Source organism: Ailuropoda melanoleuca, chromosome 8 (genome assembly GCF_002007445.2).
Source record: "Ailuropoda melanoleuca isolate Jingjing chromosome 8, ASM200744v2, whole genome shotgun sequence".
In the NCBI taxonomy this organism is placed as follows: domain Eukaryota; kingdom Metazoa; phylum Chordata; class Mammalia; order Carnivora; family Ursidae; genus Ailuropoda; species Ailuropoda melanoleuca.
Genome location: NC_048225.1, coordinates 8710833 through 8855011, shown reverse-complemented (window position 1 = coordinate 8855011; position 144179 = coordinate 8710833). Strand labels below are relative to the sequence as shown.

At 45.3% G+C, this 144179-nt stretch overlaps 1 protein-coding gene, 1 long non-coding RNA gene, 1 other non-coding gene and 1 pseudogene across 3 annotated transcripts; 3 read left to right on the top strand and 1 right to left on the bottom strand.

Annotated features, from left to right (window-relative positions):
* Nucleotides 1–7053: 7053 nt before the first annotated feature.
* On the top strand, nt 7054–7454 carry LOC109489915 (annotated as a pseudogene).
* A 21738-nt stretch (nt 7455–29192) lies between these two features.
* Nucleotides 29193–102738, bottom strand: LOC105238458. The gene is made up of 13 exons (XR_004627008.1): nt 102603–102738; nt 96972–97102; nt 61178–61365; nt 57456–57594; nt 55154–55283; nt 51429–51471; nt 46646–50790; nt 40543–43852; nt 38154–38262; nt 31054–35276; nt 30439–30571; nt 30136–30276; nt 29193–29903 (listed from the first exon to the last, which is right to left on the bottom strand). It is a non-coding gene; the product is annotated as an uncharacterized LOC105238458 (long non-coding RNA).
* A 29859-nt stretch (nt 102739–132597) lies between these two features.
* PLET1 (placenta expressed transcript 1) lies at nt 132598–143933 on the top strand. The gene is made up of 4 exons (XM_034665621.1): nt 132598–133938; nt 138471–138672; nt 141056–141117; nt 143797–143933. Exons 1-4 carry the CDS (start codon nt 133659–133661, stop codon nt 143931–143933), a joined length of 681 nt encoding a protein of 226 aa, XP_034521512.1. The 5' UTR covers nt 132598–133658.
* LOC105238456 lies at nt 138593–143682 on the top strand. Its single transcript, XR_004627009.1, has 3 exons — nt 138593–138672; nt 141056–141117; nt 143593–143682. It is a non-coding gene; the product is annotated as an uncharacterized LOC105238456 (transcript).
* Nucleotides 143934–144179: the final 246 nt, after the last annotated feature.

The window sequence follows — 144179 nt, the reverse complement described above, 5'->3', positions numbered from 1 at the left end:
GGCGCCTGGGTGCTCAGTCATTAAGCGTCTGCCTTCAGCTCAGAGCGTGATCTAGGAGTTCTGGGATCGAGCCCCACATCAGGCTCCTCCGCTGGAACCCTGCTTCTTCCTCTCCCACTCCCCCTGCTTGTGTTCCCTCTTTCGCTGGCTGTCTCTGTCAAATAAATAAATAAAATCTTTTTTAAAAAAAATTTAAAAATGAACCTCAGATTCTTCACTTATATACTGAGGATTTGATACCCTTCTCTAAGTGCTGATGTGAAAATAGATAACATGATCTATGCCAAAGCTCTTGGCAAGAGTTTAACATGCATTAGGTGCTTAATAAACATCTTAAATTGGTTCTGCATCCTATGATTCATTTTGAAAGGTGGTTTCTTTGAAAATTTACAGTCCTCCTTCAAAGCATCCTGCCAACAGACACCCTTGATCTGCAGCCTTTTGTTCTAGAGACTTCCATATTTTTGCCCAAGTCAAAGATGCTACTTCCTTAACATGACAGACATTTCACATTCATAAGTTCTTTTATAAACGCACTAGCATCCAAAATAATTTTCTCAGTTGAGGCAGTAAAAATGAATTTCATAGAGAATGGAAGAAAAACATTTCATTACCTTCATAGCTTTTTTGTACTTTCATTTTCTATTCTAAATCAGTGTTCTGATATTTATAAATTGGTCACGTGCTTTTGCTACCACCTGGCTACTTTTTTTTTAATTAAGTTTATCTTTTCATCAAAGAATTACATGCACATAGTTAAAGGAGGAAATACTTCTCTAAGGCTTATTAAAAAACAGCATGTCCCTCCACCACAATCCCCACTTCATTTCCCACTCCCTAGAGGCAATCACTTTCAACTCTTACCTGACTTTCTTTTGAATTTATTGCTATGTCACTAAATAACCTGCTGCCTTACAAGCAGGAATAAGGAATGCTACCTTATTGACTTTCAGACTCCACTGGCTCATCTGCAGATGAAGATTTAACTCCTCAACCTCCTCCAGGTTCCACTGTATGGGTGCACACCTCCCCGCCTCCCCGTCCACCTCCTCCTGCAGCCAGAAGTACATTCAGTTGGGCCGACACTAGGTTCTACATTCCTGGTAGGATGCAAATGCTCGTCACAGACAAGCCCTTTGTATACCATTATTGCTCCTCCATTCCTGCACAACACTGTCTGCCCTGTACTCAACAATGGTCATGTTGGTTCTCAATGTACTTATCACTAGTTCACCCTGAAGTCTCCCCCAGTTGTGTAAATCCCCTGGATACATTCAGCTACATTATGTGTTCTGTCATTTTCTTTTGTCCAAAGAAAAAAAATCTCTCTGGAGCCTTCTGGCCTGATGCACAACTGTCATCCTGGGCTCTCCCTTTCACCAGTAGGCTGAGTATTTCTTTCCCCTCAGTCTTGGGTTGGAGTCCATTTCTTAGATGCTAAGTCTGTGTTTTTCTTGGATTACTTCCTTCTCTTGGTAAGCACACCCTTTAGTGGCTTCAGAGGAAAAGAAAGGATGTACACAAGAAACAAACTTTGAGGTCTTGAATATCTAAAAATATCTTTAATTTTAATTGATAGAGTATAGAATTCTGGTTGTAAACTATTTTAGTTACCCTCAAATTTTGAAAGTATTGCCCCATTATCTTTTAGCTTTCAGTGCAGTTGTCCTTGACATTCTGAAGTTTTACAATAACGGATCTTGGTATAGCTCTATTTTCATCCACTGTGCTGATTCTGGAAATACAGATAATTCATTTTGAGGAATTGTTACTGAATAATTTTTTGGTGATTATTTTTTCCCATCTGATTTATTCCTTCTAGAGTTCCCATTATTCAGATGTTAGACTCTCAGAAGTCTTTTGCTTTACTTTGCTTTCCTAGCTTCCTGCTCTACTAGAGAGATTTATCCAACTTTTCCATCACTCATTCCTTCTCTCAAATTTTTGCCGAGTGTGTACTATGTACAAAGTAATGTTCAAGGCACTGGAAATGCTGCCATAGGAAAAAAAATTCCTGTCACCATTGATCACAGTTTTTAGACCCTACTACTGAATCTTTGTTTCTACTATCACATTTTCAATTTCCAAGAGCTGACTGTGATCTAACTGTTCCTTCTTCATAGCATCCTATCTTACCTCTGAGCATTTGATAGACTTGACATTCTTTCTCTCTTCCACAGTGCCCATTTCCTCAAAGTTGCTTTTGTTGATTTTGGTTTATGCCTTTCATATTACACACTTTCCCCAAATATCTGTGTCTGCTCATATTTTCAGAGTGGCATGCTAACAGATCAAAAGCTCTGTGTATTGCTGGGGCCTGTCAACCTTGGTTTTCACAACTGGTAAACAAAAGAGGCCCATACTATCCTCGCAGAACCCCTGGTGTTAGTCTCTTTAGGTCTTTCCTTTTGGTCTGGTCAGATTTCCCAGAAATATCTTAGGATGACAACATTCAGTATATAACTTTTACTCATTCAGTATATCACTCCCTATGTACAGTAATCTCCCCCTCAGCTGCCCTGTGTTGTTATACTCTGTTTGACCTTAGCATGGTTAGAGATGGACATTCTTCCAGCTGCACAGATAATGTTATCTATTGCTACATAACAAATTACCTCAAAATTTAGTAACTAAAACATTATCTCAGTCTCTGTGAGTCAGGAATCTGGACATAACTCACCTCATGCCTCTGCCTCAAGGGCTCTTACAAGGCTGCAACAAGATGTCAGTTGGGGCTGCAGCCTTATCTGAAGGCTCAACTGGAGAAAGATACTAGTTGTGCCCTGGATTTCATCTTTGCTCAGAAAGTGTTTAATTTTATAACTTTTTGCCACCTAGAGGCAGAATTTTCAAATTTATCAAAGTCCTGGCTTTTCTCCGTTTATCAGTACTTCCCTCAATTTATCTGTCCTCTTGGTTGCATTTTACCGTAAACAAGAAGAAACCAGGCAGCACCTTCAACACTTTGCTTGACCACTCAGCTCATTAGGTTCATCTTCCACTTCCCTATCACTGCAGGCAAGAAGGTTAAGTTTCTGCTGTGACATCAAAGATCTCCCTCTAATTCCCACAATAATGATCCTCCACTTCCCTTTGAGACCTCACTCACCAGGAACATCGAAGTTCATTTTTCTACTGTCTGATCAACTTAACTTGGGTTTTTTCTACTATATCAAAAATCTTCCCAGGCTTCATCTGCTGGCCAGTTAGGTAGCCACTCCATACTTTTAGGTATTTATTAGAGCATCACCCCACTGATGGTACCAAAATCTATACTGGTATCTATGGCTGAATAACAAGTTATCCCAAACTTAGAAGCTTGAAACTTTTGTTATCTCATCTCTCCTATGGGTCTAGAATCCAGATGTGGCTTAGCTGGGTACCTCTGCCTCCAGGTCTCTCAATGGCTGCAATCAAGGAGACATGTGAAGCTGCAGCCTCAACTGAAAACATAACTGGGGAGAGAATCTATCTCCAAGCTCTCTCCCATGCTTTTGGCAGGATTCAACTCCTCATGGACTGTAGTTCTTTGCTTGCTGTTGGTTAGGGGCTTCCCTTCATTCTCTGCCATGTCTCTGCCTCTATATAGAGCAGCTCACAATATAGCAGTTGGCTGTCCCCAAAGCAAATGAGTAAGAGTGAGAGCGGGAAGCCCAAGACAGAAGCACAGTCTTTTTTGTAACCTAGTCTAAGAAGGGACATGCCATCACTTTTCCCATATTCTACTGGTCAGTTGTGAGACACTAAGTCCAGCCCATGCTCAAGTTGGGGGGGGGGGGAAGATTACACAAGAGCAGCATGAAGACCAAAATATAGAAAACATTGGGAGGAATCTTGGAGGCTGTCTATGACAGCACTATACCATATTAGAATAATCACAAAAGACAACATGAGCCAAAACAGTGAGAAGTTACAGAATAACAAAAACAGAAGAGTATAAAAGTTGCTCTTCAAGGTAGTTATTGCCAGTTTCACATTCTGGGCTTTGCAGAATGACACATTTGGCTGTTTTGTTTGTTGGTCATGCAAATTTTCCAAGATCTCCAAAATCTAATTACAGTTGTTGTGCAACCATTTTTCAGGATATTAAATTTGAGTATTATATAACTGGGGGAACTACTGTAGTCTGGAGGAGAAAAATATATGCCAAGAAATGTAATCATAACATCCATGAAATCCATGGCATAGAAAGAACCTCAATGTCCTAAGGTGGCACTGACAGCTCCTGCTGTGACTTGCCCAGCTTTCCTGCAGGTCTCTATTTCATCCTTACTTCTGTTCATAAGATTTATCACTGACTAGCATATAAGCCATTCATCCATTCACTGGTCAACTACAAAGCACTAATTGAGCACCTGCTGTGTGCTAGGCCCTACACCGAACACCCCAGAGAATTAGACATAATCCCTGCCCTTCATAGCACAGTCTGATGGGGGAGGTAAATAAGTGAACACATACAAAACCTCTGAGGGGAGTGGATGGGGCTAGGGACAGCATTCCAGGTAGTGGGCATGGCAAGGGTATAGCAAGGCCAAAAAATTTTTAAAACTTCCACCCAAATTAAATCAATGGAAAGAGGAAACCCCTGGCTGTTTGTCTTAATCTCATGAAGATTTTTGTCTACCTGGGAGCATCAGAAGGCCATACATGGAAAGGTTAATAGTCAGGAAGGACTTCCTGGTTCAGTGTTGTCAAAAATTAAAGTGGGTTGTCATGGAAACTGTTCTTCCATTCATTTCTCTTTCTGTTTCAGTCATGTTAATCTCTCACTTTTCCCACTAAGCGTTGCTCCACTTTCATTTCTGGATCCTTGAATATACCATTCCCTTTACCTATGACACTCCCTCTACCACATCTTCCTTCATGTTGCTAGCTCCCACTCCTTCAGCTCAGCTTAGATGTTACTTGCTCTGGGAACCCTTCCAGAACCAGTTACCACGCACAAACCAGAGAGGTCCTCATTAGCCTCAGAGCTGTCCCTGCTCTGAAACTCTTCATACTTTTTCCATGTTTGTCTTTGATTGCCAATTTTAATTCCTTGATGACAACGGTGTTGTTTGTTTTCTTCATCAAATTCCCAGAACCTAGCAGACTACATGGCATATGAGAGGACACAGGTGAATGGAAGAATGAATAAACGGCATTCTCTGTCCCTGGAAATGGCTACATGGCCATTTGATGGGAGTGCTCTAGAGAAAATTGTGGATGAGGCAACAGAGGTTGGTGCTTCAAGGTGGACTACATGAAGTTTTAGCTCTTTCCAACTCTGCAGTTGTAGAAGACAGCAAAGAATAAAGCAATAGTAACTCCATCCTTCTCATAGAAGGAAAATATTCTGCTTTCAATCACATTAGAAAGTTCAGTAATTTAGTATTTCAGTATTTTTTAAGACTTTTTTTTTAATTTATTTGACAGAGAGAGAGAGAGACAGGCAGTGAGAGAGGAACACAAGCAGTGAGAGTGGGAGAGGAAGAAGCAGGCTCCCAGCGGAGGAGCCCAATGCGGGGCCTGATCCCAGAGTTCTGGGATCACGCCCTGAGCCAAAGGCAGACGCTTAACCACTGAGCCACCCAGGTGCCCCATATTTCAGTATTAAATCAACCCACAAACAAGAATAAAAACAAAGGAAATTATTTTTTTTAAGATAGAATGAAAAGTCAAATGTAGCTATTGGTTTATTTCTTCACTGATGGCCTGAGAAGGTAAATAAAGCTCCTGATTGAGTGAGAGAACCACTAAGAACCCTTGTTCAGAGTTGAATAAATTCTGACTCAAGTCCCTGGGCTCCCCACCTGGGGCCTCACTAGTTGGGGTTAGAGGGGGGTTGTTCTTGACAGTATCTGGCTCATGATCAACCTTGAGAATACAATGAAAGTTGTGAAACTTACCCCCCAAAGATGCACATGCACACGTATTTAAAAACCTGCTTACCACTTCAGAGTCTCCCTTATCCCCCTGGAGCTCATGCACAGACTTCAAGCTGAGAAGCCCTGGCCTAGCATTAAGTAGTTACCAAGATTCACAGCTATGTGAGCTATGTGTTTTTGAGTACTTAGGTCACCAAAACCACGATTTCTCTTTCCTTCTCAGATCCTTAGGGTGACAGCAACAAAAGCAGACATGACAACAACCAGCTGCACCGAGCCACTAACAGATACTGAACAATATGGAAAGAGCATATTGCAAACTTCTAGAGGTCTGGGTCTGTTCTATTTATTGCGGCATCCCAAGTGAATACAGAACAAAAGGGAAAGATTGGTGGAGATTTAAAAGAATGGAGAAGAGACATTGATGGAGAGAAAGAGACGGTATTACAAAGAGAATCAGGAAAAGGTAACAATATGTAGAAAGACAAAGACACAGGACAGTCACAGGAAACTGGGACCCAGGGCATTAAGTTTCATCACCTCAGGCATGGCCTTCCCCACAATTAGCTGCAGAACTGCCATGAGAAGACACTAAGCTGGCAACTATAAAACTCTTTAACTTGTTAGGACTTAAATCAATAAGAACCAGTGTAACATTTGTGCTTCGTGTTCCTCTTATTTACACAAAAGACAAACTGAAGAAAAACTCTATTTCTCCAGCTTTAAACATTTCCTCCAGGGAGTTGAGATCCTTCAAAGTCAACAATGAAATGGTGAGGGAAAAAAATTAAGCATGTCGGCAAGGCTATATTTAGATACAGCTCAAAGACCCTCTTTGCTTTCTCCTTATCTCCAGCTGGTTCCAATCTCAGCAAAACTCAATTTAATTGCCACCGATTCACAGCTTCCTGTTGGGGCTTCTTGGCCTGTGTTCCTGCAGGAGCCAGGAAGAGTGGCTGGAAAGACAACAGCAGCTCTGGGGGCAAAGGTCTCCTCCAACCACCCCTCCAGAGCAGACATCCCTCAGACAAACCCATGCTAACACTGGGGTGTCCTACCCTGATTTCAAGGCTCACTTCAGGGGTCCCAAAGCCTTCTCTAAACCTTTGCAGACCATGGTGGTGGGAAACACAAACCCAAAGGCTGACTTTGGGTCCCTTTCTGGGTTCAAGATTTTGAAGCACGGATGGGTGGGTCCTCCAGTACAAAATTCCAGATTTCCCTGGGTCTTCTGGTAGGAGCCACGATTAACTGTGCTGACAACACAGGAGCCAAATATCTGTGTATCATCTCTGTGAAGGGGTTCAAGGGACAACTGAACAGATTTCCTGCTGCTGGTGTGGGTGACATGGTGAAGGCCACAGCAAAGAAAGGCAAACTAGAGCTCAGAAAGAAGGTACGTCCAGCAGTGGTAATTCGACATTGGAAATCATACTGGAAAAAGATGGGGTGTTTCTCTATTTGAAGATAATGGTGGTCATAGCAAACAATAAAGGTGAAATGAAAGACTTTATCATAGGACCAGTTGCAAAGGAGTATGCAGACTTGTAGCCCACGATTGTATCCAATGCTGACAGCATTGCCTGATTCTTTGGTGCATTTGTTCTAAAAAAAAAAAAAATTAGAAATTATTTGCTAAAAAAAGAAAAAGAGCACAGGACTGACTTTTGAATCCCAGCTCTGATTCTTAGTACCTGTGTGGCTTAGCCTGTTACTTAGCCTAAGTCCCAGCTTTGTTATCTGTAAAATGGGCAAAATAAAATCTGCCACAAGGGTTGTTGCAGCACATGTGACTGTTGGAGGAATGCACTGAGCATAACACCTATTGCATGGTAGAAATTCGGCAAAGGTGGGCTGATACAATTAAACCCCCCAAGCCCACAAAATGTTGAGCTATGCCTACCTCTGAGCATATAACCGCACTGGATTGAAATGATCAATTTCACCACTACCTAGGGGAGAAAGAAAAAAAAAATACAGCCTACTCTCCATCTCCAGCTCGTCATACTACGGGTGTTCCAGAAATGCTTGGCAAATGAAAGAAGTTAGAAGCTATGATGGAAAAACTGTTTTTTTCCTTGACTTCCACATGCTTGCAATCCTTCTGGCCACCAAATGCGTGGGATTCCCCCCAGGCGATTCTCCGACACCAGCTGGCTGTCCTATAATTTAACTCAGTTCTGATGCTACCTACCTGGAGGGCAAGTGGGATTCCACAGGTTAAGGGCTCGGTCCCACGAGACTGCCCCCATCCCACTTTAGATGCCAACCGTTGTGAGCTGTGTTTCTGACCAGGTCAGAGATTCCCAGCACCGCCCCCACCTCAGATTCGATCAATCTGCTGAAGTGGCTCACAGAACTCAGGCAGTCGACTTACTAGACGACCAGTGTATTCCCAGTTTACTGCAATTATTACAGGATACACAGTAGTACCCCCTTATCCGTGGGGACATGTTCCAGGACCCTCAGGGGATGCCTGCAGATAGAACCGAACCCATATAAGCTTTTTTCCCCACACGTATGTACCTATGATAAAGTTTAATTTATAAATTAGGCACAGGAGATTAACAATGACTAGTCATAAGATACAATTAAACAATATGCTATAATAAAGGTTATGTGCATAGGCTTTCTCTCAGAATACCTTGTGGTCCCGTACTCACCGTTCCTCTCCTGAGGTGACAGGATAAAACGCCTACATGACAGGATGACGTGAGGTGCATGACGCAGGCACACTGAGGTACAGCTAGGCCATTAGTGACCTTCTGATTATTCGTCAGTAGGATGACCAGCTTCGGGACCTCCGTAAACCCCAAATAAGTAAAGCTGCGGAAAGTGAAACGGCCGGTAAATGTGGCCTGAGGGAGCAACCACTGAAACTTAGGAACAGCCAAAGGGAAGAGACCTCAGGCCACATGGTAAGGACAGCTTCCTCACGCTCTCCTACCGCCTCCACATTTGCCAACCAGAAGCGTTCCTCAGCTTTTATAAAGGCGCCATTTTATGACAAGATTGATTATATCGTTGGCCAATGGCGACTGAGCCCACCTCTAGCCCCGCCCATTTCTCCGCCCCCTCTTCCGAGGTGGGGGAAGGGGAAGGCGGAAAGTTCCAACCTACTAATCACCTGGTTGGTTCCCCTGGTAACCCATTTCCACCCGTGGTTACCTAGAGGCGGTCCAAAAAATCACCTCATTAACATAAAGTCAGTGTGGTTGAAAGGGGCTTGTTGTGAATAACAAGATTCCTTTCACCGCCGTTCCTCTTATCACTTAGGAAATTCTAAGGGCTTTAGGGGCTCTGGGCCAGAAACAGGATGAAGACCAAATATATATTTATTATAAATCACAATATTACAGGAGCATACTACACATAGGGTTGGCTCACATTTTGCCTATCGATTTAGACTCAGGACAGAGCCGAAGAACCTACTCTGGCTTCTGGAAATTTCTCTGTAACATGATATTCTTTGTGGTTGATTCTCTCCCTTCGTTGCCTATTCAATCCCCTCACTGTTTGAAACTAGATCCGTCACTTAGGGGAAGTGATCCCCTGCCCCAGCTTAGGTCCGTGAACTTGGTAAAACCTTCAGCAGCCAGTGGAGGCAGAATAACATTCCCAAGGGCAACCACTCTTAGACAGCCAGCAGTCTGGGGTCCTCATCTGCATGGGCGATAACACGCCCTGTGTTGTCTTCAAGGCAGAAATGGCCCAAAGAACTACTCAACCGGCTCCCGGAAATGGCTAAATGACAGGTCAAATTGCCCATAACTTTGACGAGGGGGATGGTTGGATGATTCCAGCGCCTCTCTCGGGAGAAATGAAATTCGGAATTCAAGCATCAAGAAAAGGAATCATAAAAAAAATCCCCTATGCAGAATTAACATCCTGCCATAAAATGGGGAAGGACTGACGATGCAAAAGTATCCTCGTATTAGCAGAGTGCATTTGTCAGGAAACAACCTCCTCCAGCTGGACCAGACTGTTTGCCTTTCAGATGATTCCTGTCAGGGCCAAACAATCCAGACATTTGCAATTATAGCATATCAATTTGTTTTTAAATTATAAGGCTGCCGGGAAAGGTTGACTCCTTGCCGAAAATATGCTGTGCGGTGCGCTGGGGCAGCTGCTATGCAATGTGGTGAGACCGCCAATCTGTCCAGACACAGAGGATTTATGCACCTGTGTGTGCAGCCCACATGGAGCCACAGGGCTGGGCAAGCTCTGAGCTGGCCTCTCTCACTCCAATAGCATTGGGTCCACGTGAAGATGAGTAAAAGAAACCTCATTTAAAACGGAGTCAGGAAGTCCTGAACGGGGAGCACTCACACACACTACTCATTGCAGCCTGCAGAACTAGCAGGAACAAGGAGGATCACTCCCTACCCCAGCAACAATGCACAAACCACCACGCCCTCAAATTCCTGTTCTTGTCCAATGAACTTTTGTTCAACCCTCCTCAATTTTCTCCTAAAACCTAAGAAAGCTGGCCTTCCTTTTGTCTCTTCAGACTTGGCTATGGTTCCTCCATAGTTTGCTTGTCCCGAATTGCAATTCCATTGCTATTCCTAAACTTATTTTGCTAATAAAATAGATGGCTGTTTTGTTTTTTAGGTTGATATCTGCAGATGTCTAACATGGCCTCATTCCAGCACAGGTACAAGTCCCTGGAGGTGTCCTCCTCAAAGAACCCGACCCTTCCCTAAGTGTCCTTTCAAAGGCATGGGAGAAGTGCTTTTCTTCACCTGTTATGTGTGTGTGCATATTCTTTTTTTTTTTGTAAATTTTTTATTATGTTATGTTAGTCACCATACAGTACATCCTTAGTTCTTGATGTAGTGTTCCATGATTCATTGTTTGCGTATAACACCCAGGGCTCCATGCAATACATGCCCTCCTTAATACCCATCACCAGCCTATCCCAATCCCCCATCCCCCTCCCCTCTGAAGCCCTCAGTTTGTTTCCCAGAGTCCATAGTCTGTCATGGTTCATTCCCCCTTCTGTTTACCCCCCCCTTCATTCTTCGGTAGGAGAAGGAAGGGAAGAATGTGTGCATCTTCTGAAGAGATCCACGTGGGTAGGGTATCCAAGCTGTCAGCCTCCCAGGCTCTCCTGTGTGGAACCCACCTTCCTCTTCATTCACACAGTAAGGGCCCTGTTTTGTCATCTGATAGAGATGAGTGTCGCCTCTCACCTGGAAGACCCCTATGGCCATCTTCACAGAATCAAAGCATAGCCTCTGTTCCAACAGAGTCAAGCTCCCCTTTAATGAAGCACTCCAGAAAGTATCCTGATAGCGTCAGAGGAAAAGGTGAGGGTATTTTACCTGGCTAATTCGCCCCTACCACCTGGTATAAGGGTGATATAAGGTATAAATCAGGGGGAGGTTTACTTAACTGTACACTCACTCCCCCAGCCATCTCTTCTGGAAGCCCTCACCATCCAGTGTCTCTCCTCTCCTCTCTGAGGACATTCCACACCCCTCTCACATGTGAGGGCTGCCCTAGTCCTGAACCCTTTCTGTGGAAACCTCTGTTACCAGCTGGCTGTCTATGAAGTCATTCCCCAGCTGGGCTTCTGCTCAATGCTGGGGATTGAGGAGTGGCAAGAGCAGAAATTGTCTCCTGAGCCACAACTGTGTGGTATTCCCAAGGGTGGGTCTGTTCCCAGTATGGAGGGTGGAGCCAGCCCTGAGCCCTGGAAGAACAGCTGCTGGGTCAGCTTTCTGTTGCTGGAAATGCATAGCCAGAATTAACAAATCTGATGCAGCCAGATGCCCCAAAGGAATTTTTTTTCTTATTATTTTATTAAATTTTAAACAGCTCTCGAAGACTCCAGCCTAATACAGAAATCAAAGACAACAAAACAATGTGTTTGTTTCCTATTAATAATGGTAGAGCAGTCAGTCCTGCTGCAGCAAAGCTGTGAGTTACTGGGGGAAAAAAACGAACCATCTTCTCCGAGGAGACCCAGAGCTCTACTCACAGGTAGTACCAGCTGGGCCTGGTATTCCACAAAGATCCCTGCACCAGCTCCTGAGAGTCCCCGATGCCTGCACTTGCAGGCTGCTGCCAGGACAGGCCCAGGAGCCCTCAGATAGTTTCTGGCTGCCTGGGGAAGCTCAGGGGTTCAGGAGACTCCCCAAAACAGCCCACTGCCAACCAACATTCTCTGGTACCAGCTGAGTACCCTGCAGACTTGATAGTTGGGCGGGAGGGTGGATTTCCTGTAAAAATGGACAGGAAGCTCCTAGAAAGCCAGTGTGGTCTCCAGGGATGTCTTGAGGTCATTTGTACTCCTGCCTCCATCCTCCCTACCTGAGCTGAGCTCTGCTGATGGCCATGAGACATTCTGAAGGAACCTTTTAGATACAGGGACCTCTTGAAATAATATGAAAACAAGTTATGCAAATCAATGACAAGTAAAGTGGGCTTTAAACTAGGTATCATGTGACTCATCCAAATTAGGATACTTTTGAGAGCAAGAGTGTTATAAATCATTAAGCCAACAATGTATACAAATGTCAGATCATTACGTTGTACACCTGAAACTAATATAATGTTATATGTCAATTACACCTCAATAAAAAAAATCATTAAGCCTAGACAACATGAGTAAACTGTGACTAGTTATAGACCCTTCCATTCCACTCCTGAGCTTTCAACCCACCCCTGACTCTTCCAGCCTCCCTGTGCCCGGAGCCTCACCCCAAAGGCAAGGGGTCAGGATGGAGGGAGCATCCAGATGAAGGGCAGGCCAAGGAAGGGATGAGGGTCAAACAGAGGTGGTACATATTTGCTGGGAATTTTAAAGGGTATTTTCATTTGAAATCTGGCTTGACAAAATGATTAAGGCATCAGTTTCTATTCTGAATGTTCCCCTTTGTGAATTTCCATGCCCCCCCCATGACCAGCACAAAACAGAATTTTGTGGGAAGGAAGGTTCTGAAAGGGCTGGGGGGTACCCAAATCAAGCCCCCTCCCAGCCTAAGCTTGTCTGGATCTTGCTCCATGCTCTGTAGGGTTTGGGGCAGCAGCTCTTCCCTCCAAGCTTCTGTTTGCTGATCACCCTGAGCCAAAAGAGGTTTGGATCCTCATGGGAGTAGACTCCAGAGGCCACTTGTCCATCACCCATTGGCAGCTTTAGCAGCTCAGAGTCACCCTAGGGGAGAGTGCGTGCTGAGCCCTGGACACTGAAGCACTGAGCTTGTGTGTGTGCTGGTGTGTACATGCGCTTGTACATGTGTGCTTCCTTGTATTTGTGCTGAAATGCTTTCGGACAGCTTAGTTGGAGCAGAATTTTCTCTTTCAGTGCTTACAGAGACAGGGAGAAGCAAAAACACCAAGAGGACAACCTCCTTTTCTCTTTAGCTAGCCTCAGAGGGGATCTTCCAGAAACCCTCCCTTCTGCTACTCTCTGAACAAATCATGGTGCAAAGGGTCCAGAGGCTGAGAAGATGACCCAGACAGCTCCACAAGCAACATCTGGGTACAACTGGCTGATCAGGGAATTGTCCCAATGGTGCTGGACAGAATCAGAGTAGACATCTGCAAGGGGGGGTTGATAGATGACAGAATCCCAGATGTCCGCACAATGCCTCTGCCTCCTGTAGATGTCTGTCTGGGTGGGGGTATCTTCCATACTTCCCAGGCAAAGCTGCTAAGGCTGACCACTTTAATAACCCACCCAGATGCCTGAGATCCAGGACTGGCAGCTCTATTGGCCACTAATCTCATAGGAAGTTTCAGGTAATGCCGGCAGAGGCACTGGTCAACTGTCCCTTCAAGGGAACTGAACTGATAGTTCATTGATGTGCCGTGGACACGAAAGACCAATGTGCTGGCCAGGTCAGGGTGATCACAGAACTGAACCCTAAACAGCAGATGTCAGCCCCCAAGACCCCTGCCAGCTCATTGCCCCCAAGATCAACCCCCAAAGGCAACCTGTCTGTGTCAGGAAGTGGAACATTCCTTGCAGAAGAGCCAAGAATAACAAAAAGAAGCCCTCCAGTGGCAGAAGCCACCTCAAGCCACAAACCCAGGTGCACAGGTGCCCTGGTGACACTAGTTGAGAAAATTGCTGCCAAATTCCACCTTGTTGCTGAGGACCCAAAGAATTCTTTGCCACCAAGCCATAGCAGTGGCAAAGGCTGGGGGGACGCCCAGCAATGTACATACGTTCAGGCCGAATGTGGGTGGGCAAGTGAGAGGCTTTCCAGAGGGCTGGAGGGTAGCTGATGACCTGCACACTGCAGGGCGTGGAGATGCTCTATGAGGTGTAACACCCATGCTTCCACAGTTCATAAACCAGCCAGGCCTGAAGGCTGTTCCCACCGAGAAGCTCTCAGTACCATTCTGAACAAGGCTGCCCTTCTGGAATCAGTGCGCAGCCTCAGGCTGAGAGAAGGGATTGGGCACGTGCCCACTGGGATGTATGTGTTGAAATAATTTTTCAAAATACAGATTTACACCCTTGTCTCCTTATGTAGCTCTGTTTACCTGTCAAATTTTCCTACTTCCCCTTGGGAACCTCTGTGGTACCTATTCTTTGAGCCCATGGAGTAAGGGGAGGAATGAAGGGTACCCCAGATCCATGCCTCCCACTCACCTCACATAGCTTTTCCCATTAATCTCTCACCTCTCTTCCTGCCTGGGCAGCCAAACCTGAGAGACTTGGACCTCCTGCCATTTCCTGAGTCAGACCACATCCTGACACCAGGGCTTGCCAGCTCTCACGAAATGGCTGGTGACCTTCTCAGTTGCTTCAAAGGCAAAGCCCCAAGGCCCCTGCATGCAGGAAATTAGTTAATCTCACAAAGTGCCTGATTGAATTTTACCCTGCTCTCCCAAGCACACCTGAACATGGAACCCAGCATCTACACAGGTCAGCAAAACACAGTGTTTGAAGGAATAACCACTATCCTTTTTACAATATAGGATAACTGTCCAAAACACCTGTGCCTTTCCATCTGTGGTTTTCCCCAGATTGGCTCAATACTGTTACTATTGTAGGGAGCATCATGCTGAGTACAAAGAAAGTAGGGACCACAAGACTCACCAGCTTGGCCTTGAGTTGCTTCTAGGAGCTGACCAGGGATGAATCCAAATGATAATAGAGAAGGGGCCAAAGTGCAGAAAAGAGAGAGCCATAGGGATTATAGGAGGGGTATGTGGGCTGGTTGGTTTATCAGGAAAGCTTTAGGAAGAGGCCCCAAAGGGCAAAGTGAGTGTGCCCACCCTTTGGAGCGAGATGCTGTGATTGGAGGGAATAGAATCTTCCATTGGACATCTGCAAAACCTGAGATCAAACCCTGTACATACCACTCACTAGCTGAGCAATTTTGGCCAAGTTACTTAACCTCTGTGCCTTTTCCTCATCTCTAAAGTGAGAATAATAACTCTAGCCTCACAAGGGGGCTACAAGAATGAAATCAGCGAACATTTGTAAAGAACCCTGTCTGGCACACAGAAGCGCTCCGTGAATATTAATTTATTAATTCTGAGCATTGCACTAAAGTCATCTCAGCACTAACCCACACAGTCTTCCTTCTGAGCTGCTTCCAGGCTGAGAAGATGGGGCAGGGAGAGGGGAGCAGAGTTCACAGCTAATATTCTAGGCCGGGCATTGTTCCCCAGTGGAAAGTGATAAACAGCTTTCACTTGATGTTACCCCAGAATCCTTCCCCCAGGAGCAGATATTACAGAGTTTAGAAGCAAACTGAAGTGAACATCCAGCACAGAATATGCATGTACACACACACACACAATGTGCATGTGCGCACGCATGCACACATGCATCCAAGCATGCACGCACACACTCCCTCTCTGTAAGAAAGGTTGCCATGGAGATTAAACAGAGAAACAGCAAAGACACAGAGGAGCCACTGAAATGGCTATAATTAATTTAAAGCATTAGAAACAATTAAAATTGTATTAAGGCAAGTTCATTTGAACAAGGCGTAAATCGGGTGAGCTGATCACATCAAGCATGAACAAAATAAAGCATTGCTTTAGGGTGTTGGAACAGCCATCTTCAAAGGAGGGAAATAAATTATTGCACAGTATTCAGGAACAATAAAATATGTAACCTAATTTATCCAACGTTTCTGAAAACAAGACTGTTCTCCAATAATTCCATTTCCTCTAATACCTTTATGCTAGGTTCAAAAATGAGGACAGAAAGCTACCCCTTACCAAGAGCATGGATCCATCTCTCTTTGTTAGTCACTGTGGCCACAGATCACTCACCAGTAGAGAAGGGGAGCCAGGGGACCAGCCTTGTAGAACACCTACTGGACGCCAGCCACTCTCCAGGCACTTAACACCATCTGCCTCCTTTACTACTCCCTCAAACACCACAAGGAATGCCTGATTGGCCTGTCCTACCAACAGGGGACTCAGAAAGATTGGTGACATATTCAAGGGTCACAGCAGTTTGGCAGCCAAATAAGCACTTGAACTCACATCTGTCCGGATTCCAAAGTACATGTGCTTTCCACCATGTCACACCAATTCTCATGGAAGAAACGGAAATGGGACATGGGACAATGGGCAACCAGTACCATTTTGAACACCTACTCTATATCAGGCCCTGTGCTACACATTTTACAAACATCATCCAATTTGACTCCCACATGGACCCTTAGTTTCTCAGAGAAGGAAACTGTAGCACTCAAAGTTCAGCTTGCCCAAGATGACCCAAAGATGAACAAACCAAGATTCCCCCCCAAGGTCTGCATAACTTTTTTTTTTAAGATTTTATTTATTTATTTATTTATTTATTTATTTATTTGACAGAGACAGCCAGCGAGAGAGGGAACACAAGCAGGGGGAGTGGGACAGGAGGAAGCAGGCTAGTGGAGGAGCCTGATGTGGGACTCGATCCCAGAGCACCAGGATCACGCCCTGAGCCGAAGGCAGATGCTTAACAACTGCGCCACCCAGGTGCCCCTCGGCGTAACTCTTTAACATCTTGGCCCTCTGCATTTACTCCATGCTCCTCAGCTCCTACAGCATGTATCCCTGATGCCACGTGTCACAACCTGCTTCAGACTGAGTAGCATTTGGGGGTGGCCAGATATTTCATTTTTTCCACTTAGACAACTGGGAATAGCAGAGAAAACTTTTCACAGGAGGCAAATTTCGAAGAGGATCTTGACTTAGACAAGTGAGATTTGAATGCGCAGAGACCCTTCTTGTTCCTGAGACCAGATAAGCCTGACATTTAGAGCTGAGATTAGAGAACCCCAAGACAAGGACAAACACAAGGGATATTTGCACAAGGCAGCCTGAAGCCCCAAGGGCTGGCAGCAGACCCACTTGTCCAGGGAAGACAGGTGTGTGGCCAGGAGAGTGGTGTCAAGTGTCAAATCCAATGATGAAGGGAGAACAGAAGTAGGAGAGGAAGTGAGATTGGTTGGAGGCACAACAGATGTAGAACAGAACCGGGAACAAGGAAGAGAAGTGGAGAGCTAATGCAGTGGGAGAGTGTATTCTGTGGCCTCTCTCTTCTTTGGTGCCTGACTGTGTGTTCCAGGGACAGGTGGATGGCTCCAAGGAGCACATCAGAAGGTGCCAGCCAGGACTCCGCAGTACAGTCATACGTGTTGTTACAGTATTGAAATATGTCATACTGGCTATACCCAGCCAGTTCCCTGAAACTCGTAAGGGTTACCATCACTCTGTCCACCCCAACCCTCCTCCAAGATTCTTCAGGTCTCCCCACCTACCAGCAGCTACAAAGCTGACACTTGTTCTAACACCCCAGCATTGTTGTGATTTACCAGCTTGGGCCACTTTAGTGGGTCAATATTTGTGCATATCACCCCTTGCACTATATGATAAGGACTTACAAAAGTGACACTTTGAATCCCGACCACAACCTCGAGATGGATAGTATGATCTCGATTTTACTGACACTTGCTTTGGGAGGTTAAACAAATGCCCAAGAGAAGTGGCCATGGGAGACTAGGCTAAGAAGCTGGCATGAGCTGAGTGGAGAGCCAGGAAAATGAATGGCTGGCATCTGCTCTCTCACACCTCAAGGAACTGAGCTTGGAATTATTTCCTATGGGGAGAAATCCACGGGTCACAGAGAGAATGCTAGGCCATAAGCTGCCTACAAAGAGGCCATCTAACTAAGGTGTTTAACTAGCCCACTCCCTGGATACATTAAATACAGATGGCCATGTAAGAGAGAGATTTATTGATCAAATGAAAAATCAGATGAATGATAGAAGTTGCAGGAGCACCTACGGCAACCTCCTGCCTGTGATTCCAGAAGGGAAGTGAGGGGGTAATAGATGGCCTCCACCCCACCTGACAAGGAAGATAAAAGGCCCGTCTGGGCAACTCAGGTGTCCAGAAATATTTATTCCTCCATGTAATTCATTAGTGCACACCAATGTGGTACAAAAGCAACATGTATTTCAGGATATGATTTTCCAGAGAATAATTTCCTTTACCTTCATAAACCACAGCGAAATATCCAGACCACCCACCGCAGAACAGTCTGAGCTGGGAGAAGTTGAAAGAGAAAAGAAGCAAGCTAGAGCTCACGATGTGGAAAGCAGGGTCAAGTAGGAAGAAGAGGGTGTGGGTTCATTTATTGATTCATTCTTTCAGCAAGTATTTAATGAGCACCTACTATGTGCCAGATGCTGTTCTAGGCCCCAGGGGTATGGAAGTGAATAAGAGAGAGAGAGAGAAAGTCCCTACCCTCACGGAGCGTCTAATCTAGTGTAGGAGGCAGACAATTTTAAAAATATATAATGTGATGTCAGATCATAAATAGGTAGAACCAGGGGAAAGATTCTGAGCCAGACGGGTGACGGAGCCAGGTTCTGAACCCATGTCCCCTGCCTCCAACCTGCTGCACTGTGCTGCCTCTCTCCAACAGCCCAAGTGAGAGACCATGGCGGCTTGGACAGTGATGGGGGCCAACAGAGGTGCTGAGAAACGGTTGGATACCGGTTATATTTTTAAATTAGTGCTGACAAGATTAGCATCTTAATTAAAGTGGATGGGAGATGAGAAGAAAATACAGTCTGAGACTGTTGTTTTGAAAGTACTGATTTCAAAGTTCTAGGAAGAGCCAACCACAACCTCTCACTCAGTGGTTCGTAGGCCTAGAGACTCAACAGAGGTTTTCACAAACACAGATTTTAGGACCTCACTCTGCAGGCCTTGGAGTCATTCCAGACATAGGCCCAGGAACCTTCATCTTCAAGCCACTTGTCAGGTGATGTTGAGGCTGCTGGTCCATGGGCTAACACTGAGGATCCCTGCTCTTGGCCTTATGTCCTGACTCCTAGAATGTGAGTCCTGGGGACCCCTGAGAGGTGACAGTGCCACCTCAGCTGCAGATGAGGACTTCAAGGCCTGAGAAGGAAGTGGTCAGACCCAGTCCATGAGGGGTGGCACAGGGACAGAATCTCCATCTTCTGACTCCTGGGCAGAGCTGTGTACCCTCCTTCGGACAGCACCACATTGCTTACCTGCATCACTCCTTGAAAGGACTGGCAAAGGACCCTGAATGACCTCTGTGGGATCAGGAAATGTGGGTTCAGGCCTTGATTCTTCAACCCACCAACTGAGAGATCGAGGGAAAGTCACTTTACCTTTCTGCACTTCAATTTTCTGGTTTGTAGAATCGGGACTTCAGGTCCTCACGCTATTGTTCTTTGAGTAAATGAAACAATACACGTGAAATGCTTAGCAGATTTTAATGTTAGTTACTCTTTGTGGTCTTATTACAATTCACTCAAATTTCCTGGCTCCTGATATGATGTCTTTCTCCTACAGCATGTTCATTAGGCTTTTGATGCCTTTGTGTCTCCAAGATCAAATGCAGGCTCTCCGGAGGAAGGAGCAGCTCTAGATGTTGCAAGCCAATGCCTTAAGGGGTCTGAGGGCAGATCAGCAGGAGGAGAGCCCATGGAGCAGGTGGGAAGTGGAGAGGGAGTGATGAAGGGCACACACTCCAGCCCTGCTGCCAGTCTCCTGAGGATAGGTAACAACGGTGGAGGGCGCTACACAGCCTGTGTCCTCAGGTGGCTGAACCACAATAACCAGTAATGTCTGTGTAACAATTTGCACGTGACAAATGCTTTCAATGGATTGCTTCATTTGAGCCTCAAAACAACTCTATCCAGTAGCTGTTCTTACTGCACCTCCAATTTTAGGAAGTAAAAATTGAGGCTTCATCACATCATTTGCCCAGATAACACACTAATAAGCAATAGATCTGATTTTCAACTCATACCTAACTCCCACCTAGACCAGCGCTATTCAACAGAAAAAGAATGTGAGCCACTTCTGTGGTTTTGAGCTTTCTAACAGCCACATTTTTAAGAAGAAGGAACATATGTCATTCATTTTAATCATCTTTTATTTAGCCCAATACATCCAAAATACTATCATTTTAACATATAATCAATATAAAACATTTAAATGGTATGTTTTTCATTATTTTTTATATGGTCTTTAAAATCCAATGTCTATTTTACACTTACAGCACATCTCAATTTACTAGCCACATGTCAAGTGGCTAATCGCGACCAGCTATCACCAGGCATCAGACCAGGGATCAACAAAAATCCTTCTGCAGAGTATCAGGTAAATGTCTTGGGTCTCACAGGCCACATTCACACTCTGCTGCATATTCTTTTTCTTTTCTCTTCTTTCCTTTCTACAATCCCTTAAAAATGTAAAATCCATTCTTAGCTGATAGGCTGTAGAAAAATAGGCCACAGATGAGACTTGGCCTGTGGCTCAGGATCTGCCACACCTGCTCCAGAGTGTAGGCTCACTGAGGGCAGGAATGCGTGCACTACCGTAGCCTCTCGCAGTGCCTGGAATAGAACAGGCCTTCAATAAATAATTTGGAGTTGAGTTTAACTGAGGCAGGCAGACAAGATTTATAATTGCCACTTGATAGATGACAAAAGTGAAATCAGAGAGTCAAGCAACTTATCCGAAGTCACATAGTTACCTCCAAACCCAAAGCTGCCTGACTTCCGGCCCGCTGCTCTTTCCTCCAGTCGCGCTTCCCAAACATGATGACAACTGTTTCATAGCTGTATTGACAGTCGCTCTGATTCTCAGGTCTTCCATCTTTTCGCCTCTGGATTTGATCTCAAGCTCCCAGACTGCATGCCTCCCAGCGGCCTGGCAGAGAGGAGGAGTTGAGGGGTCCTGCACATCTTAGGAGATGCTGGCGGAGCTCCCAGCAGGTAACACTGTGCATGATGAAAAGCCTATGTCGTGCTCCTACCCCTGTGTTGCAAGATCTCTCCAGAAATGAGTGCTCTTATAAGGTCAGAGGAAATGCATTTCTATTCTCCTTTCTGCCTAAAAGCATCTGCCTTGTTCACAAAGAAGGTAGTGAACAAGTTATAATTACACACCATGCACTGGAGAGCATGAAAGTGACATTTAGCAACAAGCCTCGGGTATGTGGTGGCTGCAGTAAACATTACATAATTGCTGCAGCATCGATCCCAACAATTAACACCAAAAAGCAGAGACAGAATGGAAGTTCTCCGAGAAGCTGCCACAACCTGAGAGGAAAACAGAACCCAAAATCCTCTTGGAGACAGCTCCCCCTCTTTCACATGTTAAGACATTTTTGTGGGGAGGGGGTAATGTTTTCTGTCCAAACAATTTTCCACACATTTTTCCAGAGCCCAGGGAACAGGGAGCAGACAGGCAGGTGGAGATGGAGACATCAGAAAGTCCTCTGAGGGAGCGGTCCGCTTCCAGTTCCCTCAGGTCTACCCCACAACGTTGGTGAATTGGAACTGCAAGGTCAGTGTGGCTGGATCACAGAAGGCAAGGAAGGAGCAGGCCTCGGGAGTGGCACAGGGAGGTTAAGGATCAGTATTGCCTGGGGGCAATTCAGAGTCACTAGAGGGCTTCAGGAGGAGAGGGAGCAGAGCGATTTTGCTTTCTATCAAGAAGCAGAGAGACGGAGAGAGGAAGGCAATGGCTTGACTGTGGCAGTGGGGATGGGGAGAAGTGGACAGGTCCAAGAGGTATTTAAGATGTAAAACTGAGAGGACCTGATGCTGATAGGATGTCCATGAGTCAAGGATGACCCCAGGCTTCTGGTTTTGCTGACTGGGAGGTTGGGGGTACTGAACCCTGGAAGGAGGGAAGACAGGTTTGGAAGAGAGAGACAACGTGTCAGAGTGTTGGATGCATTAATCATAAGGAGGATTCGAATAAAAGGGAATAGTGGGAATGTGCTCAGAAGAAAGGCTGGGGTGAAGATACAGAAATGTAAATCACCTGCACCCAGAAAGTGCTGGACTACAGAGGTGGAAGAGCTGCCTGGGGAGGAGAAATAGAGCAGCAGAAAAGACCAGGGACACACAAGATAAGGGGTAGAGCCTCCAACAATGGAGATAGAGGAACAAACAGAGAAGGCAAAGGAGAAACAAAGGGGGGGGTGTCTTAGAAACCAAGGAAGAGGAGTTTTGGAATAAAAGAGGTACATGGCCATGTCTGATGCTAAAGCAAGAAGAAATGAAATTCTCTTATTCATTCAACAAAGATCTATTGAACACTTGCAACATGTCTGGCACTATTCTAGGTACAGAAAATAGAGCAGTGACATGGTTATAATAAACAAAACTCCCCAACCTTGTGGGAATTTCATGTTACTTGGAGAGAGATAGAATTCAACTAGAAATAAGTGAATTTATTTGGTATAGATAGTGGGTTGAGCAGTAGTTCCAAAAAATATGTCCAAGTCCTAACCCGTGGTAGCGTGAATGTGATCTTACTTGGAAATAGGGTATTCATGGATGTAATTAAGTTAAGGATCTCAAGATAAAACCATCCTGGATTTTAGTTGGGCCATAAATCTGATGATTGATGTCCTTATAATAAAAAAGGAAAAGGATCCTGAAGACAGACACCCAGGGAAGAAGACCATATGCAGATGGAGGCAGAGATTGGACGGATGCATTTACAAGCCAGGAAGCCAGAAGACAGTCTTGGAACAGACTCTCTTGTACCTTCAAATCTGTCTCTCCTTATAAGAACACCACTCACTGGATTTAGAGTCCATTCTAATCCAGTATGACCTCATCTTAACCTGATTGCACCTGAAGGGACCCAATTTCCCAGTAAGGTCACATTCTCAGGAACTGAGGTTTAGGACTTCAACATATATTTTGTGTGTGGAGGTAGGGATAAAATTCAACCCACAACAAATACCATATAATTAATGAATGCAGAAAAAGCACTTGAAAAATTCAACACCCACTCATGATAAAAACTCTCAGCCAACTGGAAATGAAAGCAACTTTTCTCAGCCTGACAGAGAACAACTGCAGAAAACCTCTAGCTAATATCATACTTAATGGGGAAAGAGTGAATACTTTTTCCCTGAGGTAGGGTTTGTTGGATGGCCACTCTTGCTATTTCTATTCATCATCACACTGGAAGTCCTAGCCAGTGAAATGCCTGAATGAGTGAAGGAGTGAACGAAGATCGGAAAGGAAGAATAAACTGTTTCTATCTGTAGACAACATGATTATCCATGTAGAAAATCCCAAAGAATCTACAAAAACTTACTAAAATCAATATAAGTGAGTTTAGCAACATCACAGGACACAAAGTCAATATCTAAAAAAAAAAGCAGTTGCATTTGCATTTACTATCAATGAATAATTAGAAATTAAAATTTACAAAAATACCATTTATAATAGTACCCCAAAACCGTGAAATACTTAAGCATAACAAAACACGTACAGGATCAGTATACTGAAAACTGGAAAACACGAATGAAAGAAATTTTATTTCATTTTATTTTTTTGGAAAGAAATTTTTAAAGATGTAAATAAATAGAGAGGTAGATTATTCATGGGCTTGAAGACTTGGTGTCGTTAAAATACCAGTTTTCCCCAGAGTGAGCTATAGATTTGCCAGTTTCACTCAAAATTTCTGCAGGAATTTTTGCAGAAACCAATACACTGATTCTAAAAGTTTTTATGGAAAGACAAAGGAACTAAAATAGACAAAACAATTCTGAAGGAGTACAATGTTTGAGGAATCACACTACCTGATTTTAAGACGAAATATAACGCTTCAGTGATTCAGGTAGTGTGCTATTGGAAAACAGGGTAGACAAAGCCCTGTGCTGAAGCTGGCTCACACCAGCTCATGAGAACCAAATGTTACATTTTTAGGAGTTTTACAGGTTGACTGGTGTCAAATTGGTTACTTGAAATTGTCTACCGTGACCGTATTTAAAAAAAAGAAACGAGCATACACTATAAATCAGGACTCCCCCCGCACTTCCCCCCAAGAGCCAGTTCTCTAACATTACCAGCCCACCTCTATGTCTAGATCAAGGGAACAGAACAGAGAATTCAAATGCTGACCCATATATAGCTGGGCAATTTATTTTCAACTAAGGTACAAGGGCAATGTAACAGAGAAAAGATCATCTTTTCCCACCAATAGTGCTGGAACATTTGGGACCTCCATATGCAAAAATAAACAAATCTTGGAACGCTTGGGTGGCTCAGTCAGGTAAGCAGCTGCTTTCAGCCCAGGTCATGATCCCAGGGTCTTAGGATCAGTCCCATATTGGGCTCCTTGCTCAGCAGGGAACCTGCTTCTCCCTCTGCCTGCCGCTCCCCCTGCGTACTCTCTCTCTCTCTAACAAATAAATCTTTAAAAAAAATAATAAAAATTAAAAAATAAACCTCTATCTATTTCTTGCATCTTATATAAAAATTAACTCAAAATGGATCATAGACCTCAATGTAAAATCAAAAACTATGAAACTATTAGAGGAAAACATAGGAGCAAACCTCTGTGAATTGGGGCTAGGCAAGCATTTCTTAGATAGAATACCAGAGTGATAGATAAGACCACCAAAATAAAGAGCTTCTGCTCTTCATAAGACACTGTTATGAGAAAGAACAAGCTGAAGACTAGGAGAAAATATTTACAAATCACATATCTGATAAAGGACAATACAGAATATATGAAGGATCCTCAAAATGCAATAATAAGAAAGCAAACCCAGTTTTTAAAGGGGTGAAAGAATTGAACAGACACTTTGCATAGCAGTAAGTACACCGTAAGATGTTCGACATCATTAGCCACTAGGGAAATACAAATTAAAACCACAATGAGATACCACAACACATCTAGTAAAATGGCTGAAATACTTTTTTTTTAATTTGATAACCCCAAGCCCTGGGGAGGATGCGGGGCATCTGGAACTCTCATTCATTGCTGGGAGGCATGCGAAAATAGCACAGCCATTTCAGAAAGCAGTTCAGCAGTCTCTTCCACACAACCTACCAATCCCACGCCCAGGTAATTTACCCAAGTGAAGTGGAAATTTACAATTACAAAGAAAAAAACTGTATGTAAAATTTTTGAGCAATGATATTCATATATCCTCCAAACAGGGAAGTACCTGACATCTCTCAACTGGAGAACGGATGAACAACAATGGAGTATCCCTACAATAGGACCCTACTCAGCCTTATAAAGGAATGAACTACCAACGCACAACAGCACAGATGAACCTCAGGTGCATTGCGCTAAGTGAAAGAAGCCAGACTCCGGGGCTACATAGTACGGGATTCTATTTCTATAACATTCTGAAAGGTAAAAGTTGAGAGACAGAAAACAAGTCATAGGTCACCAGGGGCTGGGAAAGGGAGGGAAAGGGTGGCTGCAGGGGAGTTATTTGGAGTGGAAGAATGTTCTCTATCTTGATTGCACTGATGGTTAAACCACTGGATGTGTCAAAACATCCAGAATTGTATACAAATACAGGTGAATTTGACTGTATATACATTATTCCTTAGTAAAAAGAAAAATAAAAAAGATCACCATGGCTGTTGGGTTGAGAGCAGACTTGTGGGTCAAGGCTGGAAGCAGGAAGACCATTAGGAGCCCAGGTGAGAGATACAGTGACTTGGATTGAACGTGGCTCCTAGAATATGGCAGGACATAGGTCATCAGTGACTGGCGGACACAGCTGCAAAGAAGAAGAAAGAGTGAGGGGTGAGGTGAGCATGTGCAGACAGCCCTGGATCCTGGGCCACTGATGACTCTTTCAAGAAACCCACATGGATCGGTCCCACTAGATGAGCCCCAGCTCAGGGACTTCCCTGGGACTTTCCCTATTTGAACCCTGCAAGTCCTGCATCCAGGGAAACCCTGAAGTCCCAAGCATACCAGGATAGGTGGTCATCTAAGCCTGGTCCCTGACCTGCCCAAATCAAAGGGCTGCTCCATTCAAGGCCCAGCCAGCTGCTTTGGTCACCCTGCAGTTCTGCCTGCCCTATGGGCTGGTGTCACTGCCCTCCATCCCTGACAAGCCTCCAAGCTCCCTTCTGATACTGCTCACATGTGAGGGGCTACAGGAATGCTTAATTACAGAGCGGCCCTCTGCTGCTTTCCACATCACCTTCCCTTCAGCCGCTTGTATGAAGGCTGTCAGATGACTCTTGAAATTAGGAAGAAATGAAAGAGTGGATTCATCACTCCACTGCCAGAAAGTCAGGAGCACTGAGTTGGGGATGCACCTTCCCCTCTCATCTCGCTTCTGCAAAGCCTCTCTTGAAACAGACTCTGTGACTTTTGCTTTGGTCTTACCCATCTTGACATCTCCACGGTTGTGCATGTTGAAAACACCCCCTCCTTCTCAGCATCTCTCTGCTTGCTACCATGCCCCCCTCTCCTAGAACTCCTCCTACCTTTCCAATATGTTTCTCAGCTTCCCGATTGCCTAATGAAGTGCGTGCTGGCAGAGCAGTCTGGAGTGACATCTGAGGGTTGGGACTTTGACATTAAACAGGAACTGGGTTCGAATCCGAAATTTGACAATTTCTAGCAGCATGACTTTTGACACATTATTCCTCTGAACTTCAGGTTCACCCTCTGTAGAATGGGTATAGTGAATGCCACCTCATCAGATTATTGTGAGAATGAAATGAAACGAGAGTATGTATAAAGGTGAAAAAAGCTCAGCACAAACTTGTAACAGAACGAGCAGCACATAAACGCAGCTCTTGGTGTTACAACATCTTTCCAACAGTAATGTTCAACAACAGGGAAGTGGTTAATAAGTTAAGCTACACCATGATTTATTTATAGAATACTATATGACGAAGCCATTAAAAATAATGTTCTGAAGAATATTTAATGACACAGAAAAATGTTCACAATATAATTTTAAGAGAAAAAAATCAGGCCATAAAACTCAGGTCCCTATTCTTTTCTTTAAAAGTAGTATGAGTGTGTGTGCATGTCGTGCATATGTATTTAGAAAAAAAGAAATCTAGAAAATGTTGGCTGTTTTCGTCTTTTCCACTTCTTCACTTCTCTATATTCTTCTGAATTTTCAAGGTTTTGCTAATTAACATGTTACGATCATAACAATAGATATTTTTGAAATTCAGTCACCAATTTTTTCATTCAACAGATTTTTTTCTAGCACACATTATGTGCCAAGCAATATTTGAGACTCTGGGAATGCTACAGTAAAAAAGCTAACAGGCAGGTTTTTCTCAAGATACCACCTAGCCTTGCACCGAATTCTCCTTGTTTTATGCACTTGTTTTGTCTCCACAAATAAATTAATTCCTCGAGGGAAGGAAGCACATGGTTGTCTTCTCTGGAGCCTTAGCACGTCCTACTCCATGTTCTCAGGAAGAACTCAGTAATGCGTTGCTCTTCAAGACCTGAGCATTGGTTGAAAAGGAGCCAGTCTCCTACAATCGGTTATTATAGGAAGTAAAGAAGAGGTGCCTTCTTATATGGGGCTACTTTCTCCCTTCCTCCCTTGTCCTGGGCATGAGAGGGCTGACAGTCAAAGCTGTCACCTTCAATGGGTTTTCCTGGAAGCACGGAGCCTCGTGGCTGGTCTAGCCCTCTGTGAAGCAGTTCACTTCTCCAGCCTGCGCCAGAATACGTACCAGATCCGCCTTTTCCCACATTTGAGGAACTTGAGAGCAGGTTTGGTGGTTATATCATCTTAGAGCACGGCTTCTTTATTTTTTTTATACCAAGAATCCCTCGGGTGGTCTGGTGAAACCTATGGACCTTTCTTAGAATAATGTTTTTCAACCTGTAAATACACAGGACTAGAAAAAAAGAAAAAAGGAAAAAAAAACACCTAAATATGCTGCAATAAAATTAAAGTATTTTAAAGTATTTAAAAATCCTCTTTGCTATAATAATAGATTTGCTACTTTGTGCTGCATTTAAAAAAATTACATTTGAAATATAGTCCAGTTAAAATCAAATTTTAATTTTTAAAGATAACCCTACATAAAGACTGCTTTGGCTTACCTTAAATAAGAACATAAAATGGTGGAATGGTTTTTTTCAAGATAATAAGCATGTCCTGTTAGAAATCCAGTTGATTTTGATTTTTTTTTTTTTTTTTTTGGGGGNTTTTTTTTTGGTGACGATGCTGAAAATCCAAGCCTCAAAGATACAGTGTTGAAAATGCGATTAAAGCCTCCACAGCACTTTCACAAAGATAAGTGTCTCCTGACAACCACCAAAACTCCCTGAGGCTTTTTAGTGAACCTCTAGTTATAGTGGGTTTGTGGTCCTAAGATCAATGAATTCATCTTTGGCTAGGTCAACACCTCTGATTCAATTTATATCAGAAAGAAAAAGAACACTAGGGTTCAATTTTGTTACCATAAAGATAGAAATAACCTTTGAAAGAGTTCTAAAGTGCTTCCAGGTGTTTGTAGATTACTCTTTTCAAGGAAATTGACAGAATTTTGTAACTCAGCTCCATTGAGGTAAAGCACTTGAAAGTTTGCAAAGATGTCAGCCTCATGTCAGCCGTGTAGCCAAGAAAGCTCAGAATGTTTTCGGAGGCATCCATAATGGTGACATCAGAGAATTAAGAGTCATCTCATTCCTATGGTCAAAAATACCTGCCAAGGAAGCGAACCAACCCACAGACAAAATTCTTTCTTTCCAAGTGCTCCAAGAATGGATTTTCTGTTTCTATTAGAAAAAGTAAAACTTGCCTCTTCAAAGTCAGTGAGCTTCTCTAAGTTAGAGAAGCCCCTCATTTTCTATTGTTTCTTGACACACCCTGTAAAAATACATGATTCGGAGACACGCTTTTGATGAAGTTGATGACTTTTATGATCGCCAACAAAACTTCTCCCAGGATTTTTTGAAAAGCCTGAATATGTCTGGGTTAAACGCAGCAAGTGAAAACACAAGAATTCTTTTTTTTTTTTTTTAAGATTTTATTTGACAGAGATAGAGACAGCCAGCGAGAGAGGGAACACAAGCAGGGGGAGTGGGAGAGGAAGAAGCAGGCTCATAGCGGAGGAGCCTGATGTGGGGCTCGATCCCACAACACCGGGATCACGCCCTGAGCCGAAGGCAGACGCCCAACCGCTGTGCCACCCAGGCGCCCCAAAACACAAGAATTCTTTGTTGACATGAGCAGGGTCATCATGAACAAAACAAGGAGGCAGCTATGTTGAAAGAGGTCTATAGTTTCATTGAGTGGCTTGCTGAGGGGAGTGGCAGGGCTGCCAATCCCTCCATAATCCACTTCAAAATATGTCAACCATTCTTCATGGAAGCAGCTCCTCTGACTAGAGAGTCATTTCCCTGCTTCTCATCATGCCCAGTACGTGTGGCTTTTGGTAAACTTCCTCCAGTAAAGTGAGCCTTCTTGTTTGGCACTTGCTAAGAAACTTCAGGAGTGCTTCCAGAAGTTTTCATGAAACGGCAAATCCACATTTTCGAAGTATCTTGGCTTTTTCAAACTGAGCTTTCTTCATCCGCATACGCACAAAGCTCTTCATTTCCTTGGATGCATTTTCTAGATTGACAGACATGGGAGACTCTCTCAGTCTTCCTGACTTCAAAACTCCCTTCTCAAGAATCTTTCCACAATAGTAGGGAAGTTATTGTGGCTTTTATGTCCCATCCCTTCATTAATGTAAAGAAACCAGGTGCACAGTTTTGATCATACCCTCCTTTTCTTTGTCAGCTCAAGATAAATTGGGTCTGTAAAAAATAAATAATACATAAAGCTTAAAATATTTTCGTTCTTCAACATTCTTTGAAATGTAATATTTTGTTTATGGTTCCTAAGTAATTTATTTGATAAAGCTATGTAGAAGGGAATAATTTGTATGTTAATTAAGTATAAAACATTCATTAAATTTTATGAAAGGTAAGTAAAATAAGGCAGTTTTTATGATTAGCCAGAGTGTTTGCCCTGGTAACGACTTCTCACCTTTGCATAGACCAGGGGATTAGACAGTTGCTCAACAGTCCTGTTCTTGAAATTCAGCTATTGCTTCATGTGACTCTCTGTGACTTTCTAGAAATAATGGTCCTCATTTCTCAGACTGTCACTGTTTCCCACAAAGGTATTCTTTTAAATGTGTGGCATTTTCACAGAACAAAACACAAGAACAACATGTGAAGAATGTACTGTGCATGCAAGACTTTACTTCAAAACACAAACATTGTGCAGACAGAGAGTAAAAATAGAAAAATAAATCAGAGAAAGGACTTCCCTGCTCACAGAGCTTACCACACTGTGCAGAACCCGTGTCACGGTGCAATCTGTTAGCGATCACAAGGAGTTACTCTAAATCTCACACTTCGACAGTCCGCTCAGCCATCAGACATGTTTGAACTCGTCTGTGTCACCAAAGGCTGCGCTGCTGACGGAGAGTGAAAAACTTGCATTAGAGCAATTCAGATGGACAAAACTTGGGCAAACTATGAAAATGATTCAACTCCTTCTGCATATTGATCCATAAATATTTACAGTTAAGGAATGTTAGAATGTGTGGGTCGCCCCCATGAGAACACTCTAACTCACTGCCCAGTGGCCGCCCTACCCATGCACAGAGTTACCAGACAGCGGCCCGCTAGAGTGGGGGAGAGTTCTTCCGGAAGACTGATCCCACATTTCCAGAGGCTATCTAATAGCTTCATGTAATTTCAAAATAGTGGTGGGTGTAAATGACATTTCAGATACCTACAGCAACTGTAATGTGATATGAAAATATTTGTGATTTCCATTGATGACAAAAATCATAGGTCATGCTCATACTAGCAGCTTGTTGTCACACTCGTAATTGAAGGAAATGCTACATCTAAGATACAGGATAATAAAAATGAAGCTGTAATTTTTCCCTACCTACGTTCATGGCCGCTCCAACTTCTATTCCACAAATTCAGCTAAGAACCTCTGTTTTATGTTGTTCATAGTGGTCCAAGAGAATGGTTTCTAAATTTCAGATAAGAGAAATGAGAAAAAACAGCAAGTTTTTATAACGCTAAATTTTTTAAGCTTAAAAGGTTTTCTTTCTTCTTTGCTTTTAAAATATCCTTTTGATGAAATGATAGAGACAGTAGATAGTAATTGTTTTAAGTCTTCAGGTAAAAATGAAAAGTTGGCAATCCTGTCACCAGTTGTCTCACCCACTCCTTTTATCATGTTTATTGGTCTAAGAAATCCAAAATCTGGGACTTGGTCCATGACACCAATATCTAGTCTCACCTAACAGAACCTCGGGTCCACTTATCCGCTCCTCAGGGAAGGTGACCCATTCCTAGTCCAGAGCAAAATCCTGAGCTGTCATGGTAACCCTACTGCCTGGGCAGAGATTGATTTACAAGATGGAGATGTGCCTCACTCTGGCCAGTTGAACCTGAACATAATGGGACTGTGACTGGGTGTCTGATGTCTGGAAATGCTGATCCCACCACCCAGAAGCCCTGCCACCAAGGCATTCCTTGTTATGTGACATGGTTCCTAACTGTTTATGACCACTGAGTTGGGGGATTTCTCTAACATACAAGTGAAGTTATCCTAACTGACCCAGCTAGAAATTTTGGGAAGCTTTTGAAAGGGGCATTACCTCTTAAAAAATCGCATCAGGATATTGAATGAGCTTGCCTTCCCTATTTATGTCAATTATTCCCTCCTTCAGCCCTAACTCAAGCCACTCCCTGCCATGTTGCTGATTTTACCTTCTACATATCCCCCAATCCTTCCTTCCACTTCCACTGCCAACTCTAGCCCAGCTATTGCCAGCTGTTCAGTCTACACAAGTGATAAGCACAGCCCTCCAACCAGCTTTCTTGCTCCCATGAGGGCCTCTTCCAAACCACAGCCAAGTGATTTTGTTTCAGGGCAGACCAGCTCACATCACTTTCCTGGTTAGAACCTTGCAATGGTTTTCTACTGTACTTGGAATAAAGTACCAACTTAAGTTACCTGCAAAGCTCTACAGCACTTGGCCCTCCGCACCCCTCACCCCTGCCCTCTAGGTTACAGTCACACAGTTCCCTAGAGCCTTCAGACCCTTGAGATCTCTGCTCTGCAACCACTTCCTCAGGGAGATCTTCAATGACCACATCTTCGCCCAGGACAAGATCTGGCCACCAGTATGTACACTCCACAGTACTCTGCATAGTCTTTCCTCGTATTTAACACAATTTTCAATGACCCATTTATTTGTGGGATTAGTTGATGTCTTTTTACCCTACTGAAATGTAAGCTCCCTGTCTTGTTCACCACTGCATTCCCAGCCCCTTAAAAGAGTGTAGGTGTTTAAAAGATACTTGTGGAATGAATGGTTGGATGTTCACAAATTGTCACAGATACTCCCAGGCAGTAGCTTGTCTCTAACAAGTATCTGTTTTCATAAACATTACATAGGATCTCTGTTCACCAGCTTCCAGAGTTCTGCTAGCAGGCCCCCTGATTACTCCCTCTCTGCCCAGTGCTGGAGGTGGAGAGCAGAGTGCCCTCCTACTGGTTCTAAGGGTGACTCAAGTCTCACCCACACTCTCTCCACATCATGGAAGGAGGCAAGATTGCATAATGTCTGTTACGGAATGAACGTTTGTGTCCCTCCAAAATTCATATATCAAAGCCCTAACACCACAATGTGGTGGTATTGGGAGGTAGGGCCTTTGGGACAGGACTAGATTTAATGAGTTCATGAGGGTACGGTCCTCATGATGGAATTAATGTCCTTATAAGAAGAGAAAGATACTAGAACTCTTTCTCTCTCCCTCTCTTTCTCTCTCTCTGTCAGCTGTGGGAGGACACAGCAAGAAGGCGGCCATCTGTAAACCGGGAAGAGAGATCTCGGCAGACACGGACTCTGTGGGCATCTTGATCTTGGACTTCCCAGCCTCCAAACTGTGAGAAATAAATGTTTGTTGTTTAAACCATCACGTCAATGGGTTTTGTTACAACAACCTGACTAAGAAAACAAATCAACATGTAGGCTACAAAATCACAGACATGGGCTCACTCCAGTTCTGCCACTTACCAGTTACATTCCCTGGGGCCGAGGTAGCTAGTATGTCAGAGCCTCAGGGCCTCAAACCACACAGAGTTGCCATGGGGATTAAAGGAGGAAGGCTCTCAGCAGAATGCCTGGCACGCAGTGTAAACACTGAGCCACATTGTCTATGCTTGTCTGAATTACTGTCATAGGGCTGAGGCACAACCTTAGAGATTAACTAGTAAACAGGCTGATTTCACAGATGAGGAAACATGATCCAAAGAGGCTCCAGTGGCAGAACCAGCAGGAGGAGCCAGGGCAGTGGGTGCCTTTCCATAACAGTGGGCGCTCTGACAGCTCACAGCCCTCCCAGGGCTGAGAAAGGGCATGAAGGGGGAGAAGCCAGGGGACTCTTTCCTCCAGGCCTAGGATGGGTTGAACAAATAAGTGAATGCAGAAAGGACCAGAGGGGCGCTTCTCTGCTCCCAGAGAATATCCATCCCCCTAGGAGCATAAAGAGACATAGTCTAGGGGAACGTCCTAATTAACCCAGTACCGTCCATCTCTTTTACCCAGCCTCGACGTTCCAGACTGTTTACTTGGCTTTCTTTCAACACTGTGGTAGCTTTCTCCCTGTCCTGGGCCCAACATAAATGAATTTCCTTCTAATAGCATCCTCACATCAACACCCAAAGGTTATTCTGTGAGGATGCAATTCAGAGACAGCCTCATGTGCACATACACATCGAACAAAAAATATATTCCTTGATGCATGCCTGATGTTGCAGCTGAGTAGCTGCTTGACAACCATGGGGAAGAAGAGAAAGAGAGAAAGACAGAGCGAGAGGGAGACAGAGAAAGACAAGAACCTGTAAGAAGTGCATGTGCCCACAGGAGCAACATAATCAATCACTTCTAAAGGGCATACCTCCTCTGGAGCAAAGGTTTAAGGGAATAAGCAAGCAGATGTAATGAAGAATTTTGAATCTATTGATTGAAATCTGTTGTATTTCCTAACTATTTGAGAACACATCATTTTTGCATTAGGCAATCAATTTATGACTTATGTAAATAGAAAACAGAAACTTTCCAAGAGATGGGCAAGTTTAGCAGAGACGCCTCATTCTGTTACACTGCGAAGCCCACCTGTCCCTCCCTGTTGTCTCTGTGATGAGATGCAGCCAGGCGTCTCCAGACTGAAGGCCCCCTCTATTCCTCCACTATTATTAACAATCTCCATGATGACAAGCAGCTGTTCCCAGAATGCACCACACTCTCCTTTGTCTCCTGCCTCTGCCAGCGTTGCTCCCCTGCCTGAGAACCCCTCCTCTGGCTTCTTTACCCACCCCTGTCCACCATTATTCACCCAGAAGGTGGCCCTGCAACACCATCTTCCACTGAAGCCCTACCTGGTGTCCCCAGGCAGCGTTCAGATCTCCTTCCAGTGGGTTCCAGTGGAGCCTTGTACCCCCGCTCTTATGACAATGATCACACTGCTGTAACTACTACTTTTAAGACAGAGATTTTTTTCCCCCACATTTTTATGTTCTGATAAGTCACTCTACCTACTCCTATTGTGATACTGACTACTCTGCCCAAAGTGCTCAATTTTGAAACATACCCTTTTTTCACATCCGTATGTTTCTAAAATAAGGATGTTTTGCAAACAACGTGTACATTTAGTGTGATACTGTTTCTGATTTTTTTTCCTCTCAGAAACTCTTATGTTGAGAGTGCATCTTAAAATCAAAGAAATAATGACCCTTTTTGTGTGTCTCATCTCCCCTCTCCACTATGAATTGTGGGAGCAGGACCTGTGTTCTGACCATCTTCATGTGTCCATCCCTTTGCAGAATGCCAGCCACTGCTCAATAGATGGAGAAAGGAGGGAGGGACGAAGAAGGAAGAAAACGAGGAAGGAAGGGAATCTCTTACACTCTACAACCTACAAAGCACCTTCACATCCTGCTTTCACTTAGCTTGATATCCCATCAGAGGGTATGGGGGCTTCTCTCCCAGAGATATTCCTTGGAGTTTTCCTGGTTACTGCTGTCCGGGCACTCACATCTGCTATAGGTCCTCAGCACAACGCGGGGCAGTCAGCCAGCTTGGGCACGCGCTACAGAGGGAGAAGCAATCAGTAGGAAAATCAGATTCTGGTATCCTGCAATTCAGCATCACTGGCCAGATGACTCTTCTGTGAACCCTGCCCCCCGCCCCCCCATGGGCAAGAGCTCAACCCAGTGAGCTCTGTCACGTCTCAGCTCTTTGTCAGGCCCACTGAGCTGCCAAACTCACCCTTACCTTTCCACCTATTTCCCAAGACTCCAGTCAGCGGCTTTCCTCACTTCCCCCAACTCTCCAGTGACATGTTCCCTGGACCTCAGCTCCCCTTGGACCTCACCGTCCTCTGAAGAGCACCTGCCATCTGGTCTAGACTTACTAGCACCATTCATACTATTCTTTTATGGTGTTTCCCACAGCAGAGAGCTAAGCACATATCTGATCAGAGTTCAAACATGACGAAACAAATTAATATGACAATCAGCTTTTCTGGGCTCCTCTGCCCTTCTTTATTTCCTTGGTCCACCATTCCTTCTGCTTCTAGCCCAGACAAATCCTTCTCTTGGAAGCTCTCTGGTTGGTTGAGAATTATGCCCCTTGCTTGTGGTTTTTCCAGGTATTTTGTTGGAGATATGCCTGGACCATGCTCCAAGTAGTCCCCTGAAACTCAGGCCCTATCGGACAGCTCTCTGAACTAGGCTCTGTCCTTATAGGTTCTTCTCTGTTCCAGTCAGATAACCACTTTCATGGGTTCCACTGCAATGCTTTGAACATCAAGGTGGGATTAGAAGTGGGAGAAGGGTCATTATGTGACACTGTTGGCCTGTCCAGGCGGCTCTATTAGGCTCTGTCGACACAAGCTGCTGTCAAGCCAGGTTTTCATTCTTCACATCGTTAAAAAAACAAAATTCAACTGAGTAAATTTGGAGATCTAATTGGCTTTATTCAGTGATTCATGAATCAGGCAGCATCCCATCTAGCATGCAGAAAGGAGCTCCAAAGAACCATACAAAATAAAAGGCTTCTATAGGCGGAAAGGGGGCAAGATGAAGAGTGGACTGTTTCAGGCAAGGTCACCTTCCTTTGGGTAAAGGCAGGGGTCTCTCAGGCACATGACCTCGTTGGCGCTGATGAGTGATTCCAGCTTGACTGGTCACAGGTCACATTCCTGGGAGAGGCTGAAATTGCACTTAGGTTGGGTGCTAAGTCTTGGTTTGCTGATGTGGAACTTAGCACAAGTGACTCCATTTTGGGCCTGTTGTTTCTTTGTACAAATGATTTGGAGGGGGGGTTGGTTGGTTGGGTTTTTTTTTAAAAGATTGATTAATTGATTGATTTTAGGGAAACTGCATGAGAGGCAAAGGCAGAGAGAGAGGCAGTGGGAGAGAGAACCTGAAGCAGATTCGACACTGAGTGCAGAGCCCGACACGGGGCTGGATCTCATGAGCCTGAGATCAGGACTTGAGCTGAAACCAGGAGTTGGATGCTTAATCGACAGCGCCACCCAGGAGCCCCATGAACAACTGATTTTGTAAACCTAAGGGAGGTTATTTACGTTTGCCCCTATTAAATTCCATCATGTTTAGCCTTATCACTCCGGCTGGTGGTGACCGTTTTGAGGCTTCATTCCGTCCTTTCAATTCCTCAGCATGGTGGAAGCAGGGTACTCAGGCTTTGTGGGGGGGCATCAATGAAAGAATCAACACTATGTCTATAGCAGGGCTTTAATTCGCTTCTTAGTGAACTTAATTCTTAGCCCTGAGATCCTGTGAGGACTGGGCAGCTGAACAGTCTGGGAGGGTGAGTTTTTATAAGAGTGGCACATGCCCAGTAATTACCGTCTTATCCCACCTTCTCCCTTGGGTTCCTCCCACAATGCTCCCTGTCTCACTGAATGGAAGGCATTCCTAATTCTTCCTTCACCTTCAGCCTGCACATGAAATCAGTTCCTTAGTCCCATCAACTGATGCTATCACCCCAATAAATACCGCCATTCAGCCACCACTCCCTCCTACATTTCAGCCACGCCCTTGTACACTCTTCCCTTATCTCTTTCTCTAACTTCCACGATTCTGGCCTCAGTTTGAAACTTCACTTCCTCCAGGAAGGCTTCTCATCCTGCTGCTAGCCTCCCCAGTGTGGTACCTTCTCTATCATATCACCCAACCACTGCATGGCATTGCTTATTTAACCCTTCCCAGCTATAGCTAAGTTCTAACAGGATAGAGAAAGAGTCTGCTTTGCTCATTATCACATTCCCAGGATATGGGAGATGTCAATAAATATTTCTTGAATTAGGAGCGCCTGGGTGGCTCAGTTGGTTGAGTGTCTGACTCTTGGTTTTGGCTCAGGTCATGATCTTGTGGGTCGTGGGACTGGCCTTGTGTCAGGCTCCACATTCAGCAGGGAGACTGCTTGAAGATTCTCTCCCTCTACCCCCACCCCCATCCCCGTTCATGCTCGTTCACTCTCTCAAATAAATAAATAAATCTTTAAAAAATGTTTTTCTTGAATTATTGCATGAAATAATGATGCCATAACCTTGGATGGGCAAGTTTTGGCTCAACACCCATGAGGCTTCCTGGTGTAAGGGAAAGAACCCCAGCTTTGGCCTCTAATTAGCAATGGCACCTGAGCCTTGTCAGTTAAACTCCATGAGCCTCAGTTTCCTCATCTGAAAATTGGGAATAAAAATTTATCATAAGGGTTTGTCATGATGCTTAAAGGAAATTATGCATATGAATATATTCCCATACTGAAAAAATATGGTTCCCAAACAGGTGTAACCATAGACCCCGATCCCTCAGAGCAGCCCTGTCCTGTCTGCAGAGGTTGTACCAGAGACCTGAACGAGCTCAACCTTGAGCACTGACACTCATCAGTAAGGGTCGAGTACTAAGTCCAGCAGAGTTTTTTTTTATTTTTTCTCAACCTTTTCTGCTGTCTTTATTCTCCTGCACTCCTGGGCCACTTCCAGAAGCTTTCATAGCTGCCACTTCTGCTGCACACTCTTGGTGGAGGGTTTAACGATCCTGAAGGCCCTAGAAATACATCGAATTAAAACATAAAATGGATGGCATTTTAGTGAAACAGCAATTAGGAGCGGCAGTCACCATGTACTCAGGAGGGCAAGAGATCTGGGGAGAAAAGGAATAAAGTGACCTCATAAAGACACTTAATTTCATTACCACCAGACACAGTTTCCCATTACTGCTCTTGGTGTTTAATGGTTTTATGATTCCATCTATTGATGCTTAGCTAGTTCATTAACTGTGCTGCTAAAAATACAATTATCTCCAACAAAACCTTTATCACTAATAAAAGGAAAGGGGGGAAAAAAAACCTCTGTTATTACCAGAAAGCAGTGGGGTGGACACACCTTCTGTCCCAAAGTTGGCCCCAAAGTTTTCGTGGAGACTGAGACTATAACCCACAAAATGCATGCAACTGGTTAAAAAAATTCAATCGAGCAACTCCAACTCCAAGCTGACTCCAACTCACTACTGGATGATTCTGTGCACCCAAATGACATTGGCTTTGATTGAGTCAGCTGAATCAAGCTGTCACAATGCTGGTGATGAATGTGACATATGAGGATCTTCTTAAGCATTCATTCATTCCACAGGTATTTACTAAGCCCCTACTAGGTGCCAAGCACTGGTTAGACACACAGAGACACTCAAAATAGGTAGGGTCATGTTTATAGGAAACCCACAGTCTAGAAGACAATGTGTGACAGTTGGAATCAGAGGATAGAGAATCCCAGTTACTGAGCTGGGGCTTAAGTGGACCTCCACTCCTGATTTGGAATGGGGAGGAGGAGAAAGTGGGTACTGAGCAGGGCAGAAGGTGGCAATGGCTTTCCATGTCAGTTAGCATAAAAGCCATTGCAACAGCCTTCAGGTCTGTAGGATCTGACCTCAAGCCCCTCCCGTTTTATCTCTCTTCAGAGCCTACAAAAGGTGGGAGGGGAAGCCAGTACAAATAACCCCAGGCTGCAGCCGGGACAGGACTAGGGCCTAATAAAAATCTGTGTAAAGATTTTTAGGTGGCCTGTTTGTTCTGAAGGGTCTCTTGTTTTCTTCCTTCTGCTCTCAGCAGCCACATCTCCCTGGCTTCATTTCCTTTTACTTTTCCTCTGCTTTTTATTGTTCCTTAAATGTGGCGGGCCCCAGGGCCTTTGCATCTGCTGTGGCTCTGCCTATACAGCTCTTCCCTACTGTCAGGTACTGTCAGGGTTCCCTCACTTCTTCCAGTGAAACTTTTCCTGCCCACCACACACTCTCATCAACCCCTACCTTCTCCCTCTTTCATTTTTCTCTAGAACTTTAACCACCATCTAAGATACTGTATATTTTACTTTTTTGTCTTTCTTCACTGTTTCTCTCAACTGACATGTGGGCTCTGAGAGGGCATGGACTTTTCTCTTTTGTTCACTGTTGACTCCTCAGCACCACAACAGTGCCTGCCATTTAGAAGGCACCTAAAAAATATTTGTTAACTGCCCAAAGATGCTTATTATTTACCTGTGTTCCTCAGTTCCAAGCCTACTCTCTCTCTACTCCTCTATAATGCTTAGGCTCCTTTGCTGGTTGATTTCTCAGAAGTTTCTCAATAAAAGATGCTGGAGGCAAGAGGAAAGGAGAAGCCATTGTTCTTCCACTCTCTGTGTCTTACTCCCTCTGTCTCTCTCTCTCTCTCTCTTTTTTTTTTTTTGTGATGTCTTTATCTGGTTTGGTATCAGGGTAATTCTGGCCTCATAAATGAATTTGGAAGTTCTCCTTCCTTTTTTATTTTTTGGAATAGTTTGAAAAGAATAGGTACTAAGTCNGCCAAGGGCTGAGTCCCTGACACTCTCCATCCCAGGCCTGGGAGAGCCTGTGGTGCAATCTTTTGGGTCTATCAGCATCATGTTTGAATCAGGCTGATCATTGAGGCTGTCATCTAATTGCATTGGTGGTTTTTGCTTCTTATCTCATGTACTTCTCCCTCAGCCATTCATCCCTGTGACTAGAGTTGAGACAATTCACAGCTTGTTTGTGCACTTTTTAACACATCCAAGGTTGAGACATATGAATTTAGATGGTGATTGGCACTCAAGTTTTTCCTGGAAAGCTGTTACCTGTAGAGCGTCTCAATGGTGTTTTAAAAGTAAAGGACTGCGGTATTAAGAAGAAAAACTGAGGGCCTTAATGGGTGCTAGGACCTACACTAGATGATTCCATGGCCCTATCATTGCATCCTAGAAGCAGACCTATGAGGGACATTTTATCGTTCCCATCTTTATGAACAGGACCCAGAGGTCAGAGGTTTGTACTCACTAGTGTTGGAGTTGGCACCATGAAGCTCTGTTCCATTGTGCTACCCATCCTCACACTTTTGACCAGGAGGAAAAGCTGAAGAGCAGCTTCTGAAATAATCTATTGGCATCAGGAACCCTCTAGCAGGCCAGTAGTAAGTCTGAAGTGAGACCTAGAAGCAGGGCAGAGAAGACTCCTATGGAGATTCAGACTCTCCCCAGGGCCTTCCGGATGGGACCGTGGCCCATCGGGCCAAACCACCTAGTAGGCATCTCCTCTGCAAGACATAAAGAAGTGTTAGAGCTGGCCCTGCCCTTGAGGTGGTTCCAGCACAGTTAGGGAGATAGATAGATGCATTGGAAAAGATAAATGATGATAGGCGGTACTGCCAAATGCCACAAAAATGGGCCAGTGTGTGTGCGTAGGGCTCCAGGGGATGGAGAGCTTTCCAGGAAGCTGCGGGCCATCCTCATAGTCCAATTTGCCTTTGCGGAGAGAGTCTCTGAGAGCTGGGAACCGCACTGGCTCTTCTGCACCGTTTGGGTCCTCACAGCAACCTCACAATGCAGGTCGTATCACCCCTGTTATACAGAAACCCTAGATCACACAGTTGGTGAACAGTCAGTCTGGATTTGAACCTCAGTCTGCTTAACCTTCAGACACACCATGTCATCAGTGTATATGTGTGAGTGTGCATGCACACACATGCACACACACACATGCCTAATGTGCTCACATACACACACCTTATCCACTGTCTACAGAGGCAATTATTTTTTGAAATCTTCCATAATCCTTCCTGGGTATTTTATTGTTTGTGAAAGAGAATGGATTTTTTTGGGTGTTCTGTTTTGTTTTGTTCTTTTTAATGAGAAGTCTGGTTAGAAAATAAACAAGTTGTAAAACTTGAGATTTATTCTTTACCTGGCAAGCAGCTTCGTGCAGAAACGGGCCTGCACTGAAAGAATAAATTGGTCCTCAGTGATGGCCTCACCCCCAGGGAATCTGCTCTATTTGGCACTGGGCTGAGGCATGTGGAGAACAGCAGGCTTAATAAATGCCATCCACCAGAGATTCCACCTGGCCACCAAATGCCCCAGGCTTATCTCTTCATTCAGGTAACAGACATATATCTAACACCTATAGGATCCCAGGCATTACAGATCATAAAACAGCTGATGAAAGAGGATGAGTAAAAGTGAATCATTACAGTACTACATAAGATGGGATATAACACAGTCTGGAGAAGCAGCTAATTCTACAGCAGTGGACAGGGCAAAAGAAGGTGTTAAGAAAACTATAAGAAAATTGGAGATATATAACCAAGACTTCTCAAGATTAAAGAAGACCTTCTTTCACAGACAGATTAGGCAGGAGGATTCCTAACAGGGGACACAATAAGAGCAAAATCAGGGAAAACCGCCCATGAGGGTCCAATGAGTATGACGATGAAATTGGAGCAAAGCTGGGGTGGAGGGGAGGTGAGTTGTGGGTCGTACCTGGGGAATGAGTCCTAGACTGATGAGTTGTCATTGTTTTTATTTTTGTTTTTTTTTTAATTCATGCTCTAGCACAGCCTGATTTATTTCAGAATCTGGCTTAATTGATATTTTAATTATACGCTTACACCCTGCAACAATTTCAAATGAGAGCAGGTACATGAAATGAGATAATGTATGCAGAAGCACTTAAGAGAACTGTGAAGTGTTGTACAAAGTACTGTTAGCGCTGTTGGCATTGTTCTAAGATTCCTGAGGCAAAGGATCATTCATTCCTGTATATAGTCATGGACTCCCTGTTATGTGCCCAGCCTAAGCCAGGGTCTCGAAGGGCTGAGGAGAGGAAGGACATGTCGTACTTCCCCAGACACCAATCCACATGGCATGATTGCTCACCACCATCAGCGTGTGAATGTCAGCACTTCCTAGGTACTTAGACCACAGACCCTTCCAGGGTAGGACCCCATAAACCACACAGTGTTGTGTGGCTGAAAGGCAATGGGCTTAGCTCCTCACCCGTACTGTCATCTGGGTGTCCTTGGGGTGCCACAGTCCTTCTCTGGAGCTCAGCATCCTCATCTGGAATATTCAGAGACAATGGTGATGGCCCCACAGCCTTCTCAGCACAAAGAGCCCTAGAGCTGGTGAGTGGTTGAGGCCAAAGTCAAACCCAGCTCCAGTTACTATCAAAGTTAATATTCTTCTGTCATGTGTCTACATGCATTACCAACCACTTTTCCAAAGCAATTCTTTTCCAAAGCACGCTTGTACTCCCACCAGTGAAAAAATGAAATCATCCTAGCTTGGGCCTGACTGGAATTCTGGAAAAAGATTGAGTTGATGGAGTTGGCCTTCGGCAAGCTCATTTTTCTGGGATGAAGACAAATGCCTGACAAGAGAATTCCATCAGGAAGTTAGAGGAAGGCGATACAGCAGGTAATTTAGGCCTGGATTCTGCTGTGTCTCTGCTAAACATGACACCTAGTGACTTAGTGAAAACAAGATACCAGCAACGGGCCCCCTCAGCAGGTAGGTGTGAGCCAAATGGCCCTGTTTGCGAAAACTTCAGTTTGAGTGGAGACTGTCCCTGCTTCCATCAGTGCAGTACTGACCCCACGGCACCTCAGCCTACCTTTGAGTGTTGGCAGCACCGTGGGAATGTGGCTTTTGCTCTGTTGCCTCACATTCCCTAGAGGGCGGTTCTCTTGCAAAGTGGCATCAGGAGTTGCTCTCCCAGGATGCTTTCCTTGCCCCACCCATGTGCTGGGTGCCTCTCCTAGGTGCTTTCATCATGCCCGGTTCTTACAACCTCTGTTAGCTCAGCAGGTGTTCATTCAACACGACGATGTGCTTAGCCCTGTTCTAGGACCTTGTTCTGAAATCTAGACTCTCTCACAACATTTGTATCTCGGTTTTGTAACTGTCTACTGCAAAGATACCAGGTAAATCACTGACTTTAAAAAGGAAATATTCATATGTTTAGCTTAGCTAGAATTCTGCATGTCTTATTTTATTAAAATATCATTGTTTAAAGAAATTTTTGTATCCTAGAGCACTGCACATTGCCAGCAAATATTAGGTATTCAATACATGTTTGCTGAATCACTGAATATTTGGTATTGACGCCTCCGAGGCCATGAGCAGAGTCCAGATTGGAACTGAGTCCTGGAGTGCCCGGACCTCTCTCCTCGTCAGTCCTGTGCCATCTCACCCTGGTGAGGCCAGCACGACCACAGGAGGTGGAGGAAGAGAGGCTGCTTCTGAATTTGGTGGAGGGTCCTCAGTGCTTCAGGCAGGGACATCTTCAAGGAGCCCACTGTGTTAGCCATGGCCTTCCAAGAGAACAGGAGAACAGAGTTCAGTAAACAGATGAACATATGAAGGTGTGGGCAGCAGGGAGGGAGATCTTGGGGAACAGTGCAGTGCTCTGGAGCTAATAAATGGTCTGCACCCTAACCATCCTGACAAGGCAAGGAGCGAGAGAGGTTGCCAGAGCCCAGATACAGAGTGAAGTATGTGGAGAGAATTTCCCGACAGGAGCTTTGACCTTCAAAAGAGCCAGGCAGTTGGACAGTGACAACACCACAGGGAGGCAACCAGGGAAATCAATACCGCAACCTCCCTCTCCTCCCTCTCCCTAATCCCCTCCCCATGCTCCCCAATGGCCGAACTCAACCAGAAGCTAAAAGGTGAGAGAGCCCTTTGAGACAGTCTACACAGGTCAGCCTACTGTGGCTAGAGCAGGTGGAAGGGGGTAAGAGATTACGTCTGGAGGGACAATCAGAAAATACTGAGCACACTGCACGGAAGCAATCCACATGAGAAAGAGTTAACTTTAAATCTGTACCAAACAACCGGGCACAAAAGCAGCAAGATCATGATGGTCCCGGTCAAATAGGATCTTTCCTGCCTCTGACCTCCCTTCTGTGCTCCTGCCAATCCCAGAGAGGACAGAAACTACAGGGGGTCACCATAGCTGAGGGCCAGGAAAGGAGGCACAAAACAGGAAAAGAGAAAGCTGACTGTGCCCCCTTTCCCACTATGGGCTCTTAGCCTGAAGCGAACCTGAGCTGGAGAACGTATTAGAGTAAGCTAGATTGCCGTAACAATATTGGTCATGACCGAAACAGTTAGTGACTCCACACAACAGAAGTTTATTTCTTGCTCATATAATACTATAGGAGAGCTCCAGGTTGGGGTAGTGAAAACGGCAGGAGGCTATGCTCCCCATATTTATTCAGGGACCCTGGCTGATGATCCTGGGGTCACTTCTATCATAGTTAGCTAGAAAGAGAAAGCAGTATGGAACAGCACACAAGGGAAGTCTTTAAGGGACAGGCCTGGAAATGACACACAACCCTTCTACTCACATTCCATTGGCTAGAACTCAGTCATATAACCACTCCCAACTTCAAAGGAGACTGGGAAATGTAGTGCAGCTGGCCTGAACATGTCCATGTGACCAGAACACTTATTATAATGGAAAAAAATGGGGAAAAGGGATTTGAGTGGACAACTGCCAGCCTCTGTTACAGAGAAACTTTAAATCCTGAATTTGGCTATTGCACAGAATCGACATTTAGATTACTGAAAAGGTCTGTTTTCTGATTAAAAGTTACAAAAGAATTTTTATTATTTGATAGTGGTAGAAAGAATCATGAAGTCTGCCCTAGATTTTATCAAAGGAACCAACAAGTCTGAGCCAGACAGCAAGCTTAAACAGGCCTGAACAAGAGTTTTGAAGTTGTTTGCATGTACCCTTTGCTCAGTTGTACCAGTTAATCTGTTACCCTTATGTAATCAGAATGAGTATTATTTTTTCTTTTTACTTCTATGAGAATTTTTTTTAGTTTCTTATAATAAATGTTACTTTTTTAAGATTTTATTTATTTATGTATTTGAGAGAGTGTGTGTATGTGAGTGGGGGGGAGGGGCAGAGGAGGAAGAAGAGGGAAACGGAAAGAATCTACAGCAGGCTCCATGTTCAATGCAGAGCCCGATGTGGGGCTCCATCCCATGACCCTGAGATCACAACCTGAGCCAAAACCAACAGTCAGATGCTTAACCGACTGTGCCACCCAGACACCCCAATAAATGTTACTTTTAAGTGGGGAAAAATATAAAATATACCTCTTTTTTAAAGTCTAGTGAAGTTACCCAATTCTGTTTCCATTCAGTTCTTTGCCAACACCAGTGCCCAGCTGGTGACTTGGTTCAGACTGCTAGAACAAAGTACCATAGATGGGGTGGCTTAAACAACAAGCTTTATTTTTCACAGTTCTGGAGGCTAGAAGTCTAAGATCAGGGTGCGAGGCAGCATGGCCAGCATCTGGTGAGGACCCTTTTCTGGGTTGCAGACTTCTAGCTTCTGATCGTGTCCTCATATGGAGGGAAGAGGACGAAAGAACGCTCTGGGGGCTCCTTTATAAAGGGCACAACTCTCACTCCTGTGGGCTCCACACTTGAGATCTTACCACCTCTCAAAGGCCTCGCCTCTTAATACCATCACACTGAGGGTTAGGATTGCCACATGTGAACTGGAGAGATGGAACAAACACTGAGTCTGTAACAATGCCCAGGAACTTGTTATGCAGAAGGAAGGGATCTGAAGGCAGAAGAACAGAGAATGTGGGCTAAATCAAGAGCTGCCAAGGTGAAGCCATCACAGGCAGGACCCAGCCAGCAACAAAAACGCTTCCATGGCAAATTATAAGATAGCGCTGGCTCAAGATCCAGGTAAAACAGGTCAAGGTGTTTCAAGTAATTGTAGGCTTGTAGATGTCCTTCTGAGAACAAGTCCAGGGGATGGCACGTTAGACTATGTATGACTTAATCCTGCTTACGTCCTAAGTAAATCTCCATACCACTTACATCCTGTCTTCCCACCCCCACCTCCACTATTATTATCATCTGCATGAGACGTCCAAGCTTGAATGGTGGAGCCAGGATTTGAACCCAGGCAGCCACCCTAAGGCTGTAACCACTCCATGGTGAAAATACTGCCATCACCTATGGATGAGATAACACATGTAACGGGCTTACCCTAGCTATATTCATTTGCTAGGACTGCTATTCCAACAAGATACCACAGCTGGGGGGCTTAAACAACAAATTTATTTTCTCACAGTTCTGGAGGCTGGAAGCCTGAAATCAAGGTGTCAGCAGGGTTGGTTCCTTCAGAGGGCTGTGGGGGAAAATCTGTTCCAGATCTTTCTTCTCGGCTTGTAGATGGCCATCTTCCCCGGTGTCTTCACGTCATCTTCCCTCTGCATTTATCTCTGTCCAAATCTCCTCTGCTTTTAAGGACCCTGGTCATGCTGGATTAGAGTCTACCCCAACAACCTCATTTTACCTTAATCACCTCTGTGACACCCCAGTCTCCAAATACAGTCACATTCAGAGGTACTAGGAGGGACTTCAGCAAATGAATTTCAGGGGACACAATTCAGCCCATAACACCAACTAAATGATCATTGCTATTACAATGATCCTGAAACTCAAGGACCCCACAATTTCAACTTGCCTTTCCACCCATCTTTATGTCCCTTACCCCCAACCAGTCACTCTCTCAGGTCACTGTTAACCAAAGCACCTTGAACTTCCCCTCCCCCAGGCTTTTCAGTACTATAATCTACCTGTGATGATACAGACACCAAATCCTCCTCTTACTGCAAGTCTCAGCTCAGGCCCCATTAGCCCTGACTTTTCTCCACCCCAGTCATCTGAAAGGAAGAAAGAAAATTAACAGTTGCACTTACAGTGTGTTTTCACCAGCACAGTATCATTCTATTCTCCCATATTCCTTTGCTCCCTGACAGGTTAGGAAATGGGAGCTCACAGTGGTTAAGTACTGTGGCTGGGGTCACTGTGTGATCAATTCCAAGTCCACCAGTCTCCTTGCCCTGAACTATAGTGATTCTGGCCTGAAGCAGTCATCTGGCAGGTAAGGCTGCAATGCCCTGATGCTAGCTCTTCCTGATCACCTGGAGCTTTTACTTTGAGCTTTTACTAAGACTTTATTATCAATTTTCTATTCACATGTCTTTTTTCTCCAACTATATTTTCAGCATCTTAAGAATAAGAATGAGTTTTTCACTTGGACTGATCCCTTCGTAGTGACAGGTTAGGCTCAGTAGAGACAGTTGATGTTTTAAGGCCAATAACATAAAGACATACTCACTCCTCCAGGGAAGAACACACGCTCCCCAGAGAGATGGGCTCCAGCCGGCAGAACAGAAGTGCCTCTTTGTCCTCCTCCAAACACAGTGGCTTTATGGATTAATTAATTGCAGAGATGTATGTCCAGTGATCCCCTCTCAGCTCCAGGCCCCTCACAGCCCTCATGCGTGGGCAAGGCACCACTAGAGCTCAACTTCTAGTAATGGGGCTGGATATCCACCCTGACACATCTGCCACTGTCCTTTCTGTATTCCCCCTTCCTTTCCTGTCCCCAGTCTCCTCTCTCTCCTTTCTAGGACCTCAAGGTTGCCTGAATCTCTATTACTTAGTGGTTACTGTAACCGGCCACTGCTCTAAGCACTTTATAGTGTAACCACGACATTGAACGAGCAGGACTCAGGAAATGGTGTCATAAAGGTATTTTTACTTTGAATCCCATAGTTCATTTCCACTTCCTCAGTGGGGGTGGCCCTTCGTGCATGAAAACTGAAATAGTCTGCACAGTCCTTTTGGTCACTCAAAGGTAATAAAAAGTCCTGCAGTCACTTTAAAATGCAAACAGTCCCAGTTCAGCACTTACAATGGTCAGATCTCATGCAATAACCAAAATTTGAATCCTGACTTGAAATTAGAATGTTCTCCCCTGTCCATCTGGGCTCTGCCACATGTGGGCTCTTTGCAGTGTGTGTGAGTATTAGGGAGCGAGCATGGGTGGGGCCTATGGTGGCTGTGGAGGGGACCGCTCAAACCTCCTTCGGGAGAACCTGCTGTGAAGAGCAGATGACTGACAGCCCCACTGCCACCCTGGGGACCCTCCACCACATCTGTACCAATGTTGCACTTCCCAGGGTGGCTCCCAACTCAAGGCCAAGTGCAGCAGGGTGCTAGGGCTGGGCCACTCCTGCCAGGGGACTCTTGCAATGGGCAACCTTTCTAGGATACTAGCTGGGGACCAGTGGGGGCCTAGCTAGCCTCACCCAGACTTACTCAGCATTGTGCTACAGGCTGAGAGTCTTCCTACCCACTTCTTCCTTTTTCTGTCTACATCTCCCAAAGCCTCTCTGCCTAATCTTGCTTCTGTCCCCCTTATTCTTCATAGAGTCCTTCACGCACTCACAGACAGTACAGTCTAGTGGTTAAGCACATCCTGTCCACAGTAGGTCGCAATTTGATTGATACTTGATTTGGCTTTTTTCTCTGTTTTGTTGTCTTATCTCTCCTCTCCCCTGGGAACCTCAGTCTCCTCATTTATAGTATGGGGATAATATCAGATCCACTGCACAGGGCCCCTGTGAGAATTACTTATCATCTGCATATCATCTATATGGCTTTGGCTTTGCTGACCTGCACCCTGGTTAACACCCCAGCATGAAAGTCCACCCCTGATTACAACAGCTCAGATTCCTACTCAGCTTCCGGAATCAGAGAGTCATGCTCCTGAAGCAGGAAGCAGCTCAGTGAGGAAATGGTTGTGTTTGCAGCTATCTGAAATACATGCTCTTGAAAAAAAAAAAAAAGTCTCTTATGAACCATAAATGCTACTGGTGATGACACAGAATTAGCATAGGTCCGCCAAATGAGCTAACCAAGCTTATGATGGATTTCTTGCATACCACCAGAGGCTGGCTGAGAAGTCAGTGCACCTCCCCAGGACTTAACCATGTTCCACACTTTGAGAAGGCTCAGCCACTGATTCAGCCCCCAAGGGGTTGGGCTTCCCTAGCCAGAGGAGCTGGTTACCAGCACTTACACCATGTTCCTCTCTCATCAAAGATGATGCTGAATTCCAAGCAGGATCTCCAAGGAAGAAGCAAAGCCTCATGGGGTTTGTGTTCCTGGACCCTCTGGCCTACTGTGGAGACTGTTACATCTATGTGTGAAACCCACAGACCTGCTGGGGGCCTCAGTCTCACTTTACTGCACCCTCCTTGACCCAACCTCTCAGGCCCAGACCTTCCAGGTCCCTGCAACATGTCTAGCATTTGGTCTTCATCTGCACCCTCAATGCCCCAGCCTTGTTCAGGTCTGCCTTGTGGCCCACCTGGACAATGGCAAGAAGCTCCCAATCACAAGCCCCGCCTCTACCTTCATCTGACCTGATGCCTCCTTGACATCAAGGTCCTAGCGATCTTCAGCTCTAACCAAGCTGCCCCCTTCCTTGGAAATCTTCCCCAGACCCCCACTTCCTAGCAACGGGGCAGACTGGTGGCCTCAGGCCAGTCACAGTATACAGACAGGTTTTGTGCAACTGACACTGTTTTCAAAATTTTGAACCAATATTTTAAAATCAGGAGTTGCACATAAAAATTAAGATTTCTGGCTTGTCTCAAACACCAGGAAATCTGGCAAGCCCAAGTGTGATGGTTAATTTTATGTGTTAACTTGACTGGGCTAAGAGATGCCCAGATAGCTGGTTAGACATTATTTCTGGATGCGTCTGTGAGGGTGTTTCCAAAAGAGATTAGCATTTCAGTTGGTAGACTGAGTAAAGACGATCTCCCTCACCAATCTGGGTGGGCACCATCCAATCTGTTGAGAGCCTGACAGAACAAGAAGGTGGAGGATGGGCAAAATCATTCTCCCTGCTTGAGAGACATCCATCTTCTCCCACGCTCAGACATCAATGCTCCTGGTCCTCTGAGTTTCAGACTTAAACTGGGATATACACCATTGCCCCACCCCAGCCCTATTCTTAGGCTTCAGACTCAGACTGAATTATACCACCAGCTTTCGACAGGCTTCTCCGTCTCCATAACACATGAGCCAATTCCTATAATCTCCTCTTGTCTGTATCTATATACATCTCACTGGTTCTCTCCCTTTGGAGAAGCTAAACTAAGAACCCAAGTGCACACGTTTACACAGCAGCTCCTGACCAGAGCTGGGGGTCGCAGCGTCTGCCACTCTGGGGCTTCGTTTGCTTGCTCACACCAAGGCCCTGCAGACAGTGGAGGAGGAGACCTGAGCCAAGAGACTCAAATCCAAATTCTTTGGCCTCCTTCCCTTAATCCTGCTGCAAGCTTTCCTTGAAGCCTCATCTCTCGCTATAGACAGAGTGAGCGTATGACGTATGGTCCAAACTGGGCCACTTCTGAAAGTGAAAAGGGACACCAAAAATAACAAGTGTTCGTTAATCCACAACAGGCATAAACTGGGACTTTTCCTGCAAACCTGGGTGTCTGGTTGCCCAAACCGTGGACCCCAACTTGGGCATCACACAGCCCCATCTCCAGCCAACCCGCATCGTTCATGTATCCTCAATGTGACTGCCTCTGTGCAAGCCGGTGCTTTTGCTCCTTGCTGTCCCCGCTTCTGGGAATATCCTCCCTGATCATCTCAACCTGTCAGGATCCAACAGCCCCTTCAAAGCCCAGGCCAAATGTGACCGCTTCCTTGAAGCATTTCTCACACTTCCTGCCCCGAACTCCTCTCTCATTTTTGAATTTCCAGAGGACTTTGTAAATCTGCTATTATCCTTCCCTGTGTCCCACATTAGAATCACATCATTCACACAGTCAACAAACTTTTAGGAAGCACCGGGGATACAGCGGCGAACATAGCCCAAATTCCTCCCCTCATAGAGTTTATGTTTTACTGCATATGTTGGACTTGCTCATTAGCTTATAAACTTCTCAAGGACAGGAATTGCAGATGGAAGATTTGGTGCCCTGGTCAAGAACATTTGCCACATTTAATTGTAAAAACCTCTCTGCGCCTTATTCTACTCACCTTCTAAAGGGGATTAATACCGTCCTTCTCTTATAGCGGCACCCTGAAGATTAATGAGAAACGAAGTGATAGTATTTGCAAAGTTAAAAACATTTTAGCCATGTAGAATTCTAAAAATAGTAGCTACTCAGCAAAGCAAACTGTGATCAGCATATCCTGCATCACGTCCTTTTAAAATTTCTAACACTTGGGGGGGCGCCTGCCTGGCTCAGTTGGTTAAATGTCTACCGTCCGTTCAGGTCATGATCCCAGGGTCCTGGGATCGAGCCCTGCGTTGGGCTCCCTGCTCAGAGGGGAGCGTGCTTCTCCTTCTCCCTGTGCCTCTGTCCTGGCTGGTGGGTGCTCTCTCTCTCTCTCTCTCCCAGTCTCTCAAATAAATAAAATCGTAAAAAAAAAAAAAGTAAAATTTCTAACACTTGGAAATGGGTATCGTTACTCCCCTTAACAGAGAAGAAATCCAAGGCTTAGAGAAGTTAAGTGATTGGCTGATGAGGCCAACAGGTTAATGGAAGGAGAGCCAGGCTCAAGCCAGGTGTCTGACTCTGGACCCTGAATGCTTTCCATCACACCACACTGAAAATTTACCAGATTCCAGCGTGGTGCAGTTTCTCCTCTTAGGCACAAGACTAAGAGGGCATTGAGAGAAATCTAACCTTAGCATCCCTCTGGGGAGTTCCTTAGCAGAGACTATCTCCACCCTAAATGACAGTGGAAGTGGTAAGCCAGCAGCTGGCATGCAGAGGCCAAGATGTGGCATCACCTGGTCAGCCCTGGGCCTGAAACTGTCTCCTCCCTTTCCCCACATTCCAGCGTCCTCGTGGACATTGGTCCCTTAGCCCTTCCAGGCACCAGGGACCTTCAAAGGTGGTAGAAGGCCTGACTTATGGCTATGACCAGGGACTGATTTCTCTGGGCAGGAGGGCAACACCTGCTGAGACCCCTCTACTCTCCCGTACACACACACACACACAGGCCTCAAGACCTCATTCAGCACAGGGGACGAGCAACACACTGCTCTTAATTCACCTGGTGAAGCTGTGAGAGTCTCTCACCTGGGGGTGCATCCCAGGCCTGAGGTCAGTGCCTGGCTCTCTGCAGGGCCTCTGCTCATTATCAGGAAGGAGCACAAATTGGGTTAAAAAGCCATAGTGCCATGATTCCAGAACCCCCGGTCTGTGAGGCTGTGCTTCCCATGTCAATGAACAGCCAAGCCCCTCTAAATGTCTGCTGGCTTCTATAATTACTTGGGGAAAATGTCATGTTTGCCATGGTGCTATTAGAGAAGCGCACAGGCTAAGATGCAAACAGCTCCACACCAATATAAATATTTTCCATGGCGTCCTTCCAGCTATCTGGTGCACGCACTTCCAGATGATTACGCAGGAGAAAATCAAAGACAGGGATCTTCTGTGATGAAATGCAGTCAGGAGACTGCATCTGAAGACAGTTCCAGTCTGGTGTGAAATCTGGTCTGATCCTTATATTTGAAGCTCTATTTATTCTCTCTTGTTTTAGAATTTGTCACTATCTGATTTGATTACAAAATGAAAACCTGGATGTTTAAGCAGTTTTCACAGAAACACTTAGCAAAGGTTTCACTGGGCCTGGAAAAGGAAAGAAGCAAATCAACATAGGGTAAGTCACTGGGCCTCACTGGGCCTCAGTTGCCCCATCTGTAAAATGGGGGTAAGGTATCAACTGCCCAGAGTGAACCTGACTTTCTTGTACGTCCTTCAAGCTCCGAAATCCAAAATAAATTAGAGGCCTACCATTTCATGCCAAAATAGTCTGCAAATAAATGCCAGCATAGCTCTTGCTGACTCCCGGGTATGTGGTCAGGCCCTGCCCTGACATTTGCAGGACCCAGGGGAAGATTACAAATGGAGGCCCACATGGCATATGTCATACTATTTAAAAGTTATAAATCAAGCTAAAAAATGCTGAATAGAATATGTTTTGTTCTCCTACCTTGACAAATACGCCTTCAAAATGACCTGGAAGGCCAGGATGGACTTAGAATTCTCGACGTCCTCAGTTTCACATCATAACATGACAGTAGGAAGAGCTAACCCCAGCCTCCCTCAGTTCTTCTCACTCCTGCCTCCACCTCATACTGCAAAGGGCCTCACAGTCATGCTCGTGAACAGCCCAGCCCACATGTCCATGCTCTGTGCACACATGTACACACATGCACACATCAGCAGCATAGCCCCGGTCTCTAAAGGAAAGACCTGGAAAAGGGGCCTGGTAATGAGCTTGGGGTTGTTTGAGCAGGAAATCCCAGAGTCCCAGGTACCCATCGAATATTCTAGAAGAGGGAGCCCTTCCCTTAGTGCTACAGACTCCTCACCCTGTGGGGAAGTATCATTCATAGGAGGCCAGAGTGGGGCCAGGGAAAGGACCCCTCTTGTTGATTTACCATTGACAGTGGGCTAATTCCATTAATATATAAAGAACTCCCTCAAATCAATAAGAAAAAAAAATCAGCTGCTCAATTTAAAAAAAAAATGAGTAAATAGGTCATTTAAAAGAATATGAATAGCTCCTAAAGATGAAAAGATATTCAGTGTCCAAGGTTGAAAGTCTGGTAGCACACTGTTGGCTGCGCGTGAGAAGCAGTACTCTCTCATCCACTGCTGGTGGGCAGTGAAGGTGGGGCAATCTCTATGAAGCACAATCTGGCAACAGCTATAGGAATTACAACTGTATGCTCTTTGTCCCAGATATTCTACATCGAGTTATTTAACCTGGAGAAATATTTTAACAAGAAACGATATTCATTGTGACTTTTTTTTTTTTTTGTAATAGCAAAATACTGGAAGCAACCTAAAAGTCAACTGGTACAGAGCTGGTTAGCTTAGCAATGTCCTCCCACAGAAGACGATGGTACAGGGCAGGTCTAGATGAATCAGTACACGGACTAGTCTCCAACATGCGCTGCTAAATGAAAAAAAGAAAGCTGTCCAGAACAGTGGTGGTGTGCTGCTATTTGTATGAAGAAAAAGAGCCCATATACACATATGTTCACTGCGCCAAGACTTTCTGGAAGGATACGTAAGAGACTATTAACAGTGGCTGTATCCAGGGAGGGAATCTGTGTGTCTTGGAGACAACTGTGGGAGGGAGAATTATCCTTTGCTGTATTTCTTTTTGTGCCTTTTAAATTTGTACCATGTGTATGATTTACTTCTTATGAAATATTCAAATGATAAAAAAGAAAAGTTTAGCTTAGCACTCCATCTATACCTTTCTCAATGGTACATATATTTTTCTATCTTATGTCATCATTATTTATATACAAGTTTTGCAAATCTTCCATATTTTAGTTTGAGAGGGTAGAATTCATGCCAAATAATAACTAACATTTTTGAGCATTTATTATCTGCCAAGCCCCATTCTCCATGATTTATATGAATTATATCACTTATTTCTCTATAATGACCTCTGATAATAAGTACCATTATTCTCATTTTACAACTCAGGAAAACTAAGGGTCCAGAAGGAGGTTTAAAACTTTCCTGAGGCCACCTAGCTCTGTGCTAGGAAAGTGGATTCCAAGACTGTTCCATTCCAGCTCTGACTGACTTCAAGGGTCCCTTAGCCACTATGCCTGGCATCTCTCTCGCTCGCTTGCTCACACACACACACACACACACACACACACACCCTGGAATTTAGGAAGATATGGACAAATGAGTGAGTGAATGAGGGAACGCATGATGTACCTGCCACATTCACGGTTGTCCCGCACAGTGTACTTCTAGGTCATGTGCATCCTGTTTCCAGATCTGGGGAGGGCTGGAGAAGGACCGCCCTCCTTATAAACAGCCATAGGTTCCCCTTGCCCACTGCTGCCTGGAGGGAAATACAGAGAAGGAACTGACCAACTGAGGAAGACAAAGAGGTGGGTAGTTTCACACAAGAGAGGATATTTTTTAAGTAAAGGTGCTAGGGCTCGGACAAGAGCCTGAAGGCCCATTCTGTCACTTCTGCATGAAGCATGCCTCAATTCTCGGAGCTCAGAAATGTCAGAGTACTGGGTACATAGTCCCTGGCCATACAGAGCCCTCAGGCCCCTTCTGACAGCATGTCAAGCCTCCATATGTGTCATCCTACAGTCTGTGGGTGGAGCAACAGGGAATCCCATGGGGGGCCGCCTGTCTGAGCAAAGAGATGAAGGCTGCTGGTACACATCCCCACACACACAAAAGAGCTGATGTGTTAGTGTACTTTTTGTTTTCCACACTCCAAACAAAGCCCACTTTGGGTTCCCATAAGGCAATCTGAACCAAGCCCGTGATCTTTATGCACAACTCTGTCTTCTCATCTTGCATGATTTATATGCGGTTTAAATAATAAATTGCATGGATGCTGTAGAATTTATAGTGCTCCAAGTAGGTCATTAAATAAATCACTGTATAATTTATATAAATGAACCTAAATCATGCAGTAGGAGGATTTCATTAGAAAATCAATCCCATGAGTGGATAAACATGACTGACTGGCGGGAACGTGGCCATTTTTGAAAAGTCCCTGTGTCTCTGATTGAATGTGAAGGTGCTCGTGCTGGAGGGCACTTGGCTCTCACTTCCCACTCTGCTGTGCAGGCTCAGGCCCACATGCCCCAGGACCTGCCTCCCCCCGCAAGTGCCCTGGCTCTTCCAGTAGGGAGTCAGCACACCGCAGGGACTCAGGTCACCTCAAAGCCAGCTGGCCTCTTGCCGTCTCCAGAGCACAGCCAGGCCAAAAGAGAGGGAACCACAGAGAACTCCTGCTAACCACAAGCCAGTCTCCGTCTTGAACACAGGCCAACAACAAGCCCGGGTGTCTGGCTGGCAGGAGCAGTCACCTTGCCGTGCAGATGTCTCCCTGATGCTGCTGCCTGCAAGCTTCCCCAGGACTCCTGTGCAGAATCCACTCCAGCCTCCATTAGGAGCCCATTTCTGATGGGACCTAAAGGGCAGATGGATCCAAGGGGCAAGTCTGATCTGGGTAACTTAGACCCCTCAAGTTGCTCCCCCGACCCCCTCAAGAATAGGAGAGTGAAGGTGGCAGAACCATGGGACCCCTTTCCCAGCGGAAGAGACCCGTCATTCACAGCTGCCAGTTAAGGGTGGGAGACCCGGAGCCTGGCTCTGTTCAAGACAGAGATGTTGTAGAAGGGAACTGTAAGCCAGGGGGCGTCCTGTAGTTTTAAAACCACTGCTTGAGAAAGATCAGGGAGAAGGGGTGCAACAAGAGGCAAGATGAGAAAAACGTTCCAACACATTCTCTGAGAGACAGGACTGGCTCTGGGAGGTTCCCTGCAACGCTTTGGGGAGTTTGGCAACACGGAAAGCTAAAAGAGTCACGAGGTGACAGGCCACAGGAGTAACCAGCACTGCTTAGTCACTCTAGGGGTGTGAGTTTAAAGACTCTGATCCCTGAACACCTGCGCGCTGGCTTCATGGCTTGCGTACCCTGAAGTGCCGCACGTTGAGAAGTCAAGGGTGGCCCTTTGCTCCTGAGCAGGATGGCACCCAGGGACAGGGCTCCAGAAGGGCCCATGAAGATCACAAGCTTGCCTGGCACAGAGCTTGGGTACGTGGTGCAGGTCCTTCTCGCCCTCTGCTCCCATGAGCCACCGTTCCCCCAAACACTCACAGACATTGCCTGAGCCTTCGTTGAGACACTTGGCAGCCAGTGCCCAAGAAACAGGAGAATATGTCACCAAGAGCAGGGACATCCTTTCAGTCTCCCAGAGGTTGTTCAGCCTCCCAGCCCTTAATGATCTGAAGCCGACAGCTGTAGGAAGACATCCTTCACCGGAACGGCCCACCACATACAAAACATCCCCAGTGCAATGTCAGGATCGCAAGGGTGCGCGGCAGAGGGGCTTAGCTGTGCTTCCAAGATCTCCTCAGGGTTACAACTGGGATCCTCCCATTCTAAAGGGTGAAAGGGCGGGAGGGTGCCTTGTTTGTTCACTCCACTCTAACAAAAATAGCACAGACCAAGTGGCTCAAACAACAGAAATGTATTTCTCACAGTTCTGGAGGCCGGAGGTCCAAGGTCAAGATGCCAACAGATTCAGCGTCTGGTAAGAGCCCTCTTCCTGGTCACCCATGCCTGTCTTTTCTCTGGTCCTCACATGGCAGAGGGGCAAGGGAGCTCTCTGGGGTCTCCTCTGTAAGAGCATGAAGACCACTTGTGAAGCTATACCTGCATGATCTAATCAGCTCCCCGATACCACCCACCTCCTCCCCTAACACCATCACACTGGGGGTTAGGATTTCAGCACATGAATGTTAGAAGGACACAAATGTTCAGTCTAGAGCAGAGAGAGAGAGAGAAAGGGAGGGAAGGAAGGAGGGAGGGAAGGCGGGAAGGAGATAGCGTCCTCTTGAATCTACTGATCCAGCCATCCCTCCAGCTACTACCCTGTTTTTTCTTTCTTGCCTTCATTGTCCAGTTCATTTTTTCAAAACTGGATGAGCTTTTCCACCAGCTGCTTCTCATTTCTAAACCCCTCACCTTGGATGCCCATGTCCACTGCGCTTAGATGTGGCCAGGGCCCTCGTCTTGTCCACTCCTGTTTCTCACATGCAGCATCAACTCTGAGTCTGGCACAGCTCATCCCAGACCCAGAGCCTCTCCTCCCAACTGCACCAGCTCCTGCGGCTCTTCTTCCCTTGTCTTCCTCCCTGCTCCTTCCCCCCAGTGCCAGAGCCTCCTCTGGTTACAGATACCACACCCATGAAAATGGCTCTCAAACCTACGTTTCTAACTCTGACCCCATGGCTTGGGGTGAGCACCCATCCCTGGTTATCATCAGATCTCTCAGATTGGACACCCCCCACCTAAAGCTGGACTCTTCATCTTTCTCTCTGCAGATGGGCCTCCTTTCCTGGTGTTCTTACAGGAGGAACACCACCATCCTCCAGCTTCTGGATCCTTCTGAACCCTCCTGTTGCTTCACTCTCCATAGTCAGTCCTGCATCAACTCCTGCCAGTTGTTCCTGTGATGTTTTTCCCATAGCCCTCATTCCCACTGTCCTCACCCCACACCAGGCCTTCATCATCTCATACACGGTCAGGAGGGACGCACATCAGAGCTGGAAGGAATTAGTCAACCCATCCTTCATGGGGCAGACAAGGAAACAAAGGATCAGGCGGGAGGGACATGTGCCTGAGGTCACAACTGTTACTCAGGACTTGAACCCAGGTCTCCTTAGCGGTCTGCCCCTCACCTCCCCACGGAACCGTGGGCAAAGGCCAGGACAGCAGCCCAACCCAGGGAGGGACTGGTAGCTTTCCCTCTACCATTATTCCCTTCACTGTTCCTAATCCACCCCCAAAGAAATATGTAATCTGAGTAAAAACCAGGCTGACTGTGCAGACAGCTTCAGTGGTCTCTTAGCCCTACAAGATTTTGTTCTGAGGTACCTCACTTTGGTTTCTGTCACTTGCAGAGTCCTAAGTAATTCACCAACCACACACACACACACACACACGCGTGCCACACATCACGAACTTACAGTGAGCAGAGGATACTTGATCTCAAGCCCCCATGAAGGTTTGCCTCCCCCAGACGTACACGAACATTCCATGGTCTCACAGCTGCCTACCCCTGCCCACAGTCATCCTAAGATGATTTCACAGACATCACCCGTATATTGCCTGCCACATCAATGGGCTTAGCATCTGTCCTACTGGTTCTACTTCCAAACCTTTGCAAATGCCACTGTCCGACCTATGCGGCCCTGGGCTCCTCCTCTCCAGCATTCTGTGTTCCTGGGTGGTTCCAAACCCGGCTCAATCTAATTTTCCCTGGAAAGGCTTCCCTGATAAACCTCATCTGACTCCAAACGGCACCAGCAGCCTCAGCCTTGGCTCAGCTTCCCCTTCCCTGTAGAGACGGAGCTCATAAAAGCAGACTCAGGAACGTAAATTCAGTTATGCTTTTTTGGGGTGTGCCCTAACTTCCTGATGGTCTGTAAGCTCTTCTACAGAGGAGACTGGGCACGTTTTCGATTCCCCAGCCCCTCCCTACAGCATCTGGCGCACTCTTTCCACACTACAGACACTTAATAAATGTAACTGGCTGCCTGACTGAAACAGGAAAGTAATAAGCCAGCGTCCAAACTTGCTCCCTGCAGGCCTCTAACTGCCTCCCTGAAAGTGGCAGGCGTCAGGAGCCCAAGGCCCTCCACTCACTTCCAAGCTGGAATTAAAATGTGCTGTTGCATGAATGACTCTGAGCCCTTTGGAAAGGTCTGAGCGGGGATCAGGTGGAAGGCAGAGCGGAAGGCTGAAGGGCAGGGTTCTTGGAAAGTGAGCCCTGTCAGAGTGTAAATGCACACAACCAAATCCCCACATCAAGACGGCAGCTGCCTCAGGATCAGCCCCAGGAGCACACGGTGGGACTGGAGACCCCCCAGCCCGACCCCAAAACCCATCCCCACAGCCCTCTTCTTCCATGGCCCACTGTGAGCCTTAGTAACAGCTTGCTTCGGGGCTTTCCCCCATTTCTACCTTATATCCTATACACCACTCTCAACTATTCTTTGCACACAGGGGAACAAGAAAACTTAAATGACTTTTTAGTATAATCTTTTCAAAAATATCTTCACTGACTGGGCTCTTACCATATGCCAGGCACTGTATACCTCTTATCTTGTTTGATTAATCCTCACCATAACTCTGTTGGGTAAATTGCCACTGTTGTTCATGTTTCCCTGAAAGGAAAACGGAGGCCTGGAGAGGTTAAGCATCCTGCCGAATCTGTGCCTAGAGCCATATAGACAGGAAGTAGCAGAGGGGGTTCGAATCCACCTAGGTTTTGTGCTGAAGTTGTGCATATTCCCCTGTGCCTTACTGTCCCCTAAGATAAGGCAGCAAGACCCCATGCAAAGGAGAGTTTAGCCAAACTATAAGTTGAGTGTTTCCTGGCCAAGAGCAGGTCCAGGAGGTCAGCAGGGACACTGCAGGCCAAACTGAGCACTGAGGGAGACTAAGAGCTGAGTGACCATTATGAGACCCCATGTCCACCCAAGGACAAGGCATTAATGGAGAGCAGTGGGTTAGACAACAAAGCTCCAGAAATGAGCTTTGAAAGTGACCATCTGCTTCCTGCAAGAAAGGGGAGAAGGGTCTGGAGGATCTCTTCTCCCTTCCCATGATCACACATTAATATATTTGGTTTATCATCATCATCACCATTAACCAACATTCACTGAGCGCTTCTTTGAGGCTACCTAGTCAGTTACATTATCTCTTTTAACCCTTACAACAACCCAATGAGATGGATGTTATCACCTCCTCTTAACAGACGAGGACACTGAGGCACAGAGGGTTGTAACACTTTGTCCAAGCTGCTCTGCAAGATTCCATTAAGAGCCAGAACAAAACCCATGACAGTCTGCCTCTAGAACCTGAGCTACAGCCATGACCACAGCAGGCCATCACCCTGAGAGGCTCTGGATTTGGACTCCAAGGTCCCAATACGGGCCCAAGATGTTGGGGTTGCGGAACCCCTAAGGAGGCTGGAAAAGAGCAGGCCTGTGCAAACAGGAGGAGTGGTCAGCTATCAGCCCTGGGCAGCCAAGGGGGCGCAGAGTAGGATGAAGAAAGCAGCAGGCAGGCACTAGCTCCTAGCTCTGAGGCTGAAGGACCAGCACCACCTGCAAGGGATGGAACTCTGGGGCCCTTTCAACACACATCTGTAGCATCCTAGGTTCAAGAAGCTTAAAGCTGTCCATCCCACCTACCTGCAGGAAGACTCCCCTTGAATATTGCTGTGCTGTGTGACCAGAGCCTTCTGAGGGCTATGACCTTCTCAGAACCAAAACAAAACAAAGCCTGTGCTGGATTCCATCCTGATGTGTAAGATACTTCTATTCCACTTGTTGTTGTTGTTGTTGTTGTTGTTGTTGTTGTTGTTGTTTTGGGGGGTTATCTGGTAGGGAATGTGAAAACCAACAAAGAAAAAGATGTCAGATTTTCATCTCTTTTTTCCTCTTGAAGAAGAAGTGTTATTTTGGTAAAGAAGGATTGCAGCCGCATAGATAGCAATGCTGGAGGCGGACAGGGTTTGATGGCTGTGCTAATGCAGTCCTTTTGCATTCAAAGACAAGCCTGTAAGCCAGGGGAAGTGCTGATGACTGCCTGGAAATTACAGAGGAACATTTCAGGCTAGAAAATTGAGATTGTAATTGATCCTCATCTTCATATTCTGTTAGATATCAATGTAACATAATTATCATGAAAAGGTCCACAAATACATATGGATCATTTATGTGTCAAACAATTGTGCTCGTGTCTTAAACACAAACCAGGATTGTGTGGGGAAGTCATTGAGCCCACATAGAGACGCAGCATCGTGCAAAGGAGCAGGTACCCACTGTGACATAAGAAACCAGAGTTCAAGCCTCAGCTCCAGCTCCATTTCTTGGTAAAATGCCTTGAAAGCGTCTGTCTCTGCTCTGCACTGCACCTCGCTGTAACATGGTGATGATATTAATAACCTACCTTGTGGGCTGTAACTGAGATAACGTAGGTAAGAACACCTGGCAGTAGCAGAGGCCTATAAACACATTCCCCCTCTTATTAGCCAGGACTGTGGTGACAGCCTTGACTTGTACCTGAGCCCTGTGCTCCTGGAAACAGCAGTTAAAAAGTCCCTCCACCCTTTTGTGTTCCAGGAAATGGCTTACTACAAAGAATCCTCTCTTTCCCTTACCACGCAGAGAAGACTCACTGAAACCAGCCTGGTTTATCTAGGACAAAGCCAGGCACAGACCTTCCAAGTTCCCATTCCTTGCCTCATAAATGATTAGCTGATCTGTTTTGTCGCCAGTAGTTCACTGGAGACAACCGAAATAAAATTGCTTGTTAAGCAAGTAGTTACGTTTCTCTTGTTCCTCCAGGTGCCTCCAAAGCTGTGGCCCACCCACAGCCTGGGCCAGGCTGGCCTCAGGATAAACCACTGTCTGATCTACTGCCCTGATCACTTCCTTCCACTTCCTCATTCCTGCTTCTTTCTGGCATTGTTTAGTCCTCTCTATGAAAGAAAGATCTCTTCCCCTAACTCTTCAGACACCTGCAGATATTATGGTCAGAGTTTTTCCTTGTTGGCAATAGGCTCTCCTCTCCCACACCTTGGAATAATCCTTTCAAGTGAAGTCTCCTCTTAACTTACTAAGTCTGGGTTTGTTTTTTAGTTGAGAAGTCCAAGCAACAGTGACTGCCACTGGCCATGGGAGGACTCTAAGGAACTCTCAGATTCAACAGTGGTCTTCTAAAATTGATCTCCAGTCTTCTCAAATGTCCAAGAACCAAGCAATTAAGAGGAGATGATACATATATATTTTACTAAAATCTTTGTCAGGACCCCACTGCTCTTCCAAGACGCCACTGATGTTGGGTACTATTATGGCCATGGATGGATGGATGGATTCTGATCTTCCCTTCCTGAACCTTTTCACTGTCATCTTTAAGGCCTTGGCACCAGACTCGAAGTCCTGCTTGGGAGTGTCTGATTGGCTCTAGTTGCACACTTGTGTTCTGTGAAGAGGAGTAGAATATGGCCCTTTGGCATGTGGATTATTTTGAGCTGAAGGCAATCAAGACCCAGCAGCCTCAAGAAAAACTTTTACCTCTCCCTTAACTACCTAAAAAAATTTGGATAGGGGGCCTAGCTCTCAGGACAACCAGAGATAACTCATCTGAAAGGCCTATCTGGTTGTCCCGGCAAACATCTAATTACCAAGCACCTGCTATTCTATTGTCCTGTGAATTGCCCTCCTTCCCTTTGAAGCTTCAGGCCCCTTATCCCATTCCCTAGTTCAGGCTGGCACATAAGCCTCCACCACCATTGGGTCTCATATTTTTATGGGGTTTCTGTACATACAAAATTAAATTTGTTTTTCTCCTATTAATCTGTCTTATGCCAGTTTAATTATTAGACCAGCCAAAGAACCTAGAAGCATAGAAAACATTTTATCTTCCCCTACAGTAGTTAGGGCTGAAGAGAAGAAAAATCTGCCTCTGTTGTTTTCTGAGGAGAAAGGCAGGGCTCTGCATCCTACCAATATTACACACAGTGGGGAAGAGAGCCTGATGTTAGGCAAGTCGGGAAAAATGATAAATGTCCATTATATCTTTCTATCTGGATTCCAGATTTTTGTCTTTGTTTTGGGGGGCTGGGTTTCTTTTTGATTTTCTGGACCCAATTCCAACGCAGTAGGGGTGGTTCCCACACACACACCACCAACCAACCAGCAAGGTGTCCAAGATTTCAATCCAATTCTGACACTAACTACTCAGGGATAGCGTCAGATGCCACAGGTTAAGGGCTCAGTGCAACAAGACTGCCCCATCCCCACTCCCTACTTAAGCCATCAGTTGCAAGCCCCAGGCTGTTACCTTTGCTTCTGACCCACCAGTACAGACGTATCCTCCTTAAGTTCTTTTAAGTGCCAGAGTGGCTCACAGAACTCAGGGAAACACTTATGTTTACCAGTATATTAAAAAGGTATGATAAAGAATATAAATCAACAGCCAGATGAAGAGACACATTGGGCAAGGTCCTGAACAAAGGATCCTCTGTCCTCATAGAGCTTGGGGACTATTTCAGTGGTACCTGGGAGCACTCTGGTTCCCTAAGAATGGAAGTTTAACAAAAAAGACTGAAAAGCTGTCCTCTTCATCCTTTTACAGAGGCTTCATTACAAAGTCAGGGGTGACTAAGTCATTGGCCATTGGCTGATTCAACCTCTAGCCCCTTTCCCCCCTCCCCAGAGGTCAGGGGCGGGACTGAAAGTTCCAACCCTTTAATCACATGGTTGGTCTTCCTTGCCCTTGGGTGGGACCCCAAAAGTCACGTTTATGTATAATACGACACCTCTTTCACTTTTACGTCCCTGAAGCGTTTCCAGGAACTGTGGATGAAAAGGAAACTTATTTGAATGACCAAATGCCTATTTCTTAGGCAACATTATATCACAGGGTTTGTTGTCATTGCGAAAAGAGATTCTAAAACTCACGCTATCAGCCAATAAAGTTGGTATAAAACCCCAAAATGATCATATGTGCCCCCGGGCGGCACCAAGCAGCGAACAGATTCAAGGAGGCTTCATCTTCTAGCCTCCTTCCCTCACACTGCCCCCTGCCCACACATTTGGCTTTGATTAATCAGCCCAGATGCTGAGACAAGGGGGGTGCTTGCCAGCCTGACACTCTTCTCTTAAGCCTGAGCCACTTATCACTGAAGAGGAGCCTATGCCCCATGTGACATGAGGAAGAGAAGGTGTCAGCACTAGCCTGCTACCTGCTTCTGCTGGGGCTGCTGCCAAATGCCGGTGGGGAGCTGCAATCAATTGTCGTACAACATGCCAACATAACAGCTGGTGACCAGTCATTAGGGTAATCCACCAAGCATGGGAATTTCAAGAACCCCCTCAGCACACACAGAAAATGAGAGTTATTGCAAAACCAGGTGTTCCGGTCTAATTGCACGAACCAGTTTGAAATGTTAATCTGCTCCCTCAAACTACATTCTGTACGTGAGGAATGTGGAGGAGAGACTCCCAGCCAAGCTTACTGGGGGACAGCATGTACTTTGTTCCCTCATTTATTTATTCCTTCAAGGTTGTTTTCAAGTCTTTGAGCAATAGAAGCACAGAGAAACGTGGCTGAGACTGACCTTGAGGGCACTGGCTCGGTGTCCCGCAATAGCAGAGCAGCCGTCAGACTGTGCCAGCCCGGCCCTTAGCAAAGCCAGCCTGCTCTCCAACAAGCCTCCTCAGTTCTGCCTCTGGATGACACAGCAGCCAGGCCCGCCTCCAAAGCACCCAGGGACTCCCATTGTCCCAGCCTGAGCCATCTGCTCCTGTTCTGGGAGGAGGTAAAACCTGGCCATTGAGAGAACCTCAGGGGCAGACATGCCTTGCTTCAAGCCCCTGCCCTGCCCTGGCCAGCTGTGTGATCTGGGCCAAGTTTCTAAACCTCTCTGAGTTTCTCGGATCCTCTGTTCCGTCCTCTCTAAAAAACGGGATAATGATGTCTACCGCACAAACTTGAAGATTAGCCCAGCTGATGTATGTAAAGCTCTCAGCAAAATCTACGGCTCATGCTGAGGACTCCATAAAATAACTACTATTATTAATTCATTAAATTAGATGATTTTATTTCTGAGAATCAGAAATCAAAGTATCTCCATCACAGCTCATTATTTAAAGACAAAACCACTCCCACATTAACCGGGTCTTTCATTCTTTTCTCCCCAGTCTCACTTTCTGATGTTTAGGGCTTGCCATAACATGGCCTCTGCTGTTTCCTCAAGTTGACCTGCCCCTGTTTTCAACACTCATTCCTCTCCCCCCACCTCCATGATATGCTCTATCCTGTCTCTCGTGACCCAGACAGTACTTTCTGCTGTCCTCACCCTCCCACACCTAATGCTTCCTGCCTTCCCCACAAAATTCTTCTGGCTGTTCTAGCTCACTCTTTCAACAACAAATACCAGCTGAGCATCAGTGCTAGGCTGGATCCTGGGCCTCCCCGAGGCTGGGATGGAGTTCGGACAAAACAGACTCATCCCTGCCCTCCCATCACTCCCTTCCTGAATCACAACTGCACTTTACAGTGTGCACTGCCACCAGTGTGCACGGCGGGGCCACGTGTCATTCTTGCCCTTTGATGCAAACTTTTTAAAGAAACGATACAGGCAATGTTGTGGAAGAAAGAACAGGCTGTGAAGTCAGAGAGTCCCGAGTTCAAATCCCAGCCCTGCCTCTTGCTGGCTGTGGGATCCTGGGCATGTACTTAATCTCACTCTAAGACCAGATGTGGTATGCAGGCAGAACCAATGCTCTGTCACAGTGAGAGGACCACTGGCTTCTGCTGGAACAAGCTGCTGATGTGATGTGACATCTTAGGATTACTGTGCCCTAGCTTTCAGGGCAGATATCTGGGGACTGTCCTGGGCCGGTGCCAGGTAGCCACTCTCTAGGCACTAGGCAATGACTTCTACTCTCTCCTCAAAATTTGTGCACAACATAAGAGCCAGCTTTTTCACAGAGTTCTTTTTTCCCATTCTCTGCAAAATTGTTTATGAGTGCATTTTTGAATTGTCCTGGGAAGCATATATATCTTGTTACTCCAAAGCTAGGCTACCATAACTCTGACTTCTACCATAATTCTGATTCTTCCGGGAAGAATCTAAGGAGAGAGTGAAATAGATTCTGGATGCCCTTTCAAACGAATTCTGCCAGTTCTGCACAATATTATTTGACCATTCTTATAGCAGTGAGGATGTGACAGAGCCCAGGAAATCTCCCCGGGGCCACAGGTGTGCTCCCACAGGGGCTGCTGTTTATCCCTGCTAAACGGTAAAGAGCAAAAGGACTCCCACCCCTGTTTGTCAATGCCTCTTTACCTTGGGTCCTCCATCTCTCTGTGGCTTGGAGGGTGCTTTGGGGTGATGGCAGTAACCTGTAAAATTGAATTGATTCTTTGGCCACAGAATCTTTGTTGCAACTACCTCAGTCCTAAGCCTAACAAAAAGGCACTTGAGTCCATTAAAAGGTGGTCAAAAAAGCAAACCGCTCCAAGATCCAACCAAAATGACAATTTATAAAAGTACAAAAGGCAATCAATTCATAAAAGTACTCAGACCAGAAGACAGGGTAGGAAAGGACCAAAGAAGTCACAAGGTGAATTAAATCCCACTGGTTGCAAACAACAGTGACAGAGGGCTACAGGGAGACAAGAGCCATTCTTCAAGGCAGGGACCCCTCCTCACCATCCCCCACCCAATAATCAGCAGTGGGAGAGGAAATGCCAAGGAGTCCCTGGCTAAAGTAAGGTCCTCAGGGATCGGTCGTCCCAGTACTTCGCCCCCAGTCTGAAACTGAACAGTCAAAAGAAATTGGGAGTTCTTTCTAGAAATGGGTAGGATATCACAGTGGAACTGGCATTCCAAAATAGGGCCATCCCAATTTTGCTGACTGATCCCCACTCAGACACCCTAAAATGCAGCATGCCAGTACAGATGGCCCACCCACCACCTGTAGCCCTCTCCTTCAGCAGAAGGGTAATGGCCAGGAAATCCACATACAGCTACCATAAACAGCCTGGTTCTGTCCTCATAAATGTGCAGGGACAGTCAAGGACCAGAAGACCCTTAAGGAGAACACAAAGGAACAAACAAACTTGAAGGAGCAAACAGGCCACTGGAGAAACAGAACAGAGGAAATACCACGAACTCAAAAAATTCAATTCAGTAACTCCAAAGAGACTTTGAGAAGAAACTGCACCCATAAAGATTGGGTGCTACAAAAATAAAATTGTCAAAGCAGAAATGCAAGCAAATACGCCAACATGGAAAGCAAAAAGACAAAGAGAGAGATACAACAGGAGAGAAAAATTGAGAGATGTACAAGATTAATAATAGCAGCCAATATCCATCTCCTGGAAGTCCAGAGAGAGAACAAAAAGGAAAAAAAAAAAAACAAGGAAGGGAGGAAAGAAGGAATAAATATTTCTAAGGTCTCTATGGCTGAAAAGCCCACCAAGTACTAACCAAGGTGATTATAAAAAGACCAATTCCTAGATTTATCCTCATCCGTTTTCAGAACATGGATTAAGAGAAATTTCTGAAACCGTTTGGGAAAGAGTTTAGCTCAAAGGATTAATAATCCTCCCAACAAGAAGTCTGGATAATAGAAGACAGTGGGGTAACGCCTCCAAAATTTCGAGTAAAGTTATTTTGAACTCAGAAGCCAGCCAAGTGAAAGGACAAAATAAAGATATTTTCAGACCTGCAAAGAGCCAGACATTTTACTTGAAAAAAATTACCTCGGGATATACTCCAGAAAAGCAAACAAACAAAAAAGGGAATCTGTGGAAATAAAGACCAACCAAATGGGAACAGGCAAAGGTTATTTATGCAGAGCTCACAAGGGAGTCAGCCACCATCGCTTGCATTCTGGTGGAGAGTCAAAGGCAGGCAGAGGAGTGGGAAAGCTCTATCGTGGACAAAGGGAAGGCTTCAGGTGTACCCTGCTTGCAGGCTGCTGGCGTGGAGAAGATGTGAGCAGGCTAACTAGACGTGGGGCATCCCGTGTGACTGGTTAGGGGAGCACATTTGGCTTTTCCTGGTAGATTTTACATTAGAAAAAGGGCAAACATTAGGAAAAGTGTCAGCCATCCATCACATCCTGCCCATTTGGGGCCCATTATTACAGAGGTTATCATTCGGCTTTCTGGGCTGGTTGCTGGAGATAGTGGTCTGACTTCCTACAAGTCTGACTTAGATACAGCAGCCTGGCTCCCTGGGCTGGTTACTGTAGAGAATGGGTTGGCGTCTTACACTGATTGCTACAGATCATGGATCAGAGTTCTATTTTTTTGGAATCACCTGTCCATTGTCTATTTGTATATTCAGTCTCACAAACCCAAGACTGCATGAGATCCAACAAAGAGTAGAACTAAGTCAGGAGTGCTCAGGAAGACACAGAAAAAAGTCTGTTCTAAAACTGGCCATTCTACAAATAGAATGATTAAGAATTTGGACGTTCTTGGGGCGCCTGGGTGGCACAGCGGTTAAGCGTCTGCCTTCGGCTCAGGGCGTGATCCCGGCGTTATGGGATCGAGCCCCACATCAGGCTCTTCTGCTATGAGCCTGCTTCTTCCTCTCCCACTCCCCTGCTTGTGTTCTCTCTCTCGCTGGCTGTCTCTATCTCTGTCGNAAAAAAAAAAAAAAAACTTTAAAAAAAAAAAAAAAAAAAAAAGAATTTGGACGTTCTTAATAGTATGGTGAAGATGCTATGTTGTTACCTCAGCCAACAAGAAGAGAAACACATGCAATTAGAAATTCCAGGATGAGAGCCATGTTCCAGATATGAAATAAATTTAAAAATGGGTTATTATTTTGGAGAACTGATGGAGTACAGAAGGAATCCATTTGACCTTGTTGCTTGCAACAACCTCTCTCTGAGCAGCCAAAATTTAGTGAAACAGGATTACATCTCCTCTCTAGATCCAAACACTCCACTGGTTCTACAATGAATAATATTTGCAAAATCACAGTATTATTAAAGTTTTATATAATGATTTTCATTGGTCAACATCCCCTGATATGTAAACAAAGCATCAAAGGATTAATTATGGTTACTCTGTCAATTATAAATGCTCTAAATTTTGACAAAGTACAGTACAGTTAGTACTGACCACTACTGGGAGGAGGAGGAAGAAGGAGGAAATGGGGAACTAATTTCCTCATGTTACATGGTAGAGACACAAGAGATACTGAGTTAATGAATCAAGGAATGAAGGCTTAATAAGGACCTTATTTCAAATCATAGTGGAAATAAATAGAAGAATAAAAATATAACCAAAATCGGCAGGAAGAAGTTAGGGGAAGACGCGTGCCTCATTTATCATAGTGGGGAGTCAATAGTCATCAAATTGACGACTGCAGAAATAGAAATGTAAGCACATTATTTGAGTTATGTACAAAACTATCACCACCATCACCACCCCCCAAAAAAGTACAGTGAAGAATGGGATCAGCAAAGGAGGTGCAGGGAGACACTTACTTCTCATGTCATACCCTTCTGGACTATTTTATTTGTTATTTCCCTGGGCATATGTGGTTAATATTCCTTTCTTTCTTTTCAACTTAGAAGAAATCAGGATTCAGAGACAATATTTGAGCACCCCCACAAAGCTAACTTCTTTTTCTGTGTCCCCCAAAACAACCTTGGTCTTTCTTCTTTTGTTTTTTTTTTAATGTTTTTTTAATTATATTATGTTAGTCACCATACGCACATCCCTGGTTTTTGATGTAAAGTTCGATGATTCATTAGTTGCGTATAACACCCAGTGCACCATGCAACACGTGCCCTCCTTACTACCCATCACCAGTCTATCCCATTCCCCCACCCCCCTCCCCTCTGAAGCCCTCAGTTTGTTTCTCGTAGTCCATAGTCTCTCATGCTTCATTCCCCCTTCTGATTAACCCCCCTTTCTTTATCTCTTTCTTCCCCTACCGATCTTCCTAGTTCTTATGTTCCATAGATGAGAGAAATCATATGATAATTGTCTTTCTCTGCTTGACTTATTTCACTTAGCATCATCTCCATTTGACCTGGCCTTACCAAGGTTGTACTTCAGCTACGCGTTCTCAGAATTACCTTCCAGGAGACCCAGTAGAGACATTTAATGCCTGTTTACTGCATAGATAAGAAGTAAGAAGATAGTGATTCATTCCTCCAATAAATATTTACATAACACCTACTGTGTGAGAGGCCCTGGGATTCAAGAGTGAACAAAAGAAGTCCCCACCCTCGGGGAAACTATTTAAATTCTTGTGGGTGAGACAGACACCAAACAAGGAAAACCTGCCCCTCCTTCACCTGAAAGAAAAGAACACTGCCTTCAGAGCTAGAGAAACCTAAGTCAAGGTCCGAGACCTTGAGCCAATGACTAAACCTTTCTGAGCCTCAATGACGTTGTCTATAAAATGGGGAAGAGTTGCTGGAAGAGTATGAATGTATCCAGACTCCCAAGGGAGGTAACACAGATGCAAAGTCAGGTGTTTTTTTTTTTTAATAGAAATATAAAGTCAATTAAAGTCTCCGAAACCCTTTGGGAGGAGCTTATAACAATATAAATGTCAAATTACTTCTGCTTTCATATGAGCCAAATAAGTGGAGAAAAAAATCCAGATTAAAATATCCACAGCATATTATTGCCCTGTCTCAGAAAATCACAAGGCATGATAGTGTAACAAATGCCCTGAGAAGTCCTGCAGCAAACAGACCCAGTCCACGCACCATTTCCCAACTTACATCATCATGGAAATCTTCCACCCACTCTTGGCCCTAGCCCATCTGAGCATCCCCCATCCACCATAATTCTACTGAGCTAGTGCTTAGCAGCACACGCTTTAGAAAATGCTGAAGCAGGGGGCTTGTTGATTCTGCTTAGCTCAAGTCAATAGTCTTCAGGATATCCCTCACACTAAAAATAGCTCACTAGACTTGAACAAGGCCATGAGGCCAACTGCAGACCTCACTGTGAACCACCAGATTCTCTCCTAAAAGCCCTTACCGTTCGGTGGGTGGCATGCAAGTGGCAGCTGCATCTGAGCCCAGCACCCATTTCTGCAGCCTGTGCACCCCTACTGAGGGAGCAGCATGGACAGGATTGGGCCTCTCTGGGCTCCTGCTATCAGGTGGGGCTCAACAGTGAATCTCAACCACCAGGTTCTCTGGTCTAACCAGAGCTAGGAAATTCACCCCAACAACACCTGCTCCCCAAGTAGCTGACCAACTATCGCTGCAAACACTTCTAGAGCCTCCCCCCATAGGGAGGTGTATGGCAGCAGTTTCTAAAGGTGCCTGTTGGTTCGCTCAGCCCTACACACCCTCAGCCACCCTGCCCTGCTCCCTATCCACCCACATCACACACACCACTCACACACAGAGCTACTCTGGGCTTCTCACACATGCCAAAAAAGCTGTCCTTGGGACGTACTGGCTTGCCAGTAAAACTCCAAGAGTTTTGGAGACAAAATTGCTGCTGCAGGAGAAAACTAGCAAATCAAAGGGCATGACTGGCATCTCCTCCTGTCTCCATGACACCTTCATTCTGAGCAGAAAGTGGAACCAGGATAACACTGACAGCTGTTGGTCCTCCTGCAGGAGGCCTGAAGCCCATAGTCCCTCCAAATGGCAAGTTCTATTGCTCCCTCCTCCCACTCAGCAGCATGCAGGCTGTCACCTGAAGCCCTGCCTGGCTTTGTTCCCTAGCAGCGCAGACACTCGCTGGCAGCCAGGCTGGTGTTCTGCCTGACATTCACCCCCCACTCTGTTCAAACCACATCCAACATTTGGAAAAGCAATACAGCGCAGAAGGTAGAGAAATTGGCAACTGCCCACTGGGGGTGACTGGCGCGTGAGAAGTTCTCTTCCCTCCAGAACGTTCTCTCCCACCAGTTGTAAATGCCTAAAATATTAGAGTGAGAGTTTCATTCCCTTGGCTGAAGGCAGGGACAGCAAGAGGGAGGTACGTGGTATGTCTTCCTGCTCCCTCCTCTGCGTTGCTGCAGGCATCCTGGGCAGCCTGGAACTCCTCCCTGCCCGATCCTGCCTGTGCACCTACTCCTTCACAACCCAGGCAGCCACGGCCCGACTGAACCTCCCGTGGGGTTTTCATCCCATTCAATATACCTTCCCTTCCCATACTTGTGGGTTACATGAAAATATTTGAAATAATTCAGAAGTCATGCAGAACAAAAAAGTATGCTAAGGGAAAACAGACAATAGCTGGAAACAAAAGTAACAGACTGCTGAAAACTACTGAAGCTGGTGGATATGTGTGGGTTCCTTATACTTCTCTCTCTACTTTTGTGTGGTTGAAAATATAATACAAATTTTAAGGAAAATACATGTGTGTGTGTATTCCTCCCAGTGTTCCTCCCTACCTGGTATCACTTCAGAACAGTTATCAGCAATTTAAATTATAATATGAATGATTTTTGGTTCTTGTATTTTTTTCTTTTTTGAGAACATATTTTGATAGTAAAAGAATAGAAAGGCCGCTGAACTCTCAGTAGGCGGGAGAAGGCTGAGAGCTGTGGGGGTAAATGGGGAAGAGGGGCAAACATACTTGCGAGGCTGGGGTCCCTAAACACAGGGAAGGGTGCCTAACTTTGCAGAATGCAGGAGCTCCTCCTGTTTAAGAACAATCAATCACATTGGGTTTGGCAGTTCGGTGGAGGTCCTGACCAGCCACTTGCTCTCTGCATCGGGGACTTCTGAAGCGGTCTCGTCTTCGCAATCACCCACCTCTGCTTTTTGCACCAACCTACTTGAGTGTTAGAGGCCAAGGTCTGGCTTTGAGGTATGAACTTAGAAGTTTGTGGGCTGGCCCACCTGCTGTTTCAATGGACCCAGTTTTTAAGTCAATGACTCTGTTTTTTTCTCTGATTCCAAGGATCCGCTCTCAGCCTCCTGCAGTTTTAGGAGACTTCAATTCTTGTCCATAATTTATTGAAGCATCAAGCCAAATGAGGCCATCCTTCAAAATATTGTGAAAAGGGAGAAGTTGGTCTTCCTAATCCACCAGCCCAACAGTTCCTTTTCCTATCAAGCCCCTGCTAAACTCAGGCTGTTCCCCTGATCAAAAAACAATCAATAAAAAAGCAATTCTGCAGTAAAAACATCAATTCCTAAGGCACTCAATGATAGGAATATGGTTAAATAAATTGGCATTATCCAGATAATGGAATATTCATGCAACTATTAAAAAGGATGAACTAGATCCATAGGGGCTAATATGAAGATCTCAAAGATATACTATTTAGAGTGTGGTGAAAGTCCAGTCCTATGGGCCTGAATTCATTCCCTGCATAGACAGGAAGAATCTTACCTGTTAGTCACCAGAAGTGATCACTGACAAACCCTCCCTCTCAGCAGAAAGCCAAACCTAAATGGTTGAGCACAGGGGGATGGCGGAGTTTGAAAATGGTCTTGTGCCTTGTTCCAGGAAAAACAAAGCTATTCTCCTCTACGTGCAGACCTGACAGCAACTGAAACGAACAAAGTCAGGCAAGATTCTCTGCATATTTATGCCTTTTGGGGATGGAAAGCAGTTACCTTAAGATCCAAACCTCTAAGTTCTAAATTTCTAAGCATCCAGCATTCTTTATCTTCTTTCACACCTGAGCATTTCAAAGATCTTTGAAATTGCTGAGAGACCCCCTTCAGGCCAGGGACAAAGAAAGAAAGGAGGTCTGGTGCATCCCAGGTCTAAATTCCAAAGAGGAAGTTCTGTGCCCTCAGGTGGGGTGAGTGAGTAAGTATGACAGCTCTGAATGTGAGGTGAATCTCAAGGGGTCAAGTTCCTTCCCTTCACACTCCCATCTGGATATCTTCTTTTTATAACTCTTCTCTCCTAGAAGTTTTGAGGTTGCCTTAGCAGGATATGGCAGAGACTGCCACATCTCCATATTCTCTGATCTTCGACTGGGCAAATGGCTGTGTAAGATAAAGACCACACTTCCCAAGCTCTCTTGCCAACTGTGGCCAATCGCCTAAGTCCTGGCCAAAGAAAAGTAAGAGGATATGGTCAGTACAATGATAAGTGGGATTTCTGGGCAGAGTTCTTAAAGAGAAAGATTCTGACTCCTCCTCCTTCCTTTTTTCTGCTGGCTGGAATGGCTGGAGTGAGAACAACAATTTTGTACTTTCCACTAGGTGCAAGCTTCATGCTGAAGATGGGACAACAGACGAAGATCCTGAGTTCCTAATGATCATAGACCCACTACACTGGTTTAGGACAGCCTATATGTATTGGAGAAATAAACTTCAATTAAGTTTAAGCCACCGTTGTGTTGGATTTTCTATGAGCCATAGCCAAGCTTAAATGTGGCCAATAGAGATAGAAAATCTTCTGAGATTTTCTGCCTTAAAAGAATCCAAGACCTTTAGCAGATATGTGTGTGTATAAATCTTTTCAGAGTTCTGAAACAGCTCAGCAGCTGTTTTATGCTGCATGGAACTGAGAATAAGATTACCAAAGAGGGTTCTACAAATGGGTCATGTGCCTCTTCCTCTATTTCCCTAGAAAAATCTCATTCCTGCAGCTGTCCTAGAGACTCCATTCCCTTTTTCTCCAGCACACCCTGGGATCACTGGCCAGACCACAGAATCTGTGGGCAGTAGGTAAGAAGAAGGCTTTCTCAGAATCTCTGCTTTACTTCAGAGCAACTTCCATTAATTCCTTAAACAATGCAAGTGGCTAGGTCAGGATGTCCAGTTATAGTGACCAATGACCAGTGCTCCCCTCAGTCTTCAGATAAGAGCTCCAATTGTGATACTGGACTCCTTATTCTTTTTTCCTTCCATAACCCAGATTTAACCCAGCTTAAGCCAAAGTTAAGCAAAACTTAATCAGAACTGATTCTTCTTTTCCAATTCACTGTCTCAGGTAGAACCACTGCCAAGATGAGATTTTCATGAAAAGCCGTAACAGGAAAGACCATCATTCTCAAGGTTGAACCCATGGGTACAATAAAAAATGTGAAAGCCAAGATTCCTCCCAATCAGCAGGGACTCATTTTGCTGGGAGAACAATTGGAAGATGGATGCACCAATGTCTGATTACAACATTCAAAAAGAGAACACTTTTGCTGTTGAGACTTAATGGTGCTATTAAGAAAAAGAAGTCATCCCACATATTCCCAAGAAGAATAAGCATTAAGAGAAAGACAGTAGAGTTGGTTGCTCTGAAATCCTGCAAGGTTGATCAGACTGGCAAAGTTGGTCTCCCTCTTCAGGGGTGTCTTTCTGGTGGCTTCTTCATGGCGAGCCACCTTGACACACATGACTATGCAAGAGTTGTCTACACCTTGCTTCAGCCAACCAGAAGACAAGAAAACACATGTGTGCGAATACAAGACCAGAAGGACTTTGAATACGGAACTGAATTTCAATGTTTTAAATACAAGGATCTTATTCTCAAAAAGACAAAACTATAGCAATGCAGAACAGATCAGTGGTTGTCAGGGGTTACGAGTGGGGAGAGCATGTGATTGCTAAGGGGCAGCAGGAGGGAGCTTTCTAGGGTGATGACAGTTCTGTACCCTGATTTGTGCTGGTGGTGGTTCCACAAATTTGTATGTGTGTTAAAACTCATAGAATTACACATCAAACAACAACAACAACTCAAACTCACTGAATGATAGCTTTTTAATTAAATTAAATTCTTAAAGTTCTTTTCTGAGCAGTTAAAAAAATAAACACACCCATAGGCTAGTTCATTAAGAAACTAACAGTGAATGTGTCTAGACTGCCAGCATCCAGGTGCCAGTCTTGCACTGTACTTCACACCCAGAGGTCATGTGTCACATGGAAAAGGCTGCAGGGATGAGCTCTTACGTCACAGGGGGCCACGCCCCTGGTGGAAAGACAGTAGGACAATAACTGCACAAAAGCTATTATATCTTCTTACAGAGAGGCATTCTCTGAGCACAGTGATTCACAGGAAACCTCCAAAGTGTGCAAAATAAAGCAGCTTGCAAAAGAGAAAAAGAAAATGCTCAGCTGGCTCCACCTGACTAGTTAACCAGAAAAGTTACAACCACCAAAAAACACACACACAAAAACCAATCATAAAAACCCTATGCGTGATGTAAGCATCAAAATCTAGTCTCAGGGGGTGCCTGCACAGCCACAAAGCTTCCTGCCTGGAGGCTTCCAATGGCTCAGTGAAACTTGGAACCAATCACAGAGCTGGGAAGGAGGTTGGCACACGGGGAGGAGAGTTCCAGAATGAGGTTACATTTCCCACCAGCACAGTATAATGAGAATGCAGAGACAAGATTAGGTTAATTTATGGACAAGTATAGAATTTGAGATTTCTGGGGCACCTGGGTGGCTCAGCTGTTAAGCGTCTGCCTTTGGCTGAGGTCATGATCCCAGAGTCCTGGTCGAACCCCACATCAGGCTCCCTGCTCAGCTTCTTCCTCTCCCATTCCCCTTGCTTGTGTTCCCTCTTTCACTGTCTCTCTCTGTCAAGTAAATAAAATCTGGAAGAAAGGAAGGAAGGAAGGAAGGAAGGAAGGAAGGAAGGAAGGAAGGAAGGAAGAAAGAAAGAAAGAAAGAAAGAAAGAAAGAAAGAAAGAAAGAAAGAAAGAAAGATAGAAAGAAGAAAGAATTTGAGATTTCTTACCTATCTGAGCTGGGGGCTAAGATTGGTGCCTGCCATGCAAACAAAATTCACAGACAGTCACTGTCAATGACTAAGTAGTATTTCTTTTTTTTTTTTTTAAGATTTATTTATTTATTTATTTGACAGACAGAGAGAGAGACAGCCAGCGAGAGAGGGAACGCAAACAGGGGGAGTGGGAGAGGAAGAAGCAGGCTCCCAGCGGGGGAGCCTGATGTGGGGCTCGATCCCAGAACCCTGGGATCAGGCCCTGAGCCGAAGGCAGACACTTAATGATTGAGCCACCCAAGCGCCCGGACTAAGTCATATTTCTTCCTCCCTTCCCCACCCCCTTCCTCTCCACAATGCTGTCTGCGCCCCACACCGCTTCCCTTCAGCCCACCAGGGAGAGCAGGGACAGAGGGTTTCCACACATGGTCCAGGGAACAAACTCATGCACCTTCCTTGACTCTCCACTTGTCTGCCTCAGGGCTTTTTTCCTCTAAATCCCCGTTATTAAGCGCAGCCTGAAGGTTAAGGATTAATACCCTGAAGGGGATCCCTCAATCAGCAGGTCTGCATCAGGATTGAGCCCAACTGCCCACTGCGGCTACCAGCTCACTACTGGCTTTCTCTTCTCCTGTGTCTCCCTCACCCCTTTTCCTTGGATCACTGACAAACTAACCTCCTCCCCAATCTCTGTTTCAGGCTCATCTTTTGGGAAATCCCAAACTAAGACAAGTACACCTAGATTATCCCTCTCTGCGCCATCTCACTCATTCTGTGATGTCCTACAGCCATCTCCTAGAACATAATTGCACTTTTCCATCAAATGCCAATGGCTGGGAAAACCTAAATCTCTTAATGTCAGTACATGGACTAAGGTGTCGGGCTGTTTCTGACAAGGATATTGCAGCCACCTCCTCTGCGTCTCAGATGCCTTTAACTATTCGGGAAGCTGCCTGAGCCTCTTGCCCCCAGCCCAGCTTCCCTGCAGCCCCCTGGTTGTAAGCAACACACCCTGGTCATTTTGGTCCTCTGCCTCCATTTGTGCAGTGAGCCCCAGGGGGCTCATGCTCTGAGCATTTAGGTGCCCACTGGAGGGCTTGCAATTTCTTCACTAAGTAGGGAGGTGAAAGGGCTGTGCAGGGGAGACTCTGCTCCCGCATCTGACACCAGTGTTACACCAGGTGGCACATCCTTCTCTCCCTCCCACATCTGTCTGTTCAAGCCCACTGCCTTCCAGCCACAACTGCTCAGGTTAAGATGCATCAAGATGGAAAGTTGCCACTTGATTAAGATAAAAATAAAATAATCAAAATACGTAACACATTCCTCCTTAGAACAGATGGCCGGGGAGCTTGTCTCATAACATTGAACATCAAAAATGAATCAGAGGCTCATCTTGCTGCATAATCAAGAATTTGCTCACTGTTTGTACTACAGCCAGGCGGGAGTTGGAGATGCCATCGACCGAGGTAGAGACATAAAGAGAAACCAACAATTCCATCATGAGCCTCTCCTGAGCCTTGTCCTCTGCACGTCAGGTAACACGAGTCTACATCAGACACCGTGTCAGTGTATGTATGACAGGGGGGTGGGGATAAGAGGGTATAAAATAAATGGAAAATGTGTCAGTTTACCCTTTCAGGAAGACCTGCAGCTACCTTTTATCAGACTGTAACTGTTGACATTTTTTCCTAAAGAAAAAGTATTCCAGCCACCTCATGTTTTTTATCTCATGGAGACATCCCAGTCCAGACACTTGTCACTTTGCTCCAGTTACAACATTTTAGCATATTGCGTTATGATTTATTTGTTTACTTGGCTCCCTTGAGCTCTTTGAAGGCAAGGATAATTTCAAGGATAATGTGACTTAATATCACAGAGCCCAGCAAAGACTTCAAATAAACGTTTGATAAATGAATGAACAAAAATAATCAGAATTATTGGAAGAGCCTCTCAGTTGATCTAGCTTCTTCCGTTCTCTTTTCTCCCTTCCACATGGCCACCAATTTCAATCCCTCTAAAACTTTCAATGAGATAGACCTATAGGTGCAATGAAATCATCTCCACGGTCAAGTGAAAAAGGCAGACTCAGAACAATGCATGCATAATACATGCCTAATTGATTTAAAAGAAGAGGAGGAATATGTACGTACGTGGTGTATATATTCCTAAATACTCCCACCAGAGGTGAGAATATTAAAAAACGGCTGACTCTAGGGAGGGGTAGCTAGAAGCTAGGAATGGAAAAGAACCTTCTTTTTTCTTATATATCCCTCTGGACTTTTAATTTTTACTTTTGTGTATGTATTTCTACTTTTATCAGTTTAAAAAGTCAGTGAACAATCATTTTAAGCATCATGGGTTAAATTAGTCTCCTACTCAAAAATATTTGACTACCTGTTTTCCAAAAGTCAGTTATCTCATGAACCCCAGTCTGACTTTCTAACCTGTCCCTAATCAAAGCCCTCTGCAGAACCTCTCATTAATGTTCTAGTCTCTACATGATGGGATCGTTTCTGTTATTCCACAGAGCTGTTCACAAATATGCCAGTTCTCCTTCCAGGCACATGGCTAACTTAAGGGTTGTCATGTGTTGTGCCCCTAATGGCCAGGGATGAAAGACAGAAGTGTTAGGAGCTTGTGGTAGGCATGTTCTAAAATGGCTCCCAAAATTGGACAGCTACATGCAAAAGAATGAAACTTGACCACTCTCTCATACCATACACAAAAATAAACTGCAAATGGATGAAAGACCTCGATGTGAGACAGGAATCCATCAAAATCCTAGAAGAGAACATAAGCAGCAACCTCTACGACATTGGCCAAAGCAACCTTTTTCATGACACATCTCCAAGGCAAGAGAAACAAAAGATAAAATGAACTTTTGGGACTTCATCAAGATAAAAAGCTTCTGCACAGCCAGGGAAACAGTCAAAAAAACTAAGAGAATATATTTGCAAATGACACTACAGATAAAAGACTGGTATCCAAGATCTACAAAGAACTTCTCAAACTCAATACACGAGAAACAAATAAACAAATCATAAAATGGGCAGAAGATATGAACAGACACTTTTCCAATGAAGACATACAAATGGCTAACAGACACATGAAAAAATGTTCAAAATCATTAGCCATCAGGGAAATTCAAATCAAAACCACACTGAGATACCACCTTACGCCAGTTAGAATGGCAAAGATAGACAAGGCAAGAAACAACAATTGTTGGAGAGGATGTGGAGAAAGGGGATCCCTCCTACATTGTTGGTGGGAATGCAAGTTGGTACAGCCACTCTGGAAAACAGTGTGGAGGTCCCTTAAAAAGTTAAAAATTGAACTACCCTATGACCCAGCCATTGCACTACTGGGTGTTTACCCCAAAGATACAGACGTAGTAAAGAGAAGGGCCATATGCACCCCAATGTTCATAGCTGCATTGTCCACAATAGCCAAATCATGGAAGGAGCCGAGATGCCCTTCAACAGATGACTGGATTAAGAAGCTGTGGTCCATATATACAATGGAATATTACTCAGCTATCAGAAAGAACGAATTCTCAACATTTGCTGCAACATGGACGGCACTGGAGGAGATAATGCTAAGTGAAATAAGTCAAGCAGAGAAAGACAATTATCATATGATTTCTCTCATCTATGGAACATAAGAACTAGGAAGATCGGTAGGAGAAGAAAGGGATAAAGAAAGGGGGGTAATCAGAAGGGGGAATGAAGCATGAGAGACTATGGACTATGAGAAACAAACTGAGGGCCTCAGAGGGGAGGGGTGTGAGCGAATGGGATAGACTGGTGATGGGTATTAAGGAGAGCACGTATTGCACTGGGTGTTATATGCAACTAATGAATCATCGAGCTTTACATCGGAAACCAGGGATGTACTGTATGGTGACTAACATGATATAATAAAAAAACATTAAAATAAAAAATAAAATAATAATAAAATGGCTCCCAATGACCGTCATTTACGGCATTTACCCACTTGTGTTGTCCCCTCTCCTTGAGTGTGGGCTGGACCTAATGACTTGCTTCTAATGAACAGAATATAACAAAAATAATGGAATGCCACTTCCAAGATTAGGTAATAAAAAATTGTGGCTTGGGTGATGAGCATTAAGGAGTGCATGTGATGTAATGAGCACCAGGTGTTATATTCACCTGATGAATCACTAAACTCTACCCCTGAAACTAATACTATATGTTAATCCATTAAATAAAAAATAATAAATAAAATAAAGTAAAATAAAATGGAGTGTGGCTTCTGTCTTGCTGGCATGCTCCCTCTCCCTGGCTCTTTTCATGTTCTTGCCCTGATAGAACAGGCCACCTAGTAAGAAACTAAGGTGGCCTCCAGCTCTCAGTCCAACAGTCCTCAAGGAAACAAATCCTGTGAACAGTCATGTGAGTGAGCCTGGAAGTGGATCCTGGCCCTGCTAAACCTTGAGATGACTGCAGGCCCAGCTGACACCTTGGCTGCAGCATTAGGAGAGACTGAGCCAAAGAACCCAGCTAAGACCTACAGAAACAGTGACATAATGAATGCATGTTGTTTTAAGTCACTTAGTTTTGGGATAATTTGTCACACAGAGCCACTGCACCCTTCCTTTCCCCTGCTGGGTTGATCCTCAAAGCACAGGTTGAGATGGACCTCATCCCTGAGCAGCTATGATGAGCAGAGCCTCCAACCAACACCCCTGAACAAGGAGGGGGACCAAGATACAAACCACGGTCTATTTGGGCTGGTTGTTACGGCAGTACAACTTAGTCCATCCTGATGAATGCATGACATATGTGAAAGCACTGTGGAATTTTAAGGTATAGTCCAAATGTAAAGTATTACCATTACTACCTGAACATTCAGTGCCCCTACATCCTGACCTGTGACCCCATCTCTCAAGCTACTCATCAACTGTTCTTCATTGGGACCTCTGCCACACACTACTAACAACCCCAGCCCATAGCAGTCAGTCCCCATTCTCTGAGCACTAATCACCCCATATTCTCTTTCACATCACTTGTTACAACTTTAACTAACCATATGTGTATCTACTTATCAATCGTCTATCGTCCTCACTAGAATATAAACTCCATGAGGACAGGGGTCCTACTGGATTTACTCATCACGATGCTCCCAGCTCCTGGCACAGTATCGACAACAAACATTTAATATTCAGATGAATGAATGAAGGAGTAAATGAATTCATACACCTTATCCTCCTGTGTAGACTCATTTTGACACAATCATAGAATGTTTTGCTAGTTATTTTCCTATCTGACGTGTTTATGGATTGCGTCTCCCAAGGAGATGATGAGTCCCTTGAGCATGAATCGTGTCCTTCACGTGGCCAGCACCCCTTGCAGTCATAACACAACATGCCTTATGATGCTCAGCACAGTGCCTTGCTCATGGTTAGAACATAGCTGCTAAATTAATAATACACCAAGTGCTCAACAAATTATTTATGAATAAACTAATATAAAACAAGCATATACCAATACAGTGGTATGAATAAAATTCTTAAGGAAATAACAGAGCAGATGAGTGCAGAGTATAAGTTTAGAGCAGACAAGAAAAGGATTTCTGCAGGAGAGCTTGGGCATGAATTTGCAAGGAGGCAGAGAAATGACCTTGCATTTAATTGGGTACTATGCCAGGCACCAGGCTAAATGCTGTGCATGTGTTATTTTGCTTCATTCAAATCAGCCCTACATGACAGGTGCTGTTATCCCCACTTTACAAATGAGGAAACAGGCTCAGAGAGGTTAAGTGATTTGCTCAAGTTCACACAGCTAACAAATGAGAGGACCAACAGCAAACCCAGATCTGCCTCTCTCAAAAACCCATCTCTTTCTATCATGGCAGAACATAAACTTGGATTTAAGCTTGGCTGCACCACTTATTGACTACATGGCTTAGGCAATTGGTTTAACCTCTCTTGCCTCAGTTTCCACACTGGGATTAATCATAGTACCTACCTCACAGGGTTGTTGTATCAAATGAGATAACACATGTAAAGTGCTCAGAACAGGTCCTTGGCCAGGGTAGGCACTCAACAGCCATTATTATAATTTTTAGAAAATGGATTTCAGGAAAAAAAATAAATTTTTCCCCTCCAAACTTCTTTCACCGACACCTACTTTTATCTGGAATTCCTACAGCCTGAGCTTTAGGACTGCAAGAAGAAAGGAGTTTCAGTGACATGAAAAGACATGTGGGAAACCCAAGGGCAGATTTCATCTCATCTGCACCCCCACAGTCAATTCTTACCCACTCCACACATTGCCCTTCTCAGCCTAGAGCCTGAAGCGCTTACTCAAGAAGAGGCTAATCTGACAGATCCTCAAACAGGATTGGCTACATAATCTGCAGGGCCCAGTGCATATAAAAATGTGGGGCCCCTTTTACAAAAGGAATTAAGATTTTCAAGACCATGCTAGCATCACATTAAACCAAGCACAGGGACCTTCTGAGCACGGGGCCCTCTGTGACCTCATACGTCACACACCATGACACTGTCCCAGTTCTCAAACCTCTCCAGAGGGGGCCAAAAACAGCTGGGAGAGTCTGACGGAAATAAGCCAAGCCCACTGTGGCTTCCCCAACCAGGCAAACTGTGATGTCCAAAACTCCCTCCTGCAAATTAACTCAGTATTTTGATTAAAAATCATGATAAACTTGTGAGTGCGACAAAAGAAGAATTTGATGTTTTAATACAACTCATTAGAGCACCTTTATTAGCTCCAGAAATAGAAAGAGGATATAAAATAGAAAGATTAGTTTAAAATCAACACTGTGCTGGTAAGGGCGGCTGCGATTCGAGGAACATTAATTGCTGGGTCGTCTCATTACTGATTAAATAAGAAATCTCAAATACCATTAGACAATTGTGATTAAATCTATGTCATTCTAATTGAACGTGTGGTTTATTGCCTCCCACTGAATCAGCAGGTCACCTTCCTGTTTTGTATATTTGGAAAGGGCACATCTATGCCGTGACAGCACACGGAGCCATTATTTCTCAGACAGCCCTGAAACCCTCAGAGTTGTATCCTAAAATATGGCCGTGTTTGCAGGCGGGGAAGGAGCATGCCGTACAATAGGGAACCTGAGATGAAGAAAATAAATCCCACTTAATGTCACGGGTAGGCACTTTTCCCTCGCACCTCATTACCTGGCTCTGGCTCTTCTGAAGCTAGCATCGTTCGCAGTCCCTCTGGTCTTGGAGTCATTTGAGGACTAGGGGGAGTGGGGTATCTTGGCTCAGAGAGGAAGCGCTGAGTCACTGAAACTGGATCTGGCTGGAATCATGGGGAAATGAGAAACCTTTGGTCTAATCTCTCCCTCACTTCTGCTAATGAGCCTGGTCAGAAGAGTCTTCTATGGCCCGTTCTTTTTTATTTCCCAAGGACAGGACACAAAATTAATTTTGTCACCACTCTGACTGGTTTTTGCTACCCATCTATCCCATGGGACATGGGCTATAATCTCCCCACCCTGCTCTTACTTTGCCTGGATTAAGAGCCAAGGTGAATTGGGAAAGCATCCAGCTATGTGCCTGGGAGCAATATCGCCCCACATGGCACATCATTCAGTGAGAGGACAGGACAGCACCAGCCCCAGGCCACCCAGGGGGATTATGCAGTAGGTTAAGTTGTTCTTAGTAGCCTTTTACTGCACACAGACACACACACACACACACACACACACACACACACACACACACGCATGCGCTGATCTTTCTAAACTCCAGACCTGGTCATATCACTACTCCACTTTGGGTGAAAGCTGGCTTTTTCCTACTAGCTGGGCCTTCACGGTCCCTCACCACCTAGCCCAACCTCCATTCCCTGGCCCCCATCTCCCACTGACACCCCAAGCCATGGTACATACTCTCAATAGACCCAACACAGTGACTCCCCTGTGTCTTCGCTAACACTGTCTGCTCTGCCTGGAATGCTCCTGTAACTGTTATCAGGATACTTGATGGTCATGCAACCCTGAAGTCCCTAGAAAGGAAGAGAGAATTTCTCCCCTTCTGAGAGGTAAGCCGTCATTCCTAAATTCTAGGGCTCCACTACCACCAGGGGGCAGTCAACACAGTTTTAAGTTTCGGTTCAAAGGAGGCAACAGGAGGTGTTGGCTCACTGGCAGCCTGTTGGTGAGGGCTGAGATTTGGCAACCTGGCCGTGTGGTGCCACCAAGGGAGCTGCAGTGTGATGTGACAAGACGGCTGCCACCTGCAACGCTGCTCATTCTCCAGGGGACCAGGCTGACCTTCTCAGGAAGGCATCACACGGATGGAGGAAGGCAGGCTGTGAAAACAGCCTCAGGTCCCTGCAGACTGGAAACCACAGACTAAGACCCACACCAGTTCCCGGGTCCTGGAAGGCCATCAAACAGGGAGTGCTGCCCCAAATGATGACTGGATTTCAGATGTCTGGTCAACCCTGGCTGCAAGGGACTCAGAAGTAGAAGTGACACGATTAGATACTTGTGTCACCGAGCAGCTCACACCAGATCTGCCTGCCCCCCTTGCCCACACAATATCCTCCCCATCCCTCCATGGAGTCCTTCCCCACTGCTCCTGCCACAGCCTCACGTCCTTTCTCCTCAGGAAGAGCGCCCACCACACTGTGTGCTGGCATATCCCCAGCTGGACTAGGCCCATCTTTGTCCCCCAGGACCTAGCGCAATGCCGAACACACAGTATTTGCTTACTGAATATGGGAAGCAGAAAACAAGGAGGGAGGGAAGGAACCCCAGGCTGCCCAGATCACAAAGCTACCTCCTCCACATCACCAAACCAAGTCCTGTCCCAGCCCTCCACCCCTGCTACCTCCACCAGCCCTGCCACGTGTGCCTGTAACACTCAGAGTCCCCCACTATCGCACTTGACTCACAGAGAGGCAGTGAAATATACCAGTCACAAGCCCTACCTCTGAAGCCAGTGCCTCTGATTTCAAATCCTGGCTCTGCCACTTAATAACTGTGTGACCTTGGTAAATTACTTAACCTCTCTGTGCTTCATCTACCATAAAAGGGATATAACAGCACTTAATCCACAGGGTTGTTATGAGGGTTAAACGAGTAGAGCATGTAAAATATTCAGAAGGATACATGGCATGTAGTAAATGATATCTTATGATTGCATTATGATGATCTACTTAAAAGTTTCTCTTCCCATGAAACCAGGAGCTCCCTGAGGGTAAGAACTGTGTTTAATTTATTTTTACATACCCAGTACTTAGCAAAACTCCTGGCCTGCTTTAGCAGAGGCATCAATCAATGATTGACGGATTAATGAATGAATGATACAGATTGTAAATCAGAGTGCAGTCTTCTGGAAGCCTGTGGAAGACAGGGCACTGAGGGCTAGGGGTGGTGGCAGCTTTAACACTGCTTGGTAAGGGGCAATCGAGTGTGCAGTGGGCTGGGAGAGGTGGGGTGCCTGGACCTCGATGGAGGTATTATAGGCCAGAAGGTCTCAGGATTGAGATGGTAGGCCCCTGGGAAGGGATGGAGACAAGGAGCTGCCTTCCCCTTCCTCTTCCCTCCTGCTCTGTATTCACGTCCCTTTCGTCTCTTTCCCCTTTCTCCAGCTACTTGCTTTCACCTCCCCTCCCAACCTCAGGAAGAGCAAGATAGAGAAGATAGAGCGAGGCTAATGAGGAAAGCAGGCTGGGTCACTACTACCGTGTGGGTCGATCACAGACAGAAAAGGCATATACTAAGACGTTTCTGCTGCTGCGTTCAGCCGCCCCTCCCGGCCGGCATTTCTGTGCGCAGAAAAGGCATCAGCACTTCTGTGCAGCCTGAAATAAATGATGAGGGAAGTACAATCACCCAATTGACAACCTGCCTGCTAGGTGCTCATACAGGAAGGCTTTCTTTTCTATCTCATCAATTCTTCTTTGGTACAAAACAAAAATCAATAACTCACTTCAAATTTACAACTTTCCCAATTTAGAAGTTTAACTTTATTTTTTTTTTAAGATTCTTTATTTATTTATTCGACAGAGATAGAGACAGCCAGCGAGAGAGGGAACACAAGCAGGGGGAGTGGGAGAGGAAGAAGCAGGCTCATAGCAGAAGAGCCGGATGTGGGGCTCGATCCCATAATGCCGGGATCACGCCCTGAGCCGAAGGCAGACGCTTAACCGCTGTGCCCCCCAGGTGCCCCTAGAAGTTCAACTTTAAACCTCCTTTAAATACGCTGTCCTAACTCGGGCCTCGGGTCTGTAGCACAGATTCCTTCCTCAGGGTCCATCAGCAGAGCTGAGAGAGGCCAGAGCCTCAGCCACCAGAGAAAAGAGTCTGTCTCTGTGAGAATTTGTTGTCAGAGGCCCCAGCCCATTCTGGTTCAGAATCTCATTTCATTTCTGCTGTGCACTTGGTTGGCTGGTAGGTCTGGCAAATTGTCTTATCTTTGTCTAACCTTTGTTGGACCCATGCTGGCTTCAGGGTTTAACTTTAATATATGGCTTCAGTTTAATAGCAAAGTGGTTCTCTTAAAATGTCAGATTGTAAAATGCTGAGTCATTTACCAAGGAAAAGGCTGGTCCTGAGTAGAAATTAGAATCACTGGGGCACACAGAATAATACCACATATCTTCAGTCTAAATAGAGGGAGACGGAGCTTAAGTTCAGATCAAATTTAGAAGGCAGCTCTGAGCTCCAAAGGGACTGTTTGCTCTGAAACACAAGAATGGATCAGATAGAAGGATAGAAGCATCAGTTGAAATATCATGGCTCCTAAAAGCAAGCACGGTGGTGTGGATGTGACATTCAACATGTAATGTCCTTAACAGCTGATGAAGGTACACTGAATGAGACAAAACTATGAAGACAAGCAAGCAAACAGAGTCAGAGGTGTAAGAAGTGATCCAGTCCTGCCCGTGTGCCTAGAAGACTCTTTTATTTTTGCTTTGTAATTGCACCATCTTGACATTTGTAAGTGAATTAAACTCCCCAGCAATAATTGTTTCAGACAGGATCATGATCGAATCCCAAAATCAGCGGGCTAAGATATGATGAGAAACAGGATTATTTAAAGAATCTCCCCCACAAAATACTTATTCATTACAAAGGTAAAAATTCATTCAAAGGTAACTTTACAGGGGAGAAACCTGGCCGCCGCTACCTGCCACAAAAGATCACCGCTGACACCACTAGTAGGAGACAAAGAGAGGTCACGCACCTCCTGAGAGGATGTGCTGAGAAGGACACAATATCACATCCATGATATTTTTGCCAGAAATGCATAGCCTGGATTTAAATCACAAGGAAACATCATATAAGCCCAAATGAAGAACATTCTAGAAAATAACTAGCAAGTACTTTTCAACAGGGAAAAGGTCATGAGGGACAAATTAAAACTGAAGAACTGTCCCAGATGAAAGGAGATTAAGAAGACAGGAGAAAACATAACATTAAAAAATTTTTTAAAAAAATAAGAAAATCAGTTTTGGTAAGCTACCATCCAATCCACTGAGGCCATTCAAATTTTGGTCACTGTCCCAACAAGGTCTCTCTTCTTTTCCAGTCCAAAATACTATACAGGAATACATTTTCCATTTAGTTGTCATGTATCTTCATGTCCTTCCTGTCCAATAGTCCTTTAATTTGGAATAGTTCCCCATCTTTTATGTCTTTCACAGTTTTTTTTTTTTTCTAAAGATTTTATTTATTTATTTGACAGAGAGAGACAGCCAGCGAGAGAGGGAACACAGGCAGGGGGAGTGGGAGAGGAAGAAGCAGACTCCTAGCGGAGGAGCCTGATGTGGGGCTCGATTCCCAGAACGCTGGGATCACGCCCTGAGCCGAAGGCAGACGCTTAACGACTGCGCCACCCAGGCCCCTATGTCTTTGACAGTTTTAAAGAGTACGGCACTTACTTTCAACAGGGTGGTCTACAACCTGAGTCCCTCTGATGGCAGGAATACCACAAAATGCTTTGCTTTTTCCAGTGAGTCTCAGCAGGAGGCATGCGATATAGACTCCTCCCAACCCTGGTGGTTAACCTTAATCACATGATCTTGTTTCTTTATTTCACCATTTCTCCCTTGTAATTGATAAGTATTCCAAAATCATGCCAATACCCTCTTCTCATCAAACTACCTCCCACCAACCTTAGCATTCACTGAAGACTCCTGCCTGACTCATCCACCTCTATAGTGGGTGCCAAATGGTAACCCTCTATTTCCATCATTTCCTCTGCAATATTGCACTGGCATTCTACTGTTAGAGTTTCCCTTTCTCTCCATTTGTTTATATCAATGTGAACTTGTAGATTCCTATTTTACTCAATGGATTGTAATCCATTATCATTGTTTATTTTGATGCCCAAATTGTCTCTGATTTGGCCAGTGGGTGCTCCTTCAAGCTGGATCTTAACATTGCAACATTTGAAAGTATGCATATAGCTAAGATTCATCCATGTAGTAGCTGTAATTAATTCATTTAGACTCCATTGTAATATGCTATTTTGTGAATATATATGTGTGTATCATATATATCAGTTTATTCACTCTTCCATTGATGGACACTTGGGTTGTTTTCATGTTTTGCTACTGTATTTTCCTATTCCAGAACTCTAATGTTGAGTTGAAATGTATTAAAATTTTGGATTAAAAAAAAAAAAAAAGAGGACAGGAAATGCAATGTGACCCTGGATTGGATCCTGGGCCCAACGAAAGGCATGAGTGGAAAAGATGGCAAAATTTGAATTAAGTCTGTAGATTACAGTATTGTATCAATGCTAATGTCCTGCTTTTGATCATTGTACTCCAAGTTATGTATGATATTAATATTTGGGGAAATCTGGATGGGGGGCGTATGGGAATTCTTTGTACTGCTTTTGCAACTTTTTTCTTAAGTCTGCAGTTAATTAAAAATGAAATTATAAGCAATGATAAAGATGGACGAAGGGACCCTTGTCCTGCAAAGCCCTTTTCCCCAGTCTCAGAGAAAAAGAGAAAAAAGGATTTTGGTACTTGTTGAAAACGTAAGAGTATGAATCAAAATCTATGAAACCAGCTATATAAACAATGAAGCATATGTCATGGGTTTCTTTTTTCCTGTAACTGTGTAAAATCTGCAAATTTTTCATCAAGATGGACAACGTGAGCTTTGAAGCTAGAAGAGCTGGTGTGAAGTGAGGTGGAGTGGCTCTGTGTTTTCCCACAGAGCAAAATAAAGCCAGCCAACACCACCGCTTGGAGACCAGGGACTTTGGCAGAGTTTCTCTTGGATCCAACTCCTCCACAATAAAAAGGATCCTTCCTGGTGCCCATGCCGAGAGATACAGAAGGGTACAAATTGAGTGTCACTGTTCTCCCACAGAGTGGGGCATAGCAGTGCCACAGCTACACTGGGAGCTTCCTGGGCCACGGGGCTGCAGCTCACCTGGCTGGAAGGGTCAGCGGTCTAAGCAGCTATTCCCAGCTGGAACAGCTGTATTTGAAGTCTCTGGCCTCGGGGGACCTGGCTGGCTCAGTCAGTCAAGCATCTGACCCTTGATTTCAGCTCAGGTCATGATCACAGGGTCGCAGGGTCATGGGATCAAGCCCACGTGGGGCTCCTTGCTCAGCAGGGAGTCTGCTGGAAATTCTCTCTCCCTCTGCCCCTCCCTCAACCCCTCCCCTATTCAAATCAATCAATCAATCTTTAAAATAGAGAAATAAAATCTTTGGCCTCAGTCTTGACACCTCCTCTAGGGCTTCCTCATCCTGCTGAGCAAGGCCTGGGATGGTGAGGGTCCTCAGCAAGGGAGGGGACAAGCCCCACACTCATGTCATCACCATGGTCATGTCATTTGGGATTTTGAGCTAGCTCCCTGCAGCACCCCAAGTCCAGTCCCACTTTCTCATCAGCATGCCCCCCACCGGCCAGGCTGCTGTATCAAAGGCAAGATTTACATTTTACCTCAACGACCTGGAGCCACATGTGGCAAAGGCAGAGATTTGTGGCAGGTGGCTGCCTGGCCTGGCAGGAGACAAGGAGACTGGAGGGCTTGGGTCCTACCAGCTCTTTTTCATGGAGACTGGGATGGGAGCCCCCATTCCATCCCGCCATGAAAGATCTCATTTATTCCCCATCCACTATACTCACACCTGCTGCAGCCAGCTCATTCTCAACCCCCTAGAGCACACACCAAAAAATTGCTTTTCACTCTTGAGGAGGGCACAGAAGCCTACGGCTCCTCTAGACCCTGCACTGCCTGCTTCAGAAGGCAGGGGCCAGGCAGGCAGCACTTGGTAATGTCTGCCCATCAAAGTCACTTTCTGACTTGACCATTCTATCTCTTAACCCCTGCTCCTATCCCAGCCTGTCCTCCAAGGGCAAATGGAGAGTGGGAGCCTACTTCCCGGCCCTCTGGGTGCTGTTCTCTCTCTCCCCCAAAGAGATACAACAACAAGTGTTCAGGGAGCCCCACCTATCTGTCAAATAAGCCACAGCTGTCAAGAGCAATCCTCACGAGTCTTCAGCATGAGACAAATCAGAATGCAAGTTCTGACCTTAGAACAGTCAGCTGTGCATCCTTGGCTAAGTCACTACCCTTTCTGATTCCAATTACCTCATCTGTACAATAGAGATGATATGTACCTTACAGGGTTGTTCTGAGGCTCAAACAAGAGGATATCTACAAAACACCTCATGCAAGGGGTGGCACGTGCTAGGCAGTAGATGTTTAGTTCCAAGCTCTTAAATAATATAATCTTTGTTAACTAAGCACACCAGGCTCTGACGCAGGCACTTGACCTACATCATCTCATGTAATCTCTTCATAAACCCATGAGGTAGCATTCTTCATTCCCTTACAAGGTCAAGTAATTTGCTCAAGGTCATCCAGGCAGGAAGTGGCAGAGCCAGGACTCAATCCTTCTGATCCCAAACACCAGGCTTTCTGGTCTTCACAGCATGGGCGACGCCCTGCTTTGTCATACATCAGGACTGAGCTGACATCAACAAACAGGGCAACTGGGAGGCACAAGATCCTGGAACCAGAAGCAAGTACAGAAAGGTAGCCCAGTGCAGGAGGCCCAGTGCAGGAGGCCCAGCAGCAGACCCCATGGTGGAAGGGAAGGACCACCACAGCTCCAAGGACAAACTGGAAATTCTGAGATGGAATCTCATACCAGCTTGGTTGGGGGCGGGGAGTCGAAGGGGGCAGCATGTCCATCTGGCTGACTAAGCACTGCTGGAGAACCTGGGTCAGATGTACTGTAGAGCACCGCATCATTGGTATGAGGGAGTCACACCGGTCAGACTACCTGGCTATTCAAAGTGTGGTCTGGGATCCACGGCATCACCTGGGAGCTCGTTAGAAATGCAGAACCCCAGGCTCTCCAAAACCTCCTGAATCAGGTGTTGAACAATATTCACAGGTGTTTCTTATGCACACTGAAGTCTGAGAAGCATGGGGTCAGATGGTGGCTTGTCCTCAGCCACTAAACTGGGAAAAACATACAGCAGTGGCTCTTAACCTTGGCTGGACATTGATTCACCCCAGGGAGCTTCTAAAAATCCCAATGCTGGGGCCAATTCCTGTTCACTTAAATCAGATTTTGTGAGGGCAGGATGCAGGGATCAGTGTACTAAAACTCCCCAGGTAGGCATGAGAACGTGCTTGTTTGGTGTTTTTGTTTGTTTTCATTTTTTTAGAGAAAGACAGCACACAAGCAAGGAGGGGCAGAGGATGAAGGAGAGAGAATCGCAAGCAGGCTCCACGTTCAGCACGGAGCCCAATTCAGGGCTCAATCTCATGACCCTGAGATCATGACATGAGCCAAAATCAAGAGTCAGACACTTCACTGACTGAGCCACCCAGGCTTCCCGAGAATGTGCTTGTTAAGAGAAAGAAATCTGGAGTCAGGTTAAAATTCTGACTCTATTTACTAACCTTGTCACCTCAGGCTCATGACACTGAGCTCTGGAGCCCTCAACCTTATAGCAGCAACAATAACAATATTCAGCCTCCAGAGCTGCATGTAAGGATCCATGACCCAGGAACCATGAATGCCCTTGCAAACTGTAAAGTGCTATAATGTTGGTACCTACACTTTCGCTTTTCATGTCACATTCCCTCTGCAGCACAAAACCAAGGAAAGGGAGCGAGGCCTCGTTTCTTTTGGTTTTATCATTTAATTTAACCCTAATTCATCCTCACAAAGTCCCTGGAAGGCACAGAGAAAGAAAATCGCCCATTGGATTTGCCTTACTTAGTGTTTACTGAGTCCCCTGCCTACCCTGGCCCCCATCTTCCTCGCAACACCCCACGGTGTGTGCACTCTGAAGAAAGAGGAGAAAGAGCAGCTGGGTCTGACCTCCGAGCAGTCTGACAAACCCATCGGCCCTTCTCGCTCCAAAGTCTTGTCCAGGACGCACACAGATGAACTTGTCCTATGGGCTGGGGTCAGAAGGGCTACATCTCACATCAGGATGGGTCAGCTGCAAGCTAGGACAGGAGGGTCTGCTAGAAAGAACAGGGACAGGGAGAAGACCTGCATTCCTGTGTGGACCTGCAGGTGGGGGAGGGCCAGGTCCAGAATGTTAGGCTGAACTCCAGTGCTACCCCCAACTTACCTATGCCATCAGATGAATTGTTCAACTGCTCTGAAATCCCACCTCCTCTCCTGAGGTCGTGCTACAAATCTCTATTAACCACTGGAATACTGTTGGAAAGTTTTGAATAGTCCATACAATGTCAATTAATAAAGAATGCCTTATAGTTAAAGATATTTGATCATATTTAAAGCACTTGCTAAATGGTAAACAAAGTATTATTATCCCCATTTAAAAATTTTTTAAAAGTTGGATGTGGGTCCATTGATAAGATTGCCCAAAGTCTTGAAGTTTTATATAAAAGGTGGTGTTCAAGAATAAAACCCAGGACTTCTGACTCTTAGCCCAGTGCTCTCCTACACTGCTAACTGTGGCTGGATTCCACTGGGTGCATCCATGAGAAACATATTTCCACTTCTACATCCACAGAAAAAAGCAATGGTGGCAGGTGTGCCATGTCCAGCTGTGACCAGTCCTGCCTTCACAATAGAGAGTTTAGTTTCCAAGTAAACCACTGCTAGAAAGAAAGTTTGCAAATGTGGATTTCATATTAAAGAGTCTTTCTGATTGGAGGAGAGTGGGAACAATGCCAGGGAAAATGTAATGGGAGACAGCTGGAGATGCAGGTGTGCAGCCTCACAACTCTTCATAGGAGCCCCGAGACCCACAGCTCAATGGGAAGACTGGTGCTCCATTCCACCCAAGTAACTCGCAGGCCTGAGAGGAGGATGATGGCTGGGCATTCCAGCTCCCCTCAGGACAGGACCTAATGAGCTTTATTCCAAACGCCAAGAGTGGTAGGCACCTTCAGAGAATCTGCCCAGATCACAAAGAGCCTCTTTCTCTGGGAACTGACTCCCAACCTTCGGTGGAGCCAGCAGTCATAGGTAACTTCACACACATATGCACTTGTCTTCACACGCCCAACCACTGATGATTGGACCAGTGTGGTCACCTGACCCAGGCCAGGCCCATCAAATTCTCTTTCCCTGGAGTCTGGAAGTAGGACAGGCTCCAGGGAGAGGCAACCATCCATCTGAGCTGGGTTATGTGAATGGAGAAGAGGAAAACTCAGGAGCTATAAGACATCCATCTCATTCCAAGAACACAGAGAAGCAAAGTCACGGGTACATCCCCAACAGGATTTTGTTTACAATTAATGTTTCTTTTGGAGGGAAGCAGAGGAAGAGAGTGAATGGGTCTAAGTTCCTAACAGCTTCAAGGGCTCCTAGTCCCAACTCTTAAGGCCCAACTGTGCTTAGATTCTGTAGGATCCTGCTGCATCCCAATATACTCTATATCTTTTCTTTTCTTTTCTTTTTTCTTTTTTTCCTTTCTTTCTGCCTTCTCCGCATCCCCCCCCCTTCTCACAATTGGCTGTGGTTGGTTTCTGTTATTAACAGCCAAAAGAACTTTGAATAAGACCCCAGGTCAGAGAAATAATGCACCCTTTGATGACTGACATGGTTACATGCTACCAAAGAAGTTCACGCCTGCCTCCTCCAAAGGCCCATGGGACAGAATTTAGAAAAATATCTGAAGACAACTTTGGACCCAGTGGATGTTTCATGAAGTGCTTTAAGGCAAATGGAACATTATAAATAAGTAAACTGAACTAATCTCTAGACCTAATTTTTAATAAAATAAATTCAGGTCCCCTTAGAGTTTAAAATGGCATCTGGCTAGACACTTTTGATGAAGTGTCTCTAAACATCTCCCTAAATTACTTATGACACAGAAAAAAAACAAAATTCACAACATTGAAAATGAAAACTCATCAACACCTAGAAGGAATTTCTATTAACTAAATAAAGATAATGAAGCTGAGCTGCATTGAGACAGACAATCTATGTTTCACCTTGTAAACAGAGTAGCCTCATCCACCTGAAAAATGATGGGAAGACTTCACCTTTCTTCTACTTTCCACCCCCACCTCAGAGACCCAGGACCAGAGCAAACAAAAATCTGGCTCTTTACTCTGGTTGGGCCAGAGAACTACTGCATCTTCCCCAGTATACCCGCATCCTTCCACAGAGTACAGTTCCTGGGAAGGCATGGAGTCGGAAGTAGAAGAGGACTAGCAATGGCACCTCACATTTTGGAAGGTATTTTGTCCACACGTGATGTTTTGTAGGCAGGGTGAAGGCAGTATGTGCTGGCAAATGAGATTTTTACATATTCCACCTGTTCTGAATGTTACAGGCAGAAGTAGGAGGAGATCCCAACAGTAGTTCAGCAGGGCCACATAAGATGAATTGCATCAGCTCTAGGAGTTACAGAGGAGCTACGCACCTCACCTGGCTCTCCAGCTACAGACCTAAAAATTAGGGTCGTAAGCAAAGCCAAAGACAACCCACACTTCCTCTCTGTTAGCAAGCACCAAGTCTCCGTAGAGCTCTACTTGCTTAAAGATAAGTAAAGTGAAGAGGGTAGGAGTAGAGGGGGGACCTTCATGGGGCCTACAAAAATAATACCACCTTCAGGAACGAGAGCATCACCCAGAACCCAGAAGACTAAGAAAAAGAGCACACCTCTGAAGATGATTTGCTATAGAAACCAGAAGAAAATTTTAGGAAATTGGCATCTATAATATGAAAAACATAATGTGGCCCTGTGAAGTTGAAACTGAAAATATACGAAAAACAAGCTGAAATAAACAGATAAGTTTCAAAGACTGCCACCACTGATGACATTTTAGTTCTTACAAAAATGTAATGACAGGAGAGGACTCCCTTGGTTATGCTGAGCCTAACTGTGATTCTTTTAAAATAAACAATTAGACAGAACTGTTAGAACACAAGAAACAGCTAACTGCTGTTAAAATATTGAAAGTAGAGTTTTTTAAATAGTTCATCAAAACAATATGAAGCAATATTCCATTATTATCCACCCAAGTTTCAGCCCCTTGCTAGTGAGAGTTGTTCTCTTTTATCAAATGTCTCGGCAAATCAGAACACCACACACCCACGGGAAAGACTGTATTCTGAAACGTTTTTTTGGCAGAAATGATGGGAGTGTTAAAATCCAATAATAGCTTCATTACCTCATTTGAGATAGTTTGTTGAAGTTACTCTTCTTTTTGCAGCAGCAGTAAATAATTAAGAAAGCACAATTCAGAGCAGTTCTTATAGAAGTCTTTTAGAAAAGATACCTGGTGATTTCAGAATATGTGTTATCACAGTAACTTCAGCTGCTGTATAAACACATTCAATATTTGTATACTGGATGAAATATAATAAAAGTTGATCTGTCACTTACAAAACAGCCCAAAGCAAATGTTCTCAGTTTTCAAGAGCAGCTCTCCACCCCTGGGCACCCAGGCTAACAGAAGTTCTGCTGTCTTCATCATGTGGCCTCCAAGGTTGTCCTTGTCATTTCCTGGCACTCAGCTGGAATGGGGGGAAAAAAGCATGGATGAACGATCATTGAACATTCTTATAGGGAAGTCCTATAAGTCACACACATCCCTTGGGTTCACATTCTATTGGCTAGAGCTCAGTTGCGTGGTAAATATCAAGGGGCTTCAAGCCTTTAAAGGAGAATTTGACCAATGGTCTCCCAAGAACAGATGGAAGGGAAGCTGATTTTGACTTTAAAAAACTTTTCTAAGAAAACAGAAGTATTAAGTACTAATTAAACAGCACATATAAAACAGTAAATGAGCGGAATTCACATGGCAGAAAGTCAAATAAGTATTATGGATGGCAAACTCGAGAAACGCTTTCAAAATGCAGAGAAGGGAACAAAAAAATTGAACTACTCTGTTTCACTGATTCTAAGACATCCATTTTTCCATGTTAACACTTTGGAAATTAGGTTAAGTCTTACATTCAGTGGCATCTTACAATCATTTGGACCAGAGAGCTATCATGGTGAGGTTGGCAACTCCTGGCCATGGGCAAACTTGGGTCTCAGCTGTTCATGTTGTAAGCACTTTAATTGAGTTATGTACATTCTTGTGATTACATGTGAGCTTAATTGCTATTTGAAATGTCTTTTTAAAGATTACACTATGATTTGGCATTGAAACGAGAAGTTATTGTGTATGCAGAAAGGCATGGGATTAGAGCAGCAGGAGGTAATTTGATATTACTGAAGCAAATATCTGTTATTGGAGCAATGGCTACAACTGCTCCTTTTTTTTCTTCTTTTTTTTTTTTTTAAGAAAAACCAAGTACTTTACAGGACCTAAGCAAGAGAAAAGTTCTCTTGAAGTGATATGAATGTTGTGATGTTTTATAATAGAGATGTATGCAAAATGGACTGCCTGCCACATGCCAAGCAATGCAACTGAAGGCAGGAGAAACTGCCAAATTCCCCAAAATAGATGAAACATTCAAAACAGGAAAGGGCCTGGTGCAATCAATTTACCAATTTCACAGGATTGTAATTATGGCATTATGTCATATTTTTAATTGGCAGCATTTTTTTTCTTCCTCAGTTGTACATAAAATAATAGTGCTTCTTACAACCAGTACTATCTTAGATTCAAAAAACAGAGATATTTAAAGAAAATGATAGGTATGGAAGACCAGGAATAGAGATTCAGCCTAAGAATTATGTTGCCAAAGAAAAATCCAGAACAGTCAAAAAAGAAGCAATTATCGAAGATATAATTGAAGAAAACTTTCCAAACAAGGATAGGAAGAGGGGTACCTGGAAGAATTAAATAGGTTCACCAGGTTCCAGGTAAAAGGAACCAAGAGAGACTCATACCCAGAAATATCCTGACAAGGTTTTAAATTACAAACAAATAAAAAATGTTTTTCCGTATACATCCAGACCAAAAAAAAAAAAAAAAAAGGAGACATCTATAAAGGAATAAAAATCATGCTGATCTTAGTCTTCTCTTCCACAATGATAGAGCAATGTCTGCAGTTCTGACATGAAGAAGATTTAGACTCAAGAGTTTTACTCACAGGTAAATTTTAGTTTTTGAGAGGAGACAACAAAAAGACGTTCATAAGAGCTCTAAATGGCTGCCACTCACATATTCTTTAAATCACTTTAAAATATATTCTAACTGCACAAGTGACAAATTAAAATTAGGAGCTCAAAAATGGGAAAATCAGAATATGAAAGGACTAGCAGTGAGCAGTGAAACCAATTAAACATAGAGATGGGTCTAAAATAATTGTTTAAATACAGTTACAAGAAAGACTATGTGTCAAAAATACTCTGGAACCAGGGGACATACAACAACAAAAAATATTTAACAATAACCCAGATCCCAAACCTATATTTACCTAATAAACTTTCAGGTAGGAAGGGCGAAAAAAGGGAAATAAAAATATACAAAAGTCTATATCCTACACAGTTGTGAGCCCAAAATACCATTTTATTCTTGACTAAACAGAGAAATATTGATTGGTGTTCACATGTATTTTTAGAAACACATTACATAGAAGAGTAGGAGACTCTCCTTAAAAAGACAAATAAAACTTCACCCCTGCCTCAAGATATTTGGTTTGAAGACCTCTAGACAGACAACACACAGGATGCATTTTAATTTGTTATAAAAATAAACAAATGTTAAATTCTTTGAAGAAGCCTGTGGAGAACCAGTCTTCCAATAATGTTTACACGTCACTGCCGACCGATATTTTCTATTTCTTCTGGTAAAAGATCACTGAAGTCTGGCATGAAAAGATGCAGAATCCTGCATCAAGGTGGGGCACTCTCTACCCAAGGTCAGTGTCGCCCCACCCTGTCTCGTGTCGGTGTAAGATGGGGCAGTCCTCAGTCTGGATGGCCTTGTTCAGCAGAGTCACTGGTGGCACCCAGAAAGACACAAACATTCAGCCAGGGAAAGCGCCCCCAGGTACTGTTGTTACACACACAGCACCCAGGCCTGAGGTCAACACCTATACCAGGTGTTTTCATCCACTCTCTAATTGGATGCTCACAACGACCGTAGATAAGCACCATTCTGCCCATGTTCCAGATGAGAACACTGAGGCCTGTTTTTCCAGACTATTAATAGTCCAAAGACTATTGCCCAGAATTACACAGCCAGTAAGGGGGGTGGCAGAGAGGGATGTCCACACCTGGAATTTCTGGTTTAAAAGTTCATCACGCCATGCATACCATGCATACCACATCGTGTCCCTAATTCAAAGAGGGAAGGAAGAAGGAAAAGGGAGTGGAGAGATTGATTTCATAATAGATCAAAATATGAGTACAAGTGCTTTCTCTTTCACAAAATAATAATTATAATAATAATAACAGTAACCCAATGCGCTGGATTAATCACACTGTGCTAGCACCCCATTAATCCTCTCTAAAACATTCACAAAGTGGGTATGGGTCTGCTTTTTCTCCAACATCAATGGTTCTGAGACCTTCCCAGAGCCTGCCCTGGTCTCTAAGGTTTGATTAGCAAGTACCACTGGGCCTTCTGTCTTTGTTTCTTGAGTACTCTGAGCTAACCCTTCTCTTGCCAGGAAAGAAGTGACATGAAGTCACTGATTTACCCTAAAAGAGTTCAAGGTCTAATGCACACTGCTCCTTCCCAGAGCTTTGGGAAGAACAATAGTTAAGAGAATGCACCTGTAATAGTGAAATTTTAGACACCAGCAAGGGAGTTATTTTTAAACCTCCCTTCCCACCCCCCACCACGGCCACGCCCCCCCCCCAAATCTTCACATCACACCATATTGAGACCGTGGTTCCTCCTCATTTGTGCACAGAGGGCCTTGGCTCATCTCGGTGTTAACCTAACTCAACCTCTTGTTCCCCCACAAATCGTGTAGAGACCAAGCCGGGGCATAACATGCCATCAGGCCGCCGCCTACAGCACCCGATTCTGTCTCCGCTCTCAGCCGCTCCTCCTCTCCCGGGTAGCGGGTGCCTCCCGCGCGTCCCCGAACCACCCCCGCGTTCCCCGAGCCGTCCGCGCATCCCCGAACCACCCGCATCCCCGAAACGCCCGCACGTCCCCGAGCCGCCCGCGCGTCCCCGAGCCACCCGTGCGTCCCCGAACCACCCGCGCGTCCACGCCCGGCTGGGAGGCTCCGCGGCGGCAGCGGCGGGCGGACGGCTGCTGCCGGCGGACGGCTGCTGCCACCTCTCGGCCGCCCCTCTCCCAGCCGTACCCAGCCATTCCCCATCCTCCCCTCCCACCCCGCCCCGAAACCCTCTCCTGGCATCTCGGGTCTAGTCGGCGCTTGGCTGAAGGAAGTGTGTGATCACTGGGCCTGGGAGGTCGTAGACATTCCCCCCAGCGACTTCCTGTGGATGAAGTGTTCTCCTTTCGGGTCACTGCCGTTGTGCACCCAGGAGGGACGTGGGGATGAGTGCTGCCAGCACCCACCCCGCCTAGGGTTCTGGGAGGCAATGTGCCCGCACTCCTTCCCCACCAGGAGATCCGGAAAGGCCACACAGTTGCCCCAGGCCAAAACCTTGGCCCCCAGGTACACCGGATGACAGCCAGGACCCCCAAATCTGAGCTATCCTGGCTGCCTAAAGGAATGTGGTTTGGAACACAGGTTTTTTAACTTAGACTCCTCTGTCAAACACACTAAATTAGAACATCCAGGGCTGAGGACAGTGAACTACTATTTTTCAAATTTCCGCGGGTGATCCTAATGGTCCCCCAGGCAGGGCTCGGGGATGCATGGAGTTAGAAAATCTACAGGACCTTTTCCAGTTGCCCTCACACACAAACACACACTCCTGAGTCTGTGCGAAGACAAACACCTAACATCAGGCCCAGAGCTTAAAATGAGAAAGAGTTCCCTCAGGGTGCATCCCTAGTCCAGTTTTCAACCTTCTCTGTTCATAGTGCCCTTCGTGGCTCAGGAGTTATTTTCACATTCCCCCTGGGCCAGAAGAAATACCTAAGGGTCTGTTCATTAAGAAGCTAAACCCAAACAATGTAATAAGTATTTATGTCCTAATAACTGAATAGACATTTTAAAAAATACATATAAATTGGGGGAGGATGACATTTTTATTGCATCCTCAAATAAGCAACTACTTACTAATGGGATGTGTGTGCTAGTTGGGTATCACACAGCACCTCAAACCTTGGAATCAGATGAGACATTGCCACCCTTACTTCCTATTCTACATTGATTTTCCCCTGGTGTTTGCTTTTTATCACAGCAACCACTAAAAAGCCAGCTTCACGAAGATATGCCATCATCAAAAAGCATGTAAAGCAATCTAATGGTGAAACTGCAAACCATCCTGGCTAGTTAGTAGTTTACATGGAGTCCAATAGATGTCAAGTGTTGCCTTAACCATTTCACCTACCCCGTGGAGCTCCTGTGAATTCACTGCAGGGCCCTGGGACACCTTGGCACAGCGTTTGGGAGCATGCGAGGACTTAGCTCCAGTTCACCAGCTCATCTCATACCACACTCCTCAGGGTTCACGATGCTCAGCTACCAGGACCTTCCTTCTCCCCTGCATGTACCAGGCACCCTCCCTCTTCAACACACGTCTTCTTGCTGTGTCTCTGCCTGGAATGCTCTTCCCCGGGTCCTGGCAAAAGGTAGACTCCTTCTCAGCCTTCATATCTTGGTTGAAATATCACCCATTCCCTGAAGCTTTCTCAGGCCTCCCACCAAATCCCTCTCTGCTATGCCAGCCTGCTTCCTTGTCCTCGTAGCTCTCATCATCTGAAATTACCCTTTTATTTATTGGTTTACTTACTTATTTTCTAGCTTATCAGAATAAAGTGAGCTTTTTGAAAGCAGGTTATGTTGTTCATTACTGTTTCCCCAGAATCCAGAACAATGCCTAGCAAAAGACAGACAATCAGTAATTGTTTGATGAACAAATGCAGCCACTACAACCAGTCCAGAGAGATAGAGGTTTGAAGAACGTGCATTAGATTATCCTTGATCTTCACAATAGCCATTAAAAAAAATTGATGTGACTAACCCCATTTTATGGCTGAAGAAATCAAGGTTCAGAGAAGTGACGTGTTCAAGGCGGCACAGCTGAGGCGGCAGAGCTGAGATTCAAATTCAGGTCTAGCTGCCTCCAAGGCTGCTTTTCGTAAAACCACACTGACTCCCACGGACTTTCCATTATCTGCCGAAAAAGCTGAGGCCAGAAGCAGAGGAAGGAAATGGACCCTGGGGGCTAGTCCCCAGAGCGCTGGGAAACAGAAACTGGCCCAAGCTGGAATTCACCCTCTAGAGGCTCAGCTCCGCCCCCCCTGCAGAGACCAGCAGAGATGTCCCTCCCCAGGAAGGGCTTGCCTCTGACTCCTCAGGCTGGTGGCTGACACAGGGAGGCCTCTGCAGCCTTATCTTTTGGCCGGGCCTTAATCTGTGGCAAACGTAATGGCACGTGTAACTGGTGGCTGTCTCTGACTGCCGAGTTCCCACTGATCACCCTGACAGGCAGGGGCTAACCCGCGGCTGTAAGATAGGATTTGATGAGCACCCACCATGCTCCCTGCACTGCGCTGGAGACCGAGGGGCCCACATTTGAGACAGTCCCTGAGTGAGGCAAGGACTATCAGGACACACTCATCTGCAGTCCCAGGAATTTCAGGTTCCCATGACTTCTGGGAGGAATTATGAAGGGGTCACACAGCTCAGACACTGGGCAGCTGGACACTGAGTATGAGATCCTTGTACGAAGGAGAAGAGACTAAACTTGGGTCTGTAAAGTCGAGAGGCCTGCGCTTTCTCATCTTCCCTTCTTCATATGGCTTGCTTCTACCGCATTACTATTAAACTGGGTGGTGCAGGCAGGAAAACAATTGACCTTTCTTCTCCCTTTGCCCCAATTCCCCTTTGCCTGGCCTAGCCAACACCTGCTTATTCTTCTAGGCTCAATTCCCTTGGTTCCTCCTCCAGGAAGCCCGCCCTGGCTCTCACCAGGCTAAGTACATCTCCTCTGTGCTCAAACTGCCCCATGTGTCACTGGGGCTCACCACCTGTGTGTGGGTCTAATTGCATGCGTGTGGGTCTGTCCCCACAGCCAGACTGGGGGCTGTTCTGAGGTGGGAGCTGTGACAGATTCATGGTTGTGTCCCCAGCCCTTAGCACCAGGCCTGGCACGTGGTAGGAGGTTAGTGGATATTTGTGATGACTGAGTTACTGAATTCCCCGCCCAAATGCTAAACACACACACACCAAGAGGAGGACACACCGGGAAAGGCTTGGCCACGGGCTACTGTCATTTCTTAAGCCTGACTGTTTAAAACAAACTCCTTGTGACTCAACATCATTATCTGCTACCCTGCGTAGAGCCTCATGGGCTCTGCATCAGGTCACCATGATTGCACCCTCTGGGGCTCGTGACACCACCTCCACAGGCTGCAGCAACCCCAGGCTCCTTTACAGCAAAAACAGCTTGCCAGAAAAACTGTCAGAAAAGCAATGAACACGGACTGGCTAACAAGAGATCAGCAACATGTAGGAACAAAGGGGCTGGCTCTGAATAGCAAAGTTTCCAATCACCGGCCGGGGGGCGCCAGCCCCAGAGACCCTGGGCTTCAGGCTTTAGTCATCAGGCTCTGCCCCTGATGCATTAGCTCAGAAGAGCAGAGCACCCCCTTTTCATCATGAGCCAGAAGCTTTTCTGGTGTGGGGGCCTGCAGAGACCTCCTGAAGCCAGCGATGAGAGGAAAAGGCAGACAGTCTCCCCGCTGCCCGAGGAGAAATGGTGCCTGGTCTATAGCAGAGCCCCGAGAAGCCAGAGAGAGAACGGAAGCATGAGGTGACCGACTGACCATCTGCCCACAGGCAAGGGGATGAGGAGAAATGAGACAGAAACAGAGACCCAGAGAGAACAAGCAGGGAGGAAGAGACAAAGAGACACAGACTGAGAAACACAAGTGGAAAACCTACAGAAGAATGACTTTTACAATCCACGAGAGGCTGAGGGCGTAAGGGGGAGCAGGTTGTGAAAGCAAACCAGAATGTTCTAGACCTCCTCACCAGTAACTTCAAAGGCAGCTCATATTTACTTTCAATTACCAAACTGTGAGCACTGGAGGCTTAGACGTCCTGGCACATGTCCTGCAGGTGTCGCTGAGAGGGGCCGAGGATGGGCATTTCCTTTAGAAGGGCGTGGCCATGGCACACCACAGGACTGTCCCATCCAGAAACTCCCCTGTGGCTGCTGTGAGGTGGAGCCCTGGTCTGGGCACTGAGTGATTTGGTCTGCTTTGGGGGGCTGGGAGCTCCCACATGATGGAAGTTTCAGGATAGCTCTTGGTGGGATTCATCACCCCATTTGTCCTGCTCTGTTTCCCACCCTCATTGTGTGGTCAGTGTTGCAGAGGAGCACAGAGAATGGCTTGTGTCAGTCCCTGAGGCGGGCATCATCACGACATACCTTGTGGGCAGGTTGATGGGTTGGCCGGTGAGGGGCGATGTCACAAGGGGGCAGAGGAGGCAGGGAATGGGGATGGCCCCCTGCTGCTGGTTGATAGGGCACATCTGTTCAAATTTAGAAAAGGGTATTGCTTCCTCAGGATGCTTCACTGACCTCTTCCAGAAAGCTGTTGCAGGAACCAGTCAACACCACGAGGATGAGCAGAGGGTGAAAGAGGTCCTCAGGAGTTGTGCAGTGCAAAACTCACCCCGCTGTTCGTGGCTGCCTTGCTGTGGCCACAGTGAGCATCACCTGTATCTCAGCACCCTGGCAAGGATCTCACATGGCTGTGGAATAGGGGCCCCTGAAGTGGAAGGCCTTCCACTCTGGCCTCCACACTGGGCCTCCACCATGGGGCCCCGGGGCTCACTGCTCTGCAAAGCACAGCATCCCCTCAACCAGGGCCGCCACCACAACTACCACTCCGGCCACCAGGGAACGGGCCCTGTTTGAATGCGTCCTCCGCCATCCTTACTATGAGATCCACCCTTCTTCAATACTGCACAGCACGCTTGAGACTGGCTACATTTACGTGAATTTCCCAGAGGACTGGAGGAACAAAAGGGGCCTACCTAGGCCCCAGTGCAGCCCCTTACCCACCTGTCTCCCATGTCATGCCCGCCCACCTTCATGCCCAGGCGCCTCTCAACTCCCACCATCAGAAATGTGCCGTTCACCTCCACGCTCTGGGCTGAGTCAGAGATGGTACCTCACCCGGTGTAAGGCCTACCTCCCATAACCATCATCCACCCTGGATTGCTCCCTCCCACACCCCGCCCCTTCCAGGGGACACCACTTCCACGACACTCTAGTCCAGACGGGCTCAAGGGAAACCACCTCATAATACAATGGCGCATTTCCCAAAGCCTGGCTGATTCTGTTCTTAGATAACCTCGTGTGGGGGACTTCAGAAGCTCAGCTCAGGGGAGCTAAAAAGCTCAGTCCAGATTCTTCTTACTCTCTTTCAATAAAGGTTAAAACTTGGGGGCCCAATCCCACCAAAGCTCCCGTTCACATGGAGATGCCAGTGGATTCTCTCCTCAAAACTATCAGTGGAAGTCTGTGCTCCTTCGCTTCGTGAGAGTCCGCACAGCGGGCTCTCTCTTCTCTCTAGCCCACCTCTACCATTTGTCACATGCAGGCCCCTGCCTGACTCAAAAATGTTTCTTTTTTTTTTTTTTTAAGTTTTTTTTATTTATTTATTTGACAGAGTTAGAGACAGCCAGCGAGAGAGGGAACACAAGCAGGGGGAGTGGGAGAGGAAGAAGCAGGCTCACAGCAGAGGAGCCTGATGTGGGGCTCGATCCTACAACGCTGGGATCACGCCCTGAGCCGAAGGCAGACGCTTAACCGCTGTGCCACCCAGGCGCCCCTCAAAAATGTTTCTTGATGGGAAGAGTGGTTGTGAGAGGGCAACAGGAATAACTTCCCTGGAGGGCTGCCGTGGAGACCCTTCTTGGCCACCAAACTCTGCCTTCTCCTTTTATAGGGATAGATTTACAGCTGGCCACTGGCTACCAAGAAGGGACTACATTTCCCCATCCCCACTGCTTCCATAGGACGAAGTTCTCAGCCCTGGAAAACGAACAAAAGTGACAAGTGTCACTTAAAATACCTCCACATGCTCCTCCATGTTCTTTCTGGAACCCAGAAGAGCCCGCATCCCAGCTTCAGTGAGCAGAGCTGGCTAATGCCCTGAGGTGACACCGGGTTCCTGAACATCTTGATGGGGTAAACGAGCCCATCCACTCACCACAGACTGTTAAATGACAGAGAAATAAATCTTGATATTCTTGAAGCCACCGTACTCTTGGGTGTTTTTCTTACAATGGCCTTGCCTTTCACCCTAACGAATCATAAGAGCAGGCAATTTCCTGGCATGAGTCACATCTGGTTTCAGCTCACAACAGTGACAATGCCCTCTCACAATCAGCCTCATCTAACATGGTGGTTAGGAATGGGTACTGAGACTCCTGGTGAATAATTAAGTGCCTCCAGTACCACCTACACTAAAAACCAAGTACGGCCTCTCCTTTCTTCAAACAGGACATCTACCTCTTCCCTGCCCCTGTGAGGTGCACAGCAGAGGATCCAATAGGAGCCAACACACACTAACCACCTGAGCAGTCCGAGCAAGGACTTGGCTTCTCAGGGGACCTCTTCTATGATGAAGGACTGGACTGGTGCTTCTCAACCCTGAACGCTCATTGGAATCCGCCCAGGAGCCTCTAAAAACTGAGATACTGAGTTTCATGCCAGGCCAATTAAAACCAAAGTTCTGTGGGATAGAAAACCTCTAACTCAGAACTCAAACCAGTTTTCAGATTGGCTCCATCACACGCTAGAGTCATGTTGTTCTGGGCACAGTCCAGCCCAGCACAGCCGCCGGTGGGCTCCATGCCATGATGATCACCCAGCACCAAGGACAGTAGTCAGTGTCACACACAGATGCTCACTGTTCCTTCTGAGGTTGCTGTCATTTTGGATAAAATTCCATATTTCCTGCACTTGATTTCAGAATATGTGAGTATAACTTTTCCCAAGGAGGGAGAGAAAACTAAATTCAGTTGCTTTTTATTCCTATGGGGTCTCTGAACAGAAAGACCAGACGTTCTGCAGTTATTCAGACCCAGGTTTGAATCTGGCTCTGCCCCTCCCTCACTGTGTGGCTTGGGCAAGTGATTTACCAGCCCCACCTCTAACCAACATGGCCACTGCTGGCACAGTACAAATACACAACTTGGAGCAGCCCTGGCTGAACCTCTGAGCCCGGTTTCCTTACCTGTAAGATAGGAATCACGATAGCCACACCACCAATATGATGCAAAAATATGAACAATATTGCAACACAGCATTGAACCGAACACATAGGAAGTACTCAATAAATGTTCATTTTCTCCTACTTTTCCCCCAAAAGTTTTCTATATCCCCAAACCTACGTATCTGTGTTCCCTGTGTGTCAGGGGCCCCTATTCCGCAGCCATGTGAGATCCTTGCCAGGGTGCTGAGATACAGGTGACGCTCACTGTGGCCACAGCAAGGCAGCCACGAACAGCGGGGTGAGTTTTGCACTGCACAACTCCTGAGGACCTCTTTCACCCTCTGCTCATCCTCGTGGTGTTGACTGGTTCCTGCAACAGCTTTCTGGAAGAGGTCAGTGAAGCATCCTGAGGAAGCAATACCCTTTTCTAAATTTGAACAGATGTGCCCTATCAACCAGCAGCAGGGGGCCATCCCCATTCCCTGCCTCCTCTGCCCCCTTGTGACATCGCCCCTCACCGGCCAACCCATCAACCTGCCCACAAGGTATGTCGTGATGATGCCCGCCTCAGGGACTGACACAAGCCATTCTCTGTGCTCCTCTGCAACACTGACCACACAATGAGGGTGGGAAACAGAGCAGGACAAATGGGGTGATGAATCCCACCAAGAGCTATCCTGAAACTTCCATCATGTGGGAGCTCCCAGCCCCCTGCAAAGCAGACCAAATCACTCAGTGCCCAGACCAGGGCTCCACCTCACAGCAGCCACAGGGGAGTTTCTGGATGGGACAGTCCTGTGGTGTGCCACGGCCACGCCCTTCTAAAGGAAATGCCCATCCTCGGCCCCTGCTACAAAGGCAGCATCCCCAAGGAGTTCTGTTCTGTACCATGCCCTCCCCTGTCCAGCTGATTGCAAAGGAAGCAGACCCCCTAAGGGCCAATTCGCAGGCTGGCCAGCGACCTTTGATGTGCCCAAGAACCAAAAAAGGGGGATGGTGGCCTCAATTAGATTTCTGTCTCAGGAAACAGAACTGGGAAATGCCAAGAAGATAAGTCAGTTGGTGGTACATGCTAAGTCTGAAATGCCATGAGGTGGAGAGAGTGGAAATATGCCAGGGGGACCACAATGAGCCCTGGGTAAACTACAGCTCTGAATAAGCAGAAGCGAGGGTGCAGAGAAAGGCAAGGGGGACCTCAGGGCCAGGTCAGCAGCAAAGAGGGAATGAGAGAAGGCAGGCCACCTTCCTGGGGAGAACCAGAGCAAAACCCAGACTCCTGCTCCAGTGTGACCTTACATCCAGATGGAAGGCTCTGAGGACATCTCCCCTGTTGCTCTACTGTCCTCTAAATCACCCCAACTTCCTACCAACTGGTGTGGAGAGTCTGCTTACAGCAACTGAAAGAACTCAGCTAAAAAACTTAGCAAGTAGAGATGGACGGAGAAAACCATGAAAGGGGCTGCTTAATAAGGAAGAACAACAGTTCTGGAGTTTCTGGGAATACTACCAATTAACATATGTAAAACCATTTGCAAATTTGGGCTGGGAATAATTTTGAGAAACATGGAAACTGAAAAGGAGCTCTCATCAGTCACTACAGAATCCGTTCACTTTAGTCACCAGGCAGATGGAGGGCTTTGTAATCTACAGCTCTCCCACCCACAAGTTTGTGGATCTTCTGGAGCTGTAAGGAAACCCCCCAGAAGAGCAAAGAACCAGGGGAGGAAAGCATCTTTGCAATACACCCATGTGGCCACTAGAGAGAGACGCTTCCTTATGAAACCTGTCCTAGACAGTCACCTACCAGGGGGGGATTCTTAACAGACTTGAAGATGCAAAGGGACCAGCTCCCTTTCTTCCTCTTTTAGGCAGCATCCTCTCAGGAGCTAAATGGGTTCTTTCCCTTCCTTTGTCAACAACAACAGCAAAAGAATAACTAAAAGTGCTCCCCTGCTTCAAGTCAACTTTGGGTGGGGTTACCTACAAACCAGAAAGGAGGATGGAGAAAACTGCTGCCAAGTGCTGCCTGGGTGCCAGCTTCCTCGGGAGCCGTGGGCCTGGGCAGCTGGAGGACAGAGCATTCCTTCCAGGACCTGAGCTGGGCTGCCCACGGTGCTATCCCCACTATCTCCGTTCACCTGCCACCAGCATGAGGACTGGTTGCAGGAGGCCAAGAGGAAGCTACAACATCTCTAGACCTAGAAGTAAACACATAGGAAGAGAAAGAAAGAACCCCGAAAGCTTCCCCTTCCAAATGAGCCTGCAAATCCAAAATTACAAAACACATGCAGAAATCAAATGCTAAGTGTAACAGCCACAAACGTCAACAATCTGAACATAAACCAATCTACGTGAAATCAGTTTGAGGAAACAGACTAAAAGGCACACATCAGTATGTTGGGGATGGTTGAGACACAAATGAAGGCATGATGCAGCCACTGAAAAGGGCAAATGGTCGAGCAGAAAGGCAGCTGGCTCTCTGGAGCCGTGCTCACTGGGGGAGACTCCGAGAATAGGAGGAGCTCGTGTGCAGGTCCCCATGGCCCTCTTCTCCGATGGCAGCACAGAGAGGTATAGCACAGCCAGACATCAGACTCTAGGAGAGGGAACCCGACTCTTAGACTGAGGGACTTTGAAGTTGTTGACTAGGGAAGCACCAGACCCTTCCTGGAGCAATCAGAGGCTGGGATGCCGCAGCAGAATGATGGCACAGAGCCTGGATGTGTTCTCCGTGGGAGCGCACACCAGCACTCCCCCCAGATGATCAAGACGGAGATCCAAGCCCGGAGCTGGCAGCTCCACAACCCGGCCCCCATGGCAGGGACTCACGGCTGGGGAAGCGCCAGCCCCCCTCTCTGGGCACGATGGGGCGTGAGGGCACAGAGCTGGTACCCAGTCCTTGCTGTTGTCAGGACTGGCTGACACGCACGCGGGGCCAGCTCCTGTGGATCCCTGCAGGAAGCCCACCTGTAGAGAGCAGACGTAGACACACCCACTTTACCTCTCAATATCTACTTCAAAAAGAACCACCACCACCAAAAAATAAAGAAACCAAAACAGGCAGACACGAAAATCAATTTTTAACCATGGAAGTGAAAAACATAGTAATTAATTTAAAACTCAACAGTCCCACCAAAAACTGGGCACAGAGAGGGAATTAGTAATTGAAAGAAGGCACTGTAGAATCCACCCAGAATGTAGCCAGAGCACAAAGAGATGGAAAAGAGGAAAGGTGAGTTAAGATGGTCGATGGACTTAGAGGCTCTAACAAACACCCAGCAGGAGCTTCATAAGAGAGTGAAGGAAATGGTGAGGAGGTCTTACCTTGTTCCTCTCTTTCTCTCACACCCCACAACCAATCCATCAAAAGATTCTCTTGACTCGAACTTCAAAGAATACTCTGAACCTGACATTTCTCCCCTCCGGTCCCTACCACCACCACCCAAGCTGCCACCGTCTCTCGCCTTCTAACTGATCACCAGCCCCCTTGCAGCTTCGCCTCCATGCAGGGGCCGGTGTGATCACCATAAAACATAACTCTGGTCATGCCATGCCCTGCTCACAGCCCTCCTGTGCCTGCCAATCACATTTAGATTTTTTTTTTTTTTATTCAACAGAGATAGAGACAGCCAGCGAGAGAGGGAACACAAGCAGGGGGAGTGGGAGAGGAAGAAGCAGGCTCATAGCAGAGGAGCCCGATGTGGGGCTCGATCCCATAACGCCGGGATCACGCCCTGAGCCGAAGGCAGACGCCCAACCGCTGTGCCACCCAGGCGCCCCTGCCAATCACATTTAGAGCAAAGTCCAAAGCGCTACGTTCTACAAGCTCCTTCATGATCTGGCTACGACAAGCACGTCAATGCCACCTCTCATCCCCGCCTCCTAAATCACTCTGCCACTGCACTGACCTCCCTCCTGGTCCTCCAACACTGAGGGCTTCTACCACAGGGCATTTGCACTTGCTTTTCCCTCTGCCGAAGGGAAGCAATCCCCCAGATAACTGCATGGTTCATTTACTCCCTCATGCACACAGCTCCCTCCCTCATCAGAGAACTTCCCTATCCTTCTCTCTAAATACCCCACTCTACCCTGTCATTGGCATTACAGATTCATGGAGATAGAATGGTCTCTTCAGTACATGGTGTTGGTCTAATCGGTTACCCATATGGAAAAAAATTGGATTTTTACCTCCCACAATCACAAATATTAGTCAGTAGTAAATTCAAGACCAAAATGTGACATGCAAAACTTCCAAACATTGAAAGAAAATATAGGGGTGTATCTTTTTTAAAATCTCATGAAAGGGGAGGATTTCTTCAAAAAGACTCAAAAAAAAAAAAAACAACACACTGCCCATGGGGCACCTGGGTGGCTCAGTCAGTTCAGTGTCCGACTCTTGATCTCAGCTCAGGTCTTAATCTCAGGGTTGTGAGTTCAAGCCCCGTGCTGGGCTCCATGCTGGGTGTGGAGCATGTTTAAAAACAAAACAAAACCAAACCCTGCCCATAAAAGATTGTAAATGTGACTATTTTCAAATTAAAAATGTGTGTTTAACAAAACACACCACAAAGAAAGGTAAAAGACAAGCCATATTTTGAAGAAAGATATGACACATACAACAAATGTTCAGTATCCAGTATTATAAAAACAAAAAACAAAAACAAAAAAACTCCTTCAAATCAACAAGAAAATGACAACCAACCAACCAACCAGAGAAATGAGCAGAGAACATGAAGAGGCACTTCATAGAACAGAAAGCCAAAATGGGGGGCACCTGGGTGGCTCAGTCGTTAAGCATCTGCCTTCGGCTCAGGGCATGATCCCAGGGTCCTGGAATCAAGCCCCACACAGGGCTCCTTGCTCCACTGGGAGCCTGCTTCTTCCTCTCCCACTCCCCCTGCTTGTGTTCCCTCTCTCGCTGGCTGTCTCTCTCTCTCTCTCTGTCAANAAAAATAAATAAATAAAATCTTAACAAAAAAAAAAAAAAAAAAAGGAAAACCAAAATGGCCACACCAAAAATGTAAGAAAGACACATTGAAAGCTTATATTCAACAACATAAAGGAAATATATCTGAAACAATGAGAAACTGATTCACACCACATTTGCAAAAATCAAATCTTCATAATTTGATTGAACAGCTGACCATTGAACAACGTGTGTGTGGCGGTTGGGAGGGTAGGGGTGCCAACCCCCTGTGCAGTCCAAAATCCACATATAACTTTTGACTACTGTTGACCAGAAGTCTTATCAATAATACAAAGCTGATTCACACCCGTTTTGTTATATATATCACATACTGCATTCTTACAAAAAAGCAAACAAGAGAAAAGAAAATGTTATTAAGAAAATCATGAGGGGGGCGCCTGGGTGGCACAGCGGTTAAGCGTCTGCCTTCGGCTCAGGGCGTGATCCCAGCATTGTGGGATCGAGCCCCACATCAGGCTCCTCTGCTATGAGCCTGCTTCTTCCTCTCCCTCTCCCCCTGGCTGTCTCTATCTCTGTCAAATAAATAAATAAAATCTTTAAAAAAAAATCACGAGGAAGAGAAAATACATTACAGAACTGTGTTGATCCAAGAAAAACCTTGCATGAGTGGAGCCACACGGCTGAAACCGATGTTGTTCAAGGGTCCCCTGTACAGCGCCATCGGCCCCGAGGGGTGAAAGGGATGTCCAGGGAACCTGCTCTGCCCGGCTGCTCTGACCTCTGGCCCCTCTGGTCCAGGGCTCTGTGTATGGAAGTCAAATCCTTCCCCAGGCTCACACCAGCCCTCCTTTCTTCTTGTCTCCACCATCATCCTTCCCTCTTCCAAGAGGGTTCAACTCCTCCCTGCATATCCCCTGGACATTTCCCTAGTGAGCTCTCCTGTCTGAAATTCTCTTCCTCTTTTCCACATGTCCAAATCTTATGCTGCCCTCAAGGTCCAGATAAAATCCCTCCTGTTCTCTCCCACCAAGCTCCCACTAGAAATACCTTCCCCTTTATCTCAAAGCCCAGTATCTCTTCTTTGCTTATGGTGAAGGAAAGGATTAACTCCTTGAGGATAGGCCTGATTCATTTTCACATTTCCTGGAGAGGACTCGGCTGATCAATCCTGATTGAGTGATGCAGGCGGCATCTTCAAAACGTAACAACTAGTCAATAAGGGGTCTAATCAATAAGGGGTTAGAAGGAGGCGGTGTAGAGAAAGTCCTCCTGGATTCTGGATCTGCCATTTTCTAAGGCACAATATGGGCAGAGAAGCGGGTTTGGGAGGGAAGACAGTAGTTCCATTTTAGGCACTACGCCCTGGATATGCCTCCAGGCCATCCCCGTGAGGGTGCGGAGATGGGTGTCGCACCTGGGAGAGACAGAGACGTGTAGGCTGGAAACAACGCCAAGGATTTCCAGAGGCATCACTGTCTCCACTTAATGAAGAAAAGAATGAAATTTAGCAAAGGGGCTTGTTCAACTTTGTTTGGGAGAAACAAAGCGGATTGCAGTAGGGGACGCTGGCTGACACCCTACTACTGCCTGGGGAGAGGTAAGGAGGCACAAGTCTTTCCCGGGAGATTCGGGAAGGTGATTCAGAGGATTCACGATTCCACTGGGGACACCAAAGGTTTGCAGAATAACCGGGCCTAAAGCAGCCTCTCTCTTGAGCCTCATGCCCTCAAAGACAAACTAGTGTAGTTTTAAAAGCCCTAGCTCAGGAAATGTGAAATCCACTATGATTCTATAGTTCCTTGGGCGAATCCCTTTCCCTCTCTGCGTTTTCTCTACTGTAAAATGAAGTTAAACAAACGATCCCTAGGTCTCTTGTAATTCTAACACAGATGGATCAGTAATTCATCTCTTTAACTCTTTAGTTTTTTTTAATGCAAGCCCAGGACCATTTCTTTTCTAAGTACTTCGCTTCTAATGATAATGTTAATATAACCCCTATAGTGTTCATTGTAGAAAATTTGGCAAAAGGCAAAGCCTAAAGAAGAAAGGAAAAATCACTACCATATCACCAGCTGGAGACAACACTTCTAACATTTCACTGTGAGGCACTTCTACTGGTCTTTCTTTAATGTGGAAATACACAGTTTTTGTTTGGTTTTTTTTTTGTTTTTTGTTTTTTACAAAAATTGGGTAATAATATCCACTACTAATTGAGCGTCTCACTGACACACAGGCTCAAAAACAAGTTTCCCACACACACACCAGCAATCCTTACAGCAACCTCACAGGGCAGATAGCAATGCCCCCATTTTACAGAAAAGAAGACTGAGCACACAACGGGCAAGTGACCAGCTTAAGGCCATATAGCTAGAAAAAAAACCAGAAACCCTACCAGACTAGCTTTCTGAGCTGTTTTGTGCGTGTGTGTGTGAGTGATTTTTTTTTTTTTACTTAATTCTGCTTTAACATGCTCTCATCTCATTTTTCAAATACTTTTGTACCACGTTATTATAAGTTGCTTCGAGGCACTGATCGCACAGTCCCTCACTGGTTAGCATCTCAGATGTTTTCAGTGCTCACTCTCACGAACAATGCTATGATTATCTTCTTCCCACTCAGTGGTAATTATCTCCTTAGGGTAAATTCGTAGAGGCTGAGCATCTAGATCGAAGGGTACCTGCCTTCTTAAAGTTACTGACAAACAGTATTAGGTTGCCTTCCCCCCCAAAATTGAACAATTGTTCTCCCTGTACCAATTTGTAAAAGTGCCGTCTACCCGCAACCTCATTAATGTGGAAGATTATCTTCTTTTTATTAATCTCTGCCGATGTAATAAATGAAATTTCTTATCGGTGAAGTTGAACTTCTAACGTGATTGACAATTTCGTGATTCATTTTAATAAGGATTTATTTTTAAAACCCTTGGAAGATAGGAGAGAAGTGAGGGAATGGGAGGAAAGACAGGGAAAATAAATTTTAGTCATTTAACAAAAACCAGGTACCTAACCTATGCAAAGCATGTTGCAACCCCTGCAGGTGTTAAAATGAGTAAGAGTGAGCAGATATTGAGCATCCAGGCATACCGAGTATCGTGGGAGACACAAAAGATACAGTATTTATCCTCTAAGAACTTGCAAGCTAGCTGCGGAGGGAGAAAACCAACACACAAGGTGTTTGGGCTTAATGGCCCCCCCCCCGTTCTTTCATGGGGCTGCATCCCCACATCCAGTATGGCTTTCGGGGTTAGTCTTAAACTATTGTTACTTGTCCACAAGCCTTATTTCCTGATCACCTGAGAGCCCTGTAGGGCTGGGATGGTGTATTACTCATATACCTGTCACATCATGTCAGCGAAGGATTTCCTAATCCCTTCACAATTATTCAGTGGTGTAAAATAGCAGCAGGCTGCCAAGCCCTCTACCCACTGCCCACCCCTGCCCCCATAGTAGTCCACCACACACCAGAGAGCATCAGAAGCACAGGCAGGCACTCATGTACCGGGTTCTAGGACTAGACATTAAAGTAACATTAACAGTATTAACTTACTGGTTTGATTAAATAAACCACCACACCACCTTCAACTGTCAGAATCCTAGGGATGTTCGCCTGCTGGTTCATCGACATGGCCCAACATGTAGGAAGGTTCAAGGGTTTGGGGTTTGTTTTTCACTTTCTCATACCTTACTGATGCTCACATCCCCTTCCTGCCCTTCTGGGACCCCGCAGACCTCATGATCATTTCCTGGCACCCCACCTGAGTGTCTGGCTCGGGAGGGTACGTGTTCCCCCACCCAAGGAGACAGAACAAGGCTCAGTTCCCCTCCCACCGGCTACGACTTTCCTGGCCCCTCTGGGCCCTTCTTCCCTCTGCTCTCCTCTCTGCAGCTCCACACCCAGCCCCCTCTAGGTCTCTTTTCTCTTTTCTTCTCTAAGGCACATCTCACAACACCACGGACATATCCCCCAGTTTCCCCTTTACTGTGCATTCATGACTTTTATCTGTGTTGCCCGAAGCATCTAAGCTAAATAAATATTTGCTTCCCTGAATTAAATCAAATTCTGATTCAAGAGTGTTCCGGACTCCTGAGGGCTGGAGCGTTGAAAACGGGTGGCCGCCACAGTGGGGCTGGGACCAGCCTGAAGTGTAAGATTCAGGTGACAAGGTGGCCAGGGGTCTTTGCCCCCTTGCACATTTCCTTCCTCTTCCCCTCCACCCACTTGTAAGGAGCCTCTGGTAATACAGAGAAAAGGTGTAGACTGTTGGCAAAACACACTTGAAGGAACTGAGGGGAAGCCATCAGCATGGCCTTCTGTCCGATGTCCACACACCAGCCTCCAGCACAACACTGGCCCTGGGACGTGTGGCAGGGCCCTGAGGGAGGGTGGTTGACAGGAAAGAATAAGAGGCCTGTGGAAGATGAAAGGAGACCAGAGCAAGAAGGGGGTGGGAGGAGTTCCCAGAAGTGTGACTGAGAGCAACTAGAAGGGAAAAGTGAAGCCATATTTACCCCTCGCCCCATGCGTATTGGCATGTGTATCAACCAATAATAAAATTCTCTGTGCCCACACACCCTCCCAGAGGTCACCAAGAGAACTAAGGGTTCACAGTGCATATAAGATCATTGACCAGACAGGCCCTGTATTTGGTGCTATATCTCTAAGATGTCACTGAGTGCCACCAGGCACTCTGCACCCAAGACCACCAAGACTCCCAGTCAGGGGTTTTCAAATTGGAGGGTGCTGAAGAGTAACCATGGAGCTGAGTACAATGGCAGGAACATGCATTTTTAGAAGCATCCTGTGACAGTAACACAGATGTCCAAGGACCATAGTAGCATATCCAGATGGGATCCTTGAGGAGCTCCAGCCTGGCCCCGGGAGGCTAGTGGCTTCCCTTTGGACCCTTGGAATCACCATCTATCTATGCCTCAGAGGCAGCCGACCTGGTCGCCGTCCGCAGTGAAAGCCCCTCCAGTCATCCCTCCTCCTCAGGACACCTCTTCGGTCCTCCACCCTCCCTTTCCCTGTCTGTTTCCCTCTCTCAGCAACATCTCCTCTGTGTCACTCAAAGCCCCCAAAGCCTACTAAGCCCCTAAAACCTTCAATCCTTTCCCTGTGATCTTACCCTGTGATCCCAGAAGAAACCCAACTCTGCTGCAGTTACCACTTCCCAGGGCCAACACTAGTCTCCATGGTGCCTTGGGTACATTAGAAAGAGGAGGCCCCTCTGGGGGTGGGGGGCATTGGTTAAAAGTGCTCCCCTCTCTCCCCAGGACCTAAAGTGTGGTGAAAGCTCAGATTTCAGCCCCACCCCTCCTCAGACAGAGCACAAACTACACCAACTCCAGCCTGACCACTTCCCTATAACCGTCCATGGAGATGGTTCGACCTCCCACTCCCACTGGCACCAAGATCGAGAAGGAAGTGCCGTCCTCTTCATTCCCCAGTGCCATTTCCAAACCTCTACTCTTCCCCTTCCTGTGGAAGTCTCTGCCATTTGAGACTTGGAGTCATGGTTATATCGGCCTCCAACCTCATCACCGAAGGCTGATAGCTTCCCTCTTTCCCTTACACCTACCACCTTGCTATGTAACTTGGACGTGTCTATAACTCGCCAAACACTAGAGTCTCAAAGCTCACAAACCTCCTCGCCTCCATTTCCCTTGGATTCCCCACATTCAGGAACCTTGTCAGAACTGCCCCTTATCAGAAATCTCAAAATCGAATAGCTCAGCCCCAAGCAGCAATCCATTTCCTGTGTGGCTCTTGCCTGCTCTCACTCCCACTCCATCTGCTTCTCAGCATCACAGACACCCCTGGTCCCTGAGTCTTTCATTTGCTGCCCGCCCCACCGAGACCTCATAGTTGATTACCTGTAACATACTCTCACAAGCATCTACCTTCAATCTCATTTTTCTGGAACCCCCCCACCCCGATGAATCCCGTGATCTACCTTCTGCCCTATTCTGCCGAGGCCAAGTGCTGCTGAAGAAAAGCACACAATTCTACCACGGCACCATGGTCTCCAAACTCAACTGGGCTCTGAGCACTGTGGATCAAGGATCCTTTAACTCGTGCTTTGCAGGCCATCTCTCCCTCTCTCCTCAGGAACTGTTCTGATCTCTAGAGCCCTCTTCAAGTCCCTCCCATTCAACCCCAAAGCCCCTCTGTCTTGGCAGACAACATCTCTTATCTTGATGAGAAACTTGAAGCCATAAAATGAGAGCTGCCTTAACTTTCCTGTCCCCACTACATTCCTATCAATCTCTGTACTCCTCTTTTTCCTCCTCTCCAGTCTCCCGGGAGGAAGGTTCTTCCTCCTGCCCCAGGCCAGTTCCTCCATCTGTGTTCCCCACCCTTGGCACCTGTCCCCGTTAGCTTTCACCCCTTAACTTCTAACCCCTCCTTCTCTAGTGTTTCCTGCCTCTTAGCCTATAAATAAGCTCCAGTTTTGCAACATTCAAAAACAAACAGAAATCTTCCTTCCCCTTGGTCTCCCAGCCCCATCTTATCTCCCTCCTTCCTTCTCTACTGAAAGCTATGCTTACTCTCCCCACCACCTCTCCTCCCCTCCCTAACTCATTCCATTGCAGCTTCTGATCCCCTATTTACCACCCTCCAGTAAAAACTCAATACCTTCCCATCGCCAAATCCAGTGGATAATTTCTATACTTTTTTTACTGTTGCATTTGCCCCTAGTGCCTACTCTTTCTTGAAACTATCTACTCCCTTGTGACTGTAATACCACTCTCTGTCAGCGTGGGTCTCCACCTTGGATTCCTCTTCCATCCACCATTTAATCATTGTGATTCCCTGTCAATCAGTCCTTAAACTACTGCTTTTCACATTCCACACAGTGCTCCTGGACAAAAGCTTCTGCTGTTGGCGTTTTCGCTATCATCGGCTATTCCGGTAACTCGCGAGTCCTACCATAGCCTGGGTTTTCTTCCTGGACGTCAGGTTTGTAGATACAACTGCACGCTAGACATCTTCATTGGGATATTCCACAGGCATCTCAAATGAGACCTAACTCACCATCTCCACCCTTGACCCAAAACTGCTCCTCCTGTGATCCCCATCTTAGTCAACGGGACCATCATCCTCCCGTCCCGTAAAGCCAGACACCTGGAGTCATCCTAACTCCACCCTCTCCTCCACAGCTATCTCTCAATCTGCCTTTTTTATTGCCTTAATATTTAAATTTTGTCCCTTCTACATCCTACACCTCGTGACTATTTTGTGATAACTCATCATCACTCACCTGGACTATTACAACAGCCTCCAGATTGGACTGATTCCAGATTTTTCAATCTCACAGGTACTCCCCACATAGTCACTAAAGTGACTGATCCAAACTCAGATCTGGCCATGTCACTCTCCTGCTTTAAAACCTTGTTGCCTGTAGGATAGAGTCTTAAATTTTTGACATGACCTATAAGGCCTTGGTGGCTTGGCTCCTATTCACTCCCCAGCATTAGCCACATCACCCTTTATCCTGAACACTATGTTTTAGTAATGCCTTGCTACCACCATGCTGTTTCCTACCTCTACACTCCTCTCATCCAGAAACACCCACCCCCAACCACCCCTCAACCTGCATTTACTCCAAAAAGCACTCTTGCCTTTCTTTTGTACTCCTAAGGCATACCTGAGCTTACCTCTGTCTTAGCATTTGCCCACTGTTTTGAAATTATCTCTTTATGGGCCTATCTCCCAACACTAAACCAAATTCAAAAACAGGGATCAAGTACTGAGTACTGGTCTTTGTGCTCTCGTCCTCAGCGCCCAGTGCTGAGCACATTGCCTGATACATAGTAAGTACTCAGAAAATAATTATTGAATTGATTGCCACAGTAGGGCAATGAGGCAGATGTTACAAATGAAAAAGCTCAGACTCAGCATGTTACACATTAGTAGATGGGGGAGCAGCAATTTCAAATCAATTCTAAGGCCTATGCTCTTTGAAACACAACCTGGAAAACACAAGCTAAGCACAGAAACAGAAATGAGAATGACGTGTCAGTGCATCACCTAAAAGTGATGGTGCATGCAAACAATCTGAGGAAATGAAGGTGGGCAAGATTTTGGGGGGCTGAAGAGTATGCACTTAGAGTCCTAGCATTGCTGGTTCTAAGCAGAGTCCTGGTATTATAAACTGCGGGCGGTGCCAGGCCTGAGCAGCCCACTAGCTAATTCTACATGCTGGCCCCGAGGTAGCTGACATTCCCACAAATACTCACAATGATGCTTTGCAACCATTTTCTCAGTCCTCTCTAAGAAATAAGCTCCTCTCTTGAAAACAAGCCTCCAGGAAGTTCCTGGATCCTACAGACGAAGACACAGGATATCCAAAGGATATTAGAAGACACATAAATATGGATCTGTGGATCTGGAAAAAAGAGCTGCCCTGTCCCTCAGCCTCCACTTGGAGGTCCCTAGTCTCACCTACCTACTTTCCAGCAGCCTTCTTCACCTTGAAACACAGAAGGCAGCCAACAAAAGGAGTCAAGAGAGACATGAGACAAACCAAGGAACACCAAGGCCCAGGAACCCACAGAATCGCACAACAGCAAAAGAGGGGGTCACTAGATGCAGCTAATGGCCCCACACCTGCACACATCAAACACGGCTGTCCCTGCACACCTCCCTCTGAAACTCCTCATCTAGAAGATGATAACCCTGGACAAGGAAGGCACAAGGACACAGGGTTGCAATGATATCAGCAAAAGAAAACTAAAAATACCCTCCTGTGTTGACAAAACACAAGAAAAGGCAGCAAGGGTGTGGATAACAAAGAATGAAGATAGGGTGCCTTCTCTGGTAAACCCCACATCAAACAAAGATGAAGAGCCAGGATGACCTCATTAGTAGAGAATCTGGCAGGTGTCCGGGGCAAGAATTCCCACACCCTCTGTCCTCACCCTAATCTCTGGGGGCCAAGCCAACCTATCCTCTCCCCTAAAGGGTTCTGGGACTAGGAGAGCTCACTTCCTCCCTAGGGAAGGAAGCTAGACCAGCCTCAGCTCTCAGTCATAGTTTTCATTCACAAATGGAGACATTTATACACCTGCTCCCGGTTGTGCTACTCTTCTGCAGACTCTGAGATAAAAGCCTTCAGTTTACAAAGTTTACAAGAAAAAAGTTTCTGTTGTCCTCCTTTCTTGCTTCCGCTTACCCAACCAAGCCCAGCTTCATCTCAGCTCAGCTGCAACGGATAGCTCATTACCAGCTGGACAGGCTGTGTCCTAGAGCCGAGTGAAGCACTTGCAGGCCTGACTCACCTTTCATTGCTCAAGGAGGGGGTGAAGCCTGGGATCCTTGGAATTCCCCTCTGGAGGAGGTGTGAGCCGCTCCCAGGCACCACCTCAGTGGAATCTAATAAAGAACAAGGACAATAAGAATTTAGTGAGTGCTTTCTCTATGCCAGACACTGTGTTTTACAGGTACATCTCATTAAAAGCTCCCAACAACCTTATGAATAAGTACTACCATATCCCCATTTTACAAGCCAGAGAATACAGCAGCTCGATATATTAGTTTGCGGTCACCTGGAGAGCCCATGGAGAAGCAGGTACACAACACAGATCTTTCTTCCTGACTTCAGAGATCCTGTTCTTACCCCCACACAGAAGGCGCCATCTTCCCTGTCACCATGCATATCTCCTTCTCATCATATGGACTATGATTTTCCACTTTAAAAAAAATTTTTTTTAAGTAGGCTCCATGCCCAGCATGGGCTCAAACCCACAACCTCGAGATCAAGACCTGAGCTGAGATCAAGAGTTGAACGCCCAACTGACTGAGCCACCCAGGTGCCCCTGATTTTTCCCTTTTGATAGAAGCTCAAATTCTTGGAACTCTCTTGGTTTCCCATTGGTCTGGAAGTTTCCTGAGGTTAGAAATCATTTTTAATGTTCCTTTGGAAGTGATATCAAGAACATAAATTGGAGGGCTCAGAACACCATGGATGTTTAGTAAATAGCATTTATTTGTTATTATTAAAACCATTAATATTCCACGTATTAGGTAATTCCTTTCCTCTAGAGCAGGGTTTCACCTCAGCACTACTGACATCTGGGGCTGGATATTTCTTTGTTGTGGGGGATGCCCTGTGCATCACAGGGTGTCTGGCAGCACCCCTGGCTTCTACTCACTAGATGTCACAGCTGTGACAACCAAAAATGTCTCCAGGCATGACCAAATGCCCCCAGGCAGTAAAATCGCCCCTGGTTGGGAACTATTGCTCTGGAGTAATCAAATAAAAATGATAGTACTTATTCCCTCAGAGTAAAACTGCAGGAAAGCTTATTTCTACCTACAATAAAACAGCACCCTTATTACTCATAGCTAATAAATATGAGAGTTCCTGAGAATTACTTATAAAATAAAAGCACCAGAGCATCAATTTCAGATGATCAAGGTAATGTTCCTGTTATGTCTGAGCCAAATCACTTTCTGCTTATAGAATCTTTCATAGTGGGATGTCATAGGCTGGAGGGAACCCATAGCCAAAAAAGGCCTGGGTTCAAATTCCGGCTCATAGCCCTAAATCATTTTTTGTAACAAGATGGAGTAGACGTAAATATTTTTGTATCTCTGCTCCTTTACTTACTAGCTTCTGGTCAATCCACTTAATACTGCCAAATCTTAGTTCTTGTAAAATGGAGGTGAAGTTTCCTTGCACAGGATTGTTGTGAGGATTCAATACAACAGTTAGAAAGCAACTATCTCACAAAGTTTGGCTAAAGAGGGCTCAAAAATAGTCACTTCTGGGATGCCTGGCTGGCTCTGTTGGTTAAGTGTCCAACTCTTGATTTTGGCTCCGGTCATGATCTCAGGGTCCAGGGATCGAGCTCTGAGTGGGGCTCCATGCTCAGCGGGGAGTCTGAGTGTCTCTCTCTTTGCCCCTCCCCCTGCTCCTGCATGTTTGTGTGTGCTTGCTTGCACTCTCTCTCTAAAAATAAATAAATCTTTTTTTTAATAAAGTCACTTTTTTCCCTGTCCCCACTTCTCCCCAGGCCCTGGTGTCTGATTTATTTTTGTTTTCTCCACACCATCCAGCTGAGCACTTCCCAACCCCACAGAGCTTTCAAAATGCAGATGTCTAACCCTATAGTACACCAACAAGATCAAAATCTCTGACTTGAGAATATATATTGTGGGTATCTAAAAATGTATTCATAATAAAGGCAATATATTACCTTTTATATAATTTTTGATGACAAAAAATAAAACAGAAATAATATTTGTATCACTCCTTAAAATACATTAGTCATTAATAATCAGTACATTATAAATAATTTAAATAAATAAGTATATCTCCAAATGGCATCTATTGTATTCTTAGGATCCACAAGTTCCATTAGAATTTTTAGATTTTATGTTTCAATTTCAATTATCACTTAAAAATAGCCTTTACATGTTATTTAAAAAAATCTCTGAAGTGATAATTCTCACCTGAAAGACATGTTCATTGAATAAGATTTTAATTTCTTAAGTTAGTATTTCTCAAAGTTTCAGGAAACGGAGCTACAAAGAACTCTGAAATTAATATATCAACAAACTACATAAGTGACAGAATTGTATTTGTACACAAGGCTAGAAATAGAGCCTGTTATCAAGAGAGTCATTTGTTTGGTTTTTAGAAAAGATAAGACGCCACAGTTTACAGTAGTAATACTTAAATGCTAGTACATAGTATCAAGTCAACACCAAAAGAAAAAAAAAATCACCATTCATGATTAATGGCAGAAGTCAGTAGCATCGATGGGAATTAAATGAATTAAAGGATGTTTCTGTGACTCGACTAATGGAATGATAGTGAAAAGGGGGCTGGATTCAGGGCTCTGTGTTGTAGCTTTGCTGTGTGCTACATCGGCACATTGTAAACTCCACAGGAGCAGGGGTTTGTCCTATTCTCCTGTGCCTGCAACAGTACCAAGTCTATAAAGACACCTGGCAAACATTTCTGAAATAATGAACCCCACCTTCCTCTTTTTATCTTGTTCTCTCTAACCTTATTTTCCCTATATCCTTCATTTCTTACTTTTTAAACCTTGTATTTCTGTAAGTTATCTTAAATCCTACATGAACAGGGTAGGATATCGCCAAAATTCTCAACAAGATCCTAGGTAATAGGATCCAACAGTACATTCAAAGGATTATCCATCATGACCAAGTGGGATTCATCCCTGGGATGCAAGGGTGGTTCAACATTCGCAAATCTATCGGTGTGATAGATTATATCAACAAGAAAAAAGCCAAAAATCATATGATCCTCTCAATAGATGCAGAAAAAGCATTTGACAAAACACAGCATCCTTTTGATTAAAACCCTTCAGAGTGTAGGGATAGAGGGTACATTCCTCAATCTCATAAAAACCATCTATGAAAAGCCTACAGCAAATATCATGCTCAACTGGGAAAAGCTGGAAGCCTTTCCCTTAAGATCAAGAACACGACAAGGATGCCCACTCTCGCCACTATTGTTCAACATAGTACTAGAAGTCCTTGCAACAGCAATCAGACAACAAAAAGGGATCAAAGGTATCCAAATTGGCAAGGAAGAAGTCAAAATGTCTCTCTTTGCAGATGACATGATACTCTATATAGAAAACCCAAAAGAATCCACCCCCAAACTACTAGAAGTTATAGAGCAATTCAGTAATGTGGCGGGATACAAAATCAATGCTCAGAAATCAGTTGCATTTCTATACACGAACAATGAGACTGAAGAAAGAGAAATTAGGGAATCCACCCCATTTACAATAGCACCAAAATCATACGTTATCTTGGAATTAACTTAACCAGAGACGTAAAGGATCTATATTCTGGAAAAATCAATACATTTTAAAGAATTGGATGTAAGGGGATTCCCGTAAGTAGTGTATCTCCTTGACTTTGTCCTGGAGAGCTGTTTCTGCTGCGTTCTGTCAGGTCACCCACCACGCTGGTCCCCCACCCATCCTGGGAGTTCAGCTCACATACCACTGACTAAACTGTCCTGTATGTTTCTACTATTGAACTGTCCAGTTAAACAGTCGGGACAATGCATCTGAATTTCTTGGTAAAATGCCACACCCTCCAAAGACGTGACAAAGTGTAGCTAAGAGGAACTAAGGAGCGCCATTTGTTTCCAGAGGTAACTGATGGGGGCACCCTGCAGGGTACTTCCTCTCAGGCACAGAACTCTTGTCTCTCCAGGGAGGAACTCCCACTGGCTGGCCAGTGAAGGGGGTGTCCAAACCCACCTCCTCCCTCTGCTGGGGATGCCTTTTCTACTTCCTCTTCTGTGTGGGGATTGGGAAGCACTGAGCCCTGACTTCTCTTGTCTCATTTAACTTCCTCACCCACTAACCCACTCTTTGACCAGACGCTGAGTGCCCTCAACACTACTCTTTCTGCCTAAAAATGAATGAAACTAATTTCTGATTTGGGGGTGACTACAAATGCTAATGTTAGAAGGAGGAGCTTAAAAGGTTTAACTTCCCTATGAGCACTCAGTAATATACAGAATTGCTGAATCGGTATATTGTACACCTAAAATTAATATAACACTGTATGTTAATGACACTTCAATGAAAGAAAGAAAGAAAAAAGAAAATATCTCCTGGCAACATTTAAAAGTGAACGGTGGGGCACCTGGGTGGCTCAGCCAGTTAAGTGCCCAACTCTTGGTTTCAGCTCAGGTCATGATCTCATGGTCCCGGGATCAAGGCCCAGTCGGGCTCTGTGCTCAGCACAGAGTATGCTTGTCCCTCTCCCTCTGCTCCTCCCCTCTTGCTCTCAAATAAATAAATACATACATGCAATCTTTAAAAATAAATAAATAAAAGTTAATGGTAAATCGACACAGTCATTAAGAGAAACAATACGGAGGTTTGTAAAAAAAAAACATTAAAAGGGGCGCCTGGGTGGCACAGCGGTTAAGCATCTGCCTTCGGCTCAGGGCGTGATCCCGGCATTCTGGGATTGAGCCCCACATCAGGCTCCTCCGCTATGAGCCTGCTTCTTCCTCTCCCACTCCCCCTGCTTGTGTTCCCTCTCTCGCTGGCTGTCTCTATCTCTGTCAAATAAATAAATAAAATCTTTTAAAAATATATATATAGCTATCATATAATCCAGCAATCCCATTTCTGGCTATACACCCAAAGGAAATAAAACCACTTTATCAAGGAGATATCTGCACTCCCAGGTTCATTATTCAGAGTCACCAAGACATGGAAATAACAAAAGTGTCTGTTTACAGATAAATGGATAAAGAAATTGTGATATATATACGTATATATGAATATATGGATTATATCTGTATACACACACACATACACAAACATTGAAATATTATTCATCCTTTAAAAAGGAAGGAAATCCTGCTATTTGTGACATGAATAAAATTGGAGGACATTATGCTAAAAGAAATAAGCCGCCCACAGAAAAACAAATACTGCATGATCTCACTTATATGTGAAATCTAAAAAAAAAAAAAATTGAATTAACAGTAGCAGACTTTAGAATGGTGTTTCCCAGGGTCTCAGAGGTAGAGGGAAAAGGAAGATGGCGGCCAAAGGGCACAAACATTCAGGTATGAGTAAGTTCTGGAAACCTAATTAGAGAATAGAAAAAAAAAAAAAGATTCAATCTCACACTTGTTGAGAAAGAGGTCTTTGAATACCAGCTCCTACTTAAATAGGAACCCTTGTAATCCATGTAATCCCTGCTTCTTGCCACAATAACACAGGCATTTCTGGATGTTACCACACAAAGTAAATCTTTGTAGATCCCTAGGCTCCAGGTTTTGGATTTCAGGGACCTAGATAGGGTACCAGTTTTTCATTTTGCCAAATAAGGACATTAAAAAAAACAAATAGATGAAAGGGGAGGATTTACTACCTACATTCTACAGTGACCATAATTTCACAACAGAAAGGACATTTTAATAACAAAGTGTCAAAAAGCTATAATGTTTAAATGAAAGGCAAGCCTATAAATTGAATAAATTCTTATGTGCTCTTTCAAAATCTCACCATTTTGTCCTCATTCCTCTTATTCCACGAAACCAAATGAACTGTCGCCAGCCAGGGATCTCACAACAACTGACTATAAGGCAGGGGTATCTTCCCCTAAAGCTGTGTGACCTCGAACAGCTTACTCAGTGCTGCCCAACCCTCGTCCCCTGACCAAAGATGCAAATGAGGCAATGTGGATAAAGCACTGTGCCAACCCAACTGTGCCACTTGCACACAATTTAGGATTAAGTGAAGCCAGGGATGTGACCAACAAAAGGTCTCAAGCAAAGATAAATAACTATTGCAAGAGTAGATTTCTCTCCAAGTTCTATGAAATGCAAATAGGCTAGCAAGAGCCCCAAATACACCACAAAGTATACACACTTACTAAAATAAAATTAAATATTAAATTAGAATTTTAAAATTAAAATTATGTAGTGTGTTGAATTATTGTAATGTATTAAATATTAAAATTAAAATGCATTATACCTTGGCTTTGGCCCTTCTGAATCTCAGATGCTAAGTAGGAGCAGGCACGTATTAACTGGGTAGTAAAAGTATACAGTGGAGAAAACATCTGGCCGGATGGACGGAAGGAGGTGAGCAGCGTGGTCCAAACCCTGACATTGCCACTGAGTATGGCTATAGCCTTAGGAAAGTTTCATCTTTCTGTGTTCAGTTTTCTCAGACATAAATGAGGCAGTTTGATTAAAATGATCTCCTAGAGGGGCGCCTGGGTGGCACAGCGATTAAGCGTCTGCCTTCAGCTCAGGGCGTGATCCCGGCGTTATGGGATCGAGCCCCACATCAGGCTCCTCTGCTGTGAGCCTGCTTCTTCCTCTCCCACTCCCCCTGCTTGTGTTCCCTCTCTCGCTGGCTGTCTCTATCTCTGTCGAATAAATAAATAAAATCTTTAAAAAAAAATGATCTCCTAGAGACAGTTCAGCTTGAAAATTCTTAATGTCATACACAATAGTGTGTTGTCTCTGAGAATGTGTAAGCCTCGGGGAATGAGAAGGATGAGCTATATCTTCTAAACCACTGATTACTAGATTAACCTCTGAGGTGTAAGATCCATGCTAAGGGACCCTCCAAAGCACAACACTCACTCCCCTGATCCAAAAAGCCAAAGAGTACAACCCAATTAGTCCCTAAGTCAACGTGTTGACGTAAGCATCTACTGTGGACAAACTAAAGAGAGTGCTGTAAACGTTCTCCAGGCCCCTCCCTCTCCCTGGTGGCCCCTCCTGTTAGATTTGCCCCCTGCCCTGCCCTGCCATGGGTGGCTAAGAACCACCGTTTACCGAAGGCAGACAATAGCAGCCATGTAACGTGCGTTCTCTCTTAAACCTTGACACAATCCTGCAAGGTCTGTATTATTAAGTTCATAATATGACTTAAAGAATTGAGGTTCAGAACAGGTTAAGTACAGTCCAAGGTCACAATGTGAGGGTCAGGATAGAACTGGGGCCTCTGTGACTCTAAAGCTTGTGCTCTGTTCCAACTGGTGGCGATGCTGCATCCCCCACACCTCTGACACACCCAGGAGAGCAGACCAAAAACCAGCCAAGGTGCCTCAGGTTCATGATCCCTGCATTGGTTGTTCCTGGGGAATGTCAGGGAACCTCTCTTTAGACTCTGACCTTAGGAAGACCAGCTGCTCTCTACTGTCTGAAAGCTCTCCTTCCTAGAGAGACAAGGAGGTATGGAAGTGCCCACCACTTTCTACAGCATGAAGTCTCAGTATATAAGCTCTAGGCCAACTGGAAACTTTGGGGTACCCAGTACAGTCACAGAGCCCAGCTTCTGACTTTAATAACTCGTCTGACATTCAGTCCCAACCTGGTTTACTCAGATCAGCTTCTAAATCTTTGCTATGCAAGGTGAGCTCCAGGAATCAGCAACATCTTAGCATCCTCTGGGAGCCTGTTATAAATGAGGAGTCTCAGGCCCTACACCAGTCCTACTGAATCAGAAACTGCATGTTAGCAAGATTCTCCATGTGATTTGAATGCACATTCAAGATTTAAAAGCACTGTTCTAGAATCACCTATGGAGTTTTAAAAAAGCATGTATTTCCAGGAATTAGAGTCTAAAATTACAGAGAAACAGGTAAAGGAACAGTGGGAAGTCCAAATATATGTGTTTTTTTTTTTTCTAACTAGTTTACTTGTAGTCTCCTATTCTCAAGAAAACGCAAGTCCTTTCTGGAAGGAATCAAAGATCAAATTTGTTTTGTCAATAGCTGTACCTGTACCCAACAGACAGCTCCCTCCTCCCAGAAGCAGTGTTAACGACTTCATTCCAGCCCTTTCTAGGGTGGAGCTCCACAATGCAGTAAATGACTGGAACAAATCTGCTTATCAGTTTTCCCCTCTGCCCCAATCTTCTGTCCCCAATTCACAGGGAGGTTTAGACTATAGTCTCCATATCAACAGCAGAGCTCCTATATATTTTCTTTTCTTCTGACCCACTGCCTTAACCTGGTATGAAAGAAGGAAGGAAAGTTGGAAGGGAGGGAACAAATCAGCATGTGTTATATATCTGCTGTGTGCCACAACCATCTCATCCCCCAAAACAGTTCACATACATTTCTCATTTTACATAAAAATACATAAGATTGGTATTAATGCCCCAATTTTCAGAAGTGGAAACTAAAGTTCAGATAGGTTAAAACTCTCCCAAAGCCAGGTTTCTGAACAGGATCTAATACTAAAGTTTTGCAGCATTCTTTCTACTACCCCCAACTTGCTTTCACATAATATTAGATAAATAAACATTTTTCCTGAGATGTACTCCCATACCATAAAATTCACTTTGGTGGGTTTTAGTATATTCACACAATTACAAAACTGTCACAACCATCTAATTCCAGAGCACTTCCATCACCCCAAAAAGAAACCCTAAACCAATTAGCAGTCACTTCTCATTCTCCCTCACCGCCCTACCCCTATGCCCTCCCCCTGCTCCCCGGTTCCTGGAAAACACTTGGTCTCTATTAGTTTGCCTCTTCCGGATATTTCATATAAGTGCTTTCATACATTATGTGGTCTTCTGTGTCTGGCTTCTTCCACTTAGCATAATGTCTTCAAGACTCATCTATGTTGTAGCATCTATCAGTAATTCATTCCTTTTTATAGCTGAATAGAATTCCATTGTTGGATATACCATATTTTGGCATCCGCTCAAGAGTTAATGGACACTTGGGTTGTTTCCACCTTTTGGCTTTAGGAATAATGCTCCTACAAACATTCGCATACAAGTTTTTGTGTGGACAAATGTTTTCAGTTTTCTTGAGTATATACCTAGGAATAGAGTTGCTGGGTCATATAATAGTAACTCTGTGTTTAATTTTTTAAAGAATTGCCAAACTGTTTCCCAAATTGGTTACCTATCCACCAGCAATGCATGAGGGTTATGATTTTTCCATATCCTTACCAACACTTGTAATCTGTCATTTAGCCATTCTACTGGCTTTGAAGTGGCATCTCTTTGTGGTTTTATTTGCATTTTCATAGTAACTAATAACGCTGAGCATCTTTTCACGTACTCTTTGGCCTTTGTATATCTTCTTTGGAGAACGTACTTATTCCCCATTTTTAAATTAGGGTACTTGTCTCTTTATTGTTGAGTTGTAAGTGTTCTTTATATATTCTGGGTATTTAGCCATTATCAGATAGACAATTTGCAAATATTTTCTCCCATTATTTGGGTAGTCTTTTCACTTTCTTGATTTGAATGCACCCACCTTGAGTTAATTTTCTAGATGGTATGAGTTAGGGGTTCAATTTCATTCTTCTGCATGGGGATATCCAATGTTCCAGCACCATTTGTTGAAAAAAGCTATTCTTCCCCCAACAAATTGTCTTGGCACCCCTGTCAAAAATCAGTTGATTAAAAACATATGAGTTTATTTCTGGACTCTCAACTCTATTCCATTGATCTATATATGTCTATCCTTGTGCCAGTACGATGCTATCTTGATTACAATAGCTTAGTAGTAAGTTCTGAAATTGTAGTCAGCGTGAGTCTTCCAAATTTGTTGTTATGTTGTTTTCTCAAGACCATTTTGGCTACTCTGGGTCCCATGTTTTAATTTTCAAAATATAAGTCTTACATTTCTTTCATTAAATTTATTTGGTATTTTTGTTGAATATCTTCAAGTTTACTAATACTTTCTCTTGCTAGTTAAAATCTATTGTTAAGCCCTTCTACTGAAATTTTCATTTCAGTCATTGTACTTCTCCACAGCAGAATTTCTATTTGGTTTTTTTATTCATTTTTATCTCCTTATTAATATTCATTATTGGGTGAGACATTATTCTCACACTTTCCTTTCACTCTTTAGACATGGTTTCTTCTACTTCTTTGACTATATTTATAATACTTGAGATAACATCTCTGTTTACTAAGTCTAATATCTAGGCTTCCTCGAGGTCAGCTTCTATTGGTTGGGAGGTATTTTCCTGTGTACTGACCATACTTTCTTGTTCCTTTGCATGTCTTGTAATCTTTTCTTGAAAACTGGACACTTAAAAAAATATAATGTGGTCATTCTGGATATATGATACCCTTCCCTCCCAGCGTCTGTTATATTTTCCATTGGTTATTGCTTGCTGTTGCTGCTGCTGCTGCTGTCTGTTTAGTGACTTTTATAAATTAATTTTGTGAAGTCTATTTTCTTTATCATGTGTGGCCCCTGAAGTCTCTGCTCAGTTCACTTGGTGGTCAACTTATAAAACCTGAGAATTCAAATTTATAGGCAATTTCCAGACAAGTCACATAGTGACAATTCTCTGGAAATGAGGCTTTTTGGAGAGCTCCAAGCCCATTCTGTTCCCTTCCATTGGCTACTTGTTTGCCCGTCTGCATGGCTCCCACAGTAGCAAGGCTGTTGATTTCTTTTTTTTTTTCAGTTTATTGCATGATAGTAAAGTGATAGTACAAAGCTCCCGAAGACAGAGGGGACCTGAGAGGGTTGTCTAAGGCGGTTCGTTTCTAAGGCTAGCACAGAGGTGTGGTGAGAGGGGTGTAAATAAGCCAAGTTAAAATGCCACAGTACTCTTTGTGCTCAGTGAGATCCAGCCATTCTTCTTAAACAAATGCTCCTCAGATTTCTGCAAGCCTTTGGTTAATTTCAAGAGTTCCAAAAAAGTTGATTTTGACCGTTTTTACTAGTGTTCTCACTGCTTCTCTGGAGAAGATTTTTCAGAGGTCCTTGCTCTACCAGTCTGTGAGTACTTCTCTTAAAGAAACATTTATAAATATCACCTTGATTCAATTCTACTTTTTTTTGTTTCCTTTCTACTCACATAGTACTCCTCCAGTGAGTAAATCATAAAAATCAGAGAAGAGATACAAGAAAACATATTTTCTGATTTTTTAGTAGTTTCCTTGTGCTATAGTGCTATGGAGGAATGTATCAGGAGGAAGGTGGACCAAAGCTATTTCTTTCCAGAAAATAAATATAAATCCAAAAGCACAGTCTTCCTAGTTTTATGTTAGTCACAAAAGGAACTGGGATTGGAGACACGTTCAATAAAGAAGAACTAGAAAAGGATATGTAACATTCCAAGAAAAGAGAGCTTTTATGCCTGAATTCCCTACAGGGAGAGGTGTGGAGCTTCTAAATGGGCCAGGTACGTGATGATTACTCAGCTCTGAATTTTACTTTGCCAGCACCATGCCTTTTCTCAACAGTCTTTTTTTCAAACAGCTGATGTTGAGATGAATGAGATGCAAAATAGAACCATGATCAGTACCTTCCCCTTCTTGAGCAAAACTGGACTTGGTAAAGGGTCATGCTGACGAGTACCGGGCAAATCACTCCTACTGGGAGTCCACCTCTACCGGGCCGAATTCCAAACACCAGTTCATTTTAGGGAGGTGTGGGAAGGAGATTTGCATGTATGACCTCACACAGAAGCTCCAGCCCTGGAGAATATAAGCAGCTGAGTTGTAGGTATTACCCAGTACCGGGCCCAGTAGTTTCCAAACAGGTTAAGATCATGGCAGTCCTCAGCTCCATGTTGCTGCCACTCAGGCTGTTTCTATGCTTCGGACTGCTGTGTTCTTCTGCCAGCTCTACAGATGACATTGACAACTGCATGCTCTTCAATGAGGTCACCACCACTGGCCAAGGCATCATGGCCAATTCAGAGGTCTATGAAAGCAACACAAACTACACAGGTGAGGAGAAGCCATTCTTTTTGTTGTTCTTTGTCTTCTGAGGGGAGTTAATTTCAGAGCACACCCCTCCACTCCTGCTCTCAATGACACAAAACATGTGTTTTGACCCAGATGGGAAGTGGGGGCAGAAACAAAAAGTGTGAGAGAGTTGGTTGGGTGGGACTGTTTTCTCCCTGTTCTCTGTGCAAACCTGAGCTGGGGGTCATTAAGTCCTGACACCCAGGTTTACTGAGCCAGAGCAAGAGCACACCTGCAGCAAGTTCTCAGACTTAAATAAAGTGGGCGTTTTTATTGTTTTCAGGGATAATAAGGGCATCACAGTGTGTGATCTGTTCACATCCATTTGATAAAACAATGCCACCATGGATGATAGTATATTGCACAACACCGGGAGGCACTGTCTGCCTTTAGTGTGTGGGTGGAAACTCTAGTGAGTTAGGCAGGGAAAGTGTTACTCTCCCACCTTGTTTCTGAGCAGGCTGTAGCTGAGAGAAGTTAGGTGACAGGTCAGGGCTCCCCTGCTAGTAAGGGGCAAAACCGGCTCCCGAATCTTGGTCTTTCCTTCCCAATCCAGTGCTTTTCTTCGAGGTACCTAGGAAATCTTACAAATATCCCATTTTGGATCAGCCAAACCTATAAGTAAAGACAGGTGCTTTCTGATTACTTTCACAACAATAACATTTAATATGGTAATTTACATGTATTCATGCACTTAGATCTCTCAATAACATGTTAAACAGATAACATACCATGATCATTCCCATTTCATAGATGAGGAAACAGAGGTAGAGGTGCTAGTCACTTGCTTAGATCACAGAGCTACTTACAGGGTGGAGCTGGGATATGAACCCAAGCAGTCTGGCTTCAGACACCCAGTCCTTAACCACTGCACTCTACATTCCTCACTTACAGTAATGAGAGCTGGGACTTCTTACTACGTTCTGGGTGCTGTTCTAAGGGTAAATGCTATTACTTTCCCAGATGAGAACTGCAGCATAGGGGAGTTAAAGTTTTACCCAAGCCCATAGTGGGTAGCATTGTTAATATATGAACCTAAGTAAGAGCCAAGATTTGTCCAGCTCTGTTCAGCCAGGATGTCCAGCTTCAGAGCCTGCTGTCTCATTACTATGTCATTCTGCTTTCCTAGAACTCTAACTAAATTCTACAGAGAGCACCAGGGTGATGTCCACACCCATCAACCACAGATTCCAGAATTTAGCAGGAGAACGACAATGGTCTGCCTTCACATGCTTGTCCCAGCTTGTCCTTTTCTCTTTTTTTCATGGGGACTGTCACTAGGGACGTCAGCTGTGACTCAGATCACTGTATCCCACTCCCTCAGGCAGTGGATCTTGTCCTCCCAAGCCAGGGAGGATAATCTTATAATTCAAGATGAGGACAGGAAAGAATATGTGTGACCTTGCACACAGGGAAGGACCTGGGGGGTCAGAGGGACTGCTACAAAAGAGATCACAGACCCCGGGCCTAAGATAACATATCACAAGGTGAGGGATTTTGCTGTTGAAATGGAAGAAAGAGAAACCTATCTAGTGAAAATGCTGGGTGGAGATATATAGACTGGGGTTCTTCTGAAAGTAGCAAGACAGAAGAATGAACAGTCAAGAGAGGATCCCTAAGACCCCTTGAAAGGGAATATGCTGAGTGAGGGGGAAATCAAACATGTGCAGAGGTGTTGGGTAGAGCAGAGAGAAAGGGGAAGGAGGAGAGGAACTCCGGTTCATTGAATGCCTACTTCTTGCCAGGCACTTCTCCAAACTTTACCCAACTTCATCTCAGAACAGAAATGTGCGAAAACTCCACGATAAACCGAATCACTATGTGAATGATTTAAGTTGAGAGTCAAAATCCTACGCTCACAGAGATGTGAAGTGCCAGACTCCACACCCAGGATTACACAACTGGCTCCATGATTTCCTCATGAGAGTGTCATTGCAGGACAGCACTGGGACTCAGGACTTTTGGGGAGAATGGGTAAAGACCCACTAAGGCCAACCACTTTTCCTTATTTTGATTTTGAAATTTTTTAAATTTCGGGATTTGCGTCAACATTGGTAAGTCATGTATAAATGGCTTGGCATGTCCCACGGCACACGTGCTACTCAGGCAGGATCTTAGAAGAGGTCTAGGTCTGTCTTGGTATCAGTGAAAAAAACCCATGATGCAGTGACATTTATGTTAAGATCATGCTGGGTATGTATCTGTCTCCATGGGCAAGAGGGATAAAAGGTGCTTGCCTTTTTTCCTGAAACTTCATCTTTAATTAAGGGCACTGTCCAGCACTGGGTGCACAACTTTTTTTTTTTTTTTTTGGTTAAAGATTTTTTTTTTTTTTTTGACAGAGACAACCAGTGAGAGAGGGAACACAAGCAGGGGGAGTGGGAGAGGGAGAAGCAGGCTCCTAGCCGAGGAGCCTGATGTGGGGCTCGGTCCCAGGAACGCTGGGATCACGCCCTGAGCCGAAGGCAGACGCTTAACGACTGTGCCACCCAGGCGCCCCAGGGTGCACAACTTTTTAAATCAATCAGTGAGTAGTTATTTAGTGCCCTCCAGTTCCCCAGCATTGGGCTGGCCAGATACTGACATGGATGAAACCACAGTATAGAGAACAAGCCAGAACGTAGTTAAGTACTCAACTCTACAGGAATGAATGTATATGTTTTACTCATGAGGGGAAGAGAGGACTGAACTGTCCCAGAGATGGAACATAGGCAGGGTCCTGGAGAATAAGCAGGGATGGAATGTGTGATGCAAAGGCAGGGTTCCAGACATGAACAAAGGCCAGGGCAGGAGTGGGCCAGATGTGGGCAGAACCAGAGAAGGGCTGGCTGCCCCTAGAGCAGGAGTACAAAAAGCACAGTGAGCCAGGTTAGGAGGGTCATAAAAGCCATGTGTTGGGTACTGTAAGCAACAGAAGTGAAAACGTAAAAGCAGAAATGTTTAGATTCTCTAGAAAGATGGGCACTTGTAAGGCTATGCAGAGTACTTTGTCCTCATGGAAGAGTTGTGTACGGAATCTGATCTGGCTGCAGCCTGAAGAGAAAAGGTGGAGGCCGGAAGTCCAGGTGACAGATGCCTAGGAGGGAAGGAAGGAGGCTGGAAGCCAGTGTGACAGAGGGAGAGCAGAAGAAATGGCAGAGACAAGAGACTGCCCGTGGGAGAACTGACAGACTTGGTGCTATCCCAGGACACCATCGCTGAGCACCAACCACCTCACCGTCGTGCACACATCTAGAACTGTCAGGTTCTCAGTGGGCAAGTCAGGCTGGTGGGGTTTGGCTCAGCCACCCTGATTGGCAAAAACAAACAGAACAGAAATGTTTTGTGCTAAAAAAAAATAAATAACAATCGCAATTCATCCAACACCTATCATGTGTTAAAAGCCTTACACTCTTCTCTGTGCTTTTCCCAGGAACCTTGTAGATAAGGTATCATGATCTCCATATCATGAGGGATAATGTCGTCATCCCCAGACCTAGGACCAGACCTGGTGCAGAGTGGGCATTCGATAAATATTTGTGGAGTGAGTGATGGACAATAAAGAAACCGAGGCTGAGAGATGAAATAACTTGCTCCTGAATGTGAGAGCTAGAATTCTTATCTAGGACTGTCTGATCCTATTGTGTTACATGCTTGATTTTCTTTACTTTGTACACAGAAGTCTTTGAAAGGATATGGGGTGGCTGACAGGGCCCTGGAGAATAACCCTTTAGCATTGAGAAATTCTTACAGAAGGGATCTTCTAAGGGAGGAAATGGACAGTCTAAAATGTTCTCTTGAAGTTCGCTCCGTTACACATCAGAATGCTAGAATTCGCAAGTGTCAGTGGGGTCCCTATGAGTATACCCTACGCTAGGTCAACAGGGAAGACTCACCTGACTGGGGAAGGCCAGGAAATCCTAGGGTTATTGGAGAGGTACTAGGGCTCAGAGACCCCACCCCTTCCCTCATGCTCAACAACAGAGACTACGAGCATCAGTGATTCCGGGACCAAGAAATGGGCTCTGCTTTGACTTGGCACTAAAGGTACCTGATGTCACGACACAATGCCCAGGGGGCCCACTTGACCATTTCCCAGGTATCAACCACACCTCTCCCCACCCTGTCCTCTCCCTGAGAGAAGGGCAGAACAGGTTATCCCCTCTGTCTGGTGGACAAGAACCTGGCTCCAGAGGTTAAGAGCCAGCAAGGATCTCACCTCTGTTCTACAGCAAAACCAGGGCCAGAGCACAGGTCTTCTTCTGTTTACCTTTTACTGGAGAAAATTTGGAAAGCAAAAATGCATGAGGAAGAAAATAAAAATAATCAATAATCCCACTAGCAAGAAATCACCATAGTTAATATCTTGTATTTCCTTCCAGACTTTTGTCTGCAACTTCATTTAAAATGGGATCATACTATATGTACAACGCTATTTGTAACCTCCTTTTTTCCTGCTAAAGTTTGATTTCATGACCCCCATCCCCTGTCTGACTGCACAGATGGCTGATTGGTGCCTTACCCTTTCCTCCTAGTATTGGTTCCTGTGAATCCCAGTATCAGCTCTGTGGTCCTGCGAGCAGTGGACTCAAACAACAACTCACTAGGCCTCTGGGAGAAAGCAGACGAGCTTTGCAACAACAGTGCCCTGTATCACCTGGATAATCCGAGTGACCAGCTCTTCATAGCAAACTGGGTATCTCCTAACTCGACAAACATAACCACAATCGCACTACAGTAAGAACCTATCTCTCTGTGATTTGCTTCGGGCTTTTACAATCACAGACAAGATTTACACAGTTTCACGCTGACCTTGGGCAACTCAAAATGCACCCCAGACATGATGTAGAGAATTTAGTAGCTGCACTCCTCTCTGCCTCACTACTCTCTATCCTTTTACCTACTGGAGTGCCCGCACATGCACACACACTCCTCCCACCCACCCTCCCCACCCCCAGGCAGGCTCAACAGAGACAGAAAGCTCTGGTGTTAAAACCACAGCTGGACAGTGGTTAAAGCCAAACAAGCAAACAAACAAATGAAAACAATTTATTTGGGACTTTTGCAACAGGAGAAAAGAGACCTCAGGATAGAACCTGGCTCAATTCTGAATACATCATCGTGAACAAGTAGGAATTTATAGCCAAGAAGCAGGGTGGGGGGGGTCACTGAGAGGAAACAATAAGGCCTGTGAGGGGGATTCTGCCTAAACTGACCTAACAGCATTCTTGCAGAAGGCAGGCCAGGGCCATCACTTATTCCCCGGGGGTGGTAGAGGAGGAAGAATGAGGTATTAGGGGTAAAGGGTGGGAGGTACTTGCTCAACTGACTTAGCAGGGTTCTTGCTAAAACCAGATTTTACAAGGAAGTGCATAGATAGGTCTAGGAGAAGGTTCTGGAGCCTGACTAAAGTTTGTTTAAGCAAAGAATCTTTGTCAGCTGTTTGCTTCAAATTCCACAGAATCATTTTTTAAAGCACACAATCATTTTGGAAACGCCAAGTGTGATGATTGTGTCACAAAACTGGCTTCCTAACATCACACAAAACGGACACACTCAGATTGTGAGGTGAGGCCACCTGAGGGCTTGCATTACGCTTTAACAAAAAGACCTTCCTCTCAGCTAGTAATGTTATCCAGGTTACTCTGGGAGCCCATGTTGAAAGGCCCTCACACTTTCACACGGCCACTGTGTGATGAAAGGGCAGGTCTGACCATCATCAGCCCATGGCCTGTGGTGGTGCCCCCTTGGTGGTAAACAGCTACCAAGTCTCTGTGGACACTAGTGGTGATGACACTATCAAGCCATCCCACCTTCTGCTACCATGCCTGGGGCCTGGTCAGACATAGCTGCTCTGGAGAGGTGATTTTGCCCACAGTGACTTCCAAGAGTGGAAATCCAAGGAAGCTGCCACATTTCAGCCCCCCGATGACAACAGTCTCTTAGAAGTCAGCCAAAGCTAATCGGGGCAACAACTTTGTTTTCCCCTCACCTCATTAAAGCCTCCATGCTCCATGAAACAACAGATAAAAGGCCCAACAGGAACAACCTGCCACAGAAATGGCACACTCCCACCAACAGTGTGGTCTCCAGACCCCTCATAACCTGCACTGGCCTCTCTGCTTGTTTGGCCTTGGTACCCATGCCTGACAAGAGGACGGGAGCAGTGCATATGATGGGGGTATGGAGAGCAGCTGGGTGAGGCACAATGGGATGTGGAGAGGCCCCTGCCCACGGGGCTCCACAATGAGTTTTGGGGAAGCAAGGCTTCTACAGAAATAATTGTGGAGGTTGAATATCAATTCCTCAAGAAAGCCTTCCCTAAACCCCCAGGTCAAGTTCCAGCTCCATGTTTTCACTCTTGTAACTTCCACTGCTTTGTCACAACAAATGTCACAACCGCAATCAATTATTTAACTTCTTTATTGATTGTTTTGTTTCAAGTCTGTCTCTCTGAAGAGACTGTAAAATGCCACAAGGGTAAGAACCATACCTGTCTTGTTCACCACTGTCCCTCAGCACCAAGCACAGTGACTGGCACGTGGCGCACGCTCATTAGCTAACTGTTGAATGTATGAACAAGAGACTGGGATAATAACGGGACCACTGATAGAAGAAACACACACCAAGCTGTACAGATCATTTCTCGAACATTAAGCACCTACTACGTATTGCTGACAATATAACCTGCCTCAAGGAGCTGGCCCTCCTGTGGCCGGATTGGCTCACAGCAAGGCCATGCAGTTGAGGGGCATGTCTCTCCAGTGGAGCTTTGTCTGGGAATGACAATGGGGAGAAATGACTTTAGAGAGCTTACTGTTGAGTATCTGGGCAGATGGGACCAGGACTGGCTTGAACAATGACCAGAGGTGCATTCCAGCCTGTGGGGAGTTCGGGATGCTGAAGTTGGTGGGGTTGGGGATGGACAAGAGCTTGACTGGAGCAAGACCATGGAGGATCTTAGTCAAGACCACATACAAGAGATCAGTAATGATCTGCTGATTGTGCTGGAGAGAACACTGAGGTCAGGATCCTCTGGGAAGGCAGAAAAGGGAGCTAGACTTGTGAATCCCACAGCTGAGGGCCTCACCATTATCTCTAATTGATTTGCCCTCTACAGAGCCTTCACTATTAATTTCTACAATGTGGCTACATTTTCTTCTCTGCAACTACAAAGAAAAGGTAAGTTCCTCTGTGGCCTATTTACACATCTGGCAGTGACTCGGTCAGCCTGGAAAATTACTTGGTGAGTGCCCTAGAAGAGTCTTCTAATCACGTGTTATCCAGATGTCAGTTGAGTTCCCCAACACCTGAGACCTATAGAAGATGGTTTGACCCCTTATCCTACGCTGTGTGGAAAACAAGCCATTCCCAAGACTTTCACCAACTCCCAGGGGCATTTAATTCTCACAGCCGCCTGTGGCTCCAGACTGCTGCTTCCTTGGGAGCCATTATGTCCAATGCCACATAGATGGATAGGAAAATCAGCTCTTTGTTTAATTTCCACAAAGAATTCCTACTCACACAAAGCCTTCCCAGGTATAGCAGACTCTAACCAAGGGGCTTAAGGAAAGAGGGGGAGATTTGCACAAAGAAGGCTTGAGAGTATAGAAATACTCATAGTTTCCTTAGTTCTTAGAGTGGCCTCTGGTCACCACCACCACCACCACCAAGGATTTCCGCTGACCTTTCATAGGACAACAGTCCCCAACTTCCAACCATCCTGAAGCTCCTCATTCTTCTCCTCCCTTCTCTGTCTTCTTCCTTCTCTCTTACCTCCTTCTAGGGAGATAAAACAAATTCAGGAAAACTGAGGTTCAGGCAAGATAGGTAACTCACCTGAAGCCATATAGAAAGTAAATGGAGAAATTAGGACTCATGGTCCACATCTTTTGCTTTTTCCACTTTTCTAGACTTACATCAAAACTATAAAGACAATCTTTTATTTTTAATGAAGTTTTTATTTTTTTTTAAAGATTTTATTTATTTGTTCGACAGAGATAGAGACAGCCAGCGAGAGAGGGAACACGAGCAGGGGGAGTGGGAGAGGAAGAAGCAGGCTCATAGCAGAGGAGCCTGATGTGGGGCTCGATCCCATAACGCCAGGATCACGCCCTGAGCTGAAGGCAGACGCTTAACCGCTGTGCCACCCAGGCAGATAACAGGTCTTCCCTGGGAGCCTCCCAACACTGAAATAAATGCAGTACGCTGCCCATCTTCCTACTGGCCGTACATTGCAAATGTGGTCACAAGGGATATCTATTTTCAACAACAAATTTTAAAGTGACTCTGCCTAAGGAAACTATTACATGAATACCTTCATGGCTTCCTTGATGGTTTCCCTCTGTGAAAAGACTGAGGTGTTATTTTCCTCCTGAAGGGCATTTTCAAGATGACCACTCATGTAAATGTTAAGAAAGAAGGAAAAAAATGTTTGTTTCTAATCAGGATTCGTTAGCTCCATGCTAATAAAATCCAGGAAAGAAAGAAAGAGAGAGAGAGAGAGAGACAGAGAGGGAGGGGGTAAGGGAGGAAGGGAGAGGGAAAGGGACAGGGGGAGGAGGAGGGAGAGGGAGAGAAAGAAAGAGAGAGAGGGGGAAAGAAAGAAAGAAAAGAAAGAAAGAAAGAAAGAAAGAAAGAAAGAAAGAAAGAAAGAAAGAAAGAAAAAATCTGCCCTGGGGAAACACTAAATGAGATAAAACGGTGCCTCCTAACTGGAAGGCACCCCCCCACCAGGGGAGAGTGCCTGAGCCTGAGCAAATCACAGGACTTCTTTCTTCTTTTTCCATATAGTCCCCTTTGATCCACAGACCCTTTGAGGCATCATTACAAAGCTCCAGTTTTTCCAGATCAGACTACCCGCAGGCCCTGGTTCTCTCTGCTTCTCTGCAAGGCCACCTCAGAGAACCAAAGGGTGATCAGATCCCTGCACAGGAGAATAAGCAGTGCCTCTGAAACCACAGAAAGAGATTCCAGGGTTTGAACAGGGCCTCTGTGCACTGGCTTTAGAGCGGAGGTAGCCATCCTCAGGTCTGGATGATACTAGTTTTTTGGTTTTTGGTTTTTTTTTTAAGATTTGTATTTATTCATTTGACAGAGAGAGAACACATGCAGGGGGAGTGGCAGGCAGAGGGAGAGGGAGAAGCTGGGAGCCCAAAGCTGGGCTCTATCCCAGGACCCCAGGATCATGACCTGAGCCAAAGGCAGACGCTTAACCAACTGACCCACCAGGTGCCCCTGATATCTAGTTCTTATAAGCTTTACATGCAACCTTTGAAACTAGCAAGAAAAAAATACAATTGTGCCATTCTGGATCATATTTGCACTGACTGATCTAATATAACATCAAGGACTGAACACATTTGAAGACAGAGGACCCACCCAACAACAAATTCAGTAGTTATATAAACTCCTTCCGCCATAGAATTGTGTAGACCTTAAGGGTAGAGAATGTTTCTTACTTGTTTTTTCTTCCTTGACATTCTGTACTCCCTATTTTTCCTCCTCCTCTACATATACTGGCCACTGAAAAGTGTTAACTAAAGTTTTCTCGTGAACTCTCGCTCTAGCATCCCATCAGATTGGCCTCCTTTCTCCTGTGCGCCCCCCGCAAAAGAGGTTCTGATGCCATTGTTTTGTTTTGTTTTTTTTTTCCAGATACAACCACTTCCCAGATCTCCACAACTAGGACAAACCCACACCGAACCACAACAACAGGACACATCTCCACAACCAGGACAACTCCACACTCAATCTCAACAAGAGAACACATCTCCACAACCACAACAACCCCACACCCAACCCCAATAACACAACACATCTCCACAACTACAACAACCCCACACCCAACCCCAACAACAGGACACTTCTCCACGGCCAGGACAACCCCACACCCGAATCCAAGGACAACGAGCTTGGCCAACAGAACCTTCCTCTGCCCCATCACAAGTGCCATTCAGATCCTGCTAGTCTTTCTCATCAGCAAACTCCTCTCCTAGAAGGAAGCTAGGAAAACCATTGCTCCTGCCTCCACTGCATCCTCCTACATTCCGTTCCAAGCCAGTGTTCTGACAGGCATGTGAATGAAGACTTTACATTCTCAAATGTACAACTCTACTGTCACTGCTTTGGACCAAAACAGAGACCAGGTGGTCACTTGGTGGAGGGTAGCTAGTCCACTCACTGGTGGACTTGGGGCACACAGATGTTCAACTGGATCTCTCACGACACAAATTAGGTTTTTT

What these genes read in the sequence shown, in the direction of transcription:
- PLET1 (XM_034665621.1), top strand. Translation starts at nt 133,659, where the DNA reads ATGACCTCACACAGAAGCTCCAGCCCTGGAGAATATAAGCAGCTGAGT. An exon ending in AAGCAACACAAACTACACAG is followed by an intron (nt 133,939 to 138,470) that starts GTGAGGAGAAGC and finishes CTTTCCTCCTAG; the next exon opens with TATTGGTTCCTGTGAATCCC. An exon ending in TCTGCAACTACAAAGAAAAG is followed by an intron (nt 141,118 to 143,796) that starts GTAAGTTCCTCT and finishes CCCCAACAACAG; the next exon opens with GACACTTCTCCACGGCCAGG.